The sequence below is a fragment of the Moschus berezovskii genome, chromosome 22, assembly GCF_049115385.1.
Source record: "Moschus berezovskii isolate FMDL1 chromosome 22, NW_MosBer_1.0, whole genome shotgun sequence".
Classification (NCBI taxonomy): domain Eukaryota; kingdom Metazoa; phylum Chordata; class Mammalia; order Artiodactyla; family Moschidae; genus Moschus; species Moschus berezovskii.
In genome coordinates this window covers 30,907,352-31,051,530 of record NC_142481.1, presented here as the reverse complement: position 1 = coordinate 31,051,530, position 144,179 = coordinate 30,907,352, and positions in this window count along the sequence as shown.

Here is a 144,179-nt window from a genome sequence, read left to right as displayed (position 1 = left end):
TGCTTAGTTCCCAGAATGATGGTAATGCTAGAGATGAAAGAGTATATTTTTTAACAGTGACCCTCCTGTGATAAAAATGAATAGGTTAGAAGCACTTGCCTTAGGGATAAGCCTTCTGAGTTCAAATGTTGTCTTGGTCACTTGATACCTGTGTGACACTGGTAACTTACTCAATTTCCCTGAGTCCCATTTTTTTTCACTTGTAACATGTGAATAATAATAATAATTGGATTGTGTTGAGAATCAAGTTCAAGATAATGTGTTTAAGATCCCTAGTACACTGACTAACCTATACGTAGACAGCGCAGACAGTACTCTTTTTATTTCTTGCCGTACCATGTGCCATGTGGGAGTCTAGTTCCCTGACCAGGAGTCGAATCCATACTCCTTGCATCTGAAGTCCAGAGTCTTAACGATTGGAATGCCAGGGAGGTCAGACAGTACGCTTTAAATAAGAATGGAAATGGTAATGGATATCTAATGAACTCAGCACAGCAAGTTATAACCCTACACTTATGGGAAGAATTTGAGAGGTAAGATATGATAACAGGAATAGAAAATAAATTTTCACAGCAGCCTTGCTCATCACACTGCTAGAATATTTATACATTTCTTTTGTAAACTAAATTCTATGTGTGTACGTATGTGTGTGTGTTTGTGTGTTTTAGTTGCTCAGTCATGTCCAACTCTTTGTGACCCCATGGACTATAGCCTGCCAGGCTCCTCTGTCCTTGGGGATTCTCCAGGCAAGAATCCTGGAGTGGGTTGTAATGGCCTCCTAAAGGGGATCGTCCCAACCCAGAGGTTGAACCCAGATCTCCCACATTGCAGGTGGAATCTTTACTGTCTGAGCCACAAGAGAAGCCCAATTTCCTTTTACACAGCCCTCTAAATATTTGTTAAAATTTGGTCTGAAAAGAGAACATAGGAAAATTTTATCCAGCACTTTCAATGTCAGTAGAAGTAACCCGAGGCTCAGGAAATTTAGGTGGCTTGGTCAGCCATTTATTATAGGACATAGGCTTCTTGAAGACCTGAGTTACATTTGCTCACACTGTAATCCTAGCCATGTTAACATGAGCCTCAGACACGAAAGTTGGCATAGCACTTATTCATGAACACTGAGTGAATGAACAATTCAAAGCTTTGTTTCATTTTTTGTTTTTTAAATTCTTATGACTCATATTGTCAAAAACTCAATCCATCTTAACCATGTATCTGAGACAAAGATAAAACTTACGATATGTAAAGAGATCACATGTATTAAAATGTTTTTTCCTTATGCACACTTTTAATTCTTTAATGCAGTTGTAAAGATTCCTGCATAAAAAGGCTTCTATCTACAATTTTATTTTAAATTGTTGGACTACAGTTAAACTTCATGAAAGTGAGTTATTCCTAATATTTTCTGCATAGTTTTTCTCTAAGATCAATAAGAAATAGTTTGTAGAATCTTTCTTTATTGATTAAATAAACATGGTTGACTCTGCTCTTTTCAATTGCCCTTATCTTACCATTCCTGATATAGAACCCAGGGCATTCATAAGTTATTGGCTTTAGAACTGGGCTCACCATTGAAAGGAAATGCATTCCTATCCTGATCAAAATATATCCAGAGCCTCAAGCTCTCTCCTGTGTTCTTTTTCTACTCTTTGCTTCCCTCATATTTTCAGACTTGATGATCCTTTCATATGATCTTTGTCAATAAAAGATGACTTATAACCTGACCACTTCCAATTTACCTTGATTCATGGTAATTTAATTTACCATTTAATTTACCATGAAATTAAAAGACTCTTGCTCCTTGGAAGAAAAACTATGGAAGAAAACCTTGGGAGAAAGGCTACGGCCAACCTTGACAGCATATTAAAAAGCAGAGACATTATTTTGCCAACAAAGGTTCATCTAGTCAAAGCTAAGGTTTTTCCAGTAGTCATATATGAATGTGAGAGTTGGACTATAAAGACAGCTGAGCACTGAAGAACTGATGCTTTTGAACTGTGGTGCTGGAGAAGACTTTTGAGAGTCCCTTGGACTGCAAGGTGATCAAACCAGTCAATCATAAAGGAAATCAGTCCTGAATATTCATTGGAAGGACTAATGCTGAAGCTGAAACTCCAATACTTTGGCCACCTGATGTGAAGAACTGACTCATTGGAAAAGACCCTGATGCTGGGAAAGATTTAAGGCAGGAAGAAAAGCGGATTACAGAGGATGAGATGGTTGGATGGCCTCACCAACTCAGATAGTAGTTTAAAAAGCTCCAGGAGTTGGTAATGGACACAGAAGCCTAGCGTATTGTAGTCCATGGGGTGGCAAAGAGTTGGACACAATTGAACAACTGGACTGAACTATAACCTGGAATGACCCTGAATTGAACAATAATTGTCTCTCATTTTAAGGTAAATTGGCAAATTTTTCTCAATATTTTTTTCAACCATCAGTTGGTACCATTGATGTAAGGTGTTCCTCTGGTAGTAGAAAACTTATTTTGCTTTACTGTGAATGTTATAAGGTTTTTTATTCTACTGGGCCCTTTGTGGTATGGGATAATTTTTGTAAGACTTTGATCTGTTTGTAATTCAGTTAATAAGAAAAGTATAAGATCTGGATAAGCACTTACCAGGGTTTCAAATCATTTTCCCAATGTACAGCCTCCCAGTTGGTGTGCTCTTGAGTGAGACATGCAATCATTTTCAGCCCCACCATTAACTGAAGCCAGTTTTGATTCAGTAATAAAGAAGCACTCTTCAATATTTCACCTGAATGGAAATGGAATCTTCAGCTCCTGACTACCCAGAATCAAGATACTGGAGTTCTGGAGTTTTATGAAAATATTTCACTTGTTTTGGCATTTATCATTATGTTTTATGAGGTGAAATTTTTATTAGTAGGTAGATAAAGCAAAAGGATGAAACAGGTCAAAAAAACCAAAGCTCTGTGAGTGACAGTAAATGGATTTTAAATTAGAATTTGATAATTTCATTAATTTTGTAAATGGGGAAGTAAGTGCGATGTCTTAATACATTTAGTCACAATTATCTAATGCTACCCCTTGCTGCTGCAGTTAGTGATGGAGTCTCTCTTTTGTGGGTAAGCATAACAGCCATTAATTTTAATGACAGTAATGTTTTTATTTTAATGTGGGGATTTGTTGGAGTTAGCATGCCAAAAATTTCCACTGGCCTGAACTAAATGATAAAAACATCATCTTCCAGGTCAATAATGTACTAATCAGGAGGTCTCTGTGTACAAAGATGCTGTAAGCAGTGATTACCAAGGAGTTATAAAGTCAATAAGTAAATCCCTACTTTACAAATGAGTGACATTGACACTAAGCAACAGGTCAACTCTCCGAGTCTCCATATTTCAAAGCCTGTCCTTATTCCCATAAGGAGAGACAGACCTGATTCTGTACAGCAATCGAATTCAAGAATTATTTCATCATAATGAGTAACACCGCATAAAAATATCCCATCCCCTAATGGGAAGATAGGATACTATTTGGTCTTTGTCATTTTGGGCTTCTCCTCACACCATGGTGTCCAGTACACTCTCCAGCTATTTTGACTCCAAACATCCAAGGTGGGGCCAGAAACAAGCATTTTAACAAGTACTTCAGAGAGATTGAATGGAAGTTTCTATACTATGAGTGATACTTCCAATTGTGCCAGAATTATCCTTAGAATGCAAACATGATAAGCATCCTCCTGTCACCCTGCTGCTGCAGCTGCTAAGTCGCTTCAGTCGTGTCCGACTCTGTGCGACCCCATAGACGGCAGCCCACGAGGCTCTGCCATCCTTGGGATTCTCCAGGCAAGAACACTGGAGTGGGTTGCCATTTCCTTTTCCAACGTGTGAAAGTGAAAAGGGAAAGTGAAGTTGCTCAGTCGTGTCCGACTAGTAGCGACCCCATGGACTGCAGCCCACCAGGCTCCTCCGTCCATGGGATTTTCTAGGCAAGAGTACTGGAGTGGCTTGCCATTGCCTTCTCTGTCCTGCCACCCTACCCACCCCCAACTTTTCACCACACTCACAATCTTTCAGGATAAAAATTGATAAGTCCTAATCTTAGAGGTTATAAATTGGGCAGATTAAGATATGGTTAATTTGTTCTGCACATTAATTTTTTTCTAGTATATTGCCAACATTTTAAAATTAGAGATATCACAGAAGGCAACAGATTGAAGGCTGTTCTTCAAATAGTATTCCAACATGGCTTGTCCCGGTTAAGGACATTTCTGTTCAAGTGGAACCCACTCTGTCTATTCATTTGTCTGAATCACTTCTGCTCAATGATACCAATCTATCTTGCTAGCTATGATGTGATAGGACATCTAAGATACTTGAAATTTTGGGACTCCTCCATAAAATAACTTCCCTCCTCCCATAAAACACCTACTTAAATGCGGACACAGAAATTTCTCCTCTAGCCAAAACAATTTTTTTTCCCTCAACATGTTTTGTTGTTCAAGCTTTAACTCTGTGCCTTTCAACAGGTTTTGCATTGAACACCCAACCTCTGTAATCCTATCCAGGGTAAATGTACTTTTTCCTAAAACTCTAATCAGAAATGATGCAATTTAGAGTAGTGTATTGTTCTTCATTAACTTGCTAACCATTACTCACTACTTTTGAAGTCCATTCCTTAAGTTCATTTACTTACACGAAAATGCTAAACTTTGAATTTTGCAGAACTAGGATCTAATTTAATTGCCTGTGTATTCCTCATACTTAACCTCAAGCCAGGGACATGGGAGTTACATATATATGTTGAAGATAGATGGACGAATGTCAGCAATATAAGCATACTTGTTGGTAGCAGTAGCTTCTATGAGCTATCTTTTTATTATTATCATTTAATATGGTCTTTGGGCTTCCCTGGTGACTTGGATGGTAAAGAATCTGCCTGCAATGCAGTAGACCTGGCTTCGATCCCTGGGTTGGGAAGATGCCCTGGAGGAGGGCATGGCAATCCACTCCAGCATTCTCTCCTGGAGAATCCCCATGGACAGAGAGGCCTGGTGGGCTACATTTCTGCAAAGAGTTGGAAATGAATGATCAACTAAGCACAGCATAGCACAATATGGTCTTGAAGAGTTACAGAAATAAGTTTTAGTCAGTGATGAGAAAAATTAAGGTAAGAAGGTAATTTTGTCTAGTATGCTAGTTAGTCACATCATCTAGACACTCATGCAAACAAAACTGAAATCAGATATATGAAGAAACTATAACCTATTTATATTATCCATTACGTGGGACAAAGAACAGAGATGCAGAGTCTAGGAGAATGAACAGAAATTAGGTTCTCAGTAAATATTTGTTGAATGATTGAATGAGTGGATACATAAATGAATGAATTTGAAGATGATTGTGATTCCAGACTTCAGGGGACTTACAAGATTAGTTGGGGCTCAGTGTTGAATAACTTGCCTGTCTATGTAGAAGATGAAAGTTCTATCCCTGGGTCAGGAAGATTCCCTGGAGAAGGAAATGACAATCCACTTCAATATTCTTGCCTGGAAATCCCACAGACAGAGGAGCCTGGTGTTCTACAACCCATGGATCACAAGAGTCGGACATGACTTAGTGATTAAACATCAACAACAATAACATACTTAATGAGGACATGGTTAGGGCTACCAGGGCCAACTGTGCCAACTATCAATAAGTGCCCTCCTTTGGTTCCAATAAATCATATAACACCACCTCTTCAGACAGATAAATTATAAACTTGCTTCTTGTTGAACTAATTAGATCCAGCCCTGTGCCAAGCAGCATTAACTAATAACTAGGGCTGCATTCAGATAGCTACTCATATCAGAATCTCGTACAGGGCATGACCTCTATATCTGTATACAGTGTGTGTTCATTAAACAACTGACACTATATTCTGTGATGAGCACAGGCAAGGAGTGTGTCTCAGAAGGCAAGGAGAGTTTAGATGAGGAGGCTGTCTGTGGAGGCCAAGTTATCAGTGAAGCTGCAGAGGCAGAGCCAGTTATAGAGGATTGGAAGAGACCAGGCAGTCTCAGGACACTGGACAGGGCAGTCCATACCCAGAGACTCAGCAGGTACTCACACACTGGGTTGTTTAGAGGACTCTTGCTGAATGAGTATATGAGGATTCACAAGTCCAGTGAATTATAGATACATGTTATAGGAGATAAAAGAAAGCACACAGCCAAGAATCAGGTAAGATGAAACAACAATAGTAATATATTATTAACTGAAAATGAGCAATTATAGATGTCAGGAAATATTCTAATTGCTTTATATGCATCATGTAAATCATTCCTTTCAACAACCCCATGAAAGATAGGATGATAACTACCTATAATCTAGTACTTTCTATGCATCATAAATGTTGGAATCTGTGAGTTAAGTTCCATTGCTTCCTTTATTTCACAAAGAAACAAATAGTGCATTTTGACTAAACCCCACTTCCAATTTGAGGTTCAAAGCAATAATGTTAGTGATTTGACTAAGTTTATACAACTAATGGGGATTCCTCAGTGGCTCAGATGTAAAGAATCTGCTTGCAATGCAGTAGATGTAAGAGACACAGGTTCTATCCCTAGGTGGGAAGGTCCCCTGAAGGAGGACGTGGCAATCACTCCAGTATTGATCAGAGGAGCCCCGTGGGCTACAATCCATGGAATCACAAAGAGTCAAACATGACTGAGAGTCTGAGCACTCACTGACTCTCTCACTCACTCATACAACTATTAAGTAGTAGAAATAGATAATTAATGACTAGATCTCTGCCACTAGCAAACAAGACTAGCCCTTGTATTCAGAAGATAAATCACTGAGAGGCCTACAGTTTGACTTCATTAAATGAAGAACCTCCTCTGTCCAATCACCTGTAGCCAAGGTAAAGAATTCTCTGGTGCAGAACACCATTGCTGGGGAACAGGGTTTGCTGAGGAACACGAGCACCATCATCAGAGTCAGTGAGGCAGATATTTCTTACAGACTTGCAGTGGGTCCATAGTAAAGACAAAAAATCCGCTCTTTTTATTGTTTTGTTCTTATTAAGTTCCATGGATAATTCTGAGAACCAGCTGTATGTGAAATCATAATTTTATAATATTGTAATGCAGCACTACTAAAGTGCCCTCAATTTGTATTTAAATGACTAAGTCAAATAAATTTACTTCAAGTTGAAGAAATAGCTCTTGTTCACCAGAAGGCTCATAAGTTTGGGGAAACAAAAACATGTATCCAGGAGAAGCAATAAATAAAAGTACAGTAGCTTGTATTTAGGGCACTAATAACCAGATATAAAGTGGAGTTTAAGGGAAACTAGAACATAAATTGACTGATAGAGATACCAGAGGTCTTCTACAAGTTCTAGCATAAGTTATATTTCTTTGAGTATTTCCAGAGAATAAAAAAATGAATAATAATATATTTGGATCTTTATAACAACCATTCAAGATGTAAAAAGAAGGCATTGTTATTTCCATCTTGTGGATGAGTTCTCAATTTATGACAGTCCCTAAGACTAGCAAAAGGAAGGGTGGCTCTCAGCATGTCAAATGTCAAATCTCTGCAGTCTCCACTCCTTCATGGTAACTCCTCTGCAAAAGCAGAAAAAGTAGGAGGATAAAAAGACTCCCTTAAATATTTTCTCTACTTGGAGCAAAGCTACAATTGCAGAAGAAACATAAATGAGTGTGTCAAACTTCAAAAGATAAGCAAACTTTAGTCCTTTATCACAGCTGAAAGCATGAGTGAATGCTGTACAACTAGATGTCCTGAATACCTTAGCTAAACTATTGGATTTTAGGTAATTGAATTGATAAGCTTATTTTGGACTTAGTGAAATCATTAGAATACTTATTCACTCAATGAAAACATATTAAGACAAGATTTGGTTTCAGCTACAATACAAGATAGGGCTTCCCAGGTGACACTAGTGGTAAAGAAGCTGCCACCCAATGCAGGAGACACGAGAGATGTCAGTTTAATCCATGGATTGAGGAGATCCCCTGGAGAAGGAAATGGCAATCCACTCCAGTATTCTTGCCTGGGAAATCCCATGGATAGAGGAGACTGATGGAAACAGACCACAGGGTTCACAGAGTCAGATATGACTGAGAACACACACAATCAGTTCAGTTCAGTTCAGTTCACTCGCTCAGTTGTGCCCGACTCTTTGCCACCCCATGAATCACAGCACACCAGGCCTCCCTGACAATCACCAACTCCCAGAGTTCACTCAAACTCATGTCCATCGAGCCGGTGATGCCATCCAGCCATCTCATTCTCTGTCGTCCCCTTCTCCTCCTGCCCCCAATTCCTCCCAGCATCAGAGTCTTTTCCAGTGAGTCAACTCGTTGCATGAGGTGGCCAAAGTATTGGAGTTTCAGTGTCAACATCAGTTCTTGTCAGTGAAGCAGAAATAGATGTTTTTCTGGAACTCCCTTGCTTTTTCCATGGTCCAGAGAATGTTGGCAATTTGATCTCTGGTGCCTCTGCCTTTTCTAAAACCATCTTGAACATCTGGGAGTTCACGGTTCACATATTGCCGAAGCCTGGCTTGGAGAGTTTTGAGTATGACTTTACTAGCATGTGAGATGAGTGCAATTGTGCAGTAGTTTGAGCATTCTTTGGCATTGCCTTTTTTGGGGATTGGAATGAAAACTGACCTTTTCCAGTCCTGTGACCACTGCTGAGTTTTCCAAATTTGCTGGCATACTGAGTATGGCACTTTCACAGCATCATCTTTCAGGATTTGAAATAGCTCAACTGGAATTCCATTACCTCCACTAGCTTTGTTCGTAGTGATGCTTTCTATGGCCCACCTGACTTCGCATTCCAAGATGTCTGGCTCTAGGTGAGTGATCACACCATCATGATTATCCTGGTCTTGAAGATCTTTTTTGTACAGTTCTTCTGTGTATTCCTGCCACCTCTTCTTAATATCTTCTGCTTCTGTTAGGTCTATACCATTTCTGTCCTTTATCGAGCCCATCTTTGCATGAAATGTTCCCTTGATATCTCTAATTTTCTTGAAGAGATCTCTTGTTTTCTTATTCTGTTGTTTTCCTCTATTTCTTTGCATTGATGGCTGAGGAAGTCTTTCTTACCTCTCTTTGCTGTTCTTTGGAACTCTGTATTCAGATGCTTATATCTTTTCTTTTCTCCTTTGCTTTTCACTTCACTTCTTTTCAGAGCTATTTGTAAGGCCTCCTCAGACAGCCATTTTGCTTTTTTGCATTTCTTTTCCATGGGGATGGTCTTGGTCCCTGTTTCCTGTACAATTTCACGAACCTCTGTCCATAGTTCATCAGGCACTCTGTCTATCCTATCTAATCCCTTAAATCTATTTCTCACTTCCACTGTATAATCATAAGGGATTTGATTTCGGTCATATCTGAATGGTCTAGTGGTTTTCCCTACTTTCTTCAATTTCAGTCTGAATTTGGCAATAAGGAGTTCATGATCTGAGCCACAGTCAGCTCCTGGTCTTATTTTTGGTAACTGTATAGAGCTTCTCCATCTTTGGCTGCAAAGAATATAATCAGTCTGATTTCAGTGTTGACCATCTGGTGATGTCCATGTGTAGAGTCTTCTCTTGTGTTGTTGGAAGAGGGTGTTTGCTATGACCAGTGCGTTCTCTTGACAAAACTCTATTAGCCTTTGCCCTGCTTCATTCCGTGCTCCAAGGCCAAATTTGCCTGTTACTCCAGGTGTTTCTTGACTTCCTACTTTTGCATTCCAGTCCCCTATAATGAAAACACATCTTTTTTGGGTGTTCTAAAATTTCTTGTAGGTCTTCATAGAACCATTCAACTTCAGCTTCTTCAGTGTTACTGGTTGGGGCATAGGCTTAGATTACTGTAATACTGAATGGTTTGCCTTGGAAATGAACAGAGATCATTCTGTCATTTTTGAGATTGTATCCAAGTACTGCATTTAGGAATCTTTTGTTGACCATGATGGCTATTCCATTTCTTCTAAGGGATTCCTGCCCACAGTAGTACATATAATGGTCATCTGAGTTAAATTCACCCATTCCAGTCCATTTTAGTTCACGGATTCCTAGAATGTCGACGTTCACTCTTGCCATCTCCTGTTTGACCACATCTTATTTGCCTTGATTCATGGACCTAACATTCCAGGTTCCTATGCACTATTACTCTTTACAGCATCAAAACTTGCTTCTGTCACCAGTCACATCCACAACTGGGTATTGTTTTTGCTTTGGCTCCATCCCTTCATTCTTTCTGGAGTTATTTCTCCACTGATCTCCAGTAGCATACTGGGCACATACCGACCTGGGGAATTCCTCATTCAGTATCCTATCATTTTGCCTTTTGATACTGTTCATGGGGTTCTCAAGGCAAGTATACTGAAGTGGTTTGCCATTTGCCATTCCCTTCTCCAGTGGACCACATTCTGTCAGACCTTTCCACCATGACCTGCCCGTCTTGGGTGGCCCCACACAGCATGGCTTAGTTTCATTGTGTTAGACAAGGCTGTGGTCCATGTGATCAGATCGACTAGTTTTCTGTGATTATGATTTCAGTGTGTCTGCCCTCTGATGCCCTCTTGCAATACCTTCCGTCTTATTTGGGTTTCTCTTACCTTGGTCGTGGAGTATATCTTCACAGCTGCTCCAGCAAAGCGCAGCCGCTGCACCATACCTTGGACAACGGGTATCTCCTCACAGCCACCCCTCCTGACCTTGAACATGGAGTAGCTCCTCTCAGCCCTCCTGTGCCTGCACAGCTGCCGCCACTTGGACGTGGGGTAGCTCCTCTCGGCCACTAAAGATGATGGTCTATAATTCTAGTTTTTGAAAGGAAAAGAGGTAATTGAAGAACCACATACATATAAATAAGTGGGCTTTCACAGCCCAGTGAGAGAAGAATCCTAACAGAGATATGTGGGCCAAAGCTTGCTTCATAAAATAGAAGAAGGGAGATCCTGAGCTGAATTTCAAACATGAGATCAGTTTAAGTCAACTCAAAAGGAGGAGGGAAAACTCACCTTTGTAGACAGAGAAGGAGATACAAGGAAGAGAGAGAAGGTGTATTTGAGGAACCAGAAGAGATGTAGCCAAATGTTGCTTTCTTAAAGAGTCATAGAAATTTACATACACTCTCATATTCATTTCTTGAGTATATGATATCTACCACACACTTGGAGCGGGCACACTAGCCTATACAGGTTTCGGAGAAGCACAGGACAAGTTTCAAACTTACCAGAAATAGCACCTGTGATGAATGAGTGGCTGAGCCCTGTTTCCACACAGCATCTGACAAAGGGATTGCAATGCAGGACCTAAAATCAATGCGGCTCTTGGAGTGAATACCACTTGCATTAATAGCACCTTTTCTCCTCTCGGCAGCTAGAGGAGTAATGACCTATCATAGGAAGGGATACCTGGAGATCCTTGGGAAATGTTCGCTGCTTAAAGAAGCCGAGTCAGGAAGTTTTCAGCAAAAGGAGAAACCCATTGCATGGAAGGGGCTTCATGAACTCTGATTTTCAGTATTAACATGTGCCTTGGCCTAATACAGAGCTGGCATGTGTTCCTAGGGAAAAGAGTCCTTCCATTCTATTGTCACTGCAGTGTTGCTAGGCAGGATAGTCACTGAGGAAAGTCCTAGCAGAGGATGCAGAATCTTTATGGGTAGGGAAAACAAAGACATATGCTTTCATTCATTCTAGCATTTCCAGACACACATATGGGATAAATCCCACGTCTTGAGTTTTGGCTTTAAGGTCTAAAGGGACCAGAGAGTTTCATTCAAGAGCTTTGTACACATCTAACGAAAGTGAAAGAGGAGAGTGAAAAAGTTGGCTTAAAGCTCAACATTCAGAAAACTAAGATCATGGGATCTGGTCCCGTCCCTTCATGTCAAATAGATGGGGAAACAGTGGGAACAGTGGCTTACTTTATTTTTTGGGGCTCCAAAATCACTGCGGATGCTGATTGCAGCCATGAAATTAAAAGACGCTTACTCTTTGGAAGCAAAGTTATGATCAACCTAGACAGCATATTAAAAAGCAGAGACAAAGGTCTTTATCAACAGACAAAGGTCTTTACTTTATCAACAAAGGTCCGTCTAGTCAAGGCTATGGTTTTTTCAGCTGTCACGTATGTATGTGACAGTTGGACTATTATCGTATGTGAAACGAATCACCAGCCCAGGTTCAATGCATAATACAGGATGCTCAGGGCTGGTGTATTGGGATGAACCAGAGGGATGGGATGGGGAGGGAGAAGGAAGGGGGGGTTCAAGATGGGGAACACATGTACACCCGGAGCAGATTCATGTCAATGTATGGCAAAACCAATATAATAATGTAAAGTAATTAGCCTCCAATTAAAATAAATATATATTTTTTTAATTAAAAATAAAAAAAGAAAGTTGATCGCTGAAGAATTGATGCTTTTGAACTATGGTGTTGGAGAAAACTCTTGAGAGTCCCTTGGACTGTAGGGAGATGAAAACAGTCCATCCTAAAGGAGATCAGTCCTGGGTGTTCATTGGAAGGACTGATGCTAAAGCTGAAACTCCAATACTTTGGCCACATGATGTGAAGAGCTGACTCATTGGAAAAGACCCTGATGCTGGGAAGGATTGAGGGCAGGAGGAGAAGGGGATGACAGAGGATGAGATGGTTGGATGGCATCACCAACTCAATGGACATGGGTTTGGCTAGACTCCGGAGGTTGGTGATAGACAGGGAGGCCTGGTGTGCTGCGGTTCATGGGGTCGCAAAGAGTTGGACACGACTGAGCAACTGAACTGAACTGAATGACCTGAGCATTGGTTTGAAGCATAGTGAGGGGGCTGTATGATGTCACATACTCACACAAAAAAATGTGTACTTGGGATACCGGTGGACAGGTTCCAGCTCAGAATTTTGGGTGTGCCCCTTACTGTGCTTCAGTTTCCCTCTTTATAAAATGTGAATAATTATACCGTTCACATATTGCTGCTATAAGGATGTAATGATAGATCCTAATGAAATACTTGGTATAGTGCACGGCCTGTATAAAGTGCTTCATGGATGTTAAAATCTACTACTAGTATTCCATTTTCTCCTTCTCTTCCTACTTTTCCTTCTCTCCTTCTTTCATTCTACCTCTATCTATAAAACTCACTGGAAACAGTACATCAATAAAACCACTGTTATGGAAAAAGAGAAAGGTGTAATGGACATGGAATTTAGTGAGATTCCAAGTAGCAGAAGCCCAGAAAGTGGGGAAAAGGAGAGAGGGGAAGAAGAGTGAAGGAGTGAATGGGAGAAATGAGGAGAGGGAGAGAAGAATGGAGTGGAGAGAAAAGTGGAAAGATTGATCCAATTCTTATTTTCTATAATTATTCCCTATAGCAAAAATTATTTTTTCTTCCTTCTCCAAATATTCACTGAGACATTTTCATGATCAGAACTGTAATAAAGTCTTAATTTGCAATGATGAATTTGTCAAAATTTGCCCTTGTGGACTAGTTGGGAAGACAGCTAAGAAAATAGACTGTTCAGTACTTAGGGAGGAAGGCATGTGTTAGAATGTGATGTGTGATGAGAACACAGAAGGAAGGAACGTGAGCAATTCCTGGGCCACCAGGGAAGGAAGTAGCAACTTAGGCAGCATCAGGTGTGTTACTTGCTCAGTCATGCCCAGCTCTTTGCAACCCCATGGACTGTAGCCCGCCAGGCTCCTCTGTCCATGGGATTCTCCAGGCAAGAATACTGGAGTGTGTTGCCATCTCCTTCTCCAAGGAAACATCAGAGAACTGGTGTATTTTGGCCAAATAAATGGTCAGGTGTCAGGGACTGGGTTGGATTTTGGATGATTGGCTATGTGAATTTAGACAGACAAGAGGACATGAATTGCTCTCATAGGATGGAAGAAGTGTTGTATAACAAAACAGTGGAGTAGAACACAAGGAATTGTGAATGATTGGAAAGCCAAACAATTAGCTTCTCAGGAAGGCTTAATAAGATAATTTTAGAAGCTTGGGATTTACACTGACTTGGAAGTGCAAGTGTAGTCTTGGAAGATTTTAATCAGAGAAATGACACAGTCAGATTGTTTCTCAGATGACATAGATCACTGGTGCACTGTGAAGAAGGGAGAACTACACAGGACAAGTTTTGGAAATTTTACAGATACAAGTTTTTGGCGGTCCATACTTGGGAGGAGGTGGTAATAAGACTGTTCATAGATCATTTCATAGACTAATCATTACATGGAGAGGAATACATGTGTTAGAATGGGACATGTGTGATGAGAACAAGTTGGAAAGAAGGAAGAATGGCAGATGACATAAAGTGCATGTGTATATTTCTAAGACAAATTTAGAGAGAAAAGAATCAAGGTATCACTTTTAATGGGGAGCTATGAAGAAGAACAATTGTTAAAATTAGAGTATTAAGAGAGTGAATCAAGTTTCAGCAGATGTGCTCTAATGATAGAAAAGATGTTTATAAAATAATAATTGTCCCAGAATATCTTAGAATGCAATGAATAGAAGTTTGGAAACTCAGACACAGAGCTTAGGATCCTTCCCCTTTCTCATTCCCTATTCTGTGTCTTATCCAAAAAGCTAGAATGTTCAAATTTGTATTTGTTTTAACCTAATTGATGGTGATTTCAGTGTTTCCAATAGTCTTTGAAAATTTCTAGAAAATTCTCCAAATTAGGGCTTTAGATAATCCATCTTGCACAGTCTTTTCAATTTAATTCAATGGAGCTCTGAATGAATACCAATTCCCAAAATAATTTGCAATGCTAGGAGCTATGACCTTACTTTGAAACCACAAATATAGTTTTCTTTCTTATTTATTTGCAAACACTATAAAAAATACTCTGAAAAGTGGAATTTTTGGTACTAAAAATGCTTTGTTCAGGTCTTTTACAACATTTATTTAAGTGTGACTGGATAATACTTCTTTTTATTTCAGGCCCAAATAACTCTGATCTTGCACTCTCTATGGCCCATAAAACTTCTGAACACAGAATAAAGGAGACGGTCATTCATCAAGCTACCTAAGGAAAAGGGAAGAGGTTGCCAAATTATTTCTCCAGTCTACATTAACGCTGACTGTCCAAATCATGAACTTTTAACTATGTTTCTATTCTTGCATTCAGAGGTCATTTTTATATAACAACTTCTAACAATTTGAAAAATAAATCTTAGCCATGACCTTAGTAGAAGATAGAGGCAAGAAAAATTAAAGCAAATATGACCTGCTAAAATAAGTACATGTTTTTATCTGATAGCAGATGTGTTCTCTGTTTCTCTGAATAAAGTCCCCGAGTCCTGTCCTAGATTTTCTTAAAATATATTCAACAAAGAACTCCTTTTGGCCCTACTATGTATACTACAGCAGAGGAATTCAAGGTTAATAATAGGATCTATATTGTCACCCTGCTTATTTAACTTATATGCAGAGTACATCATGAGGAACGCTGAGCTGGAAGAAGCACAAGCTGGAATCAAGATTGCCAGAGAAATATCAATAACCTCAGATATGCAGATGACATCACCCTTATGGCAGAAAGTGAAGAGGAACTCAGAAGCCTCTTGATGAAGGTGAAAGAAGAGAGTAAAAAAGTTAGCTTGAAGCTCAACATTCAGAAAACTAAGATCATGACATCTAGTCCCACCACTTCATGGGAAATAGATAAACAGTGGAAACAGTGTCAGACTTAACATTTTTGGGCTCCAAAATCACTGTTGGTGCTGATTGCAGCCATGAAAGTAAAAGACGCTTACTCCTTGGAAGGAAAGTTATGACCAACCTAGATAGCATATTAAAAAGCAGAAACATTACTTGGCCAATAAAGGTCCATTTAGTCAAGGCTATGGTTTTTCCCGTGGTCATGTATGGATGTGAGAGTTGAACTGTGAAGAAAGCTGATCGCCGAAGAATTGATGCTTTTGAACGGTAGTGTTGGAGAAGCCGCTTGAGAGTCCCTTGGACTGCAAGGAGATCCAACCAGTCCATTCTGAAGGAGATCAATCCTGGGTGTTCATTGGAAGGACTGATGCTAAAGCTGAAACTCCAATACTTTGGCCACCCCATGCGACGAGTTGACTCACTGGAAAAGACTCTGGTGTTGGGAGGGATTGGGGACGGGAGGAGAAGGGGACGACAGAGAATGAGGTGGCTGGGTGGCATCACTGACTCGATGGACATGAGTTTGAGTGAACTCTGGGAGTTGGTGATGGACAGGGAGACCTGGCGTGCTGTGATTCATGGGGTCGCAAAGAGTCGGACACGACCGAGCGACTGAACTGAACTGAACTGAAACAACAATTTGTTTAAAGTAAATCACTGTTTATTTTTTTTTAATTTATTTTATTGGAGGCAAATTACCTTACATTAATATATTGGTTAGTTTTCCATACATTAACACGTTTAAAATATAGTGTTTTTTCTTTTGATTTTCCCTCAGTTATCCAAGGAACAAGTCTTAGTATGTTGGAAACAACTCTTTAACCACTTCAGTATTTACTCATTATACATTATAAAAGGACTAAAACTTTCATTCAGATCCCTAAGCAAACTGATCACCTTAACAAAAATGTTTTGCTTTTGTTGAATTTATGGTTCTATCATTGCACTTCTGGTGTAAAGCAAGTTTTACCTTGTATTCTACTTTCAGTGTTGATTTAATTTTGTTCGATTTTAAATAAATCTAAGTATAATTATGTAATGGTATAAAGAAAAAATAAGTAAAAATAGTACAAGTAGCTGTAGAAAAATCACGAAGTTAATATATGAAAGTTTGAGGTTTAGCAAACTGCCTGAATGACTAGATCATTCTTTCATATTACCCTATGGGGGCAAAGTGTATGATCTGAAAATGTCCCTGAAATTCACTTCTGAAAATACCCCTGCATTGACTAGCAAATTCAAGATCTTTAATTTACATGAGGTGCTTTCCAAGTGACTCAGTGATAAAGAATCTGCCTGCCAAGCAGGATACATGAGTTTGATCCCTGGGTCAGGAAGGTCCCCTAAGAAGGAAATGGCAAACCACTCTAGTATTCTTGTCTGGTAAAATTCCCACAGACTGAGTAGCCTGGCAGCCTACAGTCCACTGGGTTGCAAAAGAGTCTAATATGACTGAGTGACTGAGCAAGAACATGAGAAGTTTACATGAGATAATATAGGCTAAATAATTGAAGCAATCTGACCAAGTGTACATCAGCTTGGGCTGCTACAACAAATTACCATAGACTGGATGTCTTAACAAGCACACATTTCTTTCTCACATTTCTGGAGCCTGCAAGATCCAAGATCAAGACACTAACAAATTAACTGTCCGGTGATGACAGTCTTCCTGGTTTACAAAAGACAATCTTCTTGTATCCCAAGGTGGTAGGGAGTAAAGGGTGACACCAAGTTCTCCTGCTTCTTCTTACAAAAGCACTAATCAATTCATGAGCACTCCACCCTCATGACCTAATTATCTCCCCACCTCCTATTACCATCACACCTCAACATATGGATTTTGAGGGGACCTACACTTTCAGCACATAAGTGCCATAATTCAACATACAAAGTCCTATTTCGATCTGATGCTCATCCTACCTAAGACATTAAGTTTCCTTTCCAAAATCACTTTCACTTTTCCCTTTATGTCTCTGTTTCAAAGTCAGACTGTTGCCATAAGCAAATTAAATTATCTGAATCAGCAGATCAGCTTTTGAATTGAACTGGAGTAACACAGTTTGGTGGAATGCCCATAGAATTTTGTTTGTTTGTTCTACCTTTGAGTGGAAATTGACCATGGATAAGAATTAATTCCCTACCGGCATTCACCCTGGAACTTGTTATCTAGAGCTGCCCATATGTAAAAATCAGCCCAGTTGTAAATCAGTAGTGATCCCTTGTATCCACAAGGTATTGGTTCTAGGACACCCTTCAGATACCAAAATCCACTCTGTGGATTCTCAAGGCCATTATATAGAATGGCAAATATTGTAGCATATTATAGTATAGTATACACATCCTGTTGTATACTTTAAATCATCTCTAGACTACTTATAATTCCTATTACAAATTAAATACTGTATAAATAGTTGTAAATGTGATGTAGATACTAAGTAAATTGTCTGATTGCAGCAAATACAAGTTTTGCTTTTTGGAACTTTCTGGAAACTTTTTTTCTGAATATTTTGTATCCATGATTGGTTGAATCCATGGATGTGGAACCCACAGACAACCAACTGTACATACTTTCTGAAGTCACTCATCTCATGGGTCAAACTGGATTATTTCTTTGATCATGTTTTCAATCTTGCAGATCTCACTCCATTCTTGAACTTCAGCTGTTCTTGTAGATGACAACTTAGCACTCAGGTAGCACACAGAGCCCTCAAAGTGAAGTGCTTACTCTGTGTAGCCTATATTTTACACAGTGCCATCTCATTTACATTCTCCAAATGCAGTGAAATCACTCATGTGATTTGGCAAAAGAAAAAAGAAACTTAAGTTTGTTGATAAGTTTTTTATTTCTCCTTTATAGTAAACTAAGTGGACAAAATATCAGATTCAAACTCTAATTCCTGTCCTCCCAGTCCCCCAAATTTGAGATCCTGTTTATTTTCTTTCCTTTTTTGGTGCTTCTATCTTTTCTCATCTACACTAGGTAAATACTTGTCAAATTAATATACTGAAGACTTGGAGCAGTGCAAATTAGATGGAATGTATAAATATAAATTAAAACTGAAAGCACAGTTGACCCTTGAGCAATGTGGGGCTAGGAGCACCACTGATCCCAGCAGTGAAAAATCTGAGTAAGACTTTATAGTCAGCCCTTGTATCTGCAGTTTCATAACTGCACATTCAACTAACCTTGGATTGTGTGGTACTGCAGTTTGTATTTTTTTTTAATCCATGTATAAGCGGACCTGCACAGTTCAAACCCATGTTGTTAAAATGTCGGCTATATTATGATCTTCAGTTAAATATTACCATGAGAAACCAAGGTTTCAACCAGAAGTAGATGTGGTAAAATGATTCTGTAATCAGACTGTACTCTCTTCTAACTCCTTAGCACTGTACAGAGTTAGTAGCAGTAGTAAATGTAGTATTAGTACCATAGAAGTAGTGACCACAGCACCTAATATTTATTGTTTGTCATGACCACTAGTATAATGTTACCACATAATATTGATCTACCATTTACTAGCAGTCAGCTTGCACAATTCATATAATCTCTCAAAGTTTTAGCTCTTCATCTATAAAACACAGATGATAATAATACCCCCCGCATGAAGCTGACTTGATTTAATTAGTTAATACACCTAAGACTGTTCTGACACATAAGAGGTATGCAGTAAATGGTAATTAATAACTAATTAAGAGACTGAAACAACATCTCTGTTAATAAATTTGTATACAGTCTGTTTTCATCACAATGACTTTTTTGATGCATATATTATATGTTGTTAAATGAATTTGTTAAAAATCAGAGTGACTAACTGGAGGAACCGGGATTCAAACCCATATCTGTCTGAACACAGAGCCTGAGGGTTAAACCCTTGAACTCTTCTAGTTGCATAGGTCATGAGTTATTCTCCTTAGCTCTAAGTCCACAAGACATAAAAAGTTACGGAAAGCAAGAGAGATAGAGTCCCACTGACCTCTATATGTCATCATTAGTCATTTGGGAACGCTTAACTTGAAAGCAGTGGGTCACTAAAAATGAAAAAAACAGACAAACATTTTTATGTTGAGTGTCTCCTAACCAAATATTTCTGAATCTGACATATTGTTAATTTAAAGATTTGTTTGGGGAAAGGTACTGTGAGAAGAGTCATATCATTTAGAATAAGCATTGTGCCAGAGGGCATATTTCTGCATGAATTCCCTCAATGGCTGGTGTCTGTAGTCCTCATCCTGCATTTCATGTTCTAACAGAATGAGAGCTTATTTTTATAGTTATACAGTGTGCTTTCTCCCATGGATGGTAAAAAAAATAAAAAACAAAACATGATTTCAATTGTTGGCTTTGTAAGCTATAATCATGTAATTGGAAACAGCTGTGCACACAAGAAATATAATTCAAAGCAGTTTAATTAATACATCTTCATTGACAAATTCCACTCATAATACTGATATTATTGTGTGATTCTATAATCAAAAAGGGAATTTCTAAGCCCTGGCCTTTTCCAAATTGTGTGCTCAACTTTTACATTCTTAAAGAAACATGAAAAAGGTATTTTGAAGATGGCTTTATCAGGTCTCTCAACTCTCTTCCTGACTTCTTGCTGCAATCCTCTTCTCTTTTCAGAGTTACAGGGCAATAAAATCAAACTTCAGAGATTGGTTTCATTGTGTAGTGAATGCTGTTGTAAGCACCACGTCTCCCCCTCAAGTCTGAGGCATTCATTCTCCCAGCTGCTTTGTTGGTGCTTCCCCTGAAAATTGCTTTCTGAGAGCTGCCTCTCAATAGGATTTTCTATCCAATGACTGGCTAGTGGTAGGAAGGTGTAAAGATCCTTCCTGCTTGCCTCAAGGTGGGCCAACTCTGAAGACTATACCAGCTGTGGTTATGGCTGAGACCTTCATTGCAACTGTCTACAGCCCAGTTACTCCTTTTTTTCAATCCCATGCTCTTCAATCCTCTATAGATGTATATTCAAAGAATATTCCCTAATAAACTGCCTGTTGGAAAACGTCATCTCAGCATTTGTTTCTTGGAGAATCCAACTTCAGATAGATTTTGGACTTATTCTTAATGTATTATCTCCCTTACTGTAAACTTTTGATACACTTCCATTTCTTTAAATCCACAAGATCGTTCATATACATACAGTGTTTGTTTCTTCACTCTGCTTTAAGATATGTCTTTGATTCTCTTGAACTCTTGTTGACTCAAAATAGTAACTGCTATTATCATGAGGAACGCTGGGCTGGAAGAAGCACAAGCTGGAATCAAGATTGCTGGGAGAAATATCAATAACCTCAGATATGCAGATGACACTACCCTTATGGCAGAAAGTGAAGAGGAACTCAAAAGCCTCTTGATGACAGTGAAAGAGGAGAGTGAAAAGGTTGGTTTGAAGCTCAACATTCAGAAAACTAAGATCATGGCATCTGGTCCCATCACTTCATGGGAAATAGATGGAAAAACAGTGGAGACAGTGTCAGACTTAATTTTTTTGGGCTCCAAAATCACTGCAGATGCTGATTGCAGCCATGAAATTAAAAGACGCTTGCTCCTTGGAAGGAAAGTTATGACCAACCTTGATAGTATATTAAAAAGCAGAGACATTACTTTGCCAACCAAGGTCCATCTAGTCAAGGCAATGGTTTTTCCCGTGGTCATGTATGGATGTGAGAGTTGGACTGTGAAGAAAGCTGATCGGCGAAGAATCGATGCTTTTGAACTGTGGTGTTGGAGAAGACTCTTGAGAGTCCCTTATACTGCAAGGAGATCCAACCAGTCCATTTTAGAGGAGATCAATCCTGGATGTTCATTGGAGGGACTGATGCTAGAGCTGAAGCTGCAATACTTTGGCCACCTCATGCGATGAGTTGACTCACTGAAAAAGACTCTGATGCTGGGAAAGGTTGGGGGCGGGAGGAGAAATGGATGACCGAGAATGAGATGGCTGGATGGCATCACCGACTCTGTGGACATGAGTTTGAGTGAGCTCCGGGAGTTGGTGATGGACAGGGAGGCCTGGCATGCTGTGATTCATGGGGTCGCGGAGAGTCGGACACGACTGAGCGACTGAACTGAACTGAACTGAACTGATTATTTGGGGTGATTCCATTCTATTAGTGAGTGTCAAACCTGGACAAACTTTTACTTTAATGAAGCAACTTCTATCTACATTTCTAAACACACACACACACACACACACACACTGTCTTATGGAGCAGGGATTCAAATATGATTCATTAAAAAATAAATCTTATTGCCTGAAACTTTGAACAAAATTAATTTTAGAAGATAAAGCTTTAGTTATTAGAAAATAAACCAAAGACAAAACAGTAGTTAACCTTTATTAAGCACTTACTCTATTTGAGGTTTCATTTGTAGTGACTTCCTCACACATATTAATTAATTTACACTTCAGTTCAGTTCAGTCAGTTCAGTTCAGTCGCTCAGTCGTGTCCGACTCTCCGCGACCCCATGAATCACAGCACGCCAGGCCTCCCTGTCCATCACCAACTCCCGGAGTACACTCAAACTCATGTCCACAGAGTCGGTGATGCCATCCAGCCATCTCATTCTCCGTCGTCCCCTTCTCCTCCCGCCCCCAACCTCATCCATACTCAAATAAATAAGTATTATTACTTTCTCCACATTTTACATAAATCATGTCTAGAAAGATGTACTTAATTGTCGTAGTTTGCCAGAAGAAGACTCTTCAGGATTTTTTAGTTTTTTTTTTTTTTTTTTTAAGTAAGGATAACTTAGACATGGTAGCAACAGATTTCTTTTGTGAGACATTGTTTCAAAGTGCTGTTGAACTAGTTTAAATTATATCAGTTCAGTTCAGTCACTCAGTCGTGTCCAACTCTCCGCGACCCCATGAATCACAGCACGCCAGGCCTCCCTGTCCATCACCAACTCCCGGAGTTCACTCAAACTCATGTCCACAGAGTCGGTGATGCCATCCAGCCATCTCATTTTCCGTCGTCCCCTTCTCCTCCCACCCCCAACCTTTCCCAGCATCAGAGTCTTTTCCAGTGAGTCAACTTGTCGCATGAGGTGGCCAAAGTATTGGAGTTTCAGCTTTAGCATCAGTCCTTCCAATGAACACCCAGGATTGATCTCCTCTAGAATGGACTGGTTGGAACTCTTTGCAGTCCAAGGGACTCTCAAGAGTCTTCTCCAACACCACAGTTCAAAAGCATCAATTCTTCAGCGATCAGCTTTCTTCACAGTCCAACTCTCACATCCATATGAGCACGGGAAAAACCATAGCCTTGACTAGACGGACCTTTGTTGGCAAAGTAATGTCTCTGCTTTTTAATATACTATTAAGATTGGTCATAACATTCATTCCAAGGAGTAAGCGTCTTTTAATTTCATGGCTGCAATCAGCATCTGCAGTGATTTTGGAGCCCAAAAAAATTAAGTCTGACACTGTTTCCACTGTTTTCCCATCTATTTCCCATGAAGTGATGGGACCAGATGCCATGATCTTTGTTTTCTGAATGGTGAGCTTCAAGCCAACCTTTTCACTCTCCTCTTTCACTTTCATCAAGAGGCTTTTTAGTTCCTCTTCACTCTCTGCCATAAGGGTGGTGTCATCTGCATATCTGAGGTTATTGATATTTCTCCCGGCAATCTTGATTCCAGCTTGTGCTTCTTCCAGCCCAGCGTTCCTCATGATGTACTCTGCATATAAGTTAAATAAGCAAGGTGACAATATACAGCCTTGACGCACTCCTTTTCCTATTTGGAACCAGTCTGTTGTTCCATGTAGTTCTGACTGTTGCTTCCTGACCTGCATACAGGTTTCTCAAGAGGCAGGTCAGGTGGTCTGGTATTCCCATCTCTTTCAGAATTTTCCACAGTTTAATGTCATCTACACAGTCAAAGGCTTTGGCATAGTCAATGAAGCAGAAATAGATGTTTTTCTGGAACTCTCTTGCTTTCTCCATGATCCAGCAGATGTTGGCAATTTGATCTCTGGTGCCTCTGCCTTTTCTAAAACCTGCTTGAACATCTGGGAGTTCACGGTTCACATATTGCCGAAGCCTGACTTGAAGAATTTTGAGCATGACTTTACTAGCATGTGAGATGAGTGCAAGTGTGCGGTAGTTTGAGCATTCTTTGGCATTGCCTTTCTTTGGGATTGGAATGAAGACTGACCTTTTCCAGTCCTGTCTCCACTGCTGAGTTTTCCAAATTTGCTGGCATATTGAGTGCAGCACTTTCACAGCATCATCTTTCAAGATTTGAAATAGCTCTACTGGAATTCCATCACCTCCACTAGCTTTGTTCGTAGCGATGCTTTCTAAGGCCCACTTGACTTCACATTCCAAGATGTCTGGCTCTAGGTCAGTGATCATGTTATCGTGACTATCTTGGTCATGAAGATCTTTTTTGTACAGTTCTTCTGTGTATTCTTACCACTTCTTCTTAATATCTTCTGCTTCTGTTAGGTCATTACCATTTCTGTCCTTTATCGAGCCCATCTTTGTAAAAACCTAATTAGCATATACTTCTGACAAAAAGTTCACAATATTGAAAACATATGATTCTGAATGAACATTTATCAAGTAAGCCTTTATGTTTTTGATCTTTTACAATGCAAATATTTTTAATGAGTGACAGTATATCTGTATCATAAATTTTCTCATTAGCTAATACTACAGTTCACATTTAATTATGATTTCCAATCAACTATCTGAAGTTAGAATGTTTATCGGAACAATTGAGATATTACTTGCCTGAAACACTTGGCAACTCAAGCTCTCAATTATAATGGTCTCACATAAAGGAAACTTTATTTTTAAAAAACTGATGTAGAATTTATATATTTTTATATATACATATGTATGTATATATATACATAGTAAATGAAACCATTTATATTAATCTTTATGTCTCTATCCCCATTAGAGTGCTATGAACAGGCTGGCTTTATATTGGTTTCATAAAAATACTGAGAACATTTAACAAACATTTTTCAGTGTTTAAGGGTCAAGGGAAAAGAGGCATCACATTGTGTGCAAGTCAAAATTCCTCATGTCAATATTTTAGTCATGATAATTTTTCAGTTCAAGATATATTTATACTGATAGCACTTTATTTAACAGTGCCTTGAGTGTTTCTGATTTGGATATGATTGAAATCTCATCTAGTTACCTCCATAAGAGTGGCAGAAAGTCATATCTCAAGTTCCTTCAGATAAAGGTAAAATTTGCTAATATAATTGAATTCTGTTTTGAGTCACTACTTCAAAGATGTTTACAATCCACAATTTGACGCTTTGATAATGCACCGTGGGGTCACTAAGGGTGGGACACGACTGAGCAACTCCACTTTCACTTTTCACTTTCACACATTGGAGAAGGAAATGGCAACCCACTCCAGTGTTCTTGCCTGGAGAATCCCAGGGACCGGGGAGCCTGGTGGGCTTCCGTCTATGGGGTCGCACAGAGTCAGACACGAGTGAAGTGACTTATCAGCAGCAGCAGCAGCCAAGGCAATCATACACTATGGTTTTTTGCTGCAGGTCTAATTTCAAATATTTTCCCTTTGTTCGTATTAGTGAGACTACATGCTTCAGTTTTTTATTGAATAAACTCTAGCAGTTATGCACAGTTCATACCTAATCTGAATCCTAAAGTAGAATTAAAAACGATGTTGAGAAAAAGGAAAGGTCTCTATTACAGACAAAAATGGAGAAATTACCTAGGAATAGCCATTGGACTGCAAGGAGATCCAACCAGTCCATTCTAAAGGAGATCAATCCTGTGTGTTCATTGGAAGGATTGATGCTAAAGCTGAAACTGCAATACTTTGGCCACCTCATGCCATGAGTTGACTCACTGGAAAAGACTCTGATGCTGGAAAAGGCTGGGGGCGGGAGGAGAAGGGGACGACAGAGAATGAGATGGCTGGATGGCATCACAGACTCGATGGACATGAGTTTGAGTGAACTCTGTGAGTTGGTGATGGACAGGGAGGCCTGGCGTGCTGTGATCCTCAGGGTCGCAAAGAGTCAGACACGACTGAGCGACTGAACTGAACTGAGTCTATAGGTATGTTCATGTTGCAATCTATCTGAAACAAATTATGGTCACGGACTTGTGCATGAAATGGTACTGAAACTCACTATTGATAGAGTTGGGGAAGTAATTTACAAGACTAAAAGCACATTCCATAATTACAAAGATTTGTACATGAAACAGAGTGTGGCAAAGCCTGATTTGCACAGACTAATGTGTGTATTCTTTATCTAAATGCACTAAGAAGGTAAGAAGAATTTGTAAGATTAAGTTGCTCAACTACAGACACACATAAGAAAACTAAAAAGAATGTTGGAAACAAGTGATAATTCTAACTGGAAAAGTTATGAGGTTATACTATTATGCATAGCGTCTGAAACAAGTTTATGTCCACAATTTGAGATAAATATGAATGAAGTTAACATCTTTGGATATCATTTGTATTTCTGTAATATGCTTTAGCTTTTAGAGCATAAAACTTAATGAATGAGACTAGATAGGTCAAAGTTAGATGTTTGAACCACCATCCACATTTTTTTTCCTAGCCTACATAATTGTGGGATACTATGACGTATGCTAGAGCTGAAACTCCAATACTTTGGCCACCTCATGCGAAGAGTTGACTCACATCACTCAGCTGTGTCCAACTCTTTGCGATTCCATGGACTATACAGTCCATGGAATTCTCTAGGCCAGAATACTGTAGTGGGTAGCCTTTCCTTTCTCCAGGGGATCTTCCCAACCCAGGGATCAAACCCAGGTCTCCCTCATTGCAGGTGGATTCTTTACCAGCTGAGCCACAAGGGAAGTCCAAGGATACTGGAGTGGTTAGCTTATGCCTTCTCCAGTGGATCTTCCGGACCCAGAAATTGCATTGCAGGTGGATTCTTTACCAACTGAGCTATCAGGGAAGGTTGAATTATGCTCCCCGCAAATTCACATGTTAAAGCCCTAGGTCCCAGTACTTCACAACGTGACCTTTTGGGGGAGATAGGCTCTTTACAGAGAAAATAAAGTTTAAATGAGGTCATTAGGATGCCTGGATCCAGTATGACTAGTGTCCTTATAAAAATTACAAACTGGGACTCAAAGTTACATATATAGAAAGAATGTCATGTGAATATAAAGTCTGTCATATATATACAAGCCAACCAGGGAGCCCTGGAACAAAGATGTCCCTTAAAGTCCTTTAAAGAAACCAATCCTGCAAACACCTTAATTTCAGACCTCTAGCCTCAAGAACTCTGAGATAATCAACTACAGTTGTTTAAACCACCCCATTTATGGTACTGTGTTACAGCAGCCCTAGCTAACTAATACAGATTTTGATACAGGAGGTAGAGTGATGCTGTGAGAAATAATTGATAGAGGCTGGAACTTTTTTGAGTTGCATGATGGAAAAGGCCTGGACTGAGTTAAAGAGACTGCGGTAGAACAATGGACATTAAAGTAAGTCTAGACAGAGCTCAGAAAGAGGATAGAATGACCAGAATATTGTTAGAAATATAAACATTAAAGTGCTTCTGGAAAAATCTCATAAGCAAATGAGGAATATTTTGCTGAAAACTGGAGGAAAGGCCATCCTTGTTTTAAGTGGGAGGTAATTTGGCTGAATTGCATTACAGTGTTCTGTTGCAGGTAGAATGTGTAAGCAATAATCTCGGATATTTATCTAAGGATATTGGTAAGCAAAGTGCTAAAAATGTGACCTGCTTTTTCTTTACTGTGTATAAGAAAGTATGGGAGAAGAGATTAATTAAAGAAGGAATTGATAAGCAAAAGGGAACTAGAACTTGAAGGTCTGGAAAATTGTCAGCCTATGCAGAGTGTGCGGCAACAGGGATGAGCATTTGGCTGATCTAGAATTTGCTCAAGAGAAGGCAAGTGACTCATGAGTCCAATCAACCACCTCAGCAGAAGCCAGGAATAGAGATAAGGTTATCAAGGAAAGTTTGTGGAAAGAAAAGAAGGAAAGAAAATGAAGTTGTCCAGTCGTGTCTGACTCCTTGCGACCCCATGGACTGTAGCCTTCCAGGCTCCTCCATCCATGGAATTTTCTAGGCAAGAGTACTGGAGTGGGTTGCCATTACCTTTTCCAGAGGATCTTCCTGACCTAGGGATCGAACCCAGGTTTTCTTTCAAGAAAAGGGACTAATAACTTGAAAGTAGTTCAGAGGCCAACGAGGCTGCCAGCGGTGCCCTGAACCCAAAAGGCACTGGCCAAGAAAGTAGGGCTGCCATCCTGGTGGGCCTAGAGCACAGAGCACAGGATCAGAGAGGATTAGCCTTAAGCCTTAAAATCTAACAGAATTTTCTCTGGTAAGGTTTTAGATTTATTTGGAACCCATGACCGCTTTCTTCCTTTCAGTCTCTCCCTTTGGGAATGGGAATGTTTAACACATTTTTCCCACCACTATATTTTTGAAGCAGGTAACTTATTGTCTAGTTTCACAGGTTTACAGAAGAAGAGGTATTTTGACCCAGGGTGAATTATACTTACAATCACCCATACTTGATTTAAATGATATTCAGATGAGGTTTTGGACAGAGCTGATGCTAATGAACTAAGATAGGTGGGCAGAAAGGAGGATGTGGGGACTGGGTAAATGTCTTTTGCATGTAAGAAGGACATGGATTTTGGTTGTCCAGAGGGCAGAGTGTTATAAGTTAAATTGTGTCCCCACATCAAAATGTATATGATAGTTTTAGCCTTTTGTAGCTCAGAATATAACTTATGTAAAGACAGACTCTTTACAGAGGTAATCAAACACAAAGTCATTAGGATGGGCCTTAATCCAACATGACTGGTGTCCTTATAAAAAGGGTAGTTTTGGACACAGAGACACACATACAGGGAGAACACCATGAGGACATAAAGATAGTCATCTGTAAACAAATGAGAGAGATCTGAAACAGATCTTTCTCTCAGATCTCTGAAGAAACCAACCATGCTAAGAGCTTGATTTCAGACTTCTAGCCTACAGAACTTTAAAGTTAAATTTCTGTATTATATTTACCCTTGTTTAAGCCACCCAGTCTGTAGTACTTTGTTGTGGTAGTACTAGCAAACTAAAACATGAAGGGTTAATTCATATGCACACATTATTATGTTCTTATTATATCCATTCTTGTGTTTATACATGTATGTATTTATGTTCTATACATTTGCAAAAGCAATTGGAAATTTAAAAACATATCTAGAAAGTTAATTATACCATGGCTAATCATATCATGTTATCAGCTTTACATATTCTTCAGGGTATTTTATATATTAGATATTGCTCTAGCTGCTGGACATACAAAAGTAGACTGGTCCAACAAAGCCTCTATCAGTTCAGTTCAGTCACTCAGTTGTGTCTGACTTTTTGCGACCCCGTGGACAGCCTTCCCTGTCCATCACCAACTCCCAGAGCTTGCTCAAATTCATGTCCATTGAGTTGATGATGCCATCCAACCATCTCATCCTCTGTCATCCCCTGCTCCTCCTGCTTTCAATCTTTCCCAGCATCAGAGTCTTTTCCAATGAGTCATTCCTTCCCATTGGGTCACCAAAGTATTGAAGTTTCAGCTTCAGCATCAGTCCTTCTAATGAACAGCCAGGATTGATCTCCTTTAGAATGGACTGGTTGGAACTCCTTGAGAGTCCAAGGGACTCTCAAGAGGCTTCTCCAACACCACAGTTCAAAAGCATCAATTCTTTGGTGCTCAGCTTTCATTATAGCCCAATTCCCACATTCATACATGACTACTGGAAAAACCATCCAACTTCAACTAGATGGACCTTTGTTAGCAAAGTCATGTCTCTGCTTTTTAATATGCTGTCTAGGTTGGTCACGGCTTTTCTTCCAAGGAGCAAGCGTCTTTTAATTTCATGGCTGCAGTGATTTTGGAGCTCAAAAAATAGTCTGTCACTGTTTCCATTGTTTTCCCATCTATTTGCCATGAAGTGATGGGACCAGATGCCATGATCTCAGTTTTTTGAATGTTGAGTGTTAAGCCAACATTTTCACTCTCTTCTTTCACTTTCATCAGGAGGCTTTTTAGTTCTTCACTTTCTGCCATAAGGGTGGTGTCATCTGCATATCCGAGGTTATTGTTATTTCTCCTGCCAATCTTGAGTCTATCTTGTGCTACATCCAGCCTGGCATTTTTTTTTTCTCAGCAATTTTTTTTTAATTTTTATTTTTATTGGAGGCTAATTATTTTACAATATTATATTGGTTGGTTTTGCCATACATTGACATGAATCCGCCCCGGGTGTACATGAGTTCCCCCTCCCGAACCCCCCTCCCACCTCCCTCCTCCCCTTATCCTCTCTCTGGGTCATCCCCATGCACCAGCCCCGAACATCCTGTAACATGCATTGACCCTGAACTGGTGATTCGTTTCACATATGATAATATACATGTTTCAATGCCATTCTCCCAAACCATCCCATCCTCACCGTCTCCCACGGAGTCCCAAAGACTGTTCTATACATCTGTGTGTCTTTTGCTGTCTCGTATACAGGGTTATCATTTGCATCTTTCTAAATTCCATATATATGCGTTAGTATATTGTATTGGTGTTTTTCTTTCTGGCTTACTTCACTCTGTATAATAGGCTCTAGTTTCACCCACCTCATTAGAACTGGTTCAAATGCATTCTTTTTAATGGCTGAGTAATACTCCATTGTGTATATGTACCAAAGCTTTCTTATCCATTCATCGCAGATGGACATCTAGGTTGCTTCCATGTCCTGGCTATTATAAAAAGTGCTTCAATGAACATTGGAGTACATGTGTCTCTTTCAATTCTGGTTTCCTCGGTGTGTATGCCCAGGAGTGCGATTGCTGGATCATATGGCAGTTCTATTTCCAGTTTTTTGAGGAATCTCCACACTATTCTCCATAATGGCTGTACTAGTTTGCATTCCCACCAACAGTGTAAGAGGGTTCCCTTTTCTCCACACCCTCTCCAGCATTTATTGCATGTAGACTTTTGGATAGCAGCCATTCTGACCCAGCCTGGCATTTTGCATGATGTAGTCTGCATATAAGTTAAATAAGCAGGGTGACAATATACAGCCTTGACATACTCCTTTCCTAATTTGGAGCCAGTATGTTGTTCCATGTCCAGTTCTAACTGTTGCTTCTTGACCTGCATACAGATTTCTCAGGAAGCAGGTAAGTTGGTCTGGTTTTCCCATCTCTTGAAGAATTTTCCACAGTTAGTTGTAATCTACACAGTCAAAGGATTTGATGTAGTCAATAAAGCAGAAGTAGATGTTTTTCTGAAACTCTCTTGCTTTATCTATCACCCAAAGGATGTTGGCAATTTGATCTCTGGTTCCTCTGCCTTTTCTAAAACCAGTTTAAACAACTGTAAGTTCTCAGTTCACAAACTGTTGAAGCCTCGCTTGGAAAATTTTGAGCATTACTTTGCTAGCGTTGAAGACGAGTGTAATTGCGCAGTAGTTTGAACATTCTTTGGCATTGCCTTTCTTCAGGATTCAAATGAAAACTGACCTTTTCCAGTCCTGTGGCCACTGCTGAGTTTTCCAAATTTGCTGGCATATTAAGTACATCACCTCCACAGCATCATCTTTTAGGATTTGAAATAGCTCAACTGGAATTCCATCATCTCCACCAGCTTTGTTCATAGTGATTCTTCCTAAGGCCTATTTGACTTCACATTTCAGGATGTCTGACTCTAGGTGAGTAATCACACCATTGTGATCATCTGGGTCATGAAGATCTTTTTTGTATAGTTCTGTGTATTTTTGCCTCCCCTTCTCAATATAAAAATCCTCTATAACTATAACCTCTATATGCTAAAGTAAAGGAAGATAATGATTAATACAGAATTTTGATCACCCCCATTCAATAAATGATATCAAGAATACACACACACACACACATATATGTATATATTCATATATATATGTAAATTTTTTGAAAACTGGATGAGGCACCTCATCTTCACAAATGGTAAATGCAAAAGGTCTGTCTGAGAGTTTTACATTTCATTGGAGGCATGAGGAGTCAGACACGACTGAGAGACTTCACTTTCACTTTTCACTTTCATGCATTGAAGAAGGAAATGGCAATCCACTCCAGTGTTCTTGCCTGGAGAATCCCAGGGACAGGGAGGCCTGGTGGGTTGCCATCTATGGGGTCTCAGAGTCAGACACGACTGAAGCGACTTAGCAGGAGCAGCAGGAGGAGGCATGAGGGAAATCTGAAAGGAAATGTTCCCATCAAGATAGACAGGGCAAAGGCCCTTAGGGACCATCTTAGCTTGTTTATGAGAAACAGGAATGTCCAGTTTGGCTGAAATATGATGAATGAGAGGAAAATCTGAGAGAAATAAGATTAGAGAAGTAGACAAAGTATCATTAAAAGTCTTGTGAACCATTCCATGATAAAACATGTGCTCTAACAAGCAACATCCTAATCAGTTAATTAAATTAATCCAAAATGAATATGTCTCCCTCTTGTTCCAAAATTCGATGTGAGGTGAGTAACTCTTGTAGGTGTCTCTTTTAATCAGTGGCTCAGTGGTCCCTGCTCATCCTCTAGGTCTCCTCAGAGTCCTTATTTGGAGCTCCCCTTTCAGATATCCAGTGAGATCAGTGTGAAAATATGGTTGACTCTGCAAGATGATTTAGAGGTCTGGCATGAGAACTAGTTATTGGAACTCAGTTATATGGCACCAACCCAATAAAAAGAAAGTGTGGAAAAGATAATATTCCTGTATATTCTGGAAAAAAATAGTTGGATTTTCCAAGATGCAAAATCCTGCCGACTTCCTCCATCCAAATTTATCCTGAAAGCAGAAATCAGCAAAGTATGGTCTACAAGCCAAACTCAACTTAGAGCCCATAGTTGTTCACCAATGAGCCAGAATGTGGGGTTTTTGTTTCTTTGTTTTGTTTTTAATCAGGTGGCACTAGTGGCAAAGAACCCTCTTGCCTATGAAGGAGACATAAAAGATGCAGGTTCGATCCCTGAGTCGGGAAGATCCCTTGGAGGAGGGCATGTCAACCCACTCCAGTATTCTTGCCTAGAGAATCTCATGGACAGAGGAACCTGGAAGGCTACAGTCCATAGGGTCTCAAAGAGTTAGACAAAACTGAAGCTACTTAGCACATAAAGTGTTTTTACAACAAACAACAAATACAGCAGAAGAAAATAAAGATAGAGAGAGACAAAGAGGAGGAGGAGAAGGAGTATATATGACCCACAAATCCTAAAATATTTATTATCTGGTACTTTACAGAAAAATATTTCAGGTCCACACCCTGGAGGAAGGATAGAGTGGAATTTCATAGACAGAATGGTATGAAATCCCCAGGGTGATCAGAGGGCTGTTTGAGCTGGTGTGTGTGTGTGTGCGTGTGTGTGTGTGTGTGTGTGTGTTTGTGAATCATAGGCTTTTGGTCCCCAGTAAAAATTACATTCTTATTTCTCCATAATCATTAACATGAGACTAAATGCATCTACCTTATACTAACTGTATTAATACCGAATAAACTTTCAGACAAATACATAATGTGTAAATCATAACAATCTGAACAACATAATAAATAAGTTTGATTTTATGGACATATGTAATATTCAAAATTTCTCAAGTCCCCTTGGAACATTAACAACAACAATAATTCCCAATTATCTATTTGTATATATTAAATCATTCCAATTTCAGTGTCAAGACACTTGTTTTATCACTATCTTCCATGGTTCTGGAGGTTGACTGGGATCAAGTAGGTAGTTTTCACTCAACTTACCTCAAGTTGTGGCAATCCAGATTGTAACTAGGGCTAGTCACATGGAAAGACTTACTTACCTTTTTGGCACTTGAGTTAGAAAGCCTCAAGAGCTGAAAACTGGAGCAACATAGGGTCTTAAGGCATCTCTGTCTTCATGTAATATCACCAAGTTTTGTTTGCAGCATGGAGCCTCAGAGCAGCTGAATTCTTTGCCTGATAAAAAATAAGTAAATAAATAAAAATTTCTGTCCAAAGACACAAAGGCAGACAAAAGCTGTGTTGATTTTTATGTGCTAATCTTGGGAGTTTCACGGCATACATTGTCCATGTGTGAGCATGGTTTAAATTCACCACAAATTCTAGACTATAAAAGTCAATAAATTTCAGTGAATGAGTAAGTACAAACTGATTTCTTAACATCAGTGATAGTTTATTGTTAGAAGAAAACATACATTAATACACTGTGTTAACAAACTTAAGAGAATGACTATAGTTTCTTCTTGAATTATACAAACTAAGAAGTATGTGATAAAATTCACTTCATTTCTGGTGAAAAAGAAAAATCCCTGGCAAAGTAAGATAGAACTTTCTTAATATTGTGAGGATGATGTAGACACAAAAAGGAAAAAAGTAGAAATCTAGAGTTAAGTGTAATCCTAAACAGGAAAAGATTAGGAGTATTGCGTCTAAAATTGTAAATGAGACAAGGGTGCCCAGGATGACTTTTGAATTCAGTACTTTATCAGCATTTAAATTAATGAGAAACATTTTAGATGCATGAGATTGGAAAGGACATAAAACTCTCATTAGAAAATATGATCATTTGCATAGAAATTTTAAAGGATATTCAGAACAAATTATTAAAAGGAAATTTGGATAAGGTGGCTGGACATAATATTAATATAACAAAAGTGGTTGAATTTCTATCAAAGAGCAAAAACAACCACAAATGCAATTATAAGGCAGCATGTATCAGAAAATATCAAGTGCTTAAGAACAAGTATAACAGAAATTGTGAAACATCTGCAGGCAAAACTATAAAACTTTAGTAAGAGACATTTCAAAAGACCTATACAAGATACAAATAAGAAAATAATATTAACTATATAGATATGAAGATGATATCATAAGGATGTCTGTTTAACAGAATTAACCCACAAATTCAATAGAATTCAAACCAAAATATTGATGCAGTTTTATGATACAACTTGATAAGATGATTCCAAACTGCAAATGGATGAGTTACAATAATAGCAGAATTCTGCAAAGAGGGCATGAGTGGGACTGGTCAGCATCTAGTGGAATTTGCTGTACCTTGGTAAGAGTTTGGATAATTTTGTAATTATTTTGCAATGAGAAGACATTCATAGATTTTAAGGAGCCATCTAATCATTCTGGCTATTTCGTGGAGGAGGCAAGAACAAAGAACGATGAAGTAACTGAAGTTCCTAGTTATAGATGATGGTGAATTACACAGACAGTGATGAGAACTGACAGATCTGACATATGATTTGCAAGTAGGTCATCAGGATTCACCGACATACTGTATATGAGATATGAGGGAAATAGAAGAAACAAGAATAAATTGTCAGTTTTGGTCTTGAGAAACTGGGTGAGTAATGATGCCATCTTTTGAAATAGAGAAGGCTTGGAGTGGTGTAGAATTTGGGAAGGATGAATAGATCTGTTTTGGCCATATTGAGATTCCTAGTAGAGAAGACAGTAGGCAGCTTGATATATGAGTCTGGAACATAGGGGACAAGTAGAGCATAAAGATTTAAATTTGAGAGTCTACAGGAAATAGATGATATTTAAAGAAATAGAACTAGATGACAGATCCCAGGAGGAGTAGAGAGAAGTGTAAGGCTGTAGTCAGAGCCTTGAGGAGACCCCATAACTTAAAAGTCTGAGTCATCATCAGCCTTTTCCAGGAAGAACTGACTATTCACTTTTTTATTTGTTTACCATCCAGGTAGTAGGAGTTGTCAATGTTATTAATAAAAATCTAGGACACATCTGGGCCCTGTGTATAAACTGGCCATTTCAATACTGTATTGGTAGGAATGAGGTCCTGGCCCCTTTCTTCCACTGCCCACCATCCCTTAAAGCTTGTGTTCCTGGCAGAATTTGTCTCCACAGAAACTGAGAGAAGGAAAAACATGTAAATAATCTGATTATTAAAAATCTAATGCTTTATGGCATAACAGCCAACATTAGCTAATTCCCAGTAGTTTAGTATGAGAAGAATTTTACTGTTAGGAAAGTCCCATCTATGAAACTTTGATAGAAATATGATTATTCTTTCAGTTGCTTCAAAAGATTCTCTTAAAAATTGAGTCTTCATTCAACTTAACTTTCTCCCTTAGAGAATTATGATCAGAAAAGCCCAGACCCATTCTCAATTTAATTTACAATTTTGTTACACTTAACATAGTTTTAAATGGGATGATTTGTGCTCTCAATTAGCTGTGTAAAAATATTCTCCCATCACCAAGATGATCTTAGAATATTTTATTTTAGGTTAATATACTTTTTAATAGGATACAAATCACACAATGTTAAATGTAGGAAATGAATGAACATCATTAAAATAAAATATATATATACACACACACTTTAATTGCATTATCTAATTTCTTTTAGATATATTTTGGGAGAGAATTATGTTCAAATTTTTCTGTGACCCCTGACTTTTCTCTCACTTTCTATGCTCCAGGCATCCTCATAGAAAACAGGATCTGGCCAAAATTATCCAAGACTATAGGAAAGCTACTTTTTTTAGTTTTTATAGAAGTGTTCTTTAAATTACTCAGCAATCTTGATGCATATTTTTTGACATCTTTTGTTCAGTTGTTTATATAAATATCAACAGTTCTGTGCCCTCGGACTAGTCTATTTTTCAGTGTCAGGTTTCTATGTAGATTTGGAAATGACAGTATACTTGTTCAGTTCTGCCTTTGTTACAGAGGAGAGCTTCAGAATGGTGGAAAGAATGTGTTCCCCCCAGCACACACACACACACACACACACACACACACGCACACTGTAAAAATGGATTGTTATAGGATTTCTTCATAAATAATTCAAAACATCAGGAAAGTGTGGGAGTTCCTAGAGTAAAAGCAAATCCAGCTTACCTCATATTGGTTTTCCATTTTCTCAACAAGAGACCCTGGATAGAATGTCTTTTATAACTGATGTTTAATTTCTTAATATATAGGAGTTCTTTTTCACTCAGACCTTTGTCTGGGGAGTGTGTCAATGCCTTGGTTCTGTCTCCTCACAACAAAAGTTTGAAGTGATGGACCAGTGTTACCATCCTCAGATGGACCAGTATTACAGCTCTCGGACAGAGCAGTGTTACAGCTCTCGGATGGACCAGTGTTACTGCTCCAAGTTACAGCTCAGTTTTATTTAGAAAATAAAGGAAAATACATCTTCCAGGCATAAGGGCATGCCAACCCAAAAGACGCAAAGAGAAGAGAGAAAGAGAGAGACCCGGCCCTTTGGCTCCTGTTTTAAATGTTTTTTTTTTTTCTCCTCTCCCTGTGCCTGCCCTATGTAAATTGGGCTAGCCAGGAGTGCTGTTTGTTTTACCTGAGGTCCTAACTCTGGTCCTCGGACTTTCCTTTGTTCTATTTTTGCAGGCTTTTCCCTTCCTTGTCTGTTAGCCACCGCCATTCTGGACTCCTTTTTCCTATTCTAACTACCTAAAACCTTTATCATCACCCAGGAAACAATTATACAAGAATCCGTTCCTATTGTAGAATACGTTTAGAGTTCCTCTTAGTTATCAAACTACATTCAGCTTTAGTTAAGGTATGTCTTGTGGGAGGAAGAATAAGTCAGATGTAACTCTATTTTCAAATATATAGTGATCCAGAAAGCCCATTTTCTAGAAGCGTATGTTTAATGCTTACTTAGTGCTCAAATGGTATAATCTTGTAGTTCAGAGACTTGGGTTCAATACTTTGGGTAAATGAATGCCATGGAGGATAAATAGTCTAAGAAGGGGTATATACAATTGATATGAAGTGAGACTTGAGACAGTTTCCAAATAATTACAATTAATGTTAGAAATTACTGTTAGGTTCTATAATAATCTGTGACTAACATTAAATATAGTTATTCCTATCATCTGCAACCTCAAACCTCCAGTTTTGGTAAAGCAGCTGAATCTTGAGGTTTGTTCTTCATGATATGTGCTCTCTACTTAGAGAAAAATACAGTAAAAAGGTTCATCATTGTGTTTGTAGCAGTAAGTGAGTGCCATCCTAGGTTTCATTTTTACTGTCAACAGGTAAATGGCTAAATACTGTGAAGTTGCTCAGTCGTGTCCGATTCTTTGTGACCCCATATACCATAGCCTACCAGGCTCCTCCATCCATGGGATTTTCCAGGCAAGAATACTGGATTGGGTTGTCATTTCCTTCTCCAGGAGATCTTCCCAATCCAGGGATTGAACCCGGGTGTCCCACATTGTAAGCAGACGCTTTACCGTCTGAGCCACCAGGGAAGCCACAATGGCTAAATAAAAGATTGATTTTAACACAAATATAAATGAGTTTACAAACATATCTAATTAGCATTGTTAATTAGACCAAAGATTTTTCTACCATGTATCACAGTCACAACTCCAAAAAATGAAGTAATTTAATTGGTGAGTGTAACTTATTTTTTCTTTCAAAAATAAGCTTATGAAGACTTTACAAAATATGAAATGAAATGAGAAAATAATTTTATTTATAAAGGGGTGCGAAGTGTTCAGGAATTCCATGATATTCTGAAGAGAGCCACTGGTGTCTGAGTAGTACTTCTATGATAAAACTTGAAAGTGGGAGAACAAGATGGCGGAGGAGTAGGTGGATGTGGAGTACATCTCTCTCCACTGATACATCAGGAATACACCTTCAGACCCAGAAGCGCACACAGAACACCAGCTGAGAGCAGACAGGAGTACCTGACCAGTGGAAAAGAATATTTAGAACCACACAAAACTCGGTAGGACGAAGGGACTAAAAACAGGAGTGTTAGTAGGACTGGACCTGCCCTCAGCGTGTGGGGGAACTGAAGCAGGGTTCCGATCCCCACAGCGGGTCAATTGTCTGAGTCAGAGGAGAAACATTTAAGACTAAGAGTGAAACAGCTGGTCTGTGGCAGCCTAAATGGAATGAGAATCAGACAGTCCTTGCCACAGCCATACATACCCCAGGCAGGAACGCTGGTATTCTGGAAGGGGCAGCCGCTGGGAGCTGGAGTTAAGGGAATGTGGAGCAATCCAAGGGCGAGGGCTGCTGTTGACTGTACAGAGATGGATTGAGGAGACAGAGGTGTGTGTGAGGAGATCTTGGTGGGAAATGCCAGTGGAGGAAAGCCATGGAAGCAAGGTGATTCTGCTGAGTCATGCGTGGGGTTGAGCCATCACCATAGCCTCCCCACACACCAGCATCTGTAGCTGAACGATAGAGAGGCAGCCCATCAAACGCCTGACGCACTGAACTACAGAGTAGGACCCCACCCAGAGTGCTTCTTTCAGTGACTGATGTGATGAACTACAGAGTAGGACTCCTCCCAGGGTGCCCCTTAAAGTGCTGATGCACTGATCTATACAATAGGACCCCAGTGAGGGGGCGGCCCATCTGTGTGCCTGATGAGCCGAACAACAGAGAAGGACCCCAGGCAAGGGGGGGCCCTCTAAGTGCCTGAACGGGCAGAGCTATAGAGAAAGACAGACCAGAGAAGCCTTCTGATTGCCAGCTACAAGAGGCTCAGACAAAGACTCTGATAGGGCCATAACTGTTGTGGCAGAGGCAGTCTGTGTCCCTGTACACTTGGTGCCGCCAGGGTCCCTGAAAACCAAGCAGCTGCACCACCTTCATGCTCAATTCTCACTGGGGCAGAGCTGCCACAGGCAAAAAAAATCTTGCATGCATTTTATGTGCACATAGTTGCTTCAGTCATGTCTGACTGCGACCATAGACTGTGGCCTGCCAGCTTTCTCTGTCAAAGAGAGGATTTCCCAGGCAAGAATACTGAAGCATATTGGACAAGACTGGTTGCCATACCTTTCTAGAGCACTGTATTTCCTACCTCCCTAGCCACAAACCCTCCTGAGTACTTGGTACTACCAGAACCCCTATGACCCAAAAAATTGCACCACCTCCACACCTGGCTCACAGGGGCAAACCCAAGCCCTCCAGGGAAGCCTCAGGAGGTAAACCCCAGTGGACGACCCACATGTGGAGGTGGAAATAAAATCACAATTGAGACCCAGGGGCAGTGAGGCTAAGGAAGACGATCCAAAACCTTCCCACCAACTGTAAAAGCTGCAGATTAAATGCACATGATCAACTAAGCAGACTCTGTGTCTATGGAATTTATAAAAGGCCATTGAGAGCGCCCACAAAAGAAAACAGGCTAGCTCTCATAGGTGTGGAAATTGGAGGCAAGAACACCCAGGAGTAGGACCAGATTAGAATCTGAGCAGCCCCCACAGCAGGTCGAGAGACCAGCACAGTGTTGGAGGGCATACTAAGCAGGTAAGGTGGACTGTGATTCCCAGCATGGGAAAGGACTCTGAGAGCAGTTACTCAAGAAAAACATTTATTATTCTTATTTTTTGACTTGTTCTGTAGATTCTTTCAGATTTTTCCTTTTTTTTTTTTTTGGTTTTTCCCTTCTCTGTTGTAGTTGTCGATTTTATTGGCACTAAGATACTGAATTAAGCTTTTGAGCCTTTTTTTTTTTTCTCATTCACATTTTTTTATTGTTGTCATAAACTTCTGCCTCTACATTGTACTTTCGCAGCACTGTGGAGTTTTCCTCTTTTTCTTTTCCTTTTTTGATTTTAATTTTTAAAATTTTAAACCTATTACTATTTTTCTACATTTATTCCTTTCTTTGCTTTTCCTACTGTTCTTTCCCCCTTGCAGTTAATCTTTAACATATATGTCTTTATCTACTTCTATTTAACTTTTCATATCTATTCTTTCTTTCTTCTCTTCCTCTCCTTTCCTCTTAACATATTTGTTAGTTTTATTTTAATTGCTTTATTCCCCAATTGACACCTTGCTTTAGTTTTGTTTTCCAGTTTGTGATTTAATTAGTTTTGTTCTGTTAGATATTATTTTTGGTTTCCTTTGTTCAACAGCTCAATCTATTGTACTTTATTTTTGTTGAACTGTTTTGATTTTGCTTCTGGGTGTATATGTGTATATACAGTCATATTTTCTATTGTTGTTATAAATTTCTGCCTCTATTACAGGCTTTTGCAGTTCTCTGAAGTTTTCCATTTTTCCCCCTTTTTTCTTTCTTCTTCCATTTTTTATCTTTTCTCTTTTTCTTTTTTAACTTTTACTTTTTAATTTTTTAAAAACTTATTATATTTTTTCTAAATTTATTTCTTTGTTTGCCTTTCCTAATGTTCTTTTCCCCTTGCAGTTAATCTTTAATGTATCTAAGTCTTCTTCATCTACCTCTATTTAACTGCATATCTATTATTTCTTTCTTGCCTTTCCTCTCAACATATTTGTTAGTTTTGTTTTCATAGATTTATTTCCCATTTGGCACCTTGTTTTAGTTTTGTTTTCCTGTTTGTGCTTTAGTTATTTTTGTTCTTAACTGGTAAATATAATTTTTTATTTCCTTTGTACGCCAGATCAATCTACTACACTTTATTTTTGTTGGACTATTTTCACTCTCCTCATGGATATATATGTATATGTGTATATTACAGTATTTTAATTATCATTTGCCTGATTTTCTAACTGCCATTTACTGGGGTTCATCTTTGCTTTCCCCTTTTTGAATATTTGTTTTAATTTCACCTAATGCCATAACAAACCACTTGTGGAATCTTCGTTCCTGACCAGAGATCAAGCCCTGAGCCTTTGGAGTGAGAGCACTGACTCCAAGACCCTAGACTACCAGAGAACTAACCCTCAGTTCAGTTCAGTTGCTCAGTCATGTCCGACTCTTTGCGATCCCATGAATCATAGCATGCCAGGCCTCCCTGTCCATCACTAACTGCAGCCAGGAAATTAAAAGACGCTTACTCCTTGGAAGGAAAGTTATGACCAGCCTAGATAGCATATTAAAAAGCAGAGACATTACTTTGCCAACAAAGGTCCATCTAGTCAAGGCTATGGTTTTTCCCGTGGTCATGTATGGATGTGAGAGTTGGACTGTGAAGAAAGCTGATTGCCAAAGAATTGATGCTTTTGAAGTGTGGTGCTGGAGAAGCCTCTTGAGAGTCCTTTGGACTTCAAGGAGATCCAACCAGTCCATTCTAAAATAGATCAATCCTGGGTGTTCATTGGAAAGACTTATGCTAAAGCTGAAACTATAATACTTTGGTCACCTCATGCGACGAGTTGACTCACTGGAAAAGAGTCTGATGATGCTAGGAGGGATTGGGGGTGGGAGGAGACGGGGACGACAGAGAATGAGATGGCTGGATGGCATCACCGACTCAATGGACATGAGTTTGAGTGAATTCCGGGACCTAACCCTGCTGCTGCTGCTAAGTCGCTTCAGTCGTGTCCGACTCTATGTGACCCCATAGATGGCAGCCCACCAGGCTCCGCCGTCCCTGGAATTCTCCAGGCAAGAACACTGGAGTGGGTTGCCATTTCCTTCTCCAATGTGTGAAAGTGAAAAGTGAAAGTGAAGTCGCTCAGTCGTGTCTGACTCTTAGCGACCCCATGGACTGCAGCCCACCAGGCTCCTCCATCCATGGGATTTTCCAGGCATGAGTACTGGAGTGGGGTGCCATTGCCTACTCCAGGGAACTAACCCTAGGGAGTATCAAATAATGAGAACTCACACTAAGGAAACCACTTGAATACAAGACCTGGCATCACCCAACCACCAATAGCACACTGTGCAGGACGCCTCATCCAAACAACAAACAAAACACAAATACAAACCCAATCATCAGTAGACAGGATTACCACCTCCCTCAGCCTTACCTATCAGAGGAAAAACAAACAAGCAAACAAAAACTCAGCACAAATTTCACCCTATAGGAAGCTCACACAAACCATGGACCAACCTTAGGAGGGCAGAAACTAAAAGGAAGAAAGAATTCAACCTTCTTCAAGGAAATAATTCAACTTTCCTTGAAGCCTGGGAAAAGGAGAACTCAAACACAGTAACTTAAAAAAAAAAAAGAAAAGAAAAGTCAGAGAAATACTGCATACATAAGGGAACAACTAGAAACATGGAAGTCAAATAAATGAAAAGAAAATAGGAAAATTACCTGAAAAGACTTCAGAATAATGATACTAAAGATGATCAAAAACCTTGAAAACAAAATGGAGAAAATGCAAGAATCAATTAAAAAAGACTTAGAAGAACTAAATAATAAACATACAGAGACAACACAGTTACTGAAATTAAAAATACTCTAGAAGGAATGAATAGCAGAATATCTGACAAAAGAATGAATCAGTGAGTTGGAAGATAAAATGGTGGAAATAACTTCTGAAGAGCGAAATAAAGTACAAAGAATGAAAAGAGCTGAGGACAGTCTCAGAGACCTCTGGGACCATATCAAATGCACCAATATTCAAATTATAGGGGTCCCAGATGAAGAGGAGAGAAATAAAGGATATAAGAACAATTTTGAAGACATTATAGTTTTAAATTTCCCCAACATGGTAAAGGAAATAGTCAATCAAGTCCAAGAGGCACAAAGAGCCCCATACAGGATAAACCCAAGGAGAATCACTCCAAGACACATACTAATCACAAACTAATAAAGACTAAATACAAAGAGACAATATTAAAAGCAGCAAGGGAGAAGAAGCAAGTAACATACAAGGGAAACCACATACACTTAACAGCTGATCTTTCAGCAGAAACTCTGCAGGCCAGAAGGGAATGGAAGGATATAGTTAAAGTATTGAAAGGGAAATATCTACAACCAAGATTACCAGCAAGGATCTCACTCAAAGTTGATGGAGAAATCTAAAGCTTTTCAAACAAGCAAAAGTTAAGAGAATTCAGTAACCACCAAACCAGCTTTACAACAAATGTTAAACGGACTTATACTGTCAAGAAATACAACAGAAGTAACAAGATCTACAAAATCAGCAGCAAACAATTAAGAAAATGGCAATAGAAACATATATATCAATAATTAATTTAAATGGACTAAATGCTCCAACCAAAAGACACAGACAGGCTGAATGTATACAAAAACAAGACCCATATATACGCTGTCTACAAGAAACCCACTCAGACCTCAAGACACATATAGACTGAAATTGAGAGGATGGAAAAATATATTCCATGCAAATGGGAAGCAAAAGAAAGCTGAAGTAGTAATCCTAGTATCAGACAAAATAGACCTTAAAATAAAGAAGATTACAAGAGATAATGAAGGACACTACATAATGATCAAGGGATCAGTCCAAGAGGAAGACATAACAATTGTAAATATCTATGCACCCAACATAGAAGCACCTCAATACATAAGACAAAAACTAACAAACCTAAAAGGAGAAATTGACAGTAAAACAAATAATAGTAGGAGACTTTAACACCCGACTCACACCAATGGATAGACCATCAAAACAGAAAATTAATAAGGAAACACAAGTCTTAAATGATACATTAGATGAGATGGATCTCACTGATATCTTCAGGATATTCCATCCAAATGCAGAAGAATATACCTTATTCTCAAGTGCACGTGGAACATTCTCCAGGATAGAGCACATCTTGGGTCACAAGTCAAGCCTCAATAAATTTAAGAAAATTGAAATCATATCAGGCATCTTCTCTGAGCACAGCGCTATGAGAATAGAAATCAGTTCCAAGAAAAAAATTGCAAGAAACACAAAAACACATGGAGATAAACAACACATTTCTTAATAACCAGCAGGTTACTGAAGAAATAAAAAAATTTCTAGAAACAAGTGACAATGAAAACATGACAACTCAAAACCTACGGGATGCAGCAAAAGCAGTTCTAAGAGGGAAGTTTATAGCAATACAATCCTACCTCAAGAAACAAGAAAAACGTTGCATAGACAGCCTGACGTTACACCTAAAACAACTGGAAAAGGAAGAATAGCAACAACAACAACAACAAAAACCAAAATCGTAGGAGTAAAGAAATCATAAAGATACAAGCAGAAATAAAGGAAAAATAAATGAAAGATTAATAAAACTAAAAGCTGGTTCTTGGAGAAGATGAAAAAAATTGACAAGCCTGTAGCCAGACTTTTCAAGAAAAAAAAAAAAAAGAAGAAGAATCAAATCAACAAAATTAGAAATGAAAAAGGAGAGGTTACAACAGATTATGCAGAAATGCAAAGGATTATAAGAGACTATTCTGAACAACTAAATATGGTAATAAAATGGATAACCTGAAAGAAATGGACAGATTCTTAGGAAAGTTCAATCTTCCAAGAATGAATCAGGAAGAAATAGAAATTATGAAAAATCCAATTACTAGCACTGAAATCGAAGCTGTGATCAAAAATATCCCAAAAAACAAAAGCCCAGGACTAGATGGCTTCACAGGAGAATTCTATCAAACATTTAGAGAAGAGCCAACGCCTATCCTTCTAAAACTCTTTCAGAACTTTGCAGAGGAAGGAGCACTTCCAAACGCATTCATCGAGGCCCTATCACCCTGATACGAAAACCAGACAAAGACACACAAGAAAGAAAACTACCGGCCAACATCACTGATGAGCACAGATGCAAAAATCCTCAACAAAATTTTAGCAAACAGAATTCAGCAACACATCAAAAAGCTCATACACCATGATCAAGTTGGGTTTATTCCAGGGATGCAAGGATTTTTCAATATAAGGAAATCAATCAATGTGATACACCGTATTAACAAATTGAAAGATAAAAATCATATGAGAATCTCAATCGATGCAGAAAAAGTCTTTGACAAAATTCAGCACCCATATATGTTAAAATTCTTCCAAAAATGGAAATAGAAGGAACCTACCTCAACATATTAAAGGCCATATATGATAAGCCTACAGCAAACATTATTCTCAATGGTGAAAAACTGAAAGCATTCCCCCTAAGATCAGGAACAAGACAAGGGTGCCCACTTTCACCACTATTATCCAACATAGTTCTGGAAGTCCTAGCTACAGCAATCGGAGAATAAAAAGAAATAAAAGGAATCCAGATCAGAAAAGAAGATGTAAAGCTCTCACTGTTTGCAGATGACATGATACTGTACGTGGAAAACCCTAAAGATAGTGTCAGAAAATTACTAGAGCTAATTAGTGAATTTAGCAAAGTTGCAGGATACAAAATCAGTACACAAAAATCACTTGCATTTCTATATACTAACAATGAAAAATCGGAAAGAGCAATTAAGGAATCAATCCCATCCACCATTGCAAAAAAAAGAATTAAATATCTAAGAATTAGCTTACCTAAGGAAACAAAAGAACTGTACACTGAAAATTCTAAGACACTAATGAAAGAAATCAAAAGATGACATAAACAGATGGAGAGATATTCCATGTTCTTGGGTAGGAAGAATCAATATTATAAAAATGACTATACTACCAAATGCAATCTACAGATTTAATGTGATCCCTACCAAATTACCAACGCCATTTTTCACAGAACAAAAACAAAAATTTCACAATGCATATGGAAACACAAAAGACCCTGAATAGCCAAAGTAGTCTTGAGAAAGAAGAATGGAGCTGGAGGAATCAACCTTCCTGACTTCAGGTTACACTACAAAGTTACAGTCATCAAGACAGGATGGTACTGGCACAAAAACAGAAATACAGACCAATGGAACAAGATAGAAAGCTCTGAAATAAACCCAAGCACTTATGGGTTCCTTATTTTTGACAGAGGATGCAAGAATATACAACGAGGCAAAGACAGCCTCTTCAATAAATGGTGTTGGGAAAACCGGACAGCTACATGTAAAAGAATGAAATTAGAACACTTCCTAATACTATGTGCAAAGATAATCTCAAAATGGAAAACATAGGCAGAACACTCGATGACATAAATCAAAGCAAGATCCTCTATGACCCCTCTCCTAGAGTAACAGAAATAAAAACAAAAGTAAACAAGTAGGACCTGATTAAACTTAAAAACTTTTGCACAGCAAAGGAAACTATAAGCAAGGTGAAAAGACAACCCTCAGAATGGGAGAAAGTAATAGCAAATGAACAACTGACAAAGGATTAATTTCCAAAATATACAAGCAGCTCATACAACTCAATACCAGAAAAACAAACAACCCAACCAAAAAGTAGAAAAAGACCTAAACAGACATTTCTCCAAAGAAGACATACAGATGTCTAACAAACACATGAAAATTTGCTCAATGATGCTCATTATTAGAGAAATGCGGATCAAAACTACAATGAGATATCACCTCACACTGGTCAGAATGGCTTTCATCAAAAAGTCTACAAATAATAAATGCTTGAGAGGGTCTGGAGAAAAGCAAACACTCTTACACTGTTGGTAGGAATGTAAATTGGTACAGCCACTATGGAAGACGGTATGGAGATTCCTTAAAAACACTAGGAATAAAACCACCATATGACTTAACAATCCAAACAATGTGTATATTTGTGTGTATGTGCAGTCTTTAAATAGTTATATCTTCTATATTTTAGAAACTTTCAATTTAACAGTATTTCATGGACATATTTAAAATAATATTTATAAATTAATCATTAAAATTGAATGCATGCTGAGCGACTGAACTGAACTGAACTGAACCTAACAATGCCACTCTTAGGCATATATCCTGAGGAAACCAAAATTGAAGGAGACACATGTATCCCATTGTTCATTGCAGCACTATTTACAATACCTAGAACATGGAAGCAACCTAGATGTCCATTGACAGATGAATGGATAAAGAAATTGTGGAATGGAATATCACTCAGTCATAAAAATGAACACATTTGAGTCAGTTCTAATGAGATGGATCAACCTATAAACTATTATACAGAGTGAAGTGAGTCAGAAAGAGAAAGATAAATACCATATTCTAACACATATATACGGACTCTAGAAAAATGGTGCTGAAGAATTTACTTACAGGACAGCAGTGGAGAAACAGACATAGAGAAAAGACTTATGGATACGGGGAGAGGGGAGGAGAGGGTGAGATGTGTGGAAAGAGTAACAAGGAAACTTACACTACCATATGTAAAATAGATAGCCAAGGGGAATTTGCTGTTTGGCTCAGGAAACTGAAACAGGGGATCTGTGTCATCTTGGAGGGGTGGGATGCGGGGGGGAGATAGGAGGGAGGTTCGAAAGGGAGGGAGATATATGTATACCTATGGGTGATTCATTTTGAGGTTTGGCAGGAAACAGCAAAATTCTGTAAAGCAATTATCCTCCAACAAAAAATTAAAAACAAAAAAAAAATGCTTGAAAGTGTTTTAAAATTATTGTTTTCCTCATCATAGGGTGGGAAATATTGAAGTATTTCAGGATATATCCTAAGGAGTGTGATTAGTGTGAATAGAACTAGTTTTTGTGTTTTTATTGATTTTTTAAAATAAGCCTCCAATATTTTTTTCTTAAAGTGTATTTAGTATGAGGTTATTCAACAGAAAAAGAAAAAAAAAAAAGCAGCAGAAATAAAAGTAGTAGAACTGAATCCCCTGGAGAAGTCTCAGTATATCAACTAGTGCATTCTCTTGAAGTGTTTATTCACCGCTCTGTTCTCTCTTTTCGTCACTGTGTCTATGTGACACTCTTGTATTCCTCTCTGATGTCTATCTGTCTATCTCTGCATATGTCTTATCTACAGCAATGCTTCTCTCTCTCATTCCTTCTCTCACTCTTCTGTTTTAAAATGTGTATATTTGTGTGTATGTGCAGTATTTAAATAGTTATATCATCTATATTTTGGAAACTTTCAATTTAACAGTATTTCATGGACATATTTAAAATAATATTTATAAATAAATCATTAAAATTGAATGCATGTAAGCTACAAAAGACATTACTTTGCCAACAAAGGTCCATCTAGTCAAGGCTATGAGTTTTCCAGTGGTCATATATGGATATGAGAGTTGGACTGTGAAGAAAGCTGATCGCCGAAGAATTGATGCTTTTGAACTGTGGTGCTGGAGAAGACTCTTGAGAGTCCCTTGGACTGCAAGGAGATCCAACCAGTCCATTCTAGAGGAGATCAATCCTGGGTGTTCATTGGAAGGACTGATGCTAAAGCTGAAACTGCAATACTTTGGCCACCTCATGCGACGAGTTGACTCACTGGAAAACAGTCTGATGCTGGGAGGGATTGGGGGTGGGAGGAGACGGGGACGACAGAGAATGAGATGGCTGGATGGCATCACTGACTCGATGGACATGAGTTTGAGTGAACTTCGAGAGTTGATGATGGGCAGGAAAGCCTGGAATGCTGTGATTCATGGGGTCTCAAAGAGTCGGTCACGACTGAGCGACTGAACTGAACTGAAGCTACAAAAACTATGATTAACTGCAATACTTAATGCACATATAGAAAGTTGTAGAGAATATATGGGCACCTGCACATCACAGAACTTTATCAAATGTAAATATTTTCCATAGGTATTTTTTGACATGGTAAGTAATCCTCTAAAAGTGTAACTGATAGTTTTACATATTTCAACTTGATATGCATAGCATTGCATCTCATTGTAGTTTTAATAAGCATTTCCCTGATCATTAGGAGAACTGAGCATCTTTTAACATATGCTATTATTCAGTTTACAACTTCCACAGATCATCTGTTTATATGGTAGAAGTTAAATAATTTCCAGTCCCAAATAAATTAAATTTATTCTTAATCAAAACTAATTTAGGATCATAGGCCAAAGACTTCAAAAGCTTTCAGAGGAGAAGTGTTGTGCTGCTGACACAACTGCTTGAGAATATCAAATAGAGGACTAGCATTTAACAATGTGTTATAAAGTTGAGAAAGACTGAAAAACATTTGCTAGTTAAAGAGACACAGCTACTGAAAAGAATATAGTCATTAGGCAGGCTGTGTTAGACGGTCTTTATACACATTCTGAATCTTATAAAACATTGCCTTGGCTGACGCTTCTTCTGTTTCTGTTTCTCTTGTTTTGTTTTGTCTTTTTTTCTTTTTTGCGACAGATTTTGTTGTGACCTACTGACTTCCAAAAATAAAACAAACAAAACAAAAGAACACAGTAGCTCATTGTTTTTTTCTTTGTCTCTTCTGTAAAATCCAATTAAAAAATTGTTCTTGACTTAATGAATAAATTTCTAGAGTTTTACCATATACAGGAGATTTGTGGTAGGTTTTTAAAAATAGTTTTAATATATTGAGGGAATATATATCTCTTTCTAAGAGTTTGCTAATTGATGAAATTTAATATGAATGATGCTGAATTTTATCAAATGTCTCTTTTTTTAAATCTGTTGAAATAATCTATTGTATCTATAAAATTTGCTCTTTTTTCTTCTGGTTTTAGTTAATGTGATGCAGTACATCAGAATTTTTAGGTGTCTAGCCAGTCTTCCTGGGATAAACTTTAAATGTGCATAATTCAATACATAGTTTATCTTGAAGAATTTTAAGAGCTTTTTTATTATTTAAAACACGTCAATCCTGGGTGTTCATTGGAAGGACTGATGCTAAAGCTGAAACTCCAATACTTTGGCCACCTCATGTGACAAGTTGACTCACTGGAAAAGAGTCTGATGCTGGGAGGGATTAGGGGTAGGAGGAGACGGGGACGACAGAGAAAGAGAGGCCTGGCGTGCTGTGGTTCATGGGGTTGCAAAGAGTCAGACACGACTGAGCAACTGAACTGAATATGTCAATTTGTATTTTTACCTGGCTTTAATAACAGATATCTAATACTGACATAAGTATTTTATTTTATTAAATACATCTTATTTTATTAACTTATTTTTGTTTTGTTTTTTAAATACTTTATAGGACATCAGTTCAGTTCAGTTCAGTTGCTCAGTCGTGTCCGACTCTATGCGACCCCATGAATCACAGCACGCCAGGCCTCCCTGTCCATCACCAACTCCCAGAGTTCACTCAAACTCATGTCCATCGAGTCAGTGATGCCTTCCAGCCATCTCATTCTCTGTCATCCCCTTCTCCTCCCACCCCCAATCCCTCCTAGCATCAGACTCTTTTCCAGTGAGTCAACTCGTCGCATGAGGTGGCCAAAGTATTGCAGTTTCAGCCTCAGCATCAATCCTTCCAATGAACACCCAGGGTTGATCTCCTTTAGAATGGACTGGTGGGATCTCCTTGCAGTCTAAGGGACTCTCAAGAGTTTTCTCCAGCACCACAGTTCAAAAGCATCAATTCTTAGGCGATCAGCTTTCTTCACAGTCCAACTCTCACATCCATACATGACCACGGGAAAAACCATAGCCTTGACTAGATGAACCTTGGTTGGCAAAGTAATGTCTCTGCTTTTTAATATGTTATCTAGGTTGGTCATAACTTTCCTTCCAAGGAGTAAGCGTCTTTTAATTTCATGGCTGCAATCAGCATCTGTAGTGATTTTGGAGCCCAAAAAAATAAAGTCTGACACTGTTTCCACTGTTTCCCCATCTATTTCCCATGAAGTGATGGGACCAGATGCCATGATCTTTGTTTTCTGAATGTTGAGCTTCAAGCCAAACTTGTCACTCTCCTCTTTCACTTTCATCAAGAGGCCTTTGATTACCTATTCATTCCTTGAGTGATTTATAGCAATTTCCTATAAGTTGTTTGGGGGGTGTGTGTGTGTGTGTGTGTAAAACCACGAAGAAATGTATTTTCAAAAATTTATATTTTCTACTCCTTTAGAGTCAATGTTGGTTATGTTAACAGTAGAAATACACAACCTAAAAGTTGAGAATTATGTTTTATTCATCATTCATGTTAATCATATAGGCCTAGTAGACAGCCTCTAAGATAGCTCTGAGGGATTGCTTCAAAGAGGTTAAGGGAGGAGCCAGGATATATAGGAGTATTTGCTAAAACAAACCAGTTAGTTGAACATCAAAAGATTTCTGCTATTAAAATATAAACATCTCAAGTTAATAAATTTAGCTCTTTTCTATGCATGAGAAAATGCAAGAGTCTGGAATTATTGAAAGCATTCTGTTAGGGGAAGCACACTTTTTGAAACCGCCCACCCTGGCCAGGCACCATAGTAACCATTTGCATGAGTTGTTTTATGACAGGAGGTCCTGGTAAGGCACATGGAACTAATAAGCCTCCACCAAGAGGTTTTCCAGGCAAGAGTACTGGAGTGGGTTGCCATTGCCTTCTCCAACCAAGAGGTTCAGGAAAGGTCAAAAGGAGACATCACATGTCCGACCACCTCCCAGAATCCTCTCTGGCATCTATCTTGGCTGAACAAGGAAGGACTCTGAGTCAGAATGATATGCTAAAGACGACCCAGAAACTAATCCCATTACCATAAAACCTGAGACTACAAGCCATGTGACAGAGCTCTTCTCCTGGATTCCCATACCCTACTGCTCTCCATCTGGGTGCCCTTTCCCAATAAAATCTCTTGCTTTGTCAGTACATGTGTCTCCTTGGACAATTCATTTCTGAGTGTTAGACAAGAACCTAATTTCGGGCCCTGAAAGGGGTCCCCTTTCCTGCAACAATCCCTTTGTATGCACCTTAACTATCTAGTGCCAGCATTCTGTAATTTTTCACCCTGAATCCACTTAGAATGCACAGTTGAGAGCGGCTGCATTGTCTGATAGCATATTGGCTACAACATCCTTTGTAGAAGGATATGGAAGGTAACATTTTTCATCCACAATTATGTATATATGTATGTGTGTGTGTTTGTGTGTATTTATATATATATATTCATTTTAATAGTCGTTTCATCTAAATTTTCAGATTAATGCCTCACAATGTTTTCTTGAAGTTATTTTAAATTTATAACATTTCTATTACACATGTGTTATCTATCCATCTATATATCTAAATATTTGTAACTATTTTGTTTCTCGTTTATTTGTACATTTTCTTCCTTTTTCATTTGTTCAGTCTTGCTAAAGATTTATATTTTGTCTGGTTGTTCAATGAACTAACTTTGTGTCATTGATCTTCTATTGTTTCTGTGTATGTTATTCATTAAACATTGTCATAAATTATTATTTTATTTCTTAAACTTTCTTTAGTTATACTATTAATCTTGAATAACGTTGAGTTGAACACGTTTATTTTTAGTCATTTTCATTTTAATAACTGAATGTAGAACTGTTTATATAGTTGCATTTACACATTTTGATAAGTGATATTAGCTTGTTTCCCTTTTAATACTACATAATTTAAATTGTGCTTATTAGGAAACATTATAAATAACTCTCCTATTGTTACTTTCTAATAAACTTGCATTGTGGTCATAGAAATTGATCATTTTATCAGACGGCATCTTTTACAAGATAAATTTAGTTAATGTTCATTTAGGGTGTCACAGAAAATTTTGGACTTCATTTCTTATCTTATTTTTCCTTTGCTTTCCTTCTAAAATGTAATTTGGCCTTCTGGTAGGTCAATAAACTATTCAAAAGAATAGTTCTTTTTGTTGCTTTAATTTCCATTCTACTCATTCTCCCCTTTTTAATCCCCTTCCTCTGATTTTGTTTTCTTATCACAAATTCCTTAATTTCATATTTACTCTTCTAGTATCTTTATATTTTAAATTAATTTAACCTTTGTATCTATAATTTTATCACTATGTTTAGATGTACACTAAATTATATAAACCTTCTCTTTACTCAGAGTGTAATTGTAATTTAATCATGAATATTTTTATTCATTTCTGAAAAAAGGTCAACTCTTCAAATATCTCATCTCTTAATTTCCTCTATTCTGTTATAGAACAATGGAATTATTTAGGAAACTCTAAGTCTCTTTTCCATGTGTCCTTAAATTCCATCTTGCCTAGCAGACTATTTCTTTTTTCTTTTCAGAAATTCTGTCCTCATCCGTGTGCAATGTTGGTATTGCTTTGGTCTTTTATTTCAGTTGCTCCTTCTGGCATTCATAGGCTTTTATTTGGGTTTCCATAGCCTTCTATTATTCTTTTGTAATTTCCAGTTCTACATTTTGTCAGTGTAAGCTTTTCCTTCATTTCTCTGAAGACCTTGAAATTCACTGAGTTTTCAATTATTTTATGTTGTTCTATGTTGTTGAAAGTAATTGAAATTACTTTCAGTTTTTTGAGGGATTTTATTTTTCTGCTAACTTAATTTTTTGAGATTCTTTACATTGTGTGCTAGGTCTCTTCGGTTGTGTCTTTGCAACCCTATGGACTGTAGCCCACCAGGTTCCTCTGTCCACGGGATTCTCCAAGCAAGAATACTGGAGTGGGTTGCCATGCCCTTCTCCAGGGGATCTTCCTGACCCTGGGATCGAACCTGAGTCTCTTTATAGCTCCTGTATTGGCAGGTGGAGTCTTTACCACTAGCACCACCTGGGAAGCCCATTTCTTTACATTAATATGCATTCCTTTGTGGTGGGCAGGATTATCTTTACTGAGAATCAACTTTTTTCTCTCTCTCTCAATCCTCATTTTCTCCTAGGGGTTTGTCTGTACCTCCCTGCCTCCCTTCCCAGGTCTTTTAAGGCAGCCCAACCTTAAAAATATATATTTTATAATTATAGTTGATTGAAAATGTGTTATTTTCAGGTGTATAGCAGGGAGATTCAGTTTGTACATATTTTAGATGATAGTCACGATGGGATGTGATAGCCTGTGACTCTGCAAATTATGTTGTCACTAAGTTCCACTTATACACCCTCCATTCTCTTGTTCTTTTCTACATAACATAAACCAAAGCTGCAGCAGATTTTAAACATCAGCATCTGTTCATCATCAGAGATGTGCCATTCTGTCCTCTGGTTTGTTTAAATATCTGATGTCTCTGAAATTTATTTTGAAGAATGGAATGACATAAGGCTCTAACTCTCCCCACAAAAACTCATAGGTATATCAACATTATTTATGAATAATCCATATTTTACCTCTCTTACTTAAAGTGCCATTTTCTCACATACTTATATCACAAATATACTGGTTGTATTTCAGGCTTCATTATTTTCTATTGATCTGTTTGTGTCATTGCCATGCAGTTTTAATTGATACATTTAAATATTTAGATGATCTGGCACCCTCCTATTTTCTTCATCCTTTTTATTTCTGACTAGTTCTAAGGCCTTGTCTTTTAGATTAAATCCTTAGAGCTAGGTTCATATTTTTAATATTTTCCCTCAAAACATTTTTTAGGAAATTTATGGGAATATCATTTCATTTACATATCAATGTTTGAATTTAAGATGAGTATTTTTTAACAGATTATGCATAAAATGGTCATTAATGTCTCTCATTCCATAAGGAACTCAGAGAATTCTGGATAAGTTAGAAATTAATTAGTGATCTTTACCACTTTCTTTCTTAGTTTATATTTTTTAGCCAGTTATTTGTGTATAAGGAAACCATTGAATTTTTCACTCATTTTTTAGTCAATAACATCACTTCCTTCTCTTATTTAGACTTTATTTTTTAAAATATTTAATTATTTTATAATTAAATATAAATTTCTGAATGATTATAAGTGTGCCTGCTATTTTCCAAAACATACCCCTCTTTTTCATTCTCTTTGCTAATTTTTGTCTTGTACTTTCAAAATAGTACTAAATTATGATGATTGTTATGCATAATCATTTCTTTATATAGATATGACTGTAAAAGAGATGTTTCAATGTTTCACAGTTAAGCATGAGGCAGACTACTGAATATATTACATGCCTTCTTAATGCCTATTGAGATGGCTATATTGTGAATTATACTAATATCACATCATTCTTAGTTTTTAATTGAACTTCAATTGGTTACTGTGCATTACTCTATTATGATTTTACTAAATCCAACATGCTAGCAGGTTACTTTTTGTTTGGTATTCAAGAATGAGATCAGCCTGTGGTTTTCTAATTTTGTGTTATTTTTGGCAGGGGTTGTTGTTTTGGAGAATATACCTTTAAAATGTTTCTGTTGCTCTATTTAGGCATTGCTTTATTTTTGAGAATGGCTTTATTTAGAATGCAAAGATATGCAACTGAGACCTACTGATTTGGTTTTATAGTGGTTCGTGCAATAATTCCCATTAAATGTAGAATATGAGGAAAGAGGAATTTGCTGAACACCCAAAGTTGTATTCAATTATTCATTCAACAAATTAAATATTTTTCATATCTCAGGCACTGTTTTAGGGTCTGGGAATAAAATTAAGTGGTCTCTTCAGACAGGCAACATTTCTACTTTCATGAAATCAGGGACAAAAGTAGTAAACAGCTAGACTACTATCACCAGTATGAAGTAACTGTACTTACACATTTAGAGTCATTCAGATAGGAAATTCACCATGTAAATTGAGTAAAGGACTAAAGGACACATTTATGGAGAGGCCCTCAGAGTTGATATTTAAGCTAATGTATACAAGACACAAAGTTAAATTACTGAGATGGTATTTTTACTAATACAAAAAAGACAAAGAGGACAGTTAAAATTATCTCTGTACAGTTTTTTTTTGCATATTCAAAAATTTTAAGTTCCTTTGGTGATAAATATAGGAAAAACGGAGAGTGGGCGGTGGGGGGGGTTTATTTTCACATATAAGACACAAAGAAACGAATATTTCTGTTATTTATGCCAGACCTGTACGATGCAAAGAGATTCATACTTTAAGAATGTATCTATGACTCAATATATTTAAAGACTTTTCCCTGAATATTACTCCCACTGATAGCTTATGAGACACAAGAAATTCTCTCTCACTTCATATTTATACTGGGTTGGGAGCACACATTACCTGGAAAGGAAACCCAACTCACCAAACTTGGCTCTAAATGACTACCTTTAGATGTTTGCAAAAGTCAGGGGTGTTGTGCCTGAGCAGTAGTAGTTGACATAATTGTTCAGGCACCACTGTGTAAAACAGCATACTCTTTACAAATTTTCCCACTGCAGGAACCCAAAGAATGACTCACATAAGCTTCTGGGAATGTCCCAGTAAAGTCCCTTCTCAAAAAAAAAAAATATATATATATATATATATACATATATATATATATAATAATAATAATAACAAACAATGATTCTACACTTCAGGTTCTTCACAAGAAGAGTTTATATTTTCTTATTCAAGTTTTAACAGTTAGTGCCTGCAAAATACCAAAAGTATCATTTGCTTCTCAGTTAATATGTGTTCGATGAATGAAATGTTTTTAATTCAGTGTTTAACAGCAACCAAAAATTTGTTGAGAAGAAGCTTTTGCACCCTGAAGAGAGAACTATGTTTGGTTTACTACATAGTTACCTAATGAATACATATTTATTCAAATTACAAATAAAGTGAGATAGAACTACACATAGGAGGTTGTGGTTGTTAACTATCTGTAGATTGTAGCTAGAATAATGGTGATGCACTCATTTGCTAGGAGGCACATTGAAAGTGAGTCAACCAATATTTAAAGAATAATGGTCTGGCTCTGTTCCAGGATTTCCGGATACAGCAATGATTAGAAAGCAGTCCTTGCCCTCTAGTAGCTTCCTTATACTGCGGTGGCGTTACATTTTCTCTCCTGTTTGTTCTCTGCTTCTGCTTTTTCTCCCTCTCCTCACCATCTCATTTTGTTTCTCTGCCTGATGTCATTACTTCTCCTTTCAAAAATGCGTGGGAGGCTTCCAAGGATATGAGTTGAAGCAAACTAAATATATAAACAATCGCAGCTATCTCATTTTCTTTGCCAGCTATTACTCAAAATTCAGTCTTTAACATGAGAAACATGTACAACCAAAAGATATTTATAATGGTTTTCCTATTGCTCCAGCCACTATCGTTCGTCTGTGCTACTGCACATTCTGCGGGCACAGGAACTGCTATTAAATAGACAATGTATGCAAATCCTCAGAGTGAAATGAACATTGCATATGCCATCTGTCAAAAAGTTCTGATAGGAGAGATTCTGATGACCTTCCTGCTTGAATAGAGTGTGAGGGCAAAGGGTCAATAGAGCTGAGATTTTCTGAGAAAGGCTGTCAGGAAGCCATGACTGCATTACTCCACGACTTCCTCTCCTGTGTGGTTTCCTGGGACCTACTCTCATATTCCTATACAGTTATAGGAATTATCATCAAGAGGTACCCTCTTGTGACAGCTGGTTCACTGTGATACTTCTAATTTCTTCTTGTCTACTACACATGGGTTTCAGGATTACTAAATCCTCAACCTGATAATAAATTTTGTGGGTGAAGAGAATATTAGTAGAATAATTCACCTGTCCTAAAACTAGTACTATTCTTACTTTAAACAAATACTTGAGTACCTACCTTACACTAAGCATTGTGTTAATAGTTAAAATATCTTTATGGAACTTTTTATCAATAATTTATTTTTATGGATTATTGATGGGAACAACCCAAATTTCTTTGTATAATTTGTGTACCTCTTAGACAGAGGATTTCTACTTTACCACACTTATTCACATATTGTACTATCCCACACTCCATTTTTAATGGGAACTTGGAATGTTTTAAAATTTATTTGCACATTTATACTAGGCATTTGCATACGAACGCAATCACTTTCAAATTATTACTCACTGTTACAGAAAACTACAATTCAAGAAGCATCCACACAGAGAATATTTGGATAGTACATCTGTTTTCAGTCTCTTCAAACTGTGTTTGACATTGCAAGTGTGGCTTCCTTAGATATATGTGTTAGAGGTAACTTGATATAATGAACAGAACATCAGGCTGAGAGAAGGGTGTGTGATCATTTGATTTTCAGCCATCTAGGACTCCTCCATTACTTTGCAGAAATCCTTAGGGAAGAGAAACTTCCTTATTAAAAGATATATATCCCCTGAATATGCACGGTGCTCATAAACATTTGTTGAACTAAATTATATTGAAGAAGAATGCTATAAATTTCACTGGGCACATCTCACTCACTGTTATAAAATCAGAGAGCTGTCCTCAATGACCAGAGACACATTTATTCCATTGCCTTCCTGTCCAAATGCACTACTAGTCTCTTAAACACAGACCTAAAGTTAAAGTGATTCTGAACATAATTATAAATGGTCATTCATTTGTTTCCTAAGCTAACGCATGACATGTAATTATGTGTAGGAGATTTAATAACACAATTGCATCCTATTCAACTTGAGTTTTCAGTATTTAATTTGTTCCCATTTTATTTGAGTTGCCTTGCCCATGCTCTTTCACCAGTGTTTTGGAGACCTCATGAAAGCTAAGACAACAGAAGCTTAATCTGAGGGGTTTAGAAGTAAAATTAGAATGAAATCCAATGCAGATGTAAGTCATTTCAGGCTTGGAGAACACAGACTTTGTTTTGCTGATTTTTTATCCCTTTGATACCCTTATAACCCTTTGGTGATATTATGCAAGTTCTTTATAGTAAGTCATACTCAGGGAAAAGTCATCTATTTATGCAAATAATCTTTTCAGACAAATTGATTTCCTCCCATTGTCTGACACGCTCACAAAGGTGGCCTGATATTGGAAGCCAGTCATTAAAGTTCTTGGGCTCAGATCCAAATTACAATTTGAAAAAAATATGAAGCAATATAACTAAAGATTTTTTCACAGTAACAGAAGACATTTTTCAAAAATTTTAAAAAAGGAAAATCTCAAACTCAACATGTTAACAAACTCTTACTGTTCAGGTTGAATTCAACTTCAGGTTAATTGCACTTTTGAATGCATGTCTGATTATGAGAGATGCAAATTAGACTTTTGTATTGTTCTGACTTTTGTACCTGGGGAGTATTCTGTTTGGATGAAAGAATCTTCAGTTTGATTTTAACTTTTTAGAACTGTTCTGAAGCATCAGAATTGCTAGGTTTGTCTGTACACTGCTTAATATGCAGGCAGGAAACAGCAGGAAATGATTGCTTAATACTCTGTCTTTAAATTACAGTCTTTATAAAGCTGCTTCATTGAACTGGTATATTTTTTCATCATTTTATTAGACAAATTGGCTTACATTGAAAATGCATGGTATATTAAGTGCACAGAGCTAAAATACTCAACTAGAGTTTGTACAATGATTATGAATATCACAGTATCTAATTTAAACTGCTGCCATTATAAGTAAATCATTGAAATATCCAAATAACTGTTGTTTATTATTCAAATTGTTGTTTTTCTGTGCACTTCCCACATTATTTATTCATTTAATAACCAGACCTTCTAAGCCTATGCATATTTTTATGAACAATCATAAAATGTTGCTTTTGTGATACACAGAGCCAAAAATGTATTTCAAGGTTACTGCCTCTCAACACCTAGTAGATCTTAATTACTAGTTGTGTGAAACAATGTCTTCTATAGGCTAGTTTTTTTTTTCCCCAAAATTACCCTATATGTATTCAGTGATTCAGTCTTCTAGCCAGATGTTCATATAGAAAGATGTAAAATAGTTTTTATGAGCATTACAGAGGCAGAAACTGATCTATCTTTGAAGAAGTTCTCTGTGATGAATAAAGCTTCTGTGTAGGGAGAGCGAGCTATGGTAATTTGTGTTTATTACACAAAAGTTATTCCATGGATTATATATTCAGTTTTACTTATCGAGTGTGTATTAATTATCTACTAATAGCCAAGCACTCTGTGATCTCATATATAATCTCATTCAAGTCTCAAAACTACTCAGTGAGAAAGATATCCTTATTTCCAACTAGGGCCACACGGTTTATCATTAAAAGGAGCATCTGCTTTGAGGTCATATACACATAATTTTAACCTAGTTTTATCACTTATTTTCCATATAACTTTGGAGGTTGTAGCCAACATCCACTGACTTGCAGATCTTTATTTGTAAAATGATGAGAATGTTACTGGTCAGGGTGTTGGAAGGATAATTCTAAATAAAATGTTCGAGGAAATGTGGAGCATTTAGGAGTATTTGTCATATTTAGGGGGAGCTTCACAGGTAGCACTAGCAGTAAAGAACCTGACTGCCAATGCAGGAGACATAAGAGATGTGGATTCAATCCCTGGGTTGGGAAGATCCCCTGAAGGAGGTCATGGCAACCCACTCCAGTATTCTTGCCCAGAGAATCCCATGTATAGAGGAGCCTGACAGGCTACAGTACATAGGGTCAGAAAGAGTTGGACACGACTAAAGTGACTTAGCATGCACAGACATTTTATGCAGGACTTTATCCAGAAATACCAGTTTCTTCTCCTGCTTCTCCCTTCCCAGGCCAGGGATTCTAAATTAGATGGTGACTTGTCCCAAACAACACAACTCATGAGTGATAAACCTACAACTATAAGTTTTTATTCCAAGCTCAGTGCTCTGTTCAATGAAATCAAGTGCTTGCATAAATTAAGATTATGTGGTCTTTTATTTCAACATTTTAAATTTAAATACCCTGTATCCATTTATCCTTTATTGACATGGCAATGCCAATGAATTGAAACTTTCAGTAGAAATGCACTTCTCAGAAAATAAAGGAAATTTCTGTCTACCCACCTATCTATTCTATCAGTAGGAAACAGTGTTGGAATAAAATAATCCCACTCATTGATAGTACATGTTTTGCATTGTTGATACAGTAATGTCTTCAAATTTATGAAATTCTTATTACCATAGAGTTTGAAAGTTATGACTAATCTAGACAGCATATTAAAAAGCAGAGACATCACTTTGTCAACAAAGGTCTGTCTAGTCAAGGCTATGGTTTATCCAGTGGTCATGTATGGATGTGAAAGTTGGACTATAAAGAAAACTGAGCACCGAAGAATTGATGCTTTTGCACTGTGGTGTTGGAGAAGACACCTTGGACTGCAAGGAGATCCAAACAGTCCATCCTAAAGGAGATCAGTCCTGGGTGTTCATTGGAAGGACTGATGTTGAAGCTGAAACTCCAATATTTTGGCCACCTGATGCAGAGAGCTGACTCATTGGAAAAAACCCTGACACTGGGAAAGATTGAAGGCAGGAGGAGAAGGGGACGACAGAGGATAAGATGGTTGGATGGCATCACTGACTCAATGGACATGGGTTTGGGTGGACTCCGGGAGTTGGTAATGGACAGGGAGGCCTGGCATGCTGAGATTCATGGGGTCACAAAGAGTCGGACACGACTGAGCACCTGAACTGAACTGAACTTACACTCTCATTGGGGTGGTAGTGTTTAATCAAATTACAACACAGACACAAATGATAATCCAAAGTTGTACAGGATGAATATCACAAGTAGAAATATTTCACAAGTGATGAATACATTAGTGTATGTGTATATATATATATACATACATACTGATCTAGACTGGGAATCAGGAAAGACTTCTCTTCTTCTGGAAGAAAATTTTAAAGTGGCTTTGAAAGATAAGTAAGAATCACATATATTAGAAAAGAAACTAATAAAAACAGAACTGAATGAAGGCTGGCATGATTGGAGTTGAAAGAGCAAGAACAGATAGTTGTGTGATGAGGACAGGGCAAGAGGGATGAGCAGGATCAGAATTCATGGAACCTCATGAAGCCTGACAAGAGTTCAGTATTCATCCTAAAATTATTTCATAAGCAGAAGAGAATGAGTTGAAACCAAGGTGGTGACTTCACTAGATGTTTAATTTTTTTTCCTTTCTTTATTTCTTTCTTTTTCATATTCTGGCTATTCTGTAGAGAAGTGTCCAGGAGGTTGATATAAGAAAACCAGTTTGGATATTGATGAAATAGGCGAGACTAAAAGTCGGCAGTTGATATTGGTGATGAAAGTTTTTGCTCATGGAAATGAGTGAACAGATCTGAGAGCTTTCTAAGATGTTCTAAGGAAAATCAAAGCAGTAATGTATTTTGGTTACCTTCTTTATCTAATTAACTTTCAATTATATCTCCTGTTGGAAATCACAGTAAATTGCTCACTTGACTTTTGTACCTTAATAAATTCAGTCTTAGGATGACTGAAGTGTTTACCATGGTTATGTATATTAGCAAAAATGTGCAGAAGACTTAAATATGAAAAAATGCAGGTGTATGCACAAAATTATATAGCATGGGAACACTGAAATATTTTTCAAAATGATATAATGACATGAAAAATGTGCAGGTTATATTCTTAAGTGCATAAACAATTTGTGAAGAAAAAAACACTTTAAATACAATCTCTCTCCCATTTTCTAGCTCTCCTCCCAATACACACACTCATATACTTCGGAAAAAAGAAAACCAAAAGTGTATACCAATATTGTGTTGGTAGATTACTGAGGAGTGGTGGGATACAGATGTTTGCATCACAGTTTTCTCCTTGTCTATATTTTTCATGTTAGACATTGAATATATACTACCTTTCAAAAGTAAGTAAATGGTGTAATGAGTTATTTGTTAATTGTTTAGAAGACTGGTCAGCTAAGACAAGAATAAAGAACATTTGTATTCTTACTACATATGCCACTTTGGCCCTACAGATATCTTTAAATAATACAGACTAATATCCTATCCCTCTTTAGACACCTAGGAGTTGATAAGATTATTTTTTCCTAAGCTTCAGATATTTGATGATGAAAATCAATTGATTATTGAAGGGTGTTCATGAATAGAAACCGTTTTTACAGAGCCCAAAAATTAAATCAGAAATGAAAAGTGAACATCAAAATTTTTCTTGCTCAGTTAATTATTGTAAAACACCAGGTACCTGCAACTTATTAGGAAAACATTTTAGAACATTAAGTATAACTGAATAAGAAGATACAGTCGTTTCTTATATACTTAGATATGAAATTATTGGACAGTTTTCAGGCAGCATTAGCTTATGCTTTGGATCACCTACATTTTTACAGTTGAAAATACAAGTCTATCAATGCCTAAAGTCAAGCCATTCATCTTCATTATTGTCAGCATTGTTCCATTATTTTGATGCATGAAGGTGCCATGCCCCTGGCTAGTGTGAGAAACCTCCATGCATGAATATCAGATCCCAGAACTTCAATTCTCATTGCATAATAGCATTCTTACCCTTGAACCAATTTAATATCCATTTTACCAGGCTGAAAAGGAAAGTATGAGAAGCCATATTTTCCTGTTATTTCAAATAACCATAAATACATGAGCTCTAAGTAAATAAACAATAATTTTTATGCATGTACAATATACAACTTTTTATACTGTTCAAAGTATTTCTCCACTCACTAATTAAAACTAATTTTAAAAGCATATATGCTATAGAAATCACCATGTTTAATGCTGGGGATGCAATGAGGAATCATGCTTTGAAAAACTTTTAGGAATTAATGTCGAGAGAGAAAGAAAAAAATCAGTATCTACTCTGATTTTACAGATGAAAAAATTAAGAGATCCGGAGGACTTTCCTGACCAGTCCAAAGACACACATAAAAAGTTATCCTTCATGTTCTATGTCCCCTCTTCCATCTCACGTCTTAACCGCATATTGACTTAATATATTATCATCCATTAGCACTGTATAACCTTGCTCATAAGAGAACAGTAAAAACTCGAACTGGGACATTAAAATTCAGGAGGAAAGAAGTACCATTCTGTTATAAAACTCCCGCTAATTTACCTGATGGCCACATGAAAACAATGTCTGGTTTTTTTAGGACAGTGAAGAGGAAGAATAATGGTGATTAGGTAAAATGCAAAGATTTCAAAGTATAAATTCAGTGGATGATGTAATAGCTGTGCCTCAAAGAGTTTAGGATATATGATATCATGGGACATTAACAGAATCTCAACGTAAAAAGGTGAAAGCCGCTGTGTTATTGAATTTATTACATGGTTTCAGAGAAATTGATTCTCATTTCTGTGTCCACTCAGTCCATTATAGGTAGCATACTTATTAGCACCACTCCCCCATATCTAACACAGCTCTGACTTGTGGCTGGAATGTACAAATGTCTGATGAATTCAAGAAAGAGGAAGAACAGTGATGGAGAAAATGGATGAGCGGAAGGAAAGACTATGATTCAAATAATGTTTTGGCAGCTTGGGAAATGAATGAAGACTAGAAAGTCCTCAAATAACCTGCAGTCCATTTTCTTGGTGCTCTGAGTGCACTCCTTCAGCGTCTCATATTTATCGTGTTGTCTGTCCCAGCTGCTGGAAACAGAAGGGGGCACTTCTCACTGCCCAGTGCTCTCCCAAAGAAAGGAGCACTGCAGTCTGGGAGATCGGGCACTAACATTAAATAGCGATGCGTGTGTGCTAAGTCGCTTCAGTCATGTCCGACTCTCTGTTGCCCTATGGATTGTAGCCTGCCGGGCTCCCCTGGCCACAGAATTCTCCAGGCAAGAATATTGGAGTGGGTTGCCATGCCCTCTTCCAGGGGATCTTCTGGTTCCAGGGATTAAACCCGTGTCTCTTATGTCTCCTGCATTGGCAGGCAGGTTCTTTACCACTATCACCACCTGGGAAGCCCATAAATAGTGGTAAAAGTGGGTGATCCACTTCTGAGGGTTGGTAATGGGAACACGAAAGGATAAGGGAAAAGAAACGAAATTGTTTTATTGATTTTGAAGATCTACCATTGAACTGAAAATATATCTCAAACAGAAAAAAAAAAAATCCATATATAGGATTCGTACTAGAGATGTTAAAGAATCTTCTTTTGGAAAACAACCAGTTCAGAATTGGGCCCAGCCCAGCTCTTGGCGCTGTGGAAATTTGTGATTCAGCTATTTTTTCCTTGAGAGTACTAGATTTCCCCTTTTATCATTCATTCATTGTGCTTGTATAAAAAAGCACACACTCTGTGAAGATTACTAAATCAGTTATTTGTTTTAACAGCTCTATTTCTCTTTGTCTCTCATAAATTATTGAAATAATCCATGTAAAATATTAGATCAAGGCTTGTCAACAGGAAGTTCTGGATACTTTTAGTAGTTCATTCAACATATATTCAATAAATTAATATTACATTGTTTGAAGATGTTGAAAATAAAAATATAATTGCAACATGTTCTCTGGCATTGAGGAAGACACTCTGGCTATACTTGAATTTCAAAGATCTTTCAATATACAAATTTTTATGGTTCTAATAATTTTAAGAGCATGAGAAATGTTAAGGATATCTTTTAGAACTCGGCATGAATTTGTTTCCAGGTACGAAAAGCGGTATCAAATCAATTTGACAATATGATTAATCACTGAAAACTGATATTTGACTGATGAAATTCAGTAATTATATTGCAGAATAGAATAAGAAACCACAAGTTACTTCAAAAGTAACATACCATTTACAATTTGCCACTAATATCCCACCATAGGCCCAAGTCCAACACTTCTCTCCTAGATGTTTTATCATGTGTCCTACTAAGCTTAGTACTTTCTTGAATATTCCATATCCACTATTTATTTTAAAATATATTTGTTCTTCTTTTCCATTTAAAAAAAATGTAAATAACCAGTACTAAACCAAAATATTTCCAATCCTAGGATACTATCTCATACTTCCCCCAAAAATGACGCACTCTAATCTCCCACAATACTGTCTACCCATTAAATTTCAAATATGTATTTAGACATCCTATTCATTCTTTAAGCTAGTGAAATTTTTAATGGTGATAATGATTCTTACAAACTTCCATGATATACTACTTAAACATGCTGAATGAAATTCTAAATTTTCTCCCTTTCTTTCTCCTGTGTTCAGTTCAGTTCAGTTCAGTTCAGTCGCTCAGTCGTGTCCGACTCTCCGCAACCCCATGTGCGTGCTGTGATTCTCCTGTGTAGATGCACACAAACACATGTATAGGTATGTACATACTCAACATCCAGTGTATATGTAATATATGGGTATATATACATATATATCTATTTTACAAATAATTATATAGTCACACACACATATATGGCTGATTAGGTACAGTCATGAATATTCATGCCATATAGATAATCGTATATATGGATAACCATACCTGCTGCTGCTGCTGCTAAGTCACTTCAGTCGTGTCCGACTCTGTGTGACCCCACAGATGGAAGCCCACCAGGCTCCCCCGTCCCTGGGATTCTCCAGGCAAGAACACTAGAGTGGATTGCCATTTCCTTCTCCAATGTGTGAAAGTGAAAAGTGAAAGCGAAGTCGCTCAGTCGTGTCTGACCCTTAGCGACCCCACAGACTGCAGCCTACCAGGCTCCTCCATCCATGGGATTTTCTAGGCAAGAGTACTGGAGTGGCTTTCCATTGCCTTCTCCATAACCATACCTAGACATATACAAATATAGATATATAATTAAATGGAGTGTCAGTTAAATAATATAAATAAAATCACCTCTATTTTGTAATGAAGAACTAAGGGTAATTTATTATTATTTTTTTTACAAATTATTAAAATTTTATTGACTTTTAGTTTTTACTACTTTAATTATTTAATGTGCACAATGTTTTTTTTTAATTTATTTATTTTAATTGGAGGGTAATTACTTTACATTATTGTATTGGTTTTGCCATACATTGACATGAATCTGCCCCAGGTATATATGTGTTCCCCATCCTGAAACCCCCTCCGACCTCCCTCCCCATCCCATCCCTCTGGTTCATCCCAGTACACCAGCCCCGAGCATCCTGTATCATGCATCGAACCTGGACTGGCGATTTGTTTCACATATGATAATATGAGGAACTAAACACTAAATTATTTAAAAAAGATAGTAATTAATTTCTTCTTAGTCACAATGGTAGAGCAAATAGCCAAGCCAGGTGATACGATAAATTCAAGCCTCTGCCTCTCATAGTGTTCATTGTTGATTCATCAGCATCTACCACTGTATGACCTAGACTAAAATAATCAATACCTATATGCTGAATGAATATTATTACGTGAACTTTTATATTCCATAGGTCCACTTTCATGTGACAGGATTGTAATAAAATGGTTTGCTTGTGAATTGCTTTAGTATAGATTTCCACTGAAAATAATTTAGAGGTAACTTATATTTAATTGGTTTCAGTGCTGTTTCCAGATAAAGTCAAGGCATTTATGCTCCAGTAGTCTCCTGTACACACTAATATTTCAGTATTGAAATCCTATTTTCATGCTCTATGTCAATAACTTATTTCCACCATTTATTCCTGATCATATAGTGTGTGTAGTCAACAATAATACCACTGTGTGTGTGTGTGGAGTTGCTCAGTCGTGTCCAACTCTTTGAGACCCTGTGGACTGTAGCCCACCAAGCTCCTCTGTCCATGGGTTTCTCCAGGCAAGAATACTGGAGGGGGTTGCCATTTCCTTCTCCAGGGGATCTTCCCGACCCAGGGATCAAACCTGGGTCTCTTGCATCACAGGCAGATGCTTAAATTTCCTCAAAAATGTGCCTTTTGTGAATCCAAGGACTCCTTTGATTTCTATTTCAGAAATCTCACCATATCCCTCACCCCCCTACCTTTCCATATCTTGTTACTCATCTCTAATTAAGTGGATGACAATCCTGTAGGCCAACTGGGTGGAGTGACCCAACTTTCTCTCAGGTCATACTAAGTCTCTGGTAAAAGTTTTGTAAGCACAAAATATAGTCCATTTTCTGAGTGTCTAGCCATGCTTAAATACAGCTTTTTGTTCTCTTACCTTCGTGTGATCCATTTACAGTGTACCAGCGGCTAAGGCTAAGTCACTTCAGTCGTGTCCGACTCTGTGTGACCCCATAGACGGCAGCCCACCAGGCTCCCCCGTCCCTGGGATTCTCCAGGCAAGAACACTGGAGTGGGTTGCCATTTCCTTCTCCAATGTGTGAAAGTGAAAAGTGAAAGTGAAGTCGCTCAGTCGTGTCCGACCCCTAGCGACCCCATGGACTGCAGCCTACCAGGCTCCTCCATCCATGGGATTTTCTAGGCAAGAGTACTGGAGTGGCAGGATAGTGTAAATCCATCTGGAATATTTTTCTTGTTCAGACTGTGCTCAAAAAACTACAACTCCCAGAGTGCACCGTCACCATTCTCAGTGAATTCATGTCTCAAGATACATCCTACCTTCCCCTTCACATTCCAGAAATCACCAGGGACGTGTGTAAAAAATGAGGTGCTTGTCCTGGAGAGCAAATCCTGCACATTTGCTCAAATTAGAAATTTTTAAGTTTCTAGGTTTTAACTACATGGTGGAATACATACAAATCTTTAACCATTTTACTTCTTGAGTCCATTATGATTTCTCGAGGCCCTATTTAGTAATTTGTTGATTAGAAAATTGTTCTAGTGATTGGTAATCTTAACTTCTGGTACGGGTTCATGCACATTTGCTCATCTGTATCACATGGATGTTACAGGAGAAGGTGAGCAGACATCATTCAGGCATCATTAATTTTTATTTGTTTTAATCTGGATGATCTAAACTTTCCTTCTTCACCATTCTTTCTTTATGATGTTGTCTAATAGTTTCATGAAATTATCTTCTTGCATCCTACCAAAAGTGAAGAACATATTCCTCAAATATTATTTGGTTCCAAGTATATCAATCATAAAGTTATACTTGTCTTCTAGTGTCAATTTCCTTTTCTCTTATTTTCATTCAGATTTTTTTTGTTTGGTTTCATTCTTTGATTTACTCCTGTTGAATGAAAAGAGATACACCTAGATGAATAATTTTTTATCAATAGACATAGGATGCAGATTGCCAGTTTTTTGATTACTCTTGGGAACTGGGGAGAAAACTTCAGCCCCACACTCTGGCTGATACACTGAACTTGTAATATCTACTTCACATCATAGTTTATTTGCAAGTACTGCATATTCTTTAGGCAATAAGTAACTACTAATCTCATCAAAGTCTCTTTATTTCTTTCCTAAGGTTGGTTGAATATTAAAGGATCTGACGAAATGTAGAGAGAGGAACTTTGCTGTTCAAAATTTTTGTTGTTTAATTTGCATTGTCTTCACAATGTATAGAAAACCATCTCACATTTAAGGATAGGCTGCTCTCAGCTGTGTATATAGTATTGTGTTCTAAAATTTGTTGGCTTTTTTCCCCAGAGGTTTCTCAAGTATTTTTTGAGAAGGTTGAAGAGGTCTTTACAGAATCTTCTACAAGATTCAACTTTAAACTGGTAGGCTTCAGAAATAGTTTTAAGTTCATAAACTATCCTATTGCCTAATAGGGGAAAAATGTAAATATACTAATGTCTCTTTTGAACTATCTGATATTTTGATAATGTAATTCATGAGAATATTTTGTCTCTCAGTCACTCTCATTATCTTTTTTTTTTAACCAGCATTTCATGCTATCTAATCATCTCACCCAGAAATTAAGACCTACCTGATGATAGAAAAGAAATTGAGAAGTTATTGAATTGTATTGGTTTGACTAACAAGGCTTATATATAATTGCCAATATATCTCATTCAAATGCGTTAGCTGGCTGATTTTGGAAATCAGTAAAATCAGGTCTTTAAATTTAAGCATAAAATATGCTTCTGTACGTTATAAAAACTTACAAATTGTGTTAATACTTGGCATTATTTTAAACAAAAATGTTTTGAAGATTACAAAACTTTTGTAATTTAGAAAGTAAGTAATGGATTCAGGTTTGCAATACTGAGAGCTGAGGCATGAGGAAATGTGTCTGGAGTACAAACAAACCAAAAACCAACAGACAGGCATATAATCATAACCTCATTCAAGCATAAACTGTTAGATATCTCTATCTTCCAAATTACTTGAAAATATTCCATCTGTTAATATGTGGAAGGATATTAAAGATCTTTATTCATTCATGTAGTTCAGTTCAGTTCAGTTCAGTTCAATCGCTCAGTCGTGTCCGACTCTCCGTGACCCCATGAATCACAGCACACCAGGCCTCCCTGTCCATCACCAACTCCCGGAGTTCACTCAAACTCATGTCCATAGAGTCGGTGATGCCATCTAGCCATCTCATTCTCCGTCGTCCCCTTCTCCTCCCACCCCCAACCTTTCCCAGCATCAGAATCTTTTCCAGTGAATCAACTCATCGCATGAGGTGGCCGAAGTATTGCAGCTTCAGCTTTAGCATCAGTCCTTCCAATGAACACCCAGGGTTGATCTCCTTTAGAATGGACTGGTTGGATCTCCTTGCAGTATAAGGGACTCTCAAGAGTCTCCTCCAACACCACAGTTCAAAAGCATCAATTCTTCAGCGATCAGCTTTCTTCACAGTCCAACTCTCACATCCATACATGACCACGGGAAAAACCATTGACTTGACTAGACGGACCTTGGTTGGCAAAGTAATGTCTCTGCTTTTTAATATACTATCAAGGTTGGTCATAACTTTCCTTCCAAGGAGCAAGCGTCTTTTAATTTCATGGCTGCAATCAGCATCTGCAGTGATTTTGGAGCCCCAAAAAATAAAGTCTGACACTGTTTCCACTGTTTTTCCATCTATTTTCCATGAAGTGAAGGGCTAGATGCCATGATCTTTGTTTTCTGAATGTTGAGCTTCAAGCCAACCTTTTCACTCTCCTCTTTCACTTTCATCAAGAGGCTTTTGAGTTCCTCTTCACTTTCTGCCATAAGGGTAGTGTCATCTGCATATCTGAGGTTATTGATATTTCTCCCAGCAATCTTGATTCCAGCTTGTGCTTCTTCCAGCCCAGCGTTCCTCATGATGTACTCTGCATATAAGTTAAATAAGCAAGGTGACAATATACAACCTTGACGTACTCCTTTTCCTATTTGGAACCAGTCTGTTGTTCCATGTACAGTTCTGACTGTTGCTTCCTGACCTGCATACAGGTTTCTCAAGAGGCAGGTCAGGTGGTCTGGTATTCCCCATCTCTTTCAGAATGCTCCACAGTTTATTGTGATCCACACAGTCAAAGGCTTTGGCATAGTCAATGAAGCAGAAATAGATGTATTTCTGGAACTCTCTTGCTTTCTCCATGATCCAGCGGATGTTGGCAATTTGATCTCTGGTGCCTCTGCCTTTTCTAAAACCTGCCTGTACATCTGGAATTTCATGGTTCACATATTGGTGAAGCCTGGCTTGGAGAATTTTGAGCATGACTTTACTAGCGTGTGAGATGAGTGCAATTGTGCGGTAGTTTGAGCATTCTTTGGCATTGCCTTTCTTTGGGATTGGAATGAAGACTGACCTCTTCCAGTCCTGTGGCCAATTCATGTAGTTAAAAAATAGTAAATCCCAGACAAAATAAAAACTATATACAGGACTGCTGAAGTGTGATAGGGGAAAAAAAAACTTTGAAGGGATAAATTCTAGAGAGACTAAACCCATCAGAGGTACGAAGAGAGCTATGCCACTTTCCATTCCTGAGAATGAGCTCCTAGTCTAGGGGAGGCAGAAGAAATGCCTGCTTTAGACAGAAAGACATTCAAGGGCAAAAGTAATCAGATGAGAGCTGTCAGGTACTGACACTGACAACTCTGGGTTAGTAGGATAGCGTGGTATCTGGGTATTCCAAAAGTAAACACAAAATATCTGACCTTCCGATTCTAGTAAGATAAACGAAGGCATCTTTTTCTCTATTTCTTCCACTGAATGTAAACAAAGACTTTTGTATTGTATGCAAAACAAGTACTAAAATATTCTGTAATGTGGAAACAATACAAACAGGCAAGGGATTTTAAGTCTTAAGGGATGATATGATGGTGGGTTTTATATTTGCCTCGTAATCCCTGGAATAACGCTGAAGATCTGAGTATCCTGGAAATGACAGTGCACAGACCTGACCCAACCCCATTCCCCTGAAAATAAAAAGAAAAAGAAAAGATCCAGTAAAAACTCATTCCTTCTAGTCAATGAACCAGGAAAGGGGCAAGCTAGCAGTGGAGAAGGCAATGGCAAGCCACTCCAGTACTCTTGCCTAGAAAATCCCATGGATGGAGGAGCCTGGTAGGCTGCAGTCCGTGGGGTCGCTAAGGGTGGGACACGACTGAGCGACTTCACTTTCACTTTTCACTTTCACACATTGGAGAAGGAAATGGCAACCCACTCCAGTGTTCTTGCCTGGAGAATCCCAGGGACAGGGTAGCCTGGTGGGCTTCCATCTATGGGATCACACAGAGTCGGACACGACTGAAGTGACTTAGCAGCAGTAGAGAAAAGTTAACTGGTTTACTGCTACAATCTAACATCACACACACACACACACACACACACACACACACACACACACACACACACCACTGTGGGTCTACCTCCACCCTCCCCCAACAAAATGGAAAGCCTAGACTTCCACTTTTGCTAAACTGAAAGACAAGACTTTACCCCAGCCCTTCTGCTGGTAGTGACAGGGAAGGCTGAGAATGTTGCCTGCATTTCCATGTCTGTCTAGCAATAATGATACACCTCTGTAGTCATTGGAGACGGTGTGGGGGCCTAGACCTCCACAGTAATAGTAATGAGGAGGCCCTGTCTCCCAGCTGGGGTGGTATCAGAGGAGGCCTAGTGGAGAGTCAGGGCATTCATCACTGTCCAGTGGTAATGAGGCAATGTCCCTCCTCTTCCCTAGATCATCTGAGTTCAAAGAGGACATTACTAAAATATACACGGAGTCATATTTTTAAGCCTATAATTTCATATGTTTTCCATTAACACAACCTTTATCATATATAAATTTTATTTAGTACTTATTTCTGTATTTTTCATTATAGTTCATCATGCTAAAAAAACGATGTATTTACCCATTTGCCCACTGTTGAAAGTTAGTTTATATCTACATTTTAAGCTTCACTTTTAAAAATAATCTTTCAGTGAACATATCTGTGTTTAAGTATCTATAAGTGGTATGTGTGCATGTGTGTGTGTGTGTGTTTGTATAGTAGGGATTTGAAACCAGATTGCCTGGTTCTAAGGTTGGAAATGATGAACAAAGAAAAAATAAAAGCAATACAGTTCCCCTTGACATGATCGTGAATGGTATGTAAATCCTGACTGGAACATGGTGAAATGATTTCCCTAATTTTAATTACAGGATTTTATTCATAGGGTTCTACTAAAGACATTTTAGCTTCCAATCATTCATCACAGATAGAAAGTCTTCATTTGAATGAAATATTAGTTTCCAGCAAATCTTCCAATATTTTTTGGTTAAACTCCAGCCTTTCTCAGATAGACATGTTCACAAAAATCCCCCATTTTTAAGGAGGCTTACATATCGGCTCACATGCATAGAAATATATTCAGAATATCAAGGAGACCTCAACTACAATATTTTTGCAAGTCCTTGGACAAAAAGAGAATCAAATTCCCAAGTCTAAGATACAAGTAATACCAGTTATTCCAACTGTATCTGTCACTTTATTTCTCAAAATTCTGAGGGAAATATTATATTATTTAGAGTACAACTTTGTATCCAAGTTTACTATGGTTCTGTAAATATATGTATAGCCACCCAAACTGACAATCTTTAATTATCTGACATTAAAAAACAAGTATTCAGATGTTCTATATTCCTAAGATTTTCATTGAAAATGTGTAAGCGTAAGGACTGACTTTACCTGCGAACATTTGATATAAAGTAGAAAAAAAAAAGAGTTATGGTCCCTTTGAAATTATTTAAAAGTAAAAACACTGAAAGTTACAAAATAGATATGCACACACAATTTACAAGCATGCATTTTGGGGAATGTGAAAGCTAGATTGAAATTATGGAAATGAAAGAACAAAATACCAGTTTCCAGGGGATATGAAGCAAGACAAATTGCAAAGGAAAATATGAATAACCAAGTCAGGCAGAAACTAAGGGAAAGGCAAGAGCTACGAGTTAATAATTACTTTGGGTACAATATCCCAAGATTATTATTTCATTTCTGCACAAGGTCAGAGTAGCATATAATGGGCCCGTTTGTATTTGACCATCCACAAAATTAAGTAACAAGTTTCATAACAACATTTTCAAGTGCTTTGGAATTTCAAGGATTTAAATTATTTATTTTTGTACTTCTTTATCGTTACATATACTTTGGTGTACAAAAGCCATCATGAATTAAATTCTCATTAAAACTCATCATCAATGCAAATTCTAAATAATTGTCAGAGAGGGAAAATTATATAATAATTTGGAAAGAAAGGGAAAATATTTATAACATATTTAAATTGAGGAGAGATGTTTCACTTGAATACAGACTAGGGCTTTGACCTTTTTTATAAAAAGCAATATTGGAAGGACTGATGCTGAAGCTGAAACTCCAATACTTTGGCCACCTCATGCGAAGAGTTGCCTCACTGGAAAAGACTCTGATGCTGGGAGGGATTGGGGGCAGGAGGAGAAGGGGACGACAGAGAATGAGATGGCTGGATGGCATCACTGACTCGATGGAGGTGAGTTTGAGTGAACTCCAGGAGTTGGTGATGGACAGGGAGGCCTGGCGTGCTGTGATTCATGGGGTCGCAAAGAGTTGGACACGACTGAGCGACTGAACTGAACTGAACTGAATATAGGAAACATAATCAATATAAATGCTATGAAAATATTAATAATCATAATTTGTTTTTAAGAACATGAAAACCTGGAGAAATGTGAATAATAGTGAGATGTAAAATATTGATATTCTAATTAAATTGTGCATGCATGCAAATTGACTAGACTATGGGAGGTTTATTGTTGAAACTTGCTTTTGGATTTCCAGTTGGGGTTAGATGTTAAAATCTGCAGAGATAGTACTGAAAAAAATGAAGTAGCAAGCAGAATTTCTTAAGATACTTTTCAAAGAATTTAAAAAATAATGGAAGGACATCATTGAGATGAAGACTGTGGTTTTGCTTTGTTGTGTTGTAAATAATGTATTTATCTGAAAAGCAAATAACATTGTTGAAAAATGTTTTAACAGGGAAGATAGTCACACAGTTAATTTTGGAAATACTAGGCCAGAAAATTTCATACCTGTGGATATTTTAAACCTCCCTGGCCTATATATTATAATGCTCAAACACTTTCCATTTTCTTACTAGCAAGTTGAGGGCTTTAAATAAGAAGGAAAGATAAGTAGGTGAAATAAACTGAGGAAAGTTTTTTGTTTTTATTTTTTAATGAAGTTAAAGAAAAACTTGCAATTTCGTTGTCAATAACCTCATAAGTCTTCATAAATCATTAATTATTCTAGGATGTGAGTTGTGAAGACAATGGAAAGGTCTAAACTTTGAGTTATTAAGGTGGAAAGGTATAACCCACAGAAACACTGAGAGTCTATAAAACAGATTTGACCCCTAACATCTGGGATAAGCATAGTCTCTAAATTGGTATGCAGGAAGAACAGGGTGGGCATGAACAGTAAAGCCATTGAAACAGAGAGGCATAAAATGTTAATATCTAGAGAACAAAATAAGAAAAAACCTGAATGTCCAGATCTGGCCATTCAGGAGTATCTTGAATTGGACTAACCCTACATTTGGAATTAACTGCACATGCTGGATACAATTCAATTTTAAAACAAGCCTTCCTGACATGTTAGAGAACAACCACTGCAGGTAGGATTTGTGGGGCTGAAATCTTGGAGTGAAAACAATACTAGAACATAAGATCCACATTTACCCTATCTTTTCCCTGAGGTTTTATGCCAATTTGCAGCAAGGTAAAATGCAACCCAAGGAGAAAGCTCAGTCTTGCTGACTGAACCAACAGTAGGGTCCTGAATTGGCAGATGAACCAAGGTTAAAGTAGCAAAATCTTTGACAGAATAGAAATAGAAAGAGGTGACCTCAAAATTATATGTATAATATTTTCCCAAGGAACTGGCCAGTTTCAGAGGTGCTCAAGGTTTTCACTCCTGGCTCAGATGGTAAAGAATCTGCCTGCAATGCAAGAGACCTGGATTTGATCCCTGAGTCAGGAAGATCCCCTGGAAAAGAGAATGGCAACCCACTCCAGTATTCTTGCCTGGAGAAACCCATGGACAGAGGAGCCTGGTGAGCTATAGTACATGGGGTTGCAAACAGTCAGACACGACTGACAGACAAACAAACAAGCAAACAAACAAACAAAAAAAAAGAGGTGCTCAATTGGGCTTCGCTGATAATTCAGGTGTTAAAGAATCCACCTGCAATGCAGGAGACCCTGGTTTGGTTACTGGGTCAGGAAGATCCGCTGGAGAAGGGATAGGCTACCCACTCCAGTATTCCTGGGCTTCCCTTGTGGTTCAGCTGGTAGAGAATCCACCTGCAATGTGGGAGAGCTTTGTTCAATCCCTGGGTTGAGAAGGTCTTCTGGAGAAGAGAGAGGCTACCCACTCCAGTATTCTGGCCTAGAGAATTCCACAGACTGTATTGTCCATGGGGTTTTAAAGAGTCAGAAATGACTAAGCGACTTTCACTTTTACTTTTGAATGCAAGGAAAGAAAAAAAATAAAGCAACATGTGGGGACTTGAGGAACTGGGAAGAGATTTCATCAGTCATGTTGCTGAGAAGATAAAGGCTGAGATTCAAGCCTTCAAATGTGATACAACCAACTTGAGGAGTAAGAAGAGGACTGAAATAGACCAGCCTGAGTGGAGCTGGAACCCACCCATGGCAGCATCGAAATATACACCATTACTCTATCCGCTGGCCAGAAAAGCAGATACTTTAGAGTAGATAAAAACCTATTTCATTTTACTATGTTGAATAAAAAGACAGAGGTAGGGTGGGACAAGAGTGAGCAGAGAGTACTGTGTGGTGGCAACTATAGAATTCATGCATCTAAACGACATGCTTGGTACCATAATGGTGATGGTGAGGTTGAGGGAAATTATTTGTTTCTGAAGCCATAGCCAAAAATGATTTCCTGCTGGGTTGTCTGTGGGATATAAGAGAAAAAAGGGTTCAAGAAGGAATCCAATTCTTTTGGCATTAGCAGCTGAAAGGCACTGCCTACAACCAAGTTAAGAACCACTGCAGGTAAAGCAAGCTAGAGGAGAAAAATTAGAAGTTGTCTTTTGGGAATGTTATAATAAAAAATATTAAATGAAACGGATGATAAACTCAACCCATTTATCATTTATTTAAATGGATATCATTTAAAGGAAATGGATGGTAAACTCAACCATTTATCATTTATTTCAACATAAAAAGATGGAATACATTGATTGCTCTCATTTTGCCTTCCCTAACCATTCCCCTGAGCTATGTGAGAAGTGAATTTAATAGAATCAGTGATATTTACTGCATTTTGAACATAAATCTTCACTTGTTCAATTTCAAGTGAGTAGTGTGGTCCCTTACAATTACGTTTTTCCTCCAACCTATTCAAATATTTGGCAGGAAAATGGCCTTATCAGGTCATCATAGAACCTTCACTATTGCTGAGCTAATAATGCATTTTTGGAAAACTCCATTTAAATGTTGCACATGAAAATCTATGCTACTTTCGATGTCACTTCCAAACACATTGGAAGATGAGCCACAGGGGAAGCCCATATGTTAGAAAGGCATGCTTCATTTAGCTATTGCAACATGATGGCTGAAGGGTGCTATAGATGGAGTTGCTCAGAAAAGATTACATCTCTTGGCTTCTGGCAAAGAAAAAAAAAAAGCATAAAAACAGCTGTTCTAAGGGTGAAGAGCTTTATTGAAATTCAACAGAAACCTTACAGAAACTGTGAGCTTCTGACTCGTTATCAGGTACCTGCATTTGGGCATCCTGACACTCTGTAATTGAAATTCATTGCTCGACCTTTAGTCTATAAAAACGGTATGCTGTCATTAGCACTGACTGCTTGCTATATTCTCCTGTCACTCCTTAGGCCAGCTTAAACCATCTCAGATGAAATAGCCTATTTCATGTCAGACCTCAGAGTTTGCCACTATTAAAGTGGAAAGCTAAAGCAATGTTTAGCAAAGTGGTAAAGACTAATGCAGTAGGATTGCTAGAGAAGTAGGAGTCTTTCATTTTTTTCTTAAATTCCCTTAAAAATTAATTCTCTCATATGGTACCATCTCTATTACACTGCTCCTGTCAGAATGAAAATTATTACTTTTTAATTGCATTTTAATTTAACCTTCTAATGCCACACTGTCTACCTTACACTTTAAAAACTATTTGAATGTTAGTTCAGCAATGAGAGAAGTTAATGTAAGAATTACAAGGTAATATTTCACACTCATGATATGAAGAATTGAGGCAATTATGTGGATAATTCAGCCAGAAAAAAAGTGCCAGGCTAGTATACTTTTTATTTTTTTATTTTTATTTTTTAATACTTAAGTATAAGAGGAAATCTTGGGTTTGGGAGAATCACTGTGTTTATTCTGGTAATGACTGTATATATCACTTGGTGTCAAGGTTCTAGTCAGATAGTCAGAAAGAAGTTTGTTGTCACCAATAATTATGTTATAAAGGGAATCACCTCATTAATTAAAGAAATAGGGGGAAATCACAACAATATCCTCTTTGACCCACCTTCTAGAGTAATGGAAATGAAAACAAAAATAAACCAATGGGACCTAATTAAACTTAAAAGTTTTTGCACTGCATTGTGTGTGTCAGTTGCTCAGTCATGTTCAACTCTTTGTGACCCCATGGTCTGTATTGCAGGCAGATTCTTTGCCATCTGAGTCACCAGAGAAACCAAGGAAAACAATAAACAAGATTAAAAGACAATCCTCAGAATGGGAGAAAATAATTGCAAATGAAATACCTGACAGAAGATTAGTCTCCAAAATATATAAGCAGCTCAATATCAGAAAAACAAATAGTACAATCAAAAAATGAGCTGAAGACCTAAATAGACATTTCTCCAAAGAAGATGCAGATGGCCAATAAACACAAGAAAAGATGCTAATATCACTAGTTATTAGAGGGATGCAAATCAAAACTACAATGAGGCATCACCAACCACCTGTCAGAGTGACCATCATCAAAAATTCTACAAACAATAAATGTTGGAGAGGGTGTGGAGAAAAGGGAACCCTCTTGCACTGTTGATGGGAATTAAATTGATACAACCAGTATGGAGAACAGTATGGAGATTCTTTAAAAAAAAAAAAACTATGAATAAAACTACCGCATGGCCCAGAATTCCCACTACTGGGTACATACCCTGAGAAAACCATAAATGAAAAAGACACATGTACCCTCAATGTTCATAGCAGCACTATTTACAATAGCAAGGACATGGAAACAACCTAGATTGCCATCAACAGGTGAGCTGATAAAGAAGAAATAGTACACATATTCAATGGAGTATCACTCAGCCATAGAAAATAATGAATTTGAGTCAGTTCTAGTGGAATGGATGAGCCTAGAGCCTGTTATAGAATGAAGTAAATCAGAAAGAGAAAATCAAATATCATATATTTACACATATATGGAATCTAGATGAACCTATTTGCAGGGAAGGAAAGGAGACAGAGATACAGAGAATGGACTTCTGGACACAGTGGGGAAAGGAGAGAGTGGGACGAATGGAGAAAGAAGAATCGACATATATACACTGCGTGCATGCACTGTAAGTCGCTTCAGTCATGTCCGACTCTGTGTGACCCTATAGATTGTAGTCTGCCAGGCTTCTCTATCCATGGGATTTTCCAGTCAAGAATACTGGAGTGGGTTGCCATGCCCTCCTCCAGGGTATCTTCCTGACCCAGGGATCAAACCCGAGTCTCTTATGTCTTTGCATTGGCAGCGAGGTTCTCTACCACTAGCGCCACCTGGGAATCCCCATATATACACTGCTGCTAAGTCACTTCAGTCGTGTCCGACTCTGTGTGACCCCATAGACGGAAGCCCACCAGGCTCCCCCTCCCCTGGGATTCTCCAGGCAAGAACACTGGAGTGGGTTGCCATTTCCTTCTCCAATATACACTGCTGCTGCTGCTAAGTTGCTTCAGTCGTGTCCGACTCTGAGCAACCCCATAGACAGCAGCCCACCAGGCTCCTCTGTCCACAGGATTCTCCAGGCAAAAATACTGTACCATGTGTAAAATAGATAGCTGGTAATATGGTAATAAATATTACCATATTTAGTAAATAAATAAATATAAAAAATAAATATGGTAATATGGTAACAAAATATGGTGCCGGAGAAGACTCTTGAGAGTCCCTTGGACTGCAAGGAGATGCAACCAGTCCATTCTAAAGGAGATCGATCCTGGGTGTTCATTGGAAGGACTGATGCTAAAGCTGAAACTCCAATATTTTGGCCACCTCATGCGACAAATTGACTCACTGGAAAAGACTCTGATGCTGGGAGGGATTGGGGGCAGGAGGAGAAGGGGACGACAGAGAATGAGATGGCTGGATGGCATCACCGACTCGATGGACATGAGTTTGAGTGAACTCCAGGAGTTGGTGATGGACAGGGAGGCCCGGCGTGCTGCGATTCATGGGGTCACAAAGAGTCGGACACGACTGAGTGACTGAACTGAACTGAAGAAGTTGCTATATAACACGGGGAGCCCAGCCTGGTGCTCATGTAATAGCCGCCTCAACCTTTGTGAAGCTAGTGTTAGAACTTCCAGTTGAAATGGCATCTTGAGACATGCCCAGTCTCATCCATCTAGCAATTAGTGGAGCTAGGATGAAGGCAATGGCAAGCCACTCCAGTACTCTTGCCTAAAAAATCCCATGGATGGAGGAGCCTGGTAGGCTGCAGTCCGTGGGGTCGCTAAGGGTCGGACTCGACTGAGCGACTTCACTTTCACTTTTCACACATTGGAGAAGGAAATGGCAACCCACTCCAGTGTTCTTGCCTGGAGAATCCCAGGGACGGGGGAGCCTGGTGGGCTTCCGTCTGTGGGGTCACACAGAGTCGGACACGACTGAAGTGACTTAGCAGCAGCAGCAGTAGCAGCAGCAGGATGGACACCTAGATCTGTCCAACTCAGAGATTATGTTGTCCAGTTCCTCACACTGTCTACTGAGGGGATACTCCCCCTCATATGACTGACTTCCTTCTGTGGACTTTTTTTAAACCAAAATGCTACTTTTATTCCCAGTTTCATGTGTCAAGGTACCAACAGTTTGTCATTCCCGCAGTCACACTTTCATCTCCTGTCAGCACTGTTACAGAGTCATAGCATGAGTATGGTTTTCCACTCCCTAAGCAACTTGTGGGTTTCATACTCCTGTGAAACAACTTGTCACATCTTCAGTTTTCTCACGTTTCAATTCAAAAGCAATCCAAGTTCCACTTTATTTAATTCTTCTCCTCATTGAAAATATCCATATCATCAAAGATTTAGTATCCAAACTCCAGTCATTACACTGTCCCTCTATTTGGGCATGAAACATCTCTCAGCAGAATCAATTACTCTTCTTCAGAACTTCCGTGACAAACTTCCTTTTGAATTTTATATCAGAGGGGTAATATAACTGATGCTGGAGTCACTATGCCTTTGGTATTATAAATGAAGACTCTACCTTTTTTCTTCCCATTGTATCCCAATATCAAAAGAATAAACAAGAAAATCCCATGGATGGAGGAGACTGGTAGGCTGCAGTCCATGGGGTCGCTAAGGGTCGGACACACCTGAGCGACTTCACTTTCACTTTTCACTTTCCACTTTCACATATTGGAGAAGGAAATGGCAACCCACTCCAGTGTTCTTGCCTGAGAATCCCAGGGACAGGGGAGCCTGGTGGGCTTCCGTCTATGGGGTCAAAGCCTCCTAAGCCAAGAAAGGTGATGAGTTTGATCTCTGACCTTCTCCCCACCTCAACCCTCCCATAACCTTTCACTGTTCAGCTTTAGATGAATTACTCAGTCCATCTGAATCCCAGATTCTCCTGCCATGGAGATGATAATGTATGTTCTACCTGCCTCATGAGACAGATTTTTTTTTTTAAATTACTAAAACTATTGTGAACTATATTTTTGAGCTAAAATTTCGTATAAATGAGTTACTAAACTTAATTCTCTGCTTTCTTGTTGTTGTTTAATTGCTCAGTCTTATCTGACTCTTTGTGACCCCATGGACTGCAGCATGCCAGGCTTCCCTGTCCTTCACTATCTCCCAGTTTGCTCAGACTCATGTCCCTTGAGCTGATGATGCCATCCAACCATCTCATCCTCTGTTGCACCCTTCTCCTCCTGCCCTCAATCTTTATCAGCACCAGGGTATCTTCCAGTGAGTCAACTCTTCACATCAGGTAACCAAAATATTCGAGCTTCAGCTACATCATCAGTCTTTTGAATGAATATTCAGGGTTGATTTCCTTTAGGATTGACTGGTTTGATCTCCTTGCTGTCCAAGTGACTCTCATGAGTCTTCTTCAGCACCACAGTTCAAAATCATAAATTCTTTGGATTTATATATATATTTTTAATTCTCTGCATTATAAATAAATTTTATATGAAAGCATGTGTTTACTTTTCATTGTAATTGCTAATTTCTTTAAACAACCTATTTTCTGATTGTCAGAATTCTTTAAACTGAAGTCCACTTGGACCAACATTCTAAACTAGTTTTTAAATGACAAACATATTAGTGGGATATTTATATTTACTCTCCTAAATAAAAACTGAGACTGCCAAACTCTTCTTGAGATTATAAACAAATTTTCCTGGGGATACTTTAGCTTGATAGCTCCTTCTAAGGAACAGAGTTACATGGGATAATACACAAACAGGAAAACATATAATCTTAAAAAATAACACATTATTCATGAGTTTTACGTGCATACATGTATGTGTACATGCGTGTATGAAACCTTTGTAAGTGTAAGAACTAAAATTTGGTTTGATTGTCTTTCTTTTTTACTATTTTCTCAGCCATTGGTGATTTCAAAGGGTGAAGCTTTCCTAGATCTTTTTAATCTTCTAGGAGTGGGACTCTGATGTTGGCAATGTATTCAATCCTTGCCATCATAAACATCAGACTCTGCAATTTTCTGTAGCTTTTATCTTTATCCAATTTTTCAAGAAGATGCCAGTTGCATAAGCAGTATCTACAGCCATGCCTCAGCAAATTCTCCCTCAATTTTACATCCTGGAGTACTTTCCATGTGTCTTACTTATGGTCAATTTTGCAGGAACCATAATGCTAAATTTAGTCCAGAAAAAATGTTCTTCCCTTCTTCCCCTTGCATGTCTGTGCTTGTAGAAAATTTGTAGCAGTGATATACTGCCCATATGTTGGAGTTTCTTCTGGCAGGAAACACAAAGCTTCATTGAGTTCCCTCCCTAAGAGAAAATAGTATCATCCCTTCCTGAGACAATCGGATGCACCCCACTTATAATCCTTCTTCACGTATGTTAGAAAAAGCAAACTTAACCAAGAAAAATATTGTCAATAAATATTAGCTCTATTTATTTTGGGTTGAGACTAATAGTCCTAGACCCTTGCAAGGTCTCATGAATTTTACCGCATATAACACATGCTGCTGGTGCTGCTGCTGCTGCTGCTAAGTCGCTTCAGTCGTGTCTGACTCAGTGCGACCCCATAGACAGCAGTCCACCAGGTTCCTCTGTCCCAGGGATTCTCCAGGCAAGAATACTGGAGTAGGCTGCCATTTCCTTCTCCAATAACACAACATAGAGATGTCTATAAAGTAGGGACTAAAGAACTGCGAGTGCTGTATCGAATTTCATCAGTCCCTAAACTACAGATTCTCTCCTATGATAGACAAAAATACCTTATTGAACCTACTTTTTAAATTAAGAGCTGAATCCAATCTTAAGTCACGTTCCATCATAGTCTTAATATCCCAACATCTCCTTTCACTGTTGCCGTCTCCGTCTTTCCATGTTGTATTGGTTGTTTCTTCATCCTTATCTCTAGTATGATAACTTTCTGACTGTATTGATGGAACTCTTTTTTACTGTTTACTTATTGGGAAAGCTTTCCTAAAACTCTGTTTGTGTGAGTGTGCACACTCATGTGTATATGTGTGTGTGTCTCTGGAGTGGCAAACAGGTGAAATATAAAAATATATATAAAATTTCTTTCCAGAGATCTTTTTTGCTTTACAGTAAAACTTTTTTGATAACCCTATCTCCATGGAATAGCCTCAATTAAAGATATGGACTTCTATAAGAAGGGTTATTGGCACTATCATATTATACAGAAAGAGAAAACTTTTTTTCCCAACTCTTAGGGAGGAAAAGATAGAGTGGTTTGATGACATCTAGTCAGAGTGTTGTTTAATGATCTTTCCCCTTCAGCCATGAACTATTCACAAACACGGTTTTTATATATCAGTACATATTTCATGGGAGGCAAGAGTATGCTGATGAGGTATTATTTGATCAATTCCTCTTACCTGAATAATCCTACTTTGGTTTGAAAACATGATGGGCTATACTGGCCAGTATATAGTTGCCCAATAAAACTCAGGACACCTAGTCAACTTTGAATTTCAGGTGACAAAAGTTAATATTTTCAGTATTACTATCCATGCTTACATGGGATATACCAAAATGTCACTTGTTGTTTATCTAAAATTCAAACTTAACAAGGGATTTTACATTTTTACTTGCTAAATCTGGCAACTCCTAACTCCTTCACTAGTTCTGATCTTTCCATCTCCAGAATACAAACTGGGGGAACTGAGGCAATCAAGGAAATATAGAAAACAATTTCAAACTCCTATTATTTTGTATCTAAATAATTCAAAATGGTCTTTTTTCTGAATGTGTGTGTATGTGTGTGAAACAGTGTCAGTAGGTCATTATGTGTGTGTTTTTTTTTTTGCGGGGGGGGGGAGATTATTATTAACAAGCAAGCCACAAAGGAATTTATTGTGAGAATAATGAGAAATATAGAGAAACTAAAGTTACTTACAAAGTCAAAAGGGTGGCTATAAAAGCAATCTTTAGAAAGAAAAGTTACGAGTGTAGCACTCCAAGTTCCATAAACTTATTTAACTGCCATGCTCTGTTTTCAAACTCTTGTGAGTATTTTCTAGTTCTAAGTTCCTTCAGTTCAGTTCAGTCTCTCAGTCATGTCCAACTCTGCAACCCCATGAACACAGCACGCCAGGCCTCACTGTCCATCACCAACTCCCGGAGTTCACTCAAACTCACCTCCATCGAGTCGGTGATGCCATCCAGCCATCTCATTCTCTGTTGTCCCCATCTGCTCCCACCCCAAATCCCTCCCAGCATCAGAGTCTTTTCCAGTGAGTCAACTCGTCGCATGAGGTGGACAAAGTATTGGAGTTTCAGCTTTAGCATCAGTCCTTCCAATGAACACCCAGGACTGATCTCCTTTAAAATGGACTGGTTGGATCTCCTTGCAGTCCAAGGGACTCTCAAGAGTCTTCTCCAGCACCACAGTTCAAAAGCACCAATTCTTCGGCAATCAGCTTTCTTCACAGTCCAACTCTCACATCCATACATGACCATGGGAAAAACCATAAACTTGACTAGACAAACCTTGGTTGGCAAAGTAATGTCTCTGCTTTTTAATATGCTATCTAGGCTGGTCATAACTTTCCTTCCAAGGAGTAAGTGTCTTTTAATTTCCTGGCTGCAATCAGCATCTGCAGTGATTTTGGAGCCCAAAAAAATAAAGTCTGACACTGTTTCCCCACCGATTTCCCATGAAGTGATGGGACCAGATGCCATAATCTTTGTTTTCTGAATGTTGAGCTTCAAGCCAACATTTTCACTCTCCTCTTTCACTTTCATCAAGAGGCTTTTGAGTTCCTCCTCACTTTCTGCCATGAGGGTGGTGTCATCTGCATATCTGAGGTTATTGATATTTCTCCTAGCAATCTTGATTCCAGCCTGTGCTTATTCCAGCCCAGCATTCCTCATGATGTACTCTGCATAGAAGTTAAACAAGCAGGGTGACAATATACAACCTTGACGTATTCCTTTTCCTATTTGGAACCAGTCTGTTGTTCCATGTCCAGTTCTAGCTGTCGCTTCCTGACCTGCATACAGGTTTCTCAAGAGGCAGGTCAGGTGGTCTGGGATTCCCACCTCTTTCAGAATTTTCCACACTTTATTGTGATCCACACAGCCAAAGTCATTGGCCTTGAGAGTACATAATTAGTCCACTTGGGGTTGTATATCTGTCCTTCTGGACTGTGCAACAAATCTGTCTGACAGAAGAAAAAGTCAGGGAAGTATGATGAGCAAATAATAAGTACAGAAATACCAAGACATGGATTAAATGTAAGAGAAAATTCAACCTTCTCATCTGAAGGGAGTTAGCAAAAGTTCATCTAAACTCATTGCTAACAGAAAAAAGAATGACAGCATCCTAATAGTTATCCCATTTGCAGCATATTTTGGAAGGTTTAACATCTAATGCGTAACAATAAACATACAACATTTCATACTCTTAGCAGTTAGACTTGGATAAACAGTGGAGAATCACTTCAGTGGAAATATGAATCTTTTCTACCACCCTTATCAAAAAAAGATCACCTGACAAGAATGAGAAAACATGAATGCAGTGCAACAAAATCATAAAAACACAAGATTAATTCAGGAAATTTGAATTTACTTTTTTTGTTGTTGTTGTTGTTATTGTTTCTCAATAATTTGCCCCAACATCAGAGCAGAGCAAGTTATCTACAGAGCTTAGTTTGACCCTGAATGGTAGAAACCTTATCAGTGTGGAGGTTCCATGATTATAGGACAAATGTCAGTCAAACTTGGATTTGAACTTTGTTCCTGCATCCTATAGCCTATGAAATTTTGGCTAGTTTCTTTTCATTTAATATTTCTGATCCTTGGTTTTTTTAATCTGTAAAATGAATACAGTAAAGCCTTGAATAGATGGACCTTTGTTGGCAAAGTAATGTCTCTGCTATTTAATATACTATCTAAGTTGGTCATAACTTTCCTTCCAAGGAGTAAGTGTCTTTTAATTTCATGGCTGCAATCAACATCCACAGTGATTTTGGAGCCCACAGAAATAAGGTCTGACACTGTTTCCACTGTTTCCCCATCTATTTCCCATGAAGTGATGGGACCAGATGCCATGATATTTGTTTTCTGAATGTTGAGCTTCAAGCCAACCTTTTCACTCTTCTCTTTCAGTTTCATCAAGAGGCTTTTTAGTTCCTCTTCACTTGTATAGATGTGAGAGTTGGACTGTGAAGAAAGCTGATCGCTGAAGAATTGATGCTTTTGAACTGTGGTGCTGGAGAAGACTCTTGAGAGTCCTTTGGACTGGCAAGGAGATCCCACCAGTCCATTCTAAAGGAGACCAGTCCTGGGTGTTCATTGGAAGGACTGATGCTAAAGCTGAAACTCCAATACTTTGGCCACCTCATGAGACAAGCTGACTCACTGGAAAAGACTCTGATGCTGGGAGGGATTGGAGGTGGGAGGAGAAGGGGACGACAGAGAATGAGATGGCTGGATGGCATCACTGACTTGATGGACATGAGTTTGAGTGAACTCCAGGAGTTGGTGATGGCCAGGGAGGCCTGGCGTGCTGTGATTCATGGGGTCCCAAAGTGTTGGACATGACTGAGAGACTGAACTGAACTGAAAACTTAGCTAATGATTGGAAGGATTAAAAATGATGATTTTGAGCAAATTTTGGTGTTTATGAAAGAGTCTAGAAAACAAAATGGAACATCTAAGTCCTACTATTCAGTGGTTCTACTTCTGGTAATATCCAAGTTTTTCCAATCAAATCAGCCTTCCTTAAATAACAGTAGCTTCTGGACAAAACAGGCAATGACCATTCAGTGAAGGCACCGGAGCACAGACAGAAGCAGGAAGAAGAAGAATCAGTGAGGGAGAGTCAATCTGTTGAAAAAGAAAATAACATTCAATTAGCTTTTCATTTTTTATGATCTTTACCACAGACAGCACAGCTAAGTCTGCAGCTTGCTGGGTAAGCAAATATTGAATAGAAAAGCTGAAGATAAATGTCTAGATGACCTGAAAGGTATGCTTAAAAGAATCAAAGTAAAATTGTAACTGTCCCCCTCTTGCAAGGAAAGATAAATTTGTCAGTTTAGAGTTAAATTTTCTACTAAAAATATAAAATAATACTCTTCAGAGTCTTCTACAAAGTATCATTCACAATGTCCAGAATGCAGTCCCATGTCCTCAGCATACAAGGAAATTTAAAACAACAAAAATGTTTTCAAGAGAAAATAAGCAACAGTTACTAAAACTGAGATGATCCAGATATTAGAATTAGCACACAAGGATTTTATAGTAACTATTATAAATCAGATCAGATCAGATCAGTTGCTCAGTCGTGTCCGACTCTCTGCGACCCCATGAATCACAGCACGCCAGGCCTCCCTGTCCATCACCAACTCCCGGAGTTCACTCAAACTCATGTCCACAGAGTCGGTGATGCCATCCAGCCATCTCATTCTCCGTCGTCCCCTTCTCCTCCTGCCCCCAACATTTCCCAGCATCAGAGTCTTTTCCAGTGAGTCAACTCGTCGCATGTGGTGGCCAAAGTATTGGAGCTTCAGCTCTAGCATCAGTCCCTCCAATGAACACCCAGGATTGATGTCCTTTAGAATGGACTGGTTGGATCTCCTTGCAGTATAAGGGACTCTCAAGAGTCTTCTCCAACACCACAGTTCAAAAGCATCGATTCTTCGGCGATCAGCCTTCTTCACAGTCCAACTCTCACATCCATACATGACCACGGGAAAAACCATTGCCTTGACTAGACGCAGCCATGAAATTAAAAGACTATTATAAATAGGTTTAAGAAATAAAGGAAAATATGTCTATAGTGAAAAAAGGAAATCTTTGGAGAAAAATATAATGATAAAAAATAACTGAACAAATATTCCAGAAATATGCCTGTTCTAGATTTTGATCATTAGGTAAATCTTCTTTAAGAAGACTCTCATATACTCAAATGCCAATAGGAACAAGGTTGGGGATACAAATGAATGACACACTTAGAGTGCCACATGCTAGGTACTAATTGGGCTTCTAGTGCACTAGAAAACACTGTTTCCACTGAATCCTTGCTATTTTATTCCAACCAATCATTGCCTTAAGTAGAGATTAATAAGCATTTTTAATAAAGAGCTAGATAGTAAATTTTCCGGTCTTTGTGGGCCATGTGGTATCTATTACAACTGCTGAACTCTACTACTATACCATAAAAGTAACCATGTGTGTTAGTCACTCAGTCATATCTGACTCTTGTGAACCTATGGACTGTAGATTGCCAAGCTCCTCTGTTCGTGGAATTCTCCAGGCAAGAATACTGGAGTGGGTAAATCATTCCCTTCTCCAGGGGGTCTTCCCAAACTAGGTCTCTGGCCTTGTTGGTGGAGTTTTAACATCTGAATCATCAGAGAAGCCCAAAAGTAGCCACAGATAATACATAAGTGAATGGTCATGGCTATGTTCCAATAAAACCTTATTAACAGAACATGGTGGTGGATCATATTTGGCCTAAGGGATGTTCTTTACTGAACCTTGTCTTACAGAAATTTGGGTTCAATTTGCATGATATTTCAAGAAGAACTTGGGCACCAGATCTGGACTCATCCTAGAGCAGATATGTATACAATTCTGAAGCATAAATAATTGTTTTCAAGTCCAAAGAAAGTAGAATGGGATATCAGTCTATGCAGAGGAACAATGTTATGAAATATTAGAATATATGAAAAAGTTACAAGTATTTTGATCTTGTAGAGCAGAAATTTTGTGGGGTAAATTTAAGAAAGTCAGATGGGGTTTGATACAACCAATGATGACACCTTTTTTTTCTTTCCTGAATTAGACAACAACTAAGATATTACATAACATTTAGTATCGTAACAACAACAACATCAACGAAGATGGGCAAAAAATACATTTAGAGAGAACCCTACATTTAGTTTATGTCCAATAAATGCTAGATTGGAAGACTTCAGTTATAAATTCAACACTGGGCATTTTAATCTTTCTTCCACTTTTATCACCACCCAGACACCCCACCCCACACCACACATGCATACAAACACATTAATCCAGGCTTGTGCAGTGTTTGGAATACACAGGAGAAAGCCCAGGATCTCTGTCTCCCACTTGTCATGAGGAGAAGAACATAGCTATAAACTAAATTCTCTCCCATGCTGATTTGTGATTGATTATCACCACACACCAGAAAAAGATAAACCAGCGAATGCACCTACCAACAGGGCAAACCTTTGTCTCCTTAGGGAAGAATAAAAGAGCAAAAGAATAGGAATGTTTAGGGGAAAATCTTTCTTTTGCATTGCAGGAGAGAAAATAAGCATTGCTGACCTCCCAACAGCATATAGATTCTACATGCAAAATCCCTCAAGTGTATTGAAGAAGTTAATTCTTGCTTATATTCAACATATAAATAATCTTGAGTTTAAGATCAGTTATGTTAAAATAGTTTAAACTGTTAACTCTTCATAGCAAAGATCTTAAGACTTTCTTTTACATTTTCTAATACAATCCATATTACTAAGTATATGTCCAAGCTGTGTGATAATTGAAAAACCCCATGCAAAATTTCCACCCTATCTGAAACCATTTAAAAGCAAGCAAAATCATCAAAAAAGATCTAAGAGTTACTATTCTCTTAGACATCTATTTAAAGTCCCCCAGGGAAAGTTTTAATTCAATGTTTCACATTAAAAACTAGCCTTGAATTGTGCATTTACCTCTGAGCCACTGCAAATAAATAAAAAAAGTGTGTCATACATCTTAGTCATATAGTCTCCATTACTAAATGCACCCAATACCTCAGCCTTGTCACTTGTCCCCAGCTTTCCAGAAGCATTTGTTACACATATCCCCACCAGTCTGTGCTTGAAATTCTGGAAACTGAAGATAAGTATACCTCAGAAATGATTTTTCTTTACTAGATTAAAATATCCTTCTGCCCTTTAACAATTTCTGGTAATGAGGTTACTTCAAACTGCTAAGCTTTCCAAATCCATACCTTCATGTTACCTGAAACAAAAATAAGTCAGAAAATCTAATGGCTCTCCATTGCAAAAATGCAACAGAGAAATCATGTCTCCGGCATTTGCAGTAGGCTACAAAGGTGTTATTATAAAGCGGTATTCTGTTGTACAGGAAGTGTGAGAATAAGTGTAATAGTGGTTATATATTTACTTATTGTTTATTCATTTTATCAAACAATTTTTAGCATTTAAAAAGTATTTTAAAAATATACATACTAACACAAGCAAAAGTGTATTTATTGACTTATGAAAAGAGTCTAAAATTCAGTACTTTTCTGCAGTCTCAAAAATGACAGAATGAACTCTGTTTGTTTCCAAGGCAAACCATTCAATATCACAGTAATCCAAGTCTATGCCCTACCACTAATGCCTAAGAAGCTGAAGTTGAACAGTTCTATGATGACCTACAAGACCTTCTAGATCTAACACCATAAAAAGATATCCTTTTCATCATAGGGGACTGGAATGCAAAAGTAGGAAGTCAAGAGATACCTGGAGTAACAGGCAACTTTGGTCTTGGAGTATAAAATGAAGCAGGGCAAAAACTAACAGAGTTATGCCAAGAAAACACACTGGTCAAAGAAAATACCCTTTTCCAACCACACAAGAGATGAGTCTACACATGGACATCACCAGATGGTACACACAGAAATCAGATTGCTTATATTCTTTGCAGCTAGAGATGGAGACGCTCTATACAGTCAGCAAAAACAAGACTGGTAGCTCACTGTAGCTCAGATCATGAACTCCTTATTGCCAAATTCAGACCTAACTAGAAGAAAGTAGGGAAAACCACTAGGCCATTCAGGTATGACCTAAATCAAATCTCTTACAATTATATAGTGGAAGTGACAAATAGATTCAAGGAATTAGATGTGATAGATAGAGTGCCTAAAGAACTATGGACAGAGGTTCGTAACATCGTACAGAAGGTGGTGATCAAAACCATCCCCAAGAAGAAGAAATGCAAAACAGCAAAATAGTTGTCTGAGGAGGCCTTACAAATAGCTGAGAAAAGAAGTGATAGGCAAAGAAGAAAAGGAAAGATATACTCATCTGAATGCAGAGTTCCAAAGAATAGCAAGGAGACATAAGAAACCCTTCCTACTTGATCAATACAAAGAAACAGAGGAAAACAATAAAATGGGAAAGATTAAAAATCTCTTCAGTATAATGGGAAAGACTAGAAATCTCTTCAAGAAAATTAGAGATACCAAGGGAAAGTTTCATACAAAGATGGCCACAATAAAGGAAAGAAATCGTATGGTCCTAACAGAAGCAGAAGATATTAAGAACAGGTGGCAAGAATACACAGAAGAACTATACAAAAAAAGATCTTAATGACCCAGATAACCATGATGGTGTGATCACTCTCCTAGAGCCAAACATCCTTGAGTATGAAGTCAAGTGGGCTTTAGGAAGCATCACTATGAACAGAGCTAGTAGAGGTGATGGAATTCCAGTTGAGTTGTTTCAAAACCTAAAAGATGATGCTGTTAAAGTGTTGCACTCAATATACCAGCAAATTTGAAAAACTCAGTAGTGGCCACAGGACTGGAAAAGAGTTTTCATTACAATCCCAAAGAAAGGCAAGGCCAAAGAATGTTCAAACTACCACACAACTGAACTCATCTCACACGCTGGCAAAGTAATGCTCAAAATTCTCCAAGCGAAGCTTCAAAGTATGTAAATTGAGAAATTCCATATGTTCAAGCTGGATTTAGAAAGACAGAGGAACCAGAGATCAAATTGCCAACATCCATTGGATCATCAAAAAAGCAAGAGTTCCAGAAAAATATCTACTTCTGCTTCACTGACAATACTAAAGCCTTTGTGTTGATCACAACAAACTGTGGAAAATTCTTAAAGAGATGGGAATACCAGACCACATTACCTGCCTCCTGAGAAATCTGTATGAAGGTGAAGAAGCAACAGTTAGAACTGGACACAGAACAACAGACTGGTTCCAAATTGGGAAAGGAGTACATCAAGACAGTATCTTTTCACCTTGCTGATTTACCTTATATGCAGAGTACATTTTGCAAATGGCAGACTGGATGAAGCACAAGCTAGAATCAAGATTGCAGGGAGAAATATCAATAACCTCAGGTATGCTGATGACACCATCCTTATGGCAGAAAGCAAAGAGGAATTAAGGAGCCACTTGAAAACTCAACATTAAAAAAAACTAAGAGCATGATATCTGGTTCCATCACTTCACAGCAAATAGATGGGAAAACAATGGAAATATAACAGACTTTATTTTCTTGGGCTCCAAAATCACTGCAGATGGTGACTGCAGCCATGAAATTAAAAGACACTGCCTCCTTGGAAGAAAAGTTATGACCAATGTAGACAGCATATTAAAAAGAAGAGACATTACTTTGCCAACAAAAGTCCGTCTATTCAAAGTTATGGTTTTTCCAGTAGTCATGTATGGTTGTGAGAGCCAGACCATAAAGAAAGCTGAGCACCAAAGAATTGATGCTTTTGAACTGTGGTGTTGGAGAAAACTCTAGAAAGTCCCTTGGACTGCAATGAGGTCCAACCAGTCTATCACAAAGGAAATCAGTCCTGAATATTCATTGGAAGGACTGATGCTGAAGCTGAAGTTCCAATATTTTGGCGAAGAACTGATTCATTTGAAATTATGATGAAATTTGAAAAACTTATTCATTCATTCCTGATGCTGGGAATGATTGAAGACAGGAGGAGAAGAGGCTAACACAGGATGAGATGCTTCAACGGCATCACCAACTTGATGGGCATGAGTTTGAGCAAGCTCTGGGTACTAGTGATGGACAGGGAAGCCTGGCGTGCTGCAGTCCACAGGATCTCAAAGAATTGGATACTACTGAGCCACTGAACTAAACTTACATATTAGAATATACAGTATAAAATAGAATCCCAAATTCAATCAGATAAATGATAAGATTAAAGTCTTTAAAATATTATTTAATTATACTATAAAATTTTCAGTCTTAATAAAATATTAATGTAATATCATAAATATGTCTATATAGGTAGCTATACAATACCATTTTTATAGTAACATTTTTGAGGAGAACATATGTGTTTGTGTATGTTTAATTAATTTTAATATATATTATATTATCAAGCACAATCAATCAATAGTTTATTTAAAACAATGAGTTTGGAAATATTTATTAAAATTATATTTCCTAGGTTCATTCCTTTTCTCCTGTCTTTTTTTGTAATGTATACCTATTTGAACTTTTAGCACATAACACATGCTATTTACAAGAACAAATTTAGTAACTGTGAGAGCACTTTTAACCATTTGGTTTTAATTCTCTTTCCCAAGCCTGATTTTCTTTTTCCAAAAGCACTAGTTTTTATATTTATTGTTGAAAATACCACCTTTTTTGAAGAAACCTTGAAATCCGCCAGGAGGCCCCTGGGATGCCCTGTCATAGCTTCCAAAACTCCTTAATATTTTATTGGGCTATAACACCCATACCCCAGGGAAAGGGGAGATGGATCATGTAATCTGTAAGAGGGGTAGTAGCAGAGCATTTGAGGAAAACTGTAAAAATGGGAAAGGAGATCTGGGACAAAGTGCAGTGCAAGGAGAAAAGATTATCTGTGATTGGGAAAGCAGTCTGTAGATGCTTGAGCTTCATGCGTGGGACTTTTCACTTGGCTCTAAAAATACAGGATCAATTTAGAACAATCATGGAGACCAGAGATTCTCAAGCATAAGAACATTCCCTCTTGGGGCTTTCAGGTATTTGGTGTCCTGAATGCTGAAGTGAAGCAGGTACCCAAGTTGTACCCCCACCCAAAAGTGGATTATAGCAGCCAGAAAGAGTTAAATCATAATTCACCAGGACATCTTCAGTATCCACAGGCTTGCTGAATTGTCCCTCCTCTCTGCTCTCAAGGAATCCACTACTTCTGCCCTCATTGCTTTACATTGCAATTGGTATTATTTTCCAGATAAATGAAGACTTTTTTGAAGACTAAATCTCTGTGTAACTGTCACAAACTATCAATACAATCCCTTAAGCAAGAAGAAATTCTGAAAATATTTGTAAAATAGATGAGTAAATATGTTTTCATTGATAGCATGTATTTTGAGCAGTTGAGTATAAAATATTCTTCTTGGAGATGGTCAACTTTGAGAGCATTTCATTGGTTATGACTGTTTTATTCACAAGTGAACAACAACAAAAACAGCTCATGCAGCCCCATTGGCTCAGAGAAGCCCAGCTCAAGAAGTAACTAGGACATCGCTTTTGTAACATCATTAAATCCAGTTTCTATCTCCCATTCATGATTTTCAAGTTGGCTCCATTCTCCTTTCATTGGGAAAAAGTGGCTAGAAAATCTTCAGTCTTACATTCTGAAAACTGGAAATCCAGAGAAAGATTTTTTTCTGGGAGTGCCAGTAAACCTGATTTGATGATTTTATGTCATGGGTTCACCCTGAACCAATCACTGTGTGTGTGTGGTGGGGGCAGGGGGAGCGACGGCTATAGTTACACCAGTAGGAGAATGAATGCTAATGAGGGAAGCAAGATAATATCCCCATCAGTTCAGTTCAGTTCAGTCACTCAGTCGTGTCGAGAAAAAAAAAAAAATAACACCATTTCCAAACAGCACATACCACCAAAGCCCTCAAGTTTCTTTGTAATTTCCAAAATTCTTTCAACTTTCTGCAGTTGTGGGTGTTTCTCACTAATGATGTTTTACTGCCAAATTTGCCATATGTTGATCTCTCTAACACCCACTTTTAAGGAAAGGAGAGCTAAGGGGGCAGCAGAAGCCATTTAAGCCCGCTTACACTGAAACTGGATTCTTTACTGCCATGCAGCTGACACCGACATATGTTGTAAAATTCCTTTCCGAAATGAATGAATTGTTTTGACAAGTCTTAAATTTAGAGTAGCTTTTACAACTTCAATGGATATTATTCCCAGAACCCATTATTACGTGCACCTATCTGTATCTCTCTAGACAAAAAAAGATCAGTTCAGTTCAGTTCAGTTCAGTCACTCAGTCGTGTCCGACTCTCCGTGACCCAATGAATCACAGCACACCAGGCCTCCCTGTCCATCACCAACTCCCGGAGTACACTAAAACTCATATCCACAGAGTCGGTGATGACATCCAGCCATCTCATTCTCTGTCATCCCCTTCTCCCGCCCCCAACCTTTCCCAGCATCAGAGTCTTTTCCAGTGAGTCAACTCATCGCATGAGGTGGCCAAAGTATTGCAGTTTCAGCTTTAGCATCAGTCCCTCCAATGAACATCCAGGATTGATCTCCTTTAGAATGGACTGGTTGGATCTCCTTGCAGTATAAGGGACTCTCAAGAGTCTTCTCCAACACCACAGTTCAAAAGCATCGATTCTTCGGCGATCAGCCTTCTTCACAGTCCAACTCTCACATCCATACATGACCACGGAAAAAACCATTGCCTTGACTAGACGGACCTTGGTTGGCAAAGTAATGTCTCTGCTTTTTAATATACTATCAAGGTTGGTCATAACTTTCCTTCCAAGGAGTAAGCGTCTTTTAATTTCATGGCTGCAATCAGCATCTGCAGTGATTTTGGAGCCCAAAAAAACACAGTCTGACACTGTTTCCACTGTTTTTCCATCTATTTCCCATGAAGTGATGGGACCAGATGCCATGATCTTTGTTTTCTGAATGTTGAGCTTCAAGCCAACCTTTTCACTCTCCTCTTTCACTTTCATCAAGAGGCTTTTGAGTTCCTCTTCACTTTCTGCCATAAGGGTAGTGTCATCTGCATATCTGAGGTTATTGATATTTCTCCCAGCAATCAAAAAAAGATAGAAAATACAAAAAAAACTCACATTGTATCTGACTGCCTCTATCTCAGACTTTATATACTTACATTTTAACACCTTTTTATTAACTCCAATAAGAAAATATGTTCCAAGATTTAATAATTCTTCAATATAATCAGTTTTAACATAGATACTATAACCCCTTACTCTTATTAAATACTTTCATTTTCTTTCTCCCTTTTCAGTTACATGCAATCCATGCGGTGGATTCTCAAAGTCTGAAAATAGCTCTATTATTTGCTTTAAGCTCACAATATTCTAATCTTTTTTTTTTTATTGACTTTTACATCCTCATGTATTCACTGTGTTCATCTATAGGTACTTATATCTGCTATACTTGCAAATGACACTTATAATCATGGTAGGGAAATAATTTTATCTGGTTTCAGATAGACTTGGGTTTTACTTCCCTCTCAGTGATACATTGAACCTTCTCTGAACCCTCCATTCCAAAACATAAGATGAGAATAATGATATATATTGAAACAGAATAATATTGGTTTTGCTGCAGTAACAATTCCAAAATCTTCAGTGGCTTAGCATAACAAATGTTAATCACTTGTTCCTACTACATGTCCAAAATAGTTTAATTGAAAATCTGTTCCAAGTTGTCTTCAGTCAGTCAGACTGGTGGAACAGCCTTGATCTAGGTTTATTAGAGGGGAACAGAACGAGACGTATAATATGCTTTCTCTTGAAGCTTCAGCCCACAAATGGCAGGAGGGTTCTATTTCCTTTGTCGAAGCAAAGTATAGAACTAAGTGTAACATTAAGAAGAAAGTGTACCAGGTATGCCCCAGTACTAAAAGGACTGACAAATGGTGGACACTCAGATATATGAAGCCTTAGAACATTTTTCTGAAGACTAATTTCCTTTTCTTTGAAATTAGATTAATAATTCTTAGCTTGCTAGTATCTGAAGCCACTTTTGTACATTACGCTTCCAAATTAAATATCAATTTTTCTTCCTGCCTGTCTTAATATCACAGTAATCTACTGGCGGAATTTCTACAGTGGTTTTCTAACTGGGAACTCATGTCTGCTCTTGACAACTCCCTTTCATCTATCCTTCATACAGTGGTCAGAGAAGTGGTCAGAAGAACCATTTCAAGAGTGTGAACCCAATGACATTATTTACTGGCTTACAAGCCAGTAATGTCTTTTTATTGCTTTGAGAATGAAGTTTAAAATCATTAATTTGGGTTAAATGGCTATGGAAGCCTGGCGCCTGCCTTTCCCACCAACATTTCTTGTAGTAACCATACTACATTGTATGCCACCTGTGCTGGCCTTCCTTCTGTTTCTCAAAGTGGATGAAATTATTTATACATCTGGAGCATTAATGTTTCATTCTTTCTTCCTGGGGGAGGTAGTTTTAATCATACTCTTCATCTGAACTACTTCTTACCATCATTTAAGTCTCAGCTGAATGGGGGTGAATGTACAGAGACCTTCCTTAGTCTGACGTTGCACCCTGAACTTTCCTTCTGTAGTACTCATGCAACCATGATGACGGTTACTTATGTAGTCTTACATGTTTGCTCCCTGCCATTGCCCTTGCTTCTGTCTTTGCAGGTACATTTAACTGGTACATTTTGAATCCCCTGGTCACTAACAGAACCCCCAGCATTTATTGTGTTAAGCAATATTTTCTTTGTCTAAATGAATGAATAAGTGAATAAAAATTAAAGAGCAAATGTAATAGTATATTTGTAAGGATTTTTAATGTAAAAGAAAATGTGGAAATATGAGAGAACTATAAATATGTGAGAAATAATTATACAATAAAACAGGTTGTGTTCCACATAAGAATTTTTTTATATATGAGTTTTTTAACTCATTTTTTCTTATAAAAGTACTTGCATCTTTTTAAAGATGGGGAAAATAACTAGAGAGCACAGTTTCCAATGTTTTTCATGAATTACGATATTAAAATTTTTTTTGTAGAAGAAGAAATAGAAACCTTATTTTCACGAGAGTGTCCTAAATGTAAGAAAGGGATCATGGAATTATATTTCTCCTCCCCTAAACAACAGATAAATAGCTGACTTCTTAAAATTGTTTATGGAGTATCTGCTATCTTCTAGGTAATAAATGAGGGTCTTCCACAAGATAGTAAGCAGCATATGACAAAGAGCAGATGTGACAGGGAGGGCTATGCAGGATGTGGACCCAGTAGTTTCCCTGTAGCAGGAGAATAGAGTAGAAGGCTCTCTAACAACAGGTCTGTGAACCACAAGTCTCTTAAGAACATGAAGGAGAATAAGGTTGGGGGGGCAGAAGTGTTTTAGAGCTTTATGAACTGTTACCCTATGTGATTAAAAATTGGCCTAAGGGGAGAAGGAACAAGATGGCGGAGGAATAGGAGAGCGAGACCACTCTCTTCCCCACAAATTCATCAAAAGAACATTTGAATGCAGAGTAAAATCCACAAAACAACTTCTGAATGCTGGCAGAGGACATCAGACACCCAGAAAAGCAGCCCATTGTCTTCAAAAGGAGGTAGGAAAAAACATAAAAGATAAACAGAGAGACAAAAGAGGTAAGGACGGAGCTCCGTCCCGGGAAGGGAGGCTTTAAAAAGAAAGAAGTTTCCAAACACCAGGAAACACTCTCACTGGCTAGTCTGTGGTGAGCCTTGGAACCTCAGAGGGCCACATAACTTGGAGGAAAAAAGAAAGAAATAATTAAAACACACAGATTACCCGCCAAATGGTAACTACCAGCGGAGAAGCAGCACAGAGGCCTGCATACGCCATTAGCAAGCGGGGGCTGGGCAGGGAGGAGCCGGCTGAACTGCTTAGAAAGAGGACTGGGCTTGAATGCCGCGAGAACAATCTGAGAGATCTAACAGAGAATAGCAAAGCAGACTGGGATAGCTTCCCCACGAAAAGACAGAAAGCTCTAACCTAAGACTCCGCCAGCCCCGCTCACAGAACAAGGGCTGAGCCGAGCGAGCCAGCTGCAGTTGGCCCATCCCCCATCCCCCGCCAAGACAGGCAGGGAGGTCAGCCAGAGCCGGAGAGGGCAACCGGCCCCAGAAAGGCATCTGATACAAACTGCAGGCAGGCTTGTTGCTAATCAAGACTTCTTGGGCTCTGGCCAGTCGATATCCGCCTGAGAAGGTGCGCCAGTTGTACACCCAGAAAACCGAGTGACAGGGACTGGGGAGGCGATAAGTCACAGCGACCACACTCGCCAAACACCTGGTCACCTGAGCTGCTCGGACTGGGGAAAGCACAAAACGCAGACCCAGCCAAGTCTGCGCCTTTGTGGAGTACCCGAGAAACTGAACTTGAGACTCTCAGACCTGAGAAGTGCATACAACCCAGCGCTGGCCTCGGACAGTTCCTGGCAGAGCAACCTAGAGCCTGTGAAGTGTAGACTGGGACAATGCATGCAGTGTGAGTGGGGGCAAACCCAGTGTGGCCGAGATGCTGTGAGCACTCCCCACAGACGCCAGAGATATTTGTCTGCAGCGTTCCTCCCTTCCCAGAACAGGACTGAACAACTGAGCCTTAAAAAGTGTCCATCCGCCCCCTAGTATCAGGGTGGAAATCAGACACTGAAGAGACCAGCAAACAGAAGCTAAAACAGAGGGAACGACCTTGGAAATGACAGATAGAGAAGTCTAGAGACTACTCCGAGAATAAGACCAAAAACCAGAGGCAAGAGGCTTAAGCCTGAATCCTGAGAACACCAGAGAACTCCTGACTCCAGGGAACATTAATCGATAGGAGCTCATCAAACGCCTCGATACCTACACTAAAACCAAGCACCACCCAAGGGTCAACAAGTTCCAGAGCAAGACTTACCATGCAAATTCTCCAGCAACATAGGAAAATAGCCCTGAGTTTCAATATACAGGCTGCCCAAAGTCACTCCAAACCCACTGACATCTCATAAGTCATTACTGGACACTACATTGCACTCCAGAGAGAAGAAATCCAGCTCCACCCACCAGAACACCGACACAAGCTTCCCCCTTGACAAGTCACCCATCCAACCCCACACACAGCAAGGAAACTACATAATAAAGAGAACTCCACAAACGGCCAGAAGAGGGAAAGGCCACCCCAAGCAAAGCAATATAAGCAAGATGAAGAGGCAGAGAAATACCCAGCAAGTAAAGGAACAAGAGAAATGCCCACCAATACAAACAAAAGAGGAAGATATAGGGAATCTACCTGATAAAGAATTTCTAATTTTGATGGTGAAAATGATTCAAAATATTGAAAGTAAAATGGAGTTACAGATAAATAACCTGGAGAAAAGGATTGAGAAGATGGAAGAAAGGTTTAATAAGGACTTAGAGGAAATAAAAGAGTCAATATACAATGAATAATGCAATAGATGAGATCAGAAACACTCTGGAGGGAACAAACAGTAGAATAACAGAGGCAGAAGACAGGATAAGTGAGCTAGAAGATAGAATTGTAGAAATAAATGAAACAGAGAGGAAAAAAGAAAAAAGAATTAAAAGAAATGAGGACAATATTAGAGACCTCTGGGACAATGGTAAATGCTCCAACATTCAAATTATAGGAGTCCCAGAAGAAGAAGACAAAAAGAAAGACCATGAGAGAATACTTGAGGAGATAATAGTTGAAAACTTCCCTAAAATGGGGAAAGAAATAATCACCCAAGTCCCAGAAACCCAGAGAGTCCCCAACAGGATAAACCCAAGGCGAAATACTCCAAGACACATATTAATCAAATTAACAAAGATCAAATACAAAGAACAAATATTAAAAGCAGCAAGGGAAAAACAGCAAATAACACACAAGGGGATTCCCATAAGGATAACAGCTGATCTTTCAACAGAAGCTCTTCAGGCCAGGAGGGAATGGCAAGACATACTTAAAGTGATGAAAGAAAATAACCTACAGCCCAGATTACTGTATCCAGCAAGGATCTCATTCAAATATGAAGGAGAAATCAAAAGCTTTACAGACAAGCAAAAGCTGAGAGAATTCAGCATCACCAAACCAGCTCTTCAACAAATGCTAATAGATCTTTTTTAGATAGGAAACACAGAAAGGGTGTATAAATTCTAACCCAGAGCAATAAAGAAAATGGCAACGGGATCATACTTATTAATAATTACCTTAAACATAAATGGGTTGAATGCCCCAACCAAAAGACAAAGGCTGGCTGAATGGATACAAAAACAAGAACCCCATATATGTTGTCTACAAGAGACCCACCTCAAAACGAGGGACGCATACAGACTGAAAGTGAAGGGCTGGAAAAAGATATTCCATGCAAATAGAGACCAAAAGAAAGCAGGGGTATCAATACTCATATCAGATAAAATAGACTTTAAAACAAAGGCTGTGAAAAGAGACAAAGAAGGAAACTACATAATGATCAAAGGATCAATCCAAGAAGAAGATATAACAATTATAAATATTTATGCACCCAACATAGGAGCACCACAATATGTAAGACAATTACTAACAAGTATGAAAGGGGAAATTAACAACAATGCAATAATAGTGGGAGATTTTAACACCCCACTTACATCTATGGATAGATCAACTAAACAGAAAATTAACAAGGAAACACAAACTTTAAATGATACAATAGACCAGTTAGACCTAATAAATATATATAGGACATTTCACCCAAAAACAATGAATTTCACCTTTTTTTCAAGCGCACGCAGAACCTTTTCCAGGATAGATCACATCCTGGGCCTAAAATCTAGCCTTGGTAAATTCAAAAAATTGAAATCATTCCAAGCATCTTTTCTGACCACAATGCAGTAAGATTAGATCTCAATTACGGGAGAAAAACCATTAAAAATGCCAACATATGGAGGCTGAACAACACGCTGCTAAATAATGAACAAATCATAGAAGAAATCAAAAGAGAAATCAAAATATGCATAGAAATGAATGAAAATGAACACACAACAACCCAAAACCTCTGGGACACTGTAAAAGCAGTGCTAAGGGGGAAGTTCATAGTAATACAGGCACACCTCAAGAAACAAGAAAACAGTCAACTAAATAACCTAACCCTACATCTAAAGAAACTAGAAAAGGAAGAAATGAAGAACCCAAGGGTCAGTAGAAGGAAAGTAATCATAAAAATTAGGGCAGAGATAAATGCAAAAGAAACAAAAGAGACCATAGCAAAAATCAACAAAGCCAAAAGCTGGTTCTTTGAGAAGGTGAATAAAATTGACAAACCACTAGCCAGACTCATCAAGAAACAAAGGGAGAAGAACCAAATCAATAAAATTAGAAATGAAAATGGAGAGATCACAACCGACAACACAGAAATACAAAGGATTATTAGAGAATACTATCAGCAATTATATGGCAATAAAATGAAAAACCTGGAAGAAATGGACAAATTCCTAGAAAAGTACAACTTTCCAAAACTGAACCAGGAAGAAATAGAAAATCTGAATAGACCCATCACAAGCATGGAAGTAGAGGCTGTAATCAGAAATCTCCCAGCAAACAAAAGCCCAGGTCCAGATGGCTTCACAGCTGAATTCTACCAAAAATTTAGAGAAGAGCTAACACCTATTCTACTCAAACTCTTCCAGAAAATTGCTGAGGAAGGGAAACTTCCAAACTCATTCTATGAGGCCACCATCACCCTAATCCCAAAACCTGGTAAAGATCCCACAAAAAAAGAAAACTGCAGGCCAATATCACTGATGAACATAGATGCAAAAATTCTTAACAAAATTCTAGCAATCAGAATCCAACAACACATTAACAAGATCATACATCATGACCAAGTTGGCTTTATCCCAGGAATGCAAGGATTCTTCAATATCCACAAATCAATCAACGTAATACACCACATTAACAAACTGAAACATAAAAATCATATGATTATCTCAATAGATGCAGAGAAAGCCTTTGACAAAATTCAACATCCATTTATGATAAAAACCCTCCAGAAAGTGGGAATAGAAGGCACATATCTCAACATAATAAAAGCTATATATGACAAACCCACAGCAAACATTATCCTCAACCGTGAAAAACTGAAAGCATTTCCCCTAAAGTCAGGAACAAGACAAGGGTGTCCACTCTCACCACTACTATTCAACATAGTTCTGGAAGTTTTGGCTACAGCAATCAGAGCAGAAAAAGACATAAAAGGAATCCAAATTGGAAAAGAAGAAGTAAAACTTTCATTGTTCGCTGATGACATGATCCTCTACACAGAAAACCCTAAAGAATCTACCAGAAAACTACTAGAGCTAATCAATGAATACAGTAAAGTTGCAGGATATAAAATCAGCACACAGAAATCACTTGCATTCCTATACACTAATAATGAGAAAATAGAAAGAGAAATTAAGGAAACTATTCCATTCACTGTTGCAACGAAAAGAATTAAATACTTAGGAATATATCTACCTAAGAAAACAAAAGACTCGTACATAGAAAACTATAAAACACTAGTGAAAGTAATCAAAGAGGACACTAATAGATGGAGAAATATACTGTGTTTGTAGATTGGAAGAATAAATATTGTAAAAATGAGTATACTACCCAAAGTAATTTATACATTCAATGCAATCCCTATCAAGCTACCAACGATATTTTTCACAGAACTAGAACAAATAATCTCACAGAGTGTATGGAAATACAAAAAACCTCGAATAGCCAAAGCAATCTTGAGGAAGAAAAATGGAACTCGGGGAATTAACCTGCCCTGAGCCTGACTTCAGGCTCTACTACAAAGCCACAGTCATCAAGACAGTATGGTACTGGCATAAAGACAGAAACATAGATCAATGGAACAAAATAGAATGCCCAGAGATAAATCCATGCACCTATGGACACCTTTTCTTTGACAAAGGAGGAAAGAATATAAAATGGAGAAAAGACAGTCTCTTTAACAAGTGGTGCTGGGAAAACTGGTCAGCCACTTGTAAAAGAGTGAAACTAGAACACTTCCTAACACCATACACCAAAATAAACTCAAAATGGATTAGAGAGCTAAATGTAAGGCCAGAAACTATAGAACTTCTAGAGGAGAATGTAGGCATAACACTCTCTGATATAAATCACAGCAGGATCCTCAAAGACCCACCTCCCAGGTTATTGGAAATAAAAGCAAAGATAATCAAATGGGATCTAATTAAAATTAAAAGCTTCTGCACAGCAAAGGACACTATAAGCAAGGTGAAAAGACAGCCTTCAGAATGGGAGAAGATAATAGCAAATGAAGCAAACTGATAAAGGATTAATCTCCAAAATATACAAGCAGCTCCTGCAGCTCAATTCCAGAAAAATAAATGACCCAATCAAAAAATGGGCCAAAGAACTAAACAGACATTTCTTCAAAGAAGACATAAAGATGGCTAACAAACACATGAAAAAATGCTCAACATCCCTCATAATCAGAGAAATGCAAATCAAAACCACAATGAGATACCATTTCACACCAGTCAGAATGGCTGCTATCCAAAAGTCTACATGCAATAAATGCTGGAGAGGATGTGGAGAGAAGGGAACCCTCTTACACTGTTGGGGGAAATGCAAACTAGTACAGCCACTATGGAGAACAGTGTGGAGATTCCTCAAAAGACTGGAAATAGAACTGCCATATGATCCAGCAATTGCACTCCTGGGCATACACACCGAGGAAACCAGAATTGAAAGAGACACATGTACTCCAATGTTCATTGAAGCAGTTTTTATAATAGCCAGGACATGGAAGCAACCTAGTTGTCCATCTGCAGACGAATGGATAAGAAAACTTTGGTACATATACACAATGGAGTATTACTCAGCCATTAAAAAGAATGCATTTGAACCAGTTCTAATGAGGTGGATGAAACTGGAGCCTATTATACAGAGTGAAGTAAGCCAGAAAGAAAAACACCAATACAGTGTACTAACGCATATATATGGAATTTAGAAAGATGCAAATGATAACCCTGTATAAGAGACAGCAAAAGAGACACAGGTGTATAAACCAGTCTTTGAGACTCTGTGGGAGAGGATGAGGGTGGGATGGTTTGGGAGAATGGCATTGAAACATGTATATTATCATATGTGAAATGAATCGCCAGTTCAGATTGATGCATATTACAGGATGCTCGGGGCTGGCATGCGGGGATGACCCAGAGGGAGGATAAGGGGAGGAGGGAGGTGGGAGGGGGGTTCGGGACGGGGAACTCATGTACACCTGGGGTGGATTCATGTCAATGTATGGCAAAACCAACCAACATAATATTGTAAAATAATTAGCCTCCAATAAAAATTAAAAAAAAATTTGGCCTAAATGGGCCATCTAATTGTGCTTTGCACAGTGAGGGTCATCAATACAAGGCCAAAATGCTCACCTTGGATCTAGTAGGGCATTGACTCATTCATTATTCCTGATTGTGACTAACATCCTCGTGAGCTGGCAACTAGTCTATGTGCATTCATGCTTTCACTCATTCAACAACTGTTTGTTGAGCATCAATCGAATTCCTCATTTTGCCATAGACTAAAGCGATAACCCATGAATAAAAATGTGTTGATTTCTTCCCTTGTGCAATTTGTAGTGGAGAATGAAAGTGGACATAAGGGGAGGAGACTTTCGAGAAGGACATTCCATTGACTGGGACATTGAAGAAAAATAGAGGACTCTGGAAGACAAAATTCTCTTGGCTGCTTCCTGACAGTCTTCGTGTTTGCATGGAACTCAGACGACACTTTGTACTCCAGAAAATGGAGGACCTAGTGTGCTGCCTAAGAATTTTGCAGCTTTATGAGTTAGCTCCTTAGAGAGGCAGTGCTCTGTTAGAAAAAGACAGCCGCAGCAATGTCAAGGATAAGTCTTTGATTCTTTTGGTAGCAGCCAAGGTCATCTAGGAAGGGGGAAGAAAATGCCTGTTCTCTGAAGAGAATTTGTGTGGCACTTTGGATATTTCCAGAATGCCAGGGGAGGTCTCTGAGAGGTGGGTCAAACTACTGAAGTAGGAATGCTTCAGAGGTTTTACATTGTATCTATTGACGTTGCTAGAAATCTGAAGAGACAATAAGAGAGAAAAGGATGCTCACTTATAATCCCTAGATCATTCATGTTTGCATTTATAACTATTTCATCTAATGTTTTTCAACATAAAGACATGTTTAACACCACGATAATTTTGCTTTCTGCATTTTGGGTTTATCATTATACAAAAGAATCATTCAAGGTTAACCTGTTTTCAATGAATAGCTATAGTATCTTATCTTTTGAAGACAAATAGTAATTTATTTAAGGAGTCTTCTATTCTGAGGTATTTTAGACATTTCTATTTTTATTATAATTCGTCATGCAAAGTAAATATTTAATGTGCATATTGCATTTTGCAATTATTTTTAGTATCCTTTACCAGAACTTAATTCATTAAGTCCAGATATTTTTGATTTTGTAAGCCAAACTGCTTGCCAATGAAGTAGGTTATTTTTAATACAGCATCTCCACTAGTTAGATGTTAACTATTTAAAATTTGACAATTGACTAGATGTTAAATGGAATCTGATTATTGTTAAAACTTTTATTATATGGATTCAGTTCAGTTCAGTTCTTTTCAGTCACTCAGTCGTGTCCGACTCTTTGCGACCCTGTGAATCGCAGCACACCAGGCCTCCCTGTCCATCACCAACTCCCGGAGTTCACTCAAACTCATGTCCATCGAGTCGGTGATGCCATCCAGCCATCTCATTCTCTGTCGTCCCCGTCTCCTCCTACCCCCAATCCCCCCCAGCATCAGGGTCTTTTCCAATGAGTCAACTCTTCCCGTGAATCGGCCAAAGTATTGGAGTTTTAGCTTTAGCATCAGTCCTTCCAATGAACACCCAGGACTGATCTCCTTTAGGATGGACTGGTTGGATCTCCTTGCAGTCCAAGGGACTTGCAAGTCCATGTATCTTCTCCAGTACCACAGTTCAAAAGTATCAATTCTTCAGCGCTCAGCTTTCTTCACAGTCCAACTTTCACATCCATACATGACCACTGGATTAGCTAGTGGTTTATGAAATATAATTCATCGTCTTCTCAAACTTTTGGAACCTGATGTATGTACCTCAGAGAAATCCCAATTTCTCTTACTTTTCTTAGAATTTAACTGATCTGAAAAAAATGTAACTTTTTTTTCTCCCATGCTAGACTGTCTAGCATTTCAACTCTCATTATTTTATCTCTGAGTCTATTTCAATTGTCATTATTTTATCTCAGAGATCAACTCCCTCCCACTCCCAAATAAATGGGAAGATATCCAGTGAGGATGAATTACTTGTATACTTATCTCTGAATTGTTTTTCTCACTTCTTTATTTGGCACATTCATTTACATTTGCACAGCAGACAGTCATGGTAGAAAAGACCCAACTGGGAAGTAAAATAAGCTATTTCTCTTGTAGGTTTTCCTGTATTGTTGTGTCATATTTGTTGATGTCTTTGAATATACCTGGATCTCCATTCACTGAAGAAATTAGATGGTAGGTCTATGTGGTTTTAATGTGTATTTTTTTTTCTGCTTTGAAAATCTACACTTGCTGATTGTTTTGATTCTGATACTTTTATGTTTTTTTCCTGTTTAATACCTTTGAAATGATAGTTTGCTTTCCACAGATGTCAAAAGCTAATGCCTTTGACTTTTGGGGAGTTATTGTTGACAGCACACAAACAAGCTTAGTGTTGTAAGTGAATATTGCATTATGTCATCATCTACATGACTGAGGTGAAATGAGGCATTTGTGCAATGGTGCTCCATGGGGATGGATTTTAATTGGAACTTAATTTTTAAATTGTCACTTAAAATGTATTTTATCAGATTATGTCATGATGCAAGATTGAAGTGACAATCATTGTGGGAATATAGATCATTTCTCGTCACATGTTAGGCATGTGATGGGAGAAAATAGAAACTGTCAAAACCCTCAGAATAGGTCACAAACTTTAAAGCTAAAATAAGTTGGCTTGAGAAACCTTTGTACCATCAAGATCTAACAGTCATACTGCTTTAAAAGCATCCAGCTGATCTTAGAGAAAAATTCTTTAATTTTAAATGGTATATAATTCAACCAAAGATGAGGATAAAATCACGGATTTAGTCACAAGTGAAAAACAGACAAAAACCCTAGGTTATTCCATATTTCTTAAAGTGACAGTATCAGTGTAAGGTTTTGAAGATATGGGAAGCAAAATTGGAATTATCATAAAAACTGTATCAACATACACATTAGGCTATAATATAGCCAAAGGTAGAAGAGGAAAAAGTTGCAAATAAATGACTGAACTTAAGGAGTTTAAAATATGATACTTAAAAGTTATGGACAGTTTATGAATTAATCCATTTGTGGTCAGAAACAACAATGAAAGTTTGTGATCAAAACAGTCTTCCTTCTGTTTGCTTGCTGGTTTTAAGAAAACTCTTACTTAAAAGAAATCCATGATTCTGTCTCCTAAGGAATTATAACCACATATAAAATCTTCAAATTGAAATCCTTTTAACCTTTCAAGAATCTGACCTTATTTTTTATTATTGTTAAATGTAACACACTTCTTTAGTATTCAAATTATTGTCTACCATTTCCTGTAAAAAGAATGCCCATATATTCTCTGACCATATTAAGAGACTAGGGAATTTGGAATTAATCAGGAAACACAACCCATTCATAATTTTATCTGGAAGTGATGATCAATAAAGCCAGGAGAATAGGCAATACATTGAAAGTTTGAAAGTAAATATGAGTCACTCCCAAGGGAACATGTCTTTAAAACACCAATGGTAAATGGATTTAATAAAAGAGTATCACTGAACTGTTTAATGACTTGGAAAGAGAAATTGGGAAATAGTTGGTAAATCTGATCGTCATTATGCTTTCCATCGCACCTCATTTTTCTCTGAAACAGAAAATGTTAAAATGAGTCTAAAAGCATCATTCAATTATTATTATAACAATTTTCTCAGATTCTCTGATCTTTTGACACTATGCCCAGTGCTCTCACCATGGCTGCCTCAGAACTTACTCAACCTTCTGCCTACAATAGCTTACAAATCTCTTCTCCACTAATTTCTGGGTAATAAGCTCACTCCTCTCTTCATTTGGCGCTTAGTGTGGGAACCCCTCTCCAAGTTTCTCTGAGGAGATTCTCTGTGCTATGGTAATTAGAGGAGTAAGCGTGCTAAATATATTTTTGGCAGCAAAGAATCCTGCCAGATAAATAAAGCAGCCCAGGTGTAACAGGAAAAAGGGAAGTAGATGCTGTAAGAAGCATTGCTGGCTTTTTCACCCCAGTAGGGTTTCAAATCTGTTCCAAACCTTTTCCTATACCCAGACAGTGACATTCACAGTGCTTAGGAAAATTTAATTGAAACAAACCCATTAAATTGAGAATGGTTCAGAAGAGCCCCAAAAAGTAGTAAATTTAGATGGAAGGAGTGAAAGCATGCCGATGCAACTCAATTACTTGAAAAATATGTTAAAGACTCATTTAACTTTACATTTCCCCACAAGTATGGCTGTTAAGAAATTTGCATTAAGTGTAACTACCCAAAAATGCTAACATTGGGATTAATATTCGAGATGTAAAATCACAAATTAATGCATAAAAGCCATGCAAAAGTTAAGATTAGATCAAATATCTTATTGAATATGAAAATGCTTTTAAATGAGTCCAAAGAGAAGCATCACATCTGTTCATCCTGTCCTGACCTCCTAGAAGGTTTTGGTTTTCCTTGTCTTTATAACCCTCTGGAGTGGGCATCTCTGCTACTCTGGGCCCAGAACCCTTCATGTCCTGGGAGCAGCCACTTTCCCTACCATCCTGGCCCAAGTAGCCCTAACCCCTGGCTCGAAGATCAGTAAATAACCCAATGTGATACCTCCCTGGGTATTTGAAATGAATCCAAATACCATCTCAGTCTGCCACACTACTTTGAATTGGGGAGCTGTAACCTTGGGAACTTTGGTTGCCATGTCCTAACGGGTAAATGGAGTAAGGGGGAAATGAAAGGTTAACTCATAAATAGATGAGTGAGAAGTCACACAGAGAGTGTATGTTTAAAACAGTAAAACAGCGAGGAGAAGAAACCTGACAGTATTTCTGTCTGAGGATCCAGGTTTTCCTGAAATTGAATTGTGACCTCATTATTAGGCTCTCTGAGACATTCAAGTACCTTTATGAAAAACATTTAAAGTATGTATTTTATAAATATTCTGTGTGTGTGTTTTTTTTAACTCAAATCTGCCAAGGTGGTGAGCAACTCCAAAACATTGAAACATATAATTTACTCTCTTCCTCATCGCAGTTTAACTATGTGGTCTAACTAAACACTTAAAGGTGTCAGGTTGAGTTTCTCTTATCTGAACCCCAAAGAAAGCTAATTAGTATATATTGACAGGAAGTAATATTCATTTAGTATTTGAAAAAGATTGAATGGATAAACAAAAGAAGTCAAGTAGTAACATGCTGAAATTATATATTCTAGGTTTTAGAAGAGATAGTGTGTACAATTTTAAGAAATAGGAATGGATACATGTATGTGTATGGCTGAATCCCTTCATTGTTCACCGGAAACTCTTACACAATTGTTAATCAGCTATACCGCAATACAAAATAAAAAGTTAAAAAAAAGAAATTGAAACAGTAAAAAGAGTATTTCAGGTAAAGGAAGCCCATCAATCAAGATAAAGGAGAGGAAAGACAGGCTGTGCTGGAAAGAGGCAGTTTAAATGGAGGATAAGAGTCAAATGAATAGGATACAAGAAGAGATATCTTTGGGGGCTATGTTTATGGGGAAAGGGAAAACAAGTATGGTTTAGGAGTTTGGGAGTGATGGAGTCAAAGCTGTATTTTAAGATTATTCTGGAATCTATATCCAACATGATAATATGAACAGAGAGAAAAAGTACCCAAAATACTTAAGATCCTCTTTCAGTAGTTCAGGGCTTCCCTGAGAGTTAAGTTGGTAAAGAATCTCCTGCAATGTGGGAGACCCGGGTTTGATCCCTGGGTTGGGAAGATCCCCTGGGGACGGGAAAGGCTACCCACTCCGATATTCTGGCCTGGAGAATTCCATGGATTGTATAGTTCATAGGGTTGCAAAGAGTCGGACATGACTGAGCTACTTTCACTTCACTTCACTTCACTTCAATAGTTCAGTTATAACCTGCTCAGACTCTGAGCTGACAATGAGAAGTTAGATAAATGAACAACTTTGGAAGAAGCAATCAGAGACTTTTGGTAACTTAGATGGGGAGAAATGGAGAGTATAGATTTGTAGAGAATTTTGGGGTCTTATGGACAAGTTATCAGCCTATAGAGATGAATCTCCAAAGTCAAAGCAAATGCCACTGTTGAAGAAATGCATGTAGTTTGTAAGATCCATTTTAGACATGTTGAGTTTCAGATGTCAGACTGAAGGTGACTGATAGGCAGCAGGAACCAATAAATGATGTTTGATAATAAACTGTTGAAACATAGAGTGATAACTAAAATTCTAATATTGACTGAATTAGAGAGCTGTTAATCATTCCATTCTTTTCCAAGACAATATAAACCTTGTACTTTTCTACAGGATATATAGAAATTTAGAATTATATATGCATATTTCTGAAACTCAGAAATGTATGCAGGTTTCATTTACATTTATTTTTTACTGAAATATGATGTGTCAAATCCAAATTTTTCCTCACTGTAACAATGTCATTCATTTCTGAAATGATAAAGCGCCCTGATTCCTGTTCTGTTGGAGATACACATGGTGCCTCTGGAAGGAGTTATTTCTACTAGGGCTCTCTACAAACATCTGAATGAACAAAAGATCAGAACGATAGGAGACAAGAGGCAGGTACCATATCATGTAACTCAAAGTCTAACATACAGTTGACATTTAGGAAACGGTTACTGTTAAATTTATTCTTCCACCAATCTCAGTCTTAGGCTAACCTAGGGCCAGAACAAGATGAGTAAGTGTGCTGACAGGTTAATAATTTCACAGCTGGGTTAGAAAATACCTACACACATATAGATACTTATTTTCTATTTATAGAATTTCATTTTTCTCCTGTCTCAGGGTGCTTACTCAGTCATATCTGATTCTTTGCAACCCTATGGACTGTAGCCTGATGGGCTCCTCTGTCCATGGGATTTCTTAGGGAAGATTACTGGAGTCGGTTGCCATTTCCTCCTCCAGGGGCTCTTCCTGACTCAGGAATCTAACCTCTGTCTCCTGCGTCTTCTACATTGCCAGGCAGATTCCTTAGCACTGAGCCACCTAGAAAGTCCCAAATTTGACTACTCTCTCAGTATGCTGTAATTCATTCAACTTCTTCTTCAACCACCTCTCCCCAGATGTCCTTTGCCCAAGAATACTAGGAGAAATACATCATTACAAAATAGGGTTACAAAAGAAAAAAAAAAAAAGGAGGAGAAGAAGAAGAAGATGGAGGAGTTCATATTCCACAAAGTCTAGTATTTCACTAAAAAAAAAAAAAAAAAAGCCTCATCTGTCTTCTCTGTATGTCTCTGCTTCCAAGCCACTATGTCCATCCCCTGCGTATATTGTCTTCCAGAACTTAGCTTTCATTGCTCCTGGCCCCTCACTGGGAAATTCCCCGCCTACTTCCATCCTCATGTTCGAAAGAACTTAACTCTGTCCCCATTTATTTTGCCAAGCTTCCCTTCCTCCACCCACAATTTTAAAAGTCTTCAAGTGTGACATAAACCATTACCCAGAAGATAATAATTTTGAGATCTGTAAGCAAAGACTCTTTAGCTTCCAAGATCTATATTTCTTAAAAGAGAATGGGTATTAAAAATGACATACTTTTCTTTTTCTTCACTAATCTTAAAAATATTTTAAAGGACTTATTTTATGCACTGAAAGAGATCGAGCCAATTTATTTTTCATCAGTTATATTGGAGTTGTATAGAAACCTGAATCAATTGACACTACATTTCAGATGTTTTCCAGCAGTGTTTTATTTCTCCTACTAGTCTATATCCCTCAGTCACACTCCAGATTCAGTTAATAGGCAGTACTGAATTGCAGAATGTGTGACTGAGAAAGCTGTGGTGTCAGATGAAGCAAATGTTGTTCCAACTCCTGAGTTTTTAATAGCATGTGTTTATTTTAATGTATTTGTCTTCTCAACCAAGACCAAACCAACAGCTTTATAAAACAGAATAGAATTCATCAAATAGGTAGAGATATACTTCTACCAAATGACAAACTCTTTTTCCAAATTAGGAAAAATGCTTATTCAGTTCAGTTCAGTCGCTCAGTCGTGTCCGACTCTTTGCGACCCCATGAATCACAGCACATCAGGCCTCCCTGTCCATCACCAACTCCCAGAGTTCACTCAAACTCATGTCCATCGAGTCGGTGACGCCATCCAGCCATCTCATTCTCTGTCATCCCCGTCTCCTCCCACCCCCAATCCTTCCCAGCATCAGAGTGTTTTCCAGTGAGTCAACTCGTCACATGAGGTGACCAAAGTATTGGAGTTTCAGCTTTAGCATCAGTCCTTCCAATGAACACCCAGGACTGATCTCCTTTAGAATGGACTGGTTGGATCTCCTTGCAGTATAAGGGACTCTCAAGAGTCTTCTCCAACACCACAGTTCAAAACCATCAATTCTTCGGTGATCAGCTTTCTTCACAGTCCAACTCTCACATCCATACATGACCACGGGAAAAATGCTTATTACAAAGTATCAAATCACAATCCGATTTTAAAAACTGTGTCAAAGAAAAGTAATAGATGGATTCTTGGAGAACGTGGACATCTGGAAATTGCCATCCTCCCTTTCTTTCTTCCCTTCTTTCTTTCACTTAAAGGTATTTGCAGAAAATGCAAAAAAAAAAAAAAAAAAAAAAAGCAAAGATATGCTTCTGTATAGTAATTAGGCCAAAGAGGAGGATGTAAGAATATTGTAGTGAGAATATCTGGGTTTTCAGATTTTAAAATATATCTTTGGCTATATAATCATCCTAGGTACTTCTATCTATAGATGTTGGGAGAAGCGTGAGTCCTTTTTTATGTGGCATTTTATACATTATTTCCTTCAACTCTTATAGATTAAGGATATACTATATGCCAAGTATTGACTAGTCATTGAAGACTAAATTATTTCACAGTCTAGTAAGATAATTTAGAAAAAAACATAAATACTGAGACAGCCTAATGGGGACTGTAATGAGGAAGTTCCAGAGTAGGCACCAGGTTCACCCCTAAAGTGTGTGGGGCCTAAAACAAGAGTACACATAGAGGCTCATGTACCTTACTGTTTTAAATATTTAAGATATAAATTGAAATATTTGAATATTTAATAAATCTCATTAGCAATCATGTGATAAAATTTTGAAACTTGACAAATATGTAATCATAACAAAAACAGAATAAATACCTGCTGACTCATTTTTTGCTCTCTCAGTCTTCTAATCACTTGGGAAATTCACAGGACAAAATTCTGTTTTTCCTTTTCTTCCTGTGGACGGGGAAAGAAGACTCATTTAACCCTGTCCGAGGTTACCTAATAATCAGCTAACAACACCATCTCCACTGTTCTTGCTGGGTTTCTTCTCCTTGACCCAGTCTAAGCCAGGACGTATCTGACCATAAGAGGCTTACTCCGGCATGCCTTTTAGGAACCTGATGAATAAAAGCGGATTCAGATTTAAATTCTCATTAGTGGCACAGGGAGAGCAGATCCTTGGCTCACCCCCTTCCCTTTCCATCTCTAGCCCCACCCCACTTCTCTGCTAATCTTCTTCACATCTATATACAACCAAGACCATAGTCAGTAGTGCTAGTCATAACACCCTACTCATTCTCCAAGAATTTCACTTCAGAAGACAGACATGAGAAAAGAGGCAGCACAGGTTCTAGAACTACATTTGGGCCCATCTGGGCATGGGATTGGAGAAGGCAATGGCACCCCACTCCAGTATTCTTGCCTGGAAAAATCCCATGGATGGAGGAGCCTGGAAGGCTGCAGTTCATAGGGTCGCTGAGGGTCGGATACAACTGAGCGGCTTCATTTTCACTTTTCACTTTCACACATTGGAGAAGGAAATGGCAACCCACTCCAGTGTTCTTGCCTGGAGAATCCCAGGGACGGGGGAGCCTGGTGGGCTGCCGTCTATGGGGTCACACTGAGTCAGACACAACTGAAGTGACTTAGCAGCAGCAGCAGCAGGGCATGGGATACTGGAGCCCTAGGAGAGTGATCTGGAAGGTGAAGTGTATGGGCTCCAGGTGGAAGTGTCCTCTGAACCTTCAGACTCTTGCCCTTATATGGAGAAGTACTGACATAATGAGATTCTCTGATGCCAGAGCCCTGTGCAGTATCTAAGATTGTGCAGTCAAATATAAGCGCCACCAGCAACATGTGGCTATTTAAATTTAAATTGATTAAAACTAAATCAAATTAAAAATTCAGATCTTCAGAAGCACTAGCTGTATTTGAAGTGCTTAATAGCTACAAATGGCCAATGGCTACCATATTGCAGAAAGTTCTATTGGACAATACTAAAATGGGCAAATCTCCAGCAATTTGATTGGACAGAGATGCAACTGAAACATTTTCTCTCAAATACATGAGAATCCGATATCCACAAAATATCAGCATAGAATAAGACCTTACACCAAAGAGTACTGAGAAAAAAAAACAAGTGTAGCAAAGTCATGTTAGGATGAAGGAGGAATTTTATAGAATATCAAGATGTTGGATCTTTGCCTTTACAGAAAAAATTTAGATTCTCTACTATTATTATCTGGAATGATCATTTAGCAAATGGACATGAAATAGCCAGTGAAGCAGATGAGCTTAAATAATTCAAAAGTAAGGTATCAGGTGGTCAAAATCATGTTGGCTTCTAATATCAATTAGAAATTTGGTAATGTGACAGAAGGAAAGATCAACGCAGTCTGGCAACTAACCTAGCTAAGTGGAGTAGAGGCCAGGGGCAGCAGTTGGGATGGGGGTCAGGGATCCATTCAGAGTTAAAAGGAATCTTACACTTCTGGAAATACAGATGTGAAAAATATTGAATTTATTTATGTTAGTACCACTGAAATCTAGCTGCATTTAAGTGCAGTGTCATCGTATATGAGAATACTCAGATTTTGCCCTTTAAGGGAGAAAATACAGAGGGTATGGCTGATGCAAGAAATAAAATGGAGCCAGAGAGCCTTTGCTGTACACTCTAAAATGTAACTCTCCTTCTTGAAACTGTCAGACACTTTCCCTTGTGTAAAGTGAATATTAAAGCTCAGATAGTTAGGATTGAGAGTATAGGCCTGGCTTAGGAGACTTTCTACATTCTGAGTCTCTCTCCTCCAGTGACCCTGGACCTCCTTCAGGACCACAGACTGTGACGCTCTTTTGATGTCTGTGATAGTTAATTTTATGTATCCACTTGGCTAGAGTACAGCACCAAGCTGTTTGTCTAATACTCGTCTAGATGTTGCTGTGAAGTTATTTTTTAGATGCCTTAATATTACAGTTGATCTTATTTATTAAAAGAGAAGTGGGCAGCAGAAGATGAGATGGTTAGATAGCATCACCGACTCAATGGACAGGAGTTTGAGCAAACTCTGGGAGATAGTGAAGCACAGGGAATCCTGGTGTGTTGCAGTTCATGGGGTCACGAAGAGTCGCACACAACTTGGTGACTGAACAACAACATATTATCCTCCCTAATGTAGGTTTTCCAATCAGTTGAAAGCCATGACCACAGAAAATACTCTGAGGTGGGAAAATACTGATGTGACAGAGATTCTCATGATTATTATGTCCTAATGGACTGCAAGGAGATCCAACCAGTCCATGCTAAAGGAGATCAGTCCCGGGTGTTCATTGGAAGGACTGATATTAAAGCTGAAACTCCAGTACTTTGGCCACCTCATGCGAAGAGTTGACTCACTGGAAAAGACTCTGATGCTGGGAGGGATTGGGGGCAGGAGGAGAAGGGAACGACAGAGAATGAGATGGCTGGATGGCATCACCGACTCGATGGACATGAGTTTGAGTGAACTCCGGGAGTTGGTGATGGACAGGGAGGCCTGGTGTGCTGTGATTCATGGGGTCGCGGAAAGTCGAACACGACTGAGCGACTGAACTGAACTGAAACAAATCAATGCCCTCAGATTATAAGTTATTCTTAGGTAAACTGAAGGGGGAAATATCTGTTTAATATGAAAGTTTTACCAATGTAAAATGGACTGAAAGTGGATGTTATTTAGGATGAAATTATGTTGAATGACCCTGAAAGATATTTAGAGTAATCAAGAACATGCCATCTGTACCCACAAATTCATAATAACTATGACTTTACCTTTCCATACAGTAAAACATATTTTAAATTTATAATATACTTCTATGGTGCATACAGTTCTAAAGATCTGTGGCCATCAAGTAATGGAAAATGGGTAGAATCAAAAGGTCAATACTTAACTGATCTCAAGAGAGTAAAGTTTCATTAAAGTGTGAAAGTAGTGAAAATAATCATAAAATGAAGAAGTATAAACAATAAAATATAAAAAACTGCAAAGCACTGAGTAATAATAACAAATAAGACAACAGATTAAAACCTTCAATATATAAATAATTGGTTCCATCAGTGGGATAAAATGTTAATACCTTCATAAGTATGTGGGCATGTGAGATGTTGAAAATAAATATTCAGTAAAGTATAAAAGATGAAAATGCAAGTCATTAAAAAAGCAAAATCATATTAGTAGTCAAACAAATTAAATTAAAAGCAATAGATACCATATTTACTTATCAAATTAGATAAGAAAAAGAATATTTGGGTTCTCAAGCTCATGCGACTGCAATGAGATGGATAAGTCATACATTGCTGACAGCACAAATTAGGAGGCTTTAATGAATATTAATAAAACAATATGAATCAGAATCCATAAAAATCATCACACTCTTTGACTTAATAGTTCTACTTTAAATTTGTTCTAGGGAGGATATTAGCAGTGCTGAATAAATATACATGAATGTCCATTATAATTTTTTGTATTAGCAAGAAACTAGAACCCAGACAAAAATCCAATATTGCAAGAATATTTACACAAGTAAGTATTTATAACATGGACCTCTTTAATGATCTATTCTTTATATATATATATATATATTTTTTTTTTTTTTTAACTGGAGGATAATTGCTTTACAATGTTATGCTGGTTTCTGCTTTACAAAAACATGAATCAGCTATAAGTATACATATTTCCCCTTCTTCTTGAGAGTCCCTCCCATCGCTCCGCCATCCTACCCCTCGAGGTCATCACAGAACACAGCTTATATGTTTTACATCTAAGTTTGACCTGAAGTAGGATTGGGGGAAGGAACAGTGAAAACAGGTGCCCATGTATTTAGGGGGAAATTCCATAAGATATTAATTTGCTTATTTGCAATCTAATAAGCCTCCAATTCTGATGTAATAAACATACCTAAAGCAGTAGCACCACTTCAGAGAAAGTTTTCTTCAAAGGGATCAAAGAATGAGGTTCCGGTTAAAGTGAGGTTTTTATCAAGTAGATTGGTCTTATACAAGTAATGTGTTGAGATGTAACTCAGCTCAAAGTATTATTGCTTGAAAAGCAAACCAAGCAACTAAAATAAGGGCTTCCCAGGTGGTGCTAGTGGTAAAGAACCTGCCAGTCAGTGCAAGAGACATTAGATTTCAATCCTTGGTTTGGAAAGGTCCCCTGGAGGAGGGCATGGCAACCCACTCCAGTACTTCAGAATCCCATGGACAGAGGAGCCTGGCGGGCTACATTTCATGGGGTCACAAAGAGTCAGACATGATTGAAGTGACTTAGCACAGCTAAAATAGAGAGTGACAGAGAGAACAGAGTCTGTGGAGTGTGTGTGGATGGGAGTGGGGGGATGTGAGGAAAAGTGAACACAGAAAGTTAAATTATATCATAAATGCATTATTATTTTCCCATGTGTTACCTCTCTGATGAAGAATGCTCAGTTGTGAGAGTTACCGGTACTAGGGGTAGAGTTGATTGAACGGGATAAAAGAGGACTGCTTCCATTTCTCCATGTTCTGAGCCTAGAGAGAAAATGCTCTTTTAGCTTGAACCATGGGCATGGGAGAGGAATGATTTCCAATACACTGGTCCTTAAAATTTTGCAAGAAAACTCTGCAAGTAGTCTGCAAGTAAATATAATGCAATTAATAAAGGATGTTTGTTAATAATATGCAATGAAATGGGAAAGTCTCAATAGTGTCCTTTTTAAAATTCTTAATGTTGATTATTTATAGAAATGTTATGCCTACATTCATGGTCCTTCCCCAGTTTCTGTTTTGTTTTATTTTTGTTTTTTCTTGTTTTAAAGTTCGTGAAACTGATTCCTATCTTTAGCAATATTCCTTATTTTTTCTTTTAAAATTGTATTTGTATTCTTCTTTTGTATTTACTATACCCTGTTTTCCTATTTGGAATGTAGTATGTGTGCATGCTCAGGCATGTCCACATCTTTGAGAACCCATGGACTATAACCCATCAGACTCCTCTGTCCATGAGATTTTCCAGGCAAGAATACTGGAGTGGGTTGCCATTCCCTTCTCCAGGGGATCTTCCCTACTCAGGGACTGAACCTGAGTCTCCTGGATCTCCTGCATTGGCAGGCAGATTCTTTACCATTGAGCAAGCTGAAAAATTTAGTCTAGTGTTCTGTAATTCAGTTCAGTTCAGTTCAGTCGCTTAGTCATGTCCGACTCTTTGCAACCCCATGAACCACAGCACGCCAGGCCTCCCTGTCCATCACCAACTCCTGGAGTTCACTCAAACTCATGCCCACAGAGTCGGTGATGCCATCCAGCCATCTCATTCTCTGTCGTCCCCGTCTCCTCCTACCCCCAATCCCTCCTAGCATCAGACTCTTTTCCAGTGAGTCAACTCGTCGCATGAGGTGGCCAAAGTATTGGAGTTTCAACTTTAGCATAAGTCCTTCCAATGAACACCCAGGATTGATCTCCTTTAGAATGGACTGGTTGGATCTCCTTGCAGTCCAAGGGACTCTCAAGAGTCTTCTCCAGCACCACAGTTCAAAAGCATCAATTCTTCAGCGATCAGCTTTCTTCACAGTCCAACACTCACATCCATACACGACCACGGGAAAAACCATAGCCTTGACTAGACGGACCTTGGTTGGCAAAGTAATGTTTCTGTTTTTTAATATGCTATCTAGGCTGGTCATAACTTTCCTTCCAAGGAGTAAGCGTCTTTTAATTTCCTGGCTGCAATCAGCATCCGCAGTGATTTTGGAGCCCCAAAAAATAAAGTCTGACACTGTTTCCACTGTTTCCCCATCTATTTCCCATGAAGTGATGGGACCAGATGCCATGATCTCGTTTTCTGTAATTACTAACGATGAATTCAATGCTTATCATTAATTTTTAGTCTTATTTTCTCTCCTGGTTCACATTTAAGGTTATATATTAGCCTCTAAATACCACAGTAGCTGTACTATACAACTTCAATATACAGTATTTTATTGTGATTCCAAAAAAGTCTTAATCTGCATTTCTGTATTTTTTATATTTCTCAAAATACACTTCTTAAAAGAAATTTTCATATTAATTTTTAATTCACTGCTCACTAAGATGGCTTCTGCATCTTAGTATGCAGTCCATTTAAAATTTTTGTGTATAAATAAAAGAAATATATTCATACTTTATTTGTTTCAGCATTCTACTATATTGAGATTCTTTTTTGGTCATTTCAGTGCATGACTATTTAATAATGAATTTGTCTGCAGTTAAACTGATATGTCAATTTATCTTTGTAATTCTGGAATTTTCTTCTTTATTTTGATCCAATGATATAAGAACATGTAAGTTGACTATAAGTGATATTTTTTGCAAAGTATTCCCTTTATGACAAATTGTATCTTTATTGCTGTCAATACTCTATAAATAGCAAATACTATAATTAAAATAGCTATAAATATTTGGTATTTGCTTCACTAAGTTTTCTTTTGATAAATCACTGATTTATTTGAACTTAATTCTGCCATTCTCTTGTCTTTTTTATTAAAACCTTTATTTTACAATTTTATTCTCTTTACTGCAATTCTTTAAATTATTTCAATGATCTTTAATTCTCATCACCTCATTTCTTGCTTTTTCATGTATTTATAGATATTCTTGATATCAACCTGTATGCTTGACATAAGGCATGTAATTAGTCAATAATTCAACTCTCCTTTCAAAAACTCAGTATCCTTTAAACATTTTAACCCCTAATATCTCCTTATGATTTCTAATTAATTGTTGCAATATTTTAGTTGCTTCTTGTTTAAAAAGAATAAGAAATAACACTATATTAACTAAGTTAAAAGCTATAGTAATAACTGAATATTATTATTTTTATCACTGTAATTACCATTTTCTCTTTCAGTTTGTTCTATTAATATTCTTCCATGAAAAAAATCATATGGTGGTATAAGTTCTAAATAACTGTTACAGTTAAATTTGGGTTTTAATTTTTAGGCACACTCATATCTATGACTGTGTGTATATTAATTTTTAGTCTTAATTTTTTTATTACTGTTCTCTTAATGAACATTATATTTCACATGGAAGTTAATTTGGAGAACTCTAATTTGTATGATGGACCTCCATTTACATGACCTCAGTTATATTCATTTGTTTAGAAAGTGAGTTCATAGGTTTAGAATAACTTTTTTGTCTCTTTCAGTATAAATAGTTCTCTAGAATTTTGGTACTTTATATGCCTGAGTGTAAATTATGTTCAAAATTAAATAAGAATAATATAGTTATTGTACAGGTTCAGAAATATAACTTGAGTTAATTCAGTTCTACTTTCTATGCAGAGCTCTCTCTGGGAAACTTGTAGAGCTTTCTCTGGGAAGTACTTCTTTGAGTGCTTTTTCCCTCTTGTTCACAAAAGGCATTAATGGACTTAAATATTATACATCCATTACTTTTAAATTTATGCACTATTAAATTTACTTTATATGTATGGGACTGATTTCACATAGAAAGTTGAATAAAAGACATTTTCATTGTCTGCATTTCTTTCTTAGCCAGTATCGTGATATTTCATGACTATCATTGAGAATATTTACAGTATAGAAGACAGGTCTGTTGAAAAGAAAGAAAGAAACAATTGATGCACTGTGTCAAGTGTGCCAGATACAACACTTACACTCGCGTTCATGTTGGTTGTGTATGCTGGCTCTCTTTCAAGGAATATTGTTTCTTCTTCGGGTCTATAATTAGGGACTCTAAGCTTCCTTAAAGATAGTGTGGTTTTTTCTGCAGAAGCCACTGGTGCCCCGTGTTAGAGATGAGTCTCCTAAGAATACAAGTCGCATTTGTGTTTGGTTAGCTCTGGCATTATTCCATTCATAAATATGTTCTCAAGGAGTATTAATACCTCATGAGTTTGGAAAACTTAGGCCTCACACCAGTATATGGTGCAAGCTTAGGACTTTCAAATCCTCATGGGGAAATTTTTTTCTAACATTTATTGTCAAAGAGATGTGGGCAGAAACAGTTTTCTTATCACTTATCTGGACCAATGGGTGGCATTTTATAGTCCTCTGTTCACAGAGGCTGTACCTTTTCACAAGGGTCTTCTGTAGGGGTCTTCCCTCCATGGTTCTAACTCCTGAGTGCCCAAATGTATTCTTCTGTCCCTGCAGACAACACTGAATTTCCAGACTCTAGCTTCCATGGCTTTAATCTGGACCTTTCTTCTCTCTCAACCTCATTGTTCCCTCCTCTACCTGTCTGCTTGTAGATTGATCACACTGGTTAGCGTTGATCTAGTTTTGCTGTGTTTGGAATATGCAAGTTCACATCACATCCTCTTATTATAATATGATGTGGAGCTCCCAGAAGAAAATTTGTACAATAAAATATTTTGAGGGGTTAAGAAAAACAATTTACAAAAAGACATATACAGCCTATGTGTGTGTTTGTAGGCAGGAGCAGATATAAACACAGTCATACAAAAATTCCTGGGAGATATAATTATGTGGCATGCATCCTTCTACTCTCTATAATATCTATGATACATATATTGCTTTTATGAGGAGAAAAAATAAACATGAAAGATACAGGAATGCATTTGTCTTTTGTTTTTGCTATTTCAAGTTAAAATTGCAACAGTGCTTTTAAAAGAAGAAATTTAATTTGTTCAGGTTTTTTCTTATTGGTACATATTAGTAAGCAGAGGGTTATGGGGTAAAAATTGAGAAAACATTAAACTCTATACCTTGGTGGGAGTACTATAATTTTATTTTATTTTGACTTTTTATTTTATTTTTTTTATTGGAGGCTAATTACAATATTATATTGGTTGGTTTTGCCATACATGGACATGAATTCACCCCGGGTGTACATGTGTTCCCCATCTTGAATGCCCCTCCCACCTGCCTCCCCATCCCATCCCTCTGATTCAACCCAGTACACCAGACCTGAGCATCCTGTATCACGCGTCGAACCTGGACTGGTGATTCGTTTCACATATGATAATATACATGTTTCAATGCCATTCTCCCAAATCATCCCACCCTCACCCTCTCCCACAGGTCCCAAAGACTGTTCTATACATCTGTGTCTATTTTGCTGTCTCATATACAGGGTTATCATTACCATCTTTCTAAATTCCATATATATGAATTAGTATACTGGATAGGTGTTTTTCTTTCTGGCTTACTTCACTCTGTATAATAGGCTCCAGTTTCATCCACCTCATCAGAACTGATTCAAATGTATTCTTTTTAATGGCTGAGTAATACTCCATTGTGTATATGTACCAAAGCTTTCTTATCCATTCATCTGCAGATGGACATCTAGGTTGCTTCCATGTCCTGGCTATTATAAACAGTGCTGCAATGAACATTGGAGTACATGCGTCTCTTTCAATTCTGGTTTCCTCCGTGTGTATGCCCAGGAGTGCAATTGCTGGATCATATGGCAGTTCTATAATTTTAAAAATTAGATGTGGGAAGGCAAAACCACTCTACTTCTGTCTTTTGTGTAGGAAGCAGTTAAAATCCAGGTGAGAGGGATGATGGAACAGGTCAGAAAGCCCCAGCACATTCTCAGGTGTTCCATGTGAAGGGAGTTTGAGTATGGCTAGAGCTCTATCTACTGAGGAAATGATTTCTTTATTTGGTTGAGTTCACTGAATCCCCATTCTGTCAAGCAACCTACTAAGTATTATGGGTTTAGGTGTGAAAAATAAATAAGCAGGCAAAGGAAGCCCTGAGTCATGGAATTTATCTTCCACTGATATTAGGGGAATGTCCATGGAAGTAAGTGGGGAGGGGGTTCCACATATAGGATGATGGGAACCTGGGGTGCTGCAAAGCCAGAGGTAGATGATGCTCTAGGACATGTACCTTTCTGGTGAAGCTGGTCCTAAATTTCACTCTGGAATGCAGAAGGGTCTAGCTCCTCATAAATACTAGGAATACTGAGTAAAACTAAAGTGTAAAAGGCTCTGGTGCAGCAATAATTTGCCTTTCTCTGTTTCCTTATGACCCATCACGGATAGAATTGTCAGAAGCTGAATGATGGCACTAGGCCCTCTGCTGACCAGGGAAAGACACACCTAGCTCTTCAGTGTGGGCTTCTGCTGTATGTGGCAAAATAAACTGAAATTTAGCCCAATATTAAAGTCAATATTGCCAACAAAGGTTCATATAGTTAAGGCTATGGTTTTTTCCAGTAGTCATGTATGGATGTGCGAGCTGGACCACAAAGAAGGCTGAGCACCAAAGAATTGATGCTTTTGAACTGTGGTTCTGAAGAAGACTCTTGAGAGTCCCTTGGTCTGCAAGGAGAACGAGCTGGTCAATACTAAAGGAAAACACCCCTGAATGTTTATTAGAAGGACTGATGCTGAAGCTGAAGCTCCAATACTTTGGCCACCTGATGCAAAGAGCCAACTCATTGGAAAAGACCCTGATGCTGGGAAAGATTGAGGGCAGGAGGTGAAGGGTATGACAGAGGATGAAATGGTTGGATGAAATCACTGACTCAATGGACATGACTTTGAACAAGCTCCCAGAGATGGTGAAGGACAGGGAAGCCTGGTGTGCTGTGATTCACGGGGTCGCAAAGAGTCAGACACGACTGAGCAGTTGACTCACTAGAAAAGACTCTGATGCTGGGAGGGATTGGGGGCAGGAGGAGAAGGGAACGACAGAGAATGAGATGGCTGGATAGCATCACCGACTCGATGGACATGGGTTTGAGTGAACTCTGGGAGTTGGTGATGGACAGGGAGGCCTGGCGTGCTGTGATTCATGGGGTCACAAAGAGTCAGACACGACTGAGCGACTGAACTGAACTGAACTGAACTGATCACTGCTGGGTGCAGGAACTAACCCATATCATCACAAAATGCCACATATATTAGAGCATCCATTTTCATCTAAACAGGAAGCTTTGTTATATGTAGCATTTTTTCTTTACTCACCCATGCAGGGAAAAATTGCATCCATAATGAAGATTTAAAGGCTTAGTAAATTCTTATGAATCTGCAAAGAAAGTTTAAATAATGCTTCACTTTTTAAATTTGTGAAAAGATATAATAATATTCCCTTCATAGAAACATGATAAGGATTGGAATGTGAAAATGTAGGTTTAGTGATATTATCATAATTTTCAATATTTCTAAGGATATTCTAATTTGTTAAAAATATGTATGTCATTAAAATGCAACTAGGATATTAACTCTTCACTATATCACAATATACTGTATATAATTTGTCGAAATGACTTTCACAAGGAAATATCCAGAAGACTTAAATTCAATTTGTATCATACCACAAATATGTCTTTTGTGTACTTCTATTACAAATCATTTGTGGCACATCCTTGCATTCAAAACCAAGGCAAAGAATACAAATCTCCCTTCTTCAGCCCATTACTTCAATGATATGTAAAGTGACGCAGTGATTTTTGTTAACAGATCCAACCAGATACTAGTAATATATATTATCATTCACATTCCAGTCAGATTTTCAACTTTTCAACAAATACAAAAATTTATATGGTCTATTTCAACTCTCTGAATGGATTAAAAAGTCATTCCTGTAAAATGTGTTACTGAAGTATATTTGAAAGTCCCTTATATCAGTAATATAATCTAACTTACCACAAATAAAAGCTAGGCTTCTTTAATAAAAATGCAAGTACTGTGGGCAATTACTCTAGCAATGATCCCAGCAAGAAAGATATTTAATTATGTTAACAGAGTATGTTCATTTTCCCTTGTTCCTCTTTTTTATAATGGTGTCACTATTTTGTTCATGAAAGTCATTCGTTTCTTCTCACTCTGCCTTGGAAATCATTACTAACTCCTATAGGTCAGCTTGGTGGGATCCACTCAACTATTCTTATGCTCTGATTTCTCTTTCATAGCCTAGTGAACTGACCTTTATTGAATCTTAATTTTAGCTAAAACTTTTAATGCTTTCCATGTCTAAAAAAAAAAAAAAAGAATTCATTAAGTGAGCAAGTCAGAGCAGCAGTTTTTATTGCAGTTTTCTACTTTTCAAAGCAATCAAAGAAAATAAACCACCATCTGGGAGCTATATGATGCTCATTCTGAGTCTGTATATTCTAATTTGAAAATGTCAATCCCTTTTGTCCATTCAGTGTCTTCTGTCAGGGCCATGAGTGATCAGCATGTGTCAGTGAGGAATTGTGATGCTAAATAGTGTAACACTTTTTTTCTTTTTTTTACTGAGAAATATATTATTCTACATATACAAAGCCATGTGTTCATTTATTTATTTACATGTTGTAATCATGGTTGTTTTCAAACATCATATAAATGTGTGAAAGCCAGAGGTTCCATCCATGGTGAACACACCGCTTTCTTTTTTTTTCTTTTTCCTGGGTTTCTACTCCACCATGGCTCCAGAAGGAATAAAAATTTCCAGGGTAAGTGATACCGCAGAGGAGTTCCTGAGGCACGTTTGCATTCTTACCCTCAATTTAGTTTTGCTTAAATACCAAACCATTCTTTCATAAATGAAATCTGCCAGCGACTGAATGATGCAGGTGCAAGGGAGAACACTCATACCTCCTCCCAGGCACATGCGCAGACTAGATGGATCTCAAGACAGAGAATCCTGAAAGGCTTGGTTGAACATTTCATTTATAGTGAGGTTTATATTCCTACGGTGAGCCCGCAAACCAAGAAAACAGATAGCTGATATGTAATAAAAGTAAGATTACCTCTAAGAAAACTATTTCTTGGCGTGATATTTGAACTGCTGACACTGACAAAGTCCAGGAGGAGAAAAGATTATGGGTGCATCTTCTTTGTTGTTCAGTTGCTCAGTCGAGTCCAATTGTTTGCAACCCCATGGACTACAAGACAACACGCTTGCCTGTCCTTCACCATCTTCTGCCCACAACGCAGAATACTAACCACTATATGACCACAGTGAGCTATGGGGACCTCTCTTCTTTCTAACCAAAACATTAGTGTTTAAATCCTCAGGAAGAAATGACTGTTTGGCTCGGTTTTGTTTGTTTGTTTGTTTTTCAGTATTTCCACACACTTGTTTTGTCACGGGGATTATTTTGACAAAAATAATGTACCATGGTCAAATCTTGAAGAAATGTTCTTTAATATATCCTTTCTCTTGGAGATTAACCACATGCATTATCACATTAAATACTGAAAGAAACGCAATGTCACACCTATCTCCTTAACTGTGTTTAAGAGGCATTTCCTAAACTTCATTATCCATTGAATACTATCTTCCAGGAAAGCCAGCTAACATCCTATGAAATGTATTCCAGTGTTTGTATTTCAATAACAAAATTAAGGAGATGGACTAGTGGCATGTAAGGAAACACCCAGCTCTAAATTTCAGAACCTCCACTCTCTGCGAAGTTATATTCCTCTACCCCTTTCCACTGCTAGCCAATTTCAGTATTTATCATTCCAAGGCATAAACTCTTCTACTTAAGACCCCTAATCCCTTCTGCTTTAATGCATAGCCATTCCTCTTTTCTAGCCCCTTCTTACTTCCTTCCCTAGCCACTCCTGTGGCAGGACCCTCACCAGAAATAACCCTTTACTTAGATAGAAAACCACTTATGTCACCTGTCAGAGTTCTCTAGGTATTAGTTCTTTGATTGCCCCCACCTTGGTATCCTAATTCTGTATTATAAAAACAGAGCCTATGGATTTGAATATTGTAATTAAAAGGACTGACAGTTGAAATAATAAACTTATGATTAAAAAAGTCAAGACAATGGTCTGAGTCCTAAATAACCTTCCTGAATCATAATTGTTTCAGACTATAAGTTTTTCTTCATTTTTATTTTTCCCTCAACCTCTGACCCCGCCCACATGGTGGTCCTGCTTTACTGAACTTCCATTCATGCCTCCCAGCATTGCCAGTCTTTAAGAAAAAATTCATCCCTCAGCAACACCATTGTTCATAAAGCTCAGGTTGTAGCCCATAAAGAGGGCAGTGTGAGGTGGATTCTGAGGTACAGTAAGGAAACTTGGACCTATGCTACTGCTCACTAAATAGCCCCAAGGTTTCTAAGCTTCTTGAAGTTTAGTAGTTGAGTACTCCAGTACTCTTGCCTGGAAAACCCCATGGATGGAGGAGCCTGGTGGGCTGCAGTACATGGGGTCGCTAGGGGTCGGACACAACTGAGCGACTTCACTTTCACTTTTCACTTTCACACATTGGAGAAGGAAATGGCAACCCACTCCAGTGTTCTTGCCTGGAGAATCCCAGGGACAGGGGAGCCTGGTGGACTTCCATCTATGGGGTCACACAGAGTCGGACACGACTGAAGTGATTTAGCAGCAGCAGCAGCATGACTTATTCTGGCCCTTCCTTGTGACTAAAACTGATTGGGAGCCAGGACAGAAACACACTATGCACAAATCTCCAATATCTCACCTTTGCTGCAATGGGGGACTGACTTTTAGGTATCAGGAAAAAGTAGTTTTCAGTGCCCATTTCTAAATGCACCATCAGCTATTCTCAACAGACCCAGTGTAGATTCATAAAGCCCTACGTTAAGGAATTCTCAAGATCATAATGAAGATTCCTCACCTTGAGGGCACCTCCTGACCACTAAAGTCAGCACTTCACTACCTAGATTGGCTCCAATGAGGGAAGCAACACCCCATGTCTCTTAAAGAATTTAGTCGTAGCAAGTCTTATTTCAGGCATTTTTTTCCATGCAACAAAATGATACAAATAAGTAGAAACAGAATCTTAAATACATGTTCTGATTTCTCAATAGGAAAAGTTTGCTCAAGTAACTGCTAATTCCTTTATGATTTTACTTACTAGAGACTTCTATTATATTCTTCCCCCCAAAAGATAGAAAAGGCCAGAAATACATATTTTTATCTATGTTTTAGTTAATAATGATATAAAAATAAATTATTATATTATTCCAAATTTCACTATTAAATATTTTAAGTAAATTTGTTCTACATGGAAATAATAAAAATTTAAAAATAATACAGAACGTATTATCTGAAGGCTTGCCATGCCACTACCATGATTCAGTTCTTAACGGAAAAAAAAATACCTTGCCCCCGATTTTGACAAGAGCAAGTAGAGTGTAGGTGAACAAAGGAGGGGAAAGACATATAAATAACAATCTTTCAAACTTCTATTCACGAATATTGTTTTTTGTCATCGCAATTGCACAATGAAATATGAAAGTTCAATTTCCTCTTCATTTCCTTTTAATAAAACTTCTGTTCATTTCATTTCTGAGAGAAGATTGAATCTAAATTACTTTGACTTCTGTTGGCCTAACTTTGGCAAATGCTACCAGACATGAAAACGGAGGCCTTTTTGAGCACCACCCATAGAAATAAAGAGGCTCAGCCTCCATTTCTGTGTATCGCTCTGGATCTTCCTCTCCCGCATTAGCAGAGAGTGCCAAATGCACATTATGTTGAAATCTTTGCTCCGTCTCTTAACCAGGCCACTTGCAGAAAGAGAAAATCTACAGAGGGAACCCTCTTGGGTTTTTCTCATCCATCCTGCAGCAAACATTTCCTAACGGTAGGAGAAAATAGGGTCCTTTTTGGTGAGGTAGCATTTGAATTCCTATGTGATATCAAAAATACTTTTCACAAATATTCATGTTATAGGTTGAGTTTTGTCCCACAAAATTCATATGTTGAAATCCCTACCCTAGTACCTCAGAACATGACTTTATTTAGAAATAGGATCGTTGCAAATATAATTAGTTAAGGTGATTTCATACAGGGGTAGGATGAGCCCCTAGTCCAATATGATTGATGTCCTTTACAAAAGGGGAAATTTGAAGACAGAAACATATACACTAGGAAAGCATTATGTGAAAACTGGAGTTATGCTATCATAAATTAAGGAATTACTTGGCACTAGGAAAGAATCTTTGAACATATCCTTCCTTGTATGCACAGAGGGAACATGGTGCCACCAACACTTTAATGTTAGACCTCTAGTCTCTGGAACAGTGAGGCAAAAAAAGGTCTCTTGTTTAAATCACTCTGTTTGTGGCACTTTGTTACAGCAGCTCTAGCAATCTAAGACAACTCAGAATACCACAAACACCTCATCAACTTTCCATGGTTCCTTATTGCCTAAGAAAAACAAGCAAACAAAAAACAGTTTCTTTGTCATGAAAAAACTCTTGTCACCTGACATTTATGTGCTTTTTCAGCCTAACTCTTCTTCCACATGGTTTGACCTTTAAAATAGCAACCCTATTCTCCTACCTATTCTCCCTATTCTTCTACCTTAGGCCTTTGAATATGGAATTACCACTAAAATGGTGGATAATATATGATCTAAGTTTCATAATATTTTACTATGTTCCAGGAATGGCATATCCAAGGGAGTCAACTAATAGGCTATGTTCTCATAATTAATTAAGGACAATAATAAAAACATTAAGGTATATTCAGTGAAAAATATTATAGTGAATGTTCTGGAAGTCTCAATGAAATCAAAGAACTTTTGGATGCAGGGTAATGGAACAGAGAGATAGAAAGATGATTAGAGGAGGGTACTGTACTTGAAATCAAGATTTTCAAATGATGCAGTTATTAGTGATGTCTCAGATATGACCAATAGAATGTGTTCCTGGGGTGGGAAATAGTAGGCTAATATATGAATGAGTTCAGGGACTAATGAGATCAGGGTGTGAATATATAGTTTGTTTGGATGTTGAATTTTCTAAGAAAAATATGTAACAATGGTGAATAGTATATTATAATTTATGGCTAAAATCTTTAATCAATGAGAAGAAGTGACCATAAATCTAATGAAGAGGCAGTGAGTAGAATGATCTGATCTTATGTGTTTCAAAGGAACTCAGCTTATAGGATAAGAAGGCAAGCAAATTGTCTAGATTAGCAAAAAAAGGCAAGGAGTCCCATAAAGGCCTCATGGGGATCATGGGGTGGAAGAAAAATGCAACAGGTTCAGACCCTCCAAATATCACATATTAATAGAAACAGAATGAGATTACAAAACCAACATTGATAGATAAGATTTAAAACAAAGTTCAGTCCAGTTCAGTCGTTTAGTCATGTCCAACTCTTTGCAACCCTGTGAACTGCAGCACGCCAGGCCTCCCTGTCCATCACCAACTCCTGGAGCCTACCCAAACTCATGTCCATTGAGTCGGTGATGCCATCCAGCCATCTTATCCTCTGTCGTCTCCTTCTCCTCCTGCCCTCAATCTTTCCCAGCATCAGGGTCTTTTCCAATGAGTCAGCTCTTTGCATCAGGTGGTCAAAGTAAACTCCAAAACTCCAATACTTTACAACGAAAGTAGGTGACAAAGTATGACCACAAACACTAAAATTCAGTTGAGTGAGGAAGACCACCAACAGCGTGACGTTTGGTTTGGGAGAAAGAAGGGGGAACCCAGAGGCAACAATGAACAGAAATAGCCAATAAATTTTCTCTAGAATACAGCACATGTAAATGGGAGGCACTTTGATTTTTCTAATAGTAGGAGATTCACCTACAAAAGTTTAAAGAGGCCACAGGGGTGAGAGCAATCTATCCACTGTGAGCTTCCAACCCTGACATTCTAGGCTCCTTGCTTAGAACCATACATTCATTTTTAAAATTCAATATACTCTATTCTATCCACACTGCAACCTCTCATACATTGTCAGCTCTTTGACCTTGCAAAAGACCACCCCAAACCTTGGAACTCAATCTTCTTGTTCTATGTTTTTGTTTTGTTTTTAAGTCCCTTCCAAGATCTATTTTAACTTCGACATTTTCTGTGATAAGATTGATTTGGAAGAGAAAGTTTGGGACACTGGGGAATGGAATTTAAGCAATGCCTCCAAGTTTAATTACATTTCACTAACTAAAAGGAAAGCAGACCAAAGCCAGTGAACACTAAGGAAAGAACAAATCGCTATCAAGGATGCATATCAGATGGGAATCAATTCAGAGCTTACTGCTGGTGTCAACATTATCAATAAGATTTATCCTTAGGGACAGGAGGAAAGCTGATCCACAGTAGGAATAATCAGGGTGAAAACAGCCCCAAAACGTCATGCATTCTGATTTCTGGAAAAGCTTTTAGCAAATAAGATCTTCCCCTGGATGGCAGGGATCTTTTAAAGCCAAGCTTAATGGCTCTCCTTGTATTTATAAATATACATATGTCTGTCTATCTATCTATTTAACTATCTATTAGCTGCTCAGTATGATGGGAAGGGCACAGACTATGATATAATACAGACTGGGATTTAGAAACTGACTCTAATGCTTCCTGGCTCTGAGCAAGTTATTATCATGAGTCACAATTTCCTTATAATAGCACCAATAACACATATGGATTGCCATAAAAATAAAATTAGAGAATACAGATAGAATGCTTTCCCATGTTTCAGCAATTCATAAATACTAGTGTTAGTAATGTTATTAGATAAGCTGTTGTAGTATGTATATTTGTTACAGTGACAGTGTTTTTCAAATCATATTTTATCCTCATGTTCTGATTTGCATGAGAGTCTTCATGGAGAAGATGAGATAAAAGAAAAATTAAGATAAAAAATATTTCAGGAAACTCGAGAGGGAGGCCCCTGTAGCTTCAGTCCTTGACCCACCATCAGTGGTTTCAAAACTTGGTGCCTGCCTCAGACATTTGCTGAAATTAGTACTGAAAGTATCCCTGGGGGCTTGAAAGGAGGCTTCTTCCCCTGAATCCACATTTCCTGTGTGGCTGGCTTCCATGAGTTTAGGCTGCTGGCCAAAGGAGGCAGATCTGTTGGGGCACTGGCTTTTCTCAGGACAAAGTGAACAGATGAAAAGAAGAGAGGAAGGGAGTGTCAAAGGACTTCCTAATGAGGTCTCTGCTTGCTGTGAGCCCTCTGGGCTGAGGAATTAGTGTGCAGATCATTTGTTAATGAGCATGACCACAGCCATGGAAGAACCTTTAAGTGTTCTAGGAATGTGTTGAAATTCTACTGACTGCCTTCCTAAACTGGATGTGCTGAGAAACAAGATGATCCATTTCAAAATGCAAGTCCAGAGAAAAACAGTGGCAATAAGCACAAATTCTAGTAGACATGTATTATTAATAAACACTGTGGGATTACACCCTTCCTATATGCCAGTGGGCTTTAGGGAGATAGCTCTTACTCAAAATCCGTGATGGGCAGCAATCCAACTCAAGTCTAATTGCCTCTTTCTTTGCCCAACTCCCAGCAGTCTAAAACTGGAGAGGAGCTTTTCCTTCAATTCCTGGGAGCTCAGTCAACACTTCCTGGTGCTGAGGACTCATATCGCTCCTTTCATCCATCTTCCTCTCATTTGTTTTTCATGTCTTCCTTCTTCGGAATTGCATATAACCCTGGTGGCTCAGAAGGTCGGCACTTGCAATGTAGGAAACCCAAGTTTAATCCCTGGGTTATGAAGATACCCTGGAGAAGGGAATGGCAATCCACTCTAATATTCTTGCCTGGAAAATTCCATGGACAGAGGAGCCTGGAGGGCTACAGTCCATAGAGTCACAGAGTTGGACACGACTGAACGACTAACACACATAGGCAATAAACACATAGTGTAGGTATGACATTCTTACTTTTAGATAGCATATGATGATGAGCAGTAAACACGACTGAGTATATCTTTAAAAGCTTGTCTTAATATTGACTAATTTCTTACTATAGTTAGCTATCTTGGCATCTTATTTCTAATTACTTTTTTATTAAATACATGCACACCCACTCTCACACTTTGACATTTTCTGCTCAACCTCTTTGAGAAAATGGAAGGCATTTTTCATGGTTCCCCAAGTGCTTACAAGTTTATCAGCAAACCATGCACATTCAATCATGCTCCCCTAATGAACTGCTGCTGTCAATTTAGTTCTCATAAAAACACAAGTGAGACAACAAAGAGAGTGGTGATTCCTGAGTCCAGGTCTGTGATATCCCAGGGTGTCTCCAATTATTTCCAGGAGGGGGTGGAGGGTGTCATGAAATTCTCTGACAAAACTAATTTTAATCCACTTTGATTTGCAAAATTGCAGGCCATGCTTCACTTTGATTAAGAAGGACATTTCAGAAAATCAAGTAAGTCACAGTGGGGTATTGCAAATAGGAAAGCAAACAAACAAAAATCTCCCATATAACAATTCATAACAAATTGCACTTTTTCTTTTTTTGTCCATATAGCTAGTGGCTGCTCCTATTGTGATCCCAATATTTGGATAGATGTTAAGGTTTTAAGGAGAAAGAAAATAGAGAGTCTAATATTTATTGAGAATTTACAATGTGCAGATCATTGTAGAAGTTTTTGCATACCACATTTCATATCATGCCTACAACATCATTTTGAGGTAGAACCAATAACGAATATTTTATAAGGAAACTGAAGGCTTAGAGACACTAAATAATTAGCTCAAGGTCCAAAACTGATAAAGCATGGAGCTGCAAGCTGAATTCTAAGTACAAAGCTCACATTTTTCTTATAAATATATTTTCGTAATTAGGACTTGAGAGTACACAAAGAGGGTAGGTCTGGCTGAAAAACAACCTGAGAACTCAAGGATAATTAATTAGATGTAGATAATATAGGGGTGCCAAATTTTATGGTAAAGAAATAAAATTAGGTGAGACATCAGTGTAGGCTAGGGGAAGTACAGTTTTTTATGAATCATCATGATTAAGACCCTAAAGAATGAGTGGAATTGAAAGGTACTGAGAAGAACAGAAATAGGATTTTAAGTAAAGGAAAAAGTAGTAGAGTTTAGCTGGATTTGAGAAGGATCATGATGGTCACCAGAAGATATGATGGCCCAAAGTGGACAATTTGGGTAGATCAGTAGTGGGAAATCCGTTTGCTTAAGTAGCGTATGGCTAGATTCAATGAGAAGTGTTCCACTCTGGCAGACAGTTGTTCCTTGCCTTATCTAGTTTTTTTTTTTTTTTTAAAGAATATATTATCCTACTCTGGGTTAAGCACAGGAGGAGGCCAGTCAAGAACTCTGCAGTAGTTGAAAGTTAATTCTCTAAGGACTAGTTCTAGTACCAGCACATACTAACAAGTTACTGAGCCCCACTTAATCCAAAATATCCTCAAAACTTTAAAAGAAACCATAACAACACCTATATGATTGTTAAAATTGACAGATCTCCAGATATTTGACTTCAACTATTTGATGACTCCACTTTAGATGTCTAATTAAATAATTCAAATCTTATATGTCTAAATGGAGCTCTTGATTTTACCACTTCACAAAACAACATGAGACATAAAACTTGATTTTTCATTGTTGTTATATACTTTGCACTGCTATCTTGGCCGTGTATCTTTGATTTCTTCTTCCAATCTTGACTACTACTACTTCTGACCAATCAATTCTCCAAACTAGAGCCAAAGTGCTCTTTTCAAAAAGCTTTGTTAACCATCTAAGTCTTCAGTGTTTGTCCGTCACTCTTAGAATGGAATCTAAATCTTGTTTTCTTGGCCTCAAGCCCTTAAATGGTTTTCTCTCAATCTCCAATGCCATTTCTTCAAAATCGTTTGTCAGCCAACTTCTTTTTTCTTGCCATGTTTCAGCCACGGTGGCCTTCTTTCTGCTTCTCAGTCTTGCCAAAATCATTCCTGTCATTTCATGGTCTCTGCATCAGTTGTTCTCCCTACCTAAAATGTTCATCTATATGTTTGGTACATTTTTTGCCTAGAATGTTCTTCTCACTAACCTTTGCATGTTTGTAACACTCTTACCATCCAAGTATTAACTCAAGCATCACTTCTTCAGAAAAAAGCCTTACTAGCACTCATTCTAAAGGCAATGCCCAATTGTAGTCTATCAAATCATCACCTTCTATGTACTGCAGGTTACTTACCATTTTTCTTAGATATTTCTCAGATCATTTTTATGTTTCTTTTCTCTCTGACCCTGCTAGCATGAAGAGGCAAGAAAGCCCAGAGACTTTTTCTCCTTGTTCACTATTTTACCCCTGCACATGGCAGTGTATCTGTCACTTAGAATGGCTACATAGATATTTGCTGTATTAATAAAATGGTCAACCAATGTTCGGCAGGGTGTGATGTGAAGAAAGTCATTTTTGTGCAAAAGTGGAAATGATATGCAGGCTTATTTGGTAAGGGATGACTTGAATTTGAGTGGCTATACCAGGAAGAGGGAATGAGGGAATTAGTACAGTTGGACAATTGAAATGGAACATAAAGAGAGAAACTAAACAGGAATATCATAGGGAAATTTGAAAACATTTGATGACTGGATGCTATGAAAGGTTAAAATTATATAAAGCTTTCTACTTCTTAACCTAAAAGATCATGTAAATATGGAAACCGTGAGGTGAGGAGAGTCCTTTGACAGGATTATGAAAAGTGTTGCCCTTAGAAAGGATGTGGTACATTCAAAGAAAGATATACAGTAGGCATTTTATTGACCTAGCATGTTAGTAAGACTACAAAACTTCAGATACTGATTTTGGAAAATGAGGTAGATAGAACTATCATTGATAAATATTCACTGCCTTTTCATGATTCTGTGTAGGGAATGGACTTTTCTGCCCCTTAATTTTGAACCTACTCATGTGACTTTTAAAGACAATATCACGTAATAGACAGGGGTTTTTAAATGTGCTTGAAGAGTAGGGCTTTGCCTCCTACTTCTGCTGTGAGAATCTTAATAGCTGCTGTTATGAAGGAGGATGACAGATGCATGAGAAAAAACTGGATTCAATCTGTAGCCTGAAGCCAAGCCCAGATAAGCGTAGTCTAGGCCAACTGAACTCTAGCCAGTGTGAAGTCCTGACAACAAAAATGAGTAATAATTATTATTTTAAGAAACTGAGTTTTGGAGTGGTTTGTGACAATTTCTGACTGATAAAGAATTTTCATTAAAGTTAAGGAACTGAAACTATTAAAAAATTTGAACTTGCTGAATGAATGAATACAGAAAATTGTGAGTAGAAAACTAATAACTTGTTATCCAATGTAACTCTCTCTCTAAAAACATTATTCCACTTCATTTACTGATTCACATATTAATTCATTCAGATATTAAGAAATACATATTGACTAATATGGTCATTTATATGCCAGAATTATAGCAGAAAACAAGACAAAATGTATATTACAACTTTAATATCCAAAGTTTCTAAGGAACTTCTATGAAAATTATTCCAAAATGTAAAAATATCTCAGACTGCCTTCCATACTCCAAATATATATTTCAAGATGTCAGCATGACCTCTTGGATGTCCCCAAGGTACCTTAAACTCAGCATATCCAAATACTAGTTTATTAACTTTCTTACCTTTCAACCAACAATCTTCTCCTCTTCATGCCTTTCCCATCTGTAAATCTGTCATCAGTTTATTCAAGCCAGGAAATCTGGTATACTTTCTTCCTTTTTCTCCCCTTACATTCCCAATCGATGTTCTCCTACCATCACGTCTTTGTCCTAATTATCTTGCCCGGAAACACTTTTTACTCTATCACATGTTGTCACTACTCTGAGGAAAGTCTTTTATCCCTTTACAGTGGTCTTTCTTTTGGGAAGAAATAATTAATAGAAAAAAAAAAAAACATGTAAGGAAATTATACAGTTTCCAATACAAACATATCATTAGTTTGCCTTTGGCTAAAAATGTCATATTCATTTGCTGAAGGCCAGCAGAAATGCCATCTCTATGTTGAGAATGAATCTAGCAAGACATTTGAGATGGTGAGTACCTGGGCCTAAGGAAGAGCTTCCCTGTAGCTCAATTGGTAAAGAATTCACCTGCAATGCAGAAATTCCAGTTTGATTCCTGGGTTAAGAAGATCTCCTGGAGAAGGGATAGGTTACCCACTCCAGTATTCTTGCCTGGAGAACCCCTTGGACAGAGGAGCCTGGAGGGCTAAGTCCATGGTGTCGCCAAGAGTCAGACAAGATTGAGCACTAAGCACAGCACAGCACAGGCCTAAGGAAAAGTAGAAATACATCTCCCGGTAGTTTATCCTATGAGCCAAAAACAGAGAATGGGACAGAGAGGGAGAGACTCAAACAAAATACTTGCAAACTTTAATTTCTGATTTCAAACTTTAATGAATAACTCAGAATTTAAAACATTAAATTTATTTGTTCTTAATTCCAACCAAACATTTTAAAAAGAGTCACCTGACAAACTCATTTATTTGAAAAGGGAAACACCAGACCTTCAGAACCTCAATTTCCCTTCTTAAAATAAATGAGTTTTGGCTTTGTTTGTGCTTAATCTTGGCTGGAAATTTACATTACCCAATCAAGAGTTAACAAACCCCACAGGGGAAATCAAGTGTCGCATTAAAAATTCCACAGGAAATCCACCAATAAATCAGGGCAGGCGAGGTTGTATATATGGAGATTTCTAGCCTTTCTCAAGTCTATTAAAAACCTTTTAATCCTGTTTTAGACAAAACATAAAGGAGGGTTGGGAGCTCCAGCATTCCTGAGAGGCCCTTCAATTTCTACATACTAATATTTAATCACTGAAAACGTCTATATATCCAAAATTAAGTCATTTAGTCTTGGTATATATAACACATTAATTTTACATAAACTCTTATTCTGACATGAAATGGTTTACATAAGAGGGAAATAAAATCCTCTGGAGCTGAGTACAGAACATTCCTCCTTACTCATCCTTTACCAAAAGAGACTTGTGATGATGGTTTAAAATGGTATTTGGAAAGCAACTCTTCATGGCATCTTTCCCACCTCTCTGCCAACATACCTACAAAGAAACCAACAGAGGTGAGAAATCACATCTCTGAAAACTGGGCATGGCTGTCAATTTTTCTGCCGGAATTTGAGAGAAATTTCTGTTCTTGAGGTGAATTCATCTCAACTCTGAAGGCAATAAATGGAAAAACCATGAGGGCTAGAGTATGCTTGTTTCTCCAGAAAGTAAGTAAGACAACCCCTGTTTACTCCCCCCTACTCTTTGGTCCTTATTTCACAAGTTCATATACTGTAATGTATTGATATTGGACCAATTGTAACCCACCTCAACCCCACCACTGAATGCCAGCTGGTCATCATCTGATTCTGGGTGTATGATTCCCCAAATGCTGCTACTTTTAATCTCCTTCCCCAATAGAAATTTTTCTTTTTAACATCCTAATGTGAAACTCTAAGAAGACAAATTTGGCAGGAAGTAAAAATGGCAGTCAATTGCAGTCCTGGAGATAGAAACAAGTCTTAATAAGTCATAGCTGTGTCAGGGTCTTGGTGAAAAGAGCTCTTACCACAGGTTATCCAACTGCACTTTCCATGCCTACCAACCAGTCAGAACTTTGGAGAACCAGGCACTGGAGATAGGAAACAATCACCTCTGTACAGCAAAGTTGAGTGCTGGGCAACAGGCAGAGTCTCGTGGACTTGGAAAGACAGGCTGACCAACACCAAAGTAAACAGTGAGGTCAAAGTAAATATACATGCTGTTTATTGTTAAAAGTCAAAAACAAAAGCAAAAGGAACAAACAAAACATTCTGGGACATCTTCACACATATGCAAGAATGAAGAAAACAGAGCAGTATCCTGAAAAGCCAATGTGAGGATGAACAGGGCTTCCCTTTATAAGGGCTTCCCTTTATAAAGGCTTCCCTTTATAAAATAACTTATTGGAGCAAATAGAGTGTATCTATTGTGTGTACATTTATAGTGAGAACAGTAATGGATATTGATAGACAACCTCACTGAGATGATTTTAAAATGTGATAATTCTTAAGCCCTTGACCATTTTTGCAAATGACTTGGAGCTTATTAAAGCATCCTCTGTTTTTTCACAAGGAATAGAAAATTAGGCTATCTTAATTCTCCATAGTAAGGAAAGGTATTTGCACTGAGACTTAGAAGGTCAGGCTTCCCCAATGGCTCAGATGGTAGAGAATCTGCCTGTAATGCGAGAGACTTGGGTTCGATCCCTGGGTTGGGAAGATCCCTTGGAGAAGGAAATGGCAACCCACTCCAGTATCCTGTTTATTGTCTATGGGAGAATCCCCATAGACAGAGGAGCCTGGTGGGCTACAGTCCATGGGGTTGCAAAGAGTCAGATGTGACTGGGCGACTTTCACTTCATATTAGAAAGTCAAAACAAATGTGACCTCACTTCCCTTCCTAAAGTTCTGAAGTTACTATACAATTGTGTGATTCCCAGGCTTCTACTTTCTTTCCATTAACAATGGTACTTTAATTTTCATCTTCAAAGTTGTCAAATTGGAAACTAAACCACATAGATTTGACTTGGCTGTTACATAAGTAAATCCCTCATTTTGGGCTGAGGGATTAACTTCTCGCAGTCTCCATATCCACCATCAATTTTAAAAGAAAGTTATGAGAATTAATTGGTAGTTTTAAACTGTAAACTATGGAACTGAGGGGCTTCTAGAGTTGGATTTGAGAGACAGATAACTGGGCAGGTCTCCAATCTCCATTCATGCTTCAACTATGGCAGTTTTATATTTTTCTGTTTTACATTGTGGTCTTCTGCATGAGAATGAGTCTTGAACTAGTTTGAGTTCGCTAGAGAAAGAGAAACAAGATGAGATATATATGAAGAGATTTATTACAAGAAATCAAATCACATAATTTTGGAGGCCTAGAAGTCCCACAATCCACTGTTTACAAACTGGAGACTCAGGAAAGCCAGTGTTGGAATTCAGTCCAGCTCTGAAGGCCTGAGAACCAGGAGCACCATGGGAAGGAAGGATGGATGTCCCAACTCAAGCAACTCAGCAGGAGCAAAATAAACTCTTTCTTCCTCCAACTTTTTTTTTTTTTTCCATTCAGTCCCTCAAGAGATTGGATCATGCCACCAACATTGGGATAGTTATTAAATCCATAATTTCAAATTCTAATCTCATTTAGAACAAAATGACCACACCATTAACTATTTTCAATACTAAAATACATCACTTCTAAGTCAACTCTTACAGTTTGATTCCTTTCAGTATAATCTCCATATTTACAATAAAAGATAGGCATAGTTTTTTTCTTACATACTTAGCCTACAGTGTCAGAGATGCCATCCAGATCAAATTCCTAATAATAGTGCCTTGAGGATGGTAATTAAATTCTTGATCATTTTTCCTAATTTCAGAATTTCAAGTGCACTAAAATGAGAGTGCTGAAAATGAAGGCTACTGATGATGCTTTTTTTGTATTCGCTTGTTTCCCATGCTAGTTACGCAGGAAGTGTTCCTTGCCTTAGACTTGGCAGAATAAAATGTGGGAAATCCACTTCTAGTCCTCTGACTCACAAAAATATTTTAATAAGACAATTAATGGGAAAAATCAACTGTTGAACAATTTTCTCATCTAGTGTTCTATTCAAACCAATGGAATTCAAGGACTTTAGGCTTTTCTGTTTTTATCATAAATTTTACCTTAATGTCTGGATATAGCTGATTAGGAAATGTAGAGTGCAGTTCAAAAGAAATACAGCAGCAGCAAGGGTCTATCAAAAGATCTCCTTGAGATGTATTACTTAAAGCACTATCTAGACCACTCATAAATTTCTGGAGGGAAATTGATTTTGTTTTCTCTCCACTGCAGCAGTAAATAACTTTATAGCTTGGAAACAATTCCCATACAAACTCTTCAGTATATGTTTAAAAGAAATATATTTTGCCTCTCACAGAGATATGATATCACTCACCCAATTTTAATACTATATCTTCAATTAAAATAAAAGCCCCTCTAAATCATTTGGAATGCAAATACATTATAATGGAACTTGATATTGAGAGGTGCGATATGACTAAAATAGGAAGCAAATAAGAGAGAAGACAATACCATGTGATCAAATTGCACCCATCTATCCAATATTTATTATTATCACATCTAAACTATGTCCAGCCTTACACTGACTGATGTAAGTCAAAGATTAATTCTCAAGAAAGTGATGAGATCGTGAGTGGTCAGAAATATCAACACCCACCCACAAAAGAACACATGATTCATAAGTGATGCATAGAAATATATGTATGTTGAAGTCTGATGACCAGGGAAGTCTGAGCTGGCAAGCAGACTGCATAAAGTTGCTAAAACGAGAAGCAAAATAGTATAGAATGAATACAAGGAATTTAAGAATATAAGGAAGTGAACTTTGACTTAAGACAGATCCACATTATAAAATCCCATTTTGGTCACTTGTCAGTTGTGTGACATTGGGCAGATTCTTACCATTTCACAATTTTAGACATGATGTGTCCAGTGTTAAAATGGAGAAAAATTTCCACTCAAAGATTTTGTGAGGATAAAGAGATACAGGAATAATCGTGAATATTGTCAGGATATAGGGAATGTATGAGAAACATTATTTATTCTTCCTTTATCTTCTTAATAAATTGACCAGTAGAAGAGGAGGCATGACTGAATGTAAATGCATCAATGTGTGAATTAAAGGAGGTAACAGGATCAAGGATCACTGTGATGTTCCCTGTACTTAATGAATGTGCTTTCTAGGTGCCAACAGCCAACTTGGGCAGTAGGATACAGGTCAGAGAAGGAATCTAGGGCTGAATTTGTGGGACCTTGTGTGCCATGTTGAGCTTGTATATTAAGTTCATTAATTACTTTAAATATAGTAATAAGACGGCATATATACCATAACAAAGATTCAACATTACTTCTA